Source organism: Microcaecilia unicolor, chromosome 3, assembly GCF_901765095.1.
Source record: "Microcaecilia unicolor chromosome 3, aMicUni1.1, whole genome shotgun sequence".
Lineage (NCBI taxonomy): Eukaryota > Metazoa > Chordata > Amphibia > Gymnophiona > Siphonopidae > Microcaecilia > Microcaecilia unicolor.
Window position 1 is genome coordinate 421636765 of NC_044033.1, and position 144179 is coordinate 421780943.

At 44.7% G+C, this 144179-nt stretch overlaps 2 protein-coding genes across 2 annotated transcripts; both read left to right on the forward strand.

Moving 5' to 3' along the window:
* The first annotated feature begins 11555 nt into the window (after positions 1-11555).
* LOC115467122 (cytosolic 5'-nucleotidase 1A-like) lies at positions 11556-73155 on the forward strand. The gene is made up of 7 exons (XM_030198832.1): positions 11556-11685; positions 12899-13051; positions 13146-13313; positions 42165-42294; positions 58724-58846; positions 63302-63486; positions 71396-73155. The coding sequence occupies exons 2-7, from the start codon at positions 12914-12916 to the stop codon at positions 71756-71758; spliced, it is 1107 nt and encodes a 368-aa protein (XP_030054692.1). The 5' UTR covers positions 11556-11685; positions 12899-12913; the 3' UTR covers positions 71759-73155.
* A 23248-nt stretch (positions 73156-96403) lies between these two features.
* Positions 96404-115707, forward strand: RDH14 (retinol dehydrogenase 14). Its single transcript, XM_030198833.1, has 2 exons — positions 96404-96817; positions 114272-115707. The coding sequence occupies exons 1-2, from the start codon at positions 96437-96439 to the stop codon at positions 114887-114889; spliced, it is 999 nt and encodes a 332-aa protein (XP_030054693.1). The 5' UTR covers positions 96404-96436; the 3' UTR covers positions 114890-115707.
* Positions 115708-144179: the final 28472 nt, after the last annotated feature.

Sequence of the window (144179 nt, forward strand, 5' to 3'; positions counted from 1 at the left end):
CACAACTTAATTGATTAACAAGCCAATCAATGCCAATAATTGGCCACTAACAAGCAATTATCGGCATTAATTAGAATTTATGAGCACAAATTTCTAAGCGTATTCTGTAAAGTGATGCATGTAAATTCTAATGTTTGACTATTTCCACTCCTACCATTGGTGGACTGTGTAGATATCCAAACATATTTTCCCCCCTCCCTCCCCTTACGTACTGGATTTCTGATTGTCTTTCTGAGATGTCCCAATTCCTTGAATATAGATCTGAAAATGCCCCATAGAACATTCAAACACATTAACATTTTCTGATAGTCTTCTCTCAATCTGATCATCCCTTCACGCTTGGTATATTTAAACATTTTGTTCAGATTCACTATATACAACAGAAACAGCTGAATTGTTTATCTAGGAGTATTCAGAAAAACGTGGAGGGGCATAATCGAAAGGGGCGCCTAAGTTTTCCTGAGGACGTCCTCGCAGGACGTCCCGGTGAAGAGGTGGGGAAACCCATATTATCAAAATAAGATGGGCATCCATCTTTCATTTCAATAATACGGTCGGGGACGCTGAAATCGAGAAATTTAGGTTGACCTTAGAGATGGTCGTTCCCGATTTTCGGCGATAATGGAAACCAAGGACGTGCATCTCAGAAATGACCAAATCCAAGCCCTTTGGTCATGGGAGGAGCCAGGATTTGTAGTGCACAGGTCCCCCTGACATGCCAAGACACCAACCGGGCACCCTAGGGGGCACTGCAGTGAACTTCAGAAATTTCTCCCAGGTGCATAGCTCCCTTACCTTGTGTGCTGAGCCCCCCCACCCCCACCCCAAAACCCACTCTCCTTACAACTGTACACCACTACCATAGCCCTTATGGGTGAAGGGGGCATCTACATGTGGGTACAGTGGGTTTGTGGTGGGTTTTGGAGGGCTCATATTTACCACCACAAGTGTAACAGATGGGGGGATGGGCCTGGGTCCACCTGCCTGAAGTGCACTGCACCCACTAAAACTGCTCCAGGGACCTGCATACTGCTGTCATGGAGCTGGGTATGATATTTGAGGCTGGCATAGAGGCTGAAAAAAATATTTTTTAATTTTTTTGAGGGTGGGAGGGCGTTAGTGACCAATGGGGGAGTAAGGGGAGGTCATTCCCGATTCCCTCCAGTGGTCATCTGGTCATTTAGGGCACATTTTTGTGACCTGGTCATAAGAAAAAAAGGACCAGGTAGAGTCGTCCAAGTGTTCATCAGGTACGCCCTTCTTTTTTCCATTATGGGTCAAGGACGCCCTTGTGTTAGGCACACCCCAGTCCCGCCTTTGCTACGCCTCTAACACGCCCCTGTGAACTTTGATCATCCCTGTGACGAAAAGCAGTTGAGGACGCCCAAAATCGGCTTTCCATTATGCCAATTTGGGCGACCCTGTGAGAAGGATGTCCATCTTGCGATTTGTGTCGAAAGATGGGCACCCTTCTCTTTTAAAAATAAACCTGATAGCTATTGTGATTGGAAAAAGGTAGGCTCTATGGGCCTTGCCAAGGTATTATTTGGAAACAGCTATGACAAAATGCATGAAGACTTACGCAGTCAAAGCTTTTTGGTTTTTTATTCTTAATAACTTTTTGAATATTTCTATCATTATTCTTTCATATTGAGCGCATAGACTACACTGTTTAGGTCAATAAAACAAACTCCTTCTTTAATGGATTATGAACTGTATTTTTAGACCACATACGGTGAAAGAAAAGGGTCTGAACAATTTTACAAACCACTGTAGATCCATTAGAATTCTCATCATATTCTAGTCTGCCAGATGGAAGTGCAGTAATATGAAGTTGTAACAAATTGGAAGTACACCCACAATGTTTGAGGTATAAATAATACATTGTTACAAACCAAATGAAACAAAGGACAACCAAAAACAAAGGTAGAGGAGGGATTGTAAGTAAGAAAACACCAGCTAGCATTTTTAGAATGAGAAAAAAAAAAACACTTTCAAAAAGGCAAGTGTCACTCCTCTATCATGGAAAAGCAGAACTTACCTTGTAAGCACATCAATTGTATGACAATTTTATAAAATGTGTTAAACATTATGGGAACTGTATTTGTTTTCGTTTTTTCCAATTTGTAGTTGCGATTACAAGAAAAAAAAATCACAGACATGAATAGGACTATGTGAGAGTGACAGCTAGCTGAACTACATATACACCTGCATGAGACTTCCCAGAAGTGCATAAACAACTTGGCTGACCCAGATCCATGGGTGGAGGTGGGAGTATAAATGCACCATCCTCCTCCTGTACAGGCTGAATTTCTTGTCTTGATGAATGGATACATATTTTTAATGCTACAAAATAAAGAATAATGTATTTGGGCTGCAAAACACTGAGGAAATGGTAGAGTTTAGGGGGTGAAGAACTTTTGTGCACAAAAGAGAAGCAGGACTTGGATATGACCATATATGATGATCGTAAGGTGGCCAAACAGGCAGAAAGGTCAATGGTGATGGCTAGAAGGATGCTTGGGTGCACAGGGAAAGGAATGGTCAGCAGGAAAAAGGAGATTATGATGCCCCTGTATAAGATTCTTGTAAGACTTCATTTTGCGGCAGTGGCAGCCCAAAGAAGAGGAGGGAGGCAGGCTGCGTCCCTCCTCCAACTAAAGGTAGGGGGACCGGGAGGGGGCTAGGAGGCCGGGAGGGGGTTGTCCTAACACTAGACCACCTGGGACTGCTCGGACAACGCTGGGGGGGGAGTTGGGGTGGGCTGGAGGTCCGCCGGACCTCCAGCCCCCCCATCGCTCACTGGGTGGCTGGGTGGGAGGGGCTTTTGCCGCGACCACCATGGACCAGTTTCGGGGGGTTTGGGGGGGGGGGCTGGAGACCCACCGGATCTCCAGCCCTCCCTGAACCTGGGGGGAGAGATTGTTGGGGGGACCGGAGGTCCACCGGAGCTCCAGCCCCCTGTTGGCAGGTTTGCTTTGGTGGAGGAACGGGGGCCTTCCAGCATGCAACTGAATGCTGGACAGGGTTCACCATTCCTCCCCAATGATCGGCAAACCCTAACGCCAGCTCGGAGCTGGTGTAGGGTTTGCCACGGCCAACGACCCAATCTTTGGTGCGCTGGTCACTGATCATTGGGGATGAATGCGCTTTGCCCTGTTTAGCATACATGTGCATGCTACTTGTGCAAAAAACCCTCAAGCGCGTTGTTTCACGCGCTCGAGGGCTCTAATCATGGGGCGGTAGCAAACGCCGGTGCTAGTATGGCGCTAATAGCCTCTAGCGCCGGCGTTTGCTTTTGATCATGAGGGCAGTGGCGTAGCCAAGGGTGGGCCCAGGCCCACCCACTTTGGGCTCAGGCCCACCCAGTAGCAGCACACCTATGAAGTGTCTGTCAGGGATCCCCAAGCCCCAAGAGTCGAAAATACCCAACAACTGGCCTTCCTGCATACCAGCCTTCCCTCTGCTGCATTCCCGCCTATGCAGAAACAGGAAGTTGCATCAGAGGGAAGGCTGTGGGGCCAACATGAGCACTGTGTATTAGTCACTGCTCGCTGCCAGTGAAAATCTGCTATTTAAAAGGTATGGGGGGAGGGGGATGTTTGAGAGACCATATGGCATGCAGGCGAGAGAGGGAGAGACCACATCACTTGTGGGACACGACGGAGGTCTTTTGCCCACCCATCTTGGGCCCAGGCCCACCCAAAATTTGGTGTCTGGCTACGCCCCTGCATGAGGGTATTAGCCAGCAAACACCTAGACTGAATATCAGCACCAAGGCTGCTGCAAGAGTATCAGGCACCCTAGGCAAATCTTTAGCTTTATGCCACACCCAAATAAATTTAGGCTCCCTTGTGCTCCACCAAAACAATTATATGTAAATAGGAAATTTGCAGGGCCAACCTAACCATCAGACAAGACTAGGAAGCTGCCAAGGGCAGCAGCTTCTGGGGAGTGCCAAAACAACTGCAGTCAAAGCAAAACAGGTCCTGATTCCTGACAGCCAGCACACTAAAAACAAACACACACACACACACAAATAAACAAGATATACTTTTACTAGTAGGGAGAGTGGACATTTTCAAATAAATCATTTACCCTGGTTGCTCTGGAAGGAGTGGTGCTGGGGTGATCACTAGTGCCTTGAAGGGGGACATCTGACATCCTTGCATTGGTCCTGGCTATTTGAAAACTACTCCCCCTCCCTTTGCTGGTTAAATTACATCCTGTTGTTTCTTTCAGTTTCTTTGGCTCTCAAGACCTATTGTTTTACTGTTACTGCAGATGTTCTTTGGCATTCCTCTCACCCCACCCTGAAGATGCTGCCCTAGGTGATTGCCTATTCCTGCCTAATAGCTGGTCTGGCCCTGGTCAGGATTTGTGGGGTAGGAGAGCTGCAGTGGCAATAAGCTCATGTGAAAATATATGAAAACCACTGTACAGAATGATATCCAAACACCCTTCATCATAAGAAATATGTTGCAGAGTGGTTCAGTGTGGTCTATAGCCACATTGCGTATTAGCTAAGGAGCAACAGAGGAATTCATATATGCAAAAAGAACAGATAGACACAGATTTAGGTACAACCAGCAAATAAGGCACAGGCACTAAAACGGCAGAAGATGGTATGACAGGTTAGAGAAGTGGACATGTCCTGTGCTGAGTGATTTGTTTGGTTTCTGTGTAACTGGGTGTTGGTGATACCTGTGGGTGAATGGAGAGGCAGCAAGTGCACTGTGGGTGCAGCCTAGCACCGCCCTGTGCAAAAATAGTGAAGTTACCTACCTGTAATGGGGGTTCTCCATGGACAGCAGGATAAGTCAGCCACACACTGGTGACATCATCCGACGAGCTGGAAACGGATTCTGTTCTCCCAGAGCTCAAAGGAACCTTTTGAGCAGGTCCCTCTGAGTACGTGCAATGTGTACTATATATATATCCCTGCTTGAGCGTCTTGCCTCAGGTGTATCCAGCTATGTTGCATGGCATCATCCGTAGGGGAGGAGGGGGGGGGGGGGTATGTGTGGCTGACTTATCCTGCTGTCCACGGAGAACCCCCCTTACAGGTAAGTAACTTCACTTTCTCCATGGACAAGCAGGATGAGTCAGCCACACACTGGTGACTCCCCAGCTGTGGGCCGATAAGAGTCAGGTGTGTCCCCTTAAGAGGTTTTGTTCGAGTGCCCGCTGTGCTGCTGAGGTGGATGAGGCTGCATGAAAAAGCATAATAAGAGACCACCAGGTTAGGTTTGAGGTTTTTTTTTTTTTTTTTTTTTTTTGCAATTCAATTTAACTGTTTAACATAAAGGAGGCAGTCTTAACAACAGTTTAACTGTGAACCTTAAACAAAAAAGGTTTTCTTTTTCTTTTTTTTTTAACAGTTTAACATTCAATTCTGCATGAGAATGAGTAGCAGGTGAATCTGGTAAACAGATAGGTCTAACAGTGAGAGTCTGATATAGGTCTAACAGTGAGAGTCTGTCCCAGAGGTGTAAGAGTCTGTCTTACAGGTGTGAATCCTCTTGCCTTCAGGCTGTATTGCGGCTGCTGCAGTTTGGAGGACAGTGAGGTCGAACTTGGTGGTTTGTAGAGGCCTGTCGAGGCAGTAATGCCGTGTGAAGGTATGAACAGAAGACCAGGTCGCAACACGACAGACGTCCTTCACCGAGGTAGAGTGAAGGTTGGCCAGTAAGGTGGCCATGGCCCGCAATTGGTGCACCGAGGCCTTGTCATGGAGGATTAGGCCCTCTTTCTCGTAGCAGAAGGCTATGCAGTTTGATATCCAGGCTGAGAGGGTGTGTTTACCCACAGGGGCACATGTCCTGTTGTTGTCAAAGGAGATAAAGAGCTGGGAGGCTTTTCGCTGTGGTTCTGTGCGTTGGAGGTAGAGGCGCAAGGTTCGGGTGCAGTCCAAGGTGTGGAGGAGGCGTTCCTCTTGGCTGTTGTGTGGTTCTGGATAGAATGAGGGGAGCACAATTGCATGGTTGATGTGGAAAGGTGAGACCACTTTGAGCAAGAATTTTGGATGAGTTTGGAGAATTGCGTGGTCATGAAGGAGTTATGTGTATGGTGGGTAAGTCATGAGGGCTTGGAGTTCGCTGATGCATCGGGCAGACATTATAGCAATGAGGAATAGTGTCTTCCAAGTGAGGAATTTGTTCTCTGCCTTTTCAAGTGGTTTGAAGGGAGGTAGCATGAGGCGGCGTAGGACAATATTCAAGTCCCATGCTGGAGGCGGCCGTCTTACGGGAGGATAAAGGTTTCGTAGTCCCTTCATGAACCTAGTCACCAGGTGCTGAGAGGACAGCGGTTCACTGTCCAGTCTGTCACTGAAGGCTGAGATGGAGCGGACATGGACTCTGATGGAAGTTGTGCGGAGGCCCGTCTGCGAAAGGCTAAGCAAGTATTGCAGGACATCTGGGAGATGGCATGAGAAGGGATCTAGGTGAGCCTTGTTGCACCATGCTCAGAATCTCTTCCACTTGAGGGTGTAGGATTTCCTGGTGGAGGGTCGTCTGGTCGCTAGTAGGACGTCCATGACTTCTGGGGAAATATGGAGAGGAGCTAATGTTAGCCTTTCAATATCCATGCTACTAGTGCCAGCATATTGAGGATGGGGTGTAGCATGGCCCCTTGTTTTGTGTGATGAGATCCAGTCAGCGTGGGAGGCGCATTGGCTGTGTTGCTGCCAGGCATTGTAAGAAAGGGAACCACACTTGTCTTGGCCAGTACGGCATGATGAGAATGATGGTGGCCTTGTCTTGGATGATTTTCAGGAATGTCTTTTGGAAGAGTGGGGTTGGAGGATAACCATATAGAAGGTGCTGTCCCCAGTGGATCGAGAAGGCGTTGTAGCTCAGTCTGAGCGGTGAAGGTCGTTTTGAACAAAAAAGTCTGGACTTTGCATTGTCTTCACTGGCGAAGAGGTCTATTAGTGGTGATCCCCACTTGAGGAAAGGTTGTTGTGTGACCTGCGGATGGAGAGTCCATTCATCAGGGTCCAGCTTCCGGCTGAGGCTGTCAGCCAGCATGTTGTGGAGTCCCGGTAGGTATGAAGCTTGTAGGAGGCAGTGTCTGGAGAGGGCGAATGTCCAAATCCGGTATGCCTCCTTGCACATGGGAAGGGAGCATGTGCCCCCTTGCTTGTTTATATAGAACATGGTCACCCGGTTCTCGGTCTGGACCAGGAGGTTCTTGTTGGAGATCCATGAGGCGAATGCTCGGAGTGCGTTTCCAATGGCCCTGAGCTCAAGGAAGTTGATGTGGTAGCGTGATTCGGAGGGAGACCATGGGCCCTGTGTTTGTAGGTGGAGGAGATGGGCTCCCCACCCCAGCTTGGAGGCATCCGTGATGAGTGTGAGCTGGTATTGCCTTTGCTGGAGAGGTCTCCCTCTGTAAAGGTTTTGGTGGTCCTGCCACCATATGAGAGACCTATAGGCGGCCTGGGTGATGGTGATTTTTTGGGAGAGAGGTCGGGTGTGCTGGTTCCATCTCTTCCGGAGGTACCACTGGAGCGGCCGCATTTGTAACTTGGCAAAAAACACAACGTGGATGGATGCGGCAAAATGTCCTAGGAGTTGTAGGAGGGTCTGTGCTGGAACTCTTCTCGTTCATATGATGTGTCGTATCAGGCGTAATATAGCTTGTCCCCTGGGAAGGGGCAAGAAGGCCATGCAGCATTTGGTGCGGATTTGGGCCCCAATGAAATCCAGTGTTTGAGTGGACTGCAGGTGTGACTTTGTCTCGTTGATCAGGAAGCCCAGTGACTGGAGTAGGGTTACTGTGGATGTGATTGCCTTGTTGGTCTCTAGGGGTAATGGCCTGATGAGTAGCCAGTCGTCAAGGTAGGGGAAGACACACACCCTTTCTTTGCGCAGGTATGCTGCCGCCACTGCAACACATTTTGTGAAAACTCTTGGTGCTAAGGAGAGTCCGAATGGTAGGGCTCAGTACTGGAAGTGGTGGCCCAGTACTTCGAAGCATAGGAATTTCCTGTGTGCTTTGTGGATTGGGATGTGGTTGTACGCATCGTGGAGGTCTAGAGCGGCTAACCAATCACTTTTATGGATCAGTGGGAGGATGGTGCCTAACGAGGGCATCCTCAACTTCTCTTTTATGATGTACCTGTTGAGATGTCGGAGGTCTAGGATGGGTCTGAATCCTCCAGACTTCTTAGGAATGAGAAAGTAGTGGGAGTAGAACCCTTGGTTGAGTTTTTTTGTTACATTTGTACCCCACGCTTTTCCCACTCATGGCAGGCTCAATGCGGCTTACATGGGGCAATGGAGGGTTAAGTGACTTGCCCAGAGTCACAAGGAGCTGCCTGTGCCTGAGGTGGGAATCAAACTCAGTTCCTCAGTTCCCCAGGACCAAAGTCCACCACCCTAACCACTAGGCCACTCCTCTGGGGGACAGGCTCTATAGCTCCCGATTGGAGGAGGGTCTGGAGTTCCTCGTGAATGAGGAGGGTAAGGTGCTCTAGAGTTGTATCTCTGGGTGGGGATCGGTTTGGAGGCATAGTAACATAGTAGATGACGGCAGAAAAAGACCTGCACAGTCCATCCAGTCTGCCCAACAAGATAACTCATATTTGCTGCTTTTTGTGTATACCCTACTTTGATTTGTACCTATGCTCTTCAGGGCACAGACCGTATAAGTCTGCCCCGCACTATCCCCGCCTACCAACCACCAGCCCCACCTCCCAACCACCGGCTCTGGCACAGGCACAGACCGTATAAGTCTGCCCAGCACTATCCTCACCTCCCCAGCCCTGCCTCCCAACCCCGGCTCTGGCACAGACCGTACAAGTCTGTCCAGCACTATCCCCGCCTCCCAACCACCAGTCCCGCTTCCCACCACCGGCTCTGGCACAGACCGTATAAGTCTGCCCAGCCCTATCCCCGCCTCCCGATCTTGACTAAGCTCCTGAGGATCCATTCCTTTGGCACAGGATTCCTTTATGCTTATCCCACGCATGTTTGAATTCCGTTACCGTTTTCATTTCCACCACCTCCCGCGGGAGGGCATTCCAAGCATCCACTACTCTCTCCGTGAAAAAATACTTCCTGACATTTTTCTTGAGTCTGCCCCCCTTCAATCTCATTTCATGTCCTCTCGTTCTACCACCTTCCCATCTCCGGAAAAGATTCGTTTGCGGATTAATACCTTTCAAATATTTGAACGTCTGTATCATATCACCCCTGTTTCTCCTTTCCTCCAGAGTATACATGTTTAGTTCAGCAAGTCTCTCCTCATACGTCTTGTAACGCAAATCTCATACCATTCTCGTAGCTTTTCTTTGCACCGCTTCAATTCTTTTTACATCCTTAACAAGATACAGCCTCCAAAACTGAACACAATACTCCAGGTGGGGCCTCACCAACGACTTATACAGGGGCATCAACACCCCCTTTCTTCTGCTGGTCACACCTCTCTTTATACAGCCTAACAACCTTCTAGCTACTGCCACCGCCTTGTCACAATGTTTCGTCGCCTTCAAATCCTCAGATACTATCACCCCAAGATCCCTCTTTCCGCCCGTATCTATCAGACTCTCCCCGCCTAACACATACGTCTCCCGTGGATTTCTACTTCCTAAGTGCATCACTTTGCATTTCTTCGCATTGAATTTTAATTGCCAAACCTTAGACCATTCTTCTAGCTTCCATATGTCCTTTTTCATGTTTTCCACTCCCTCCGGGGTGTCCACTCTGTTACAGATCTTAGTATCATCCGCAAATAGGCAAACTTTACCTTCTAACCCTTTGGCAATGTCACTCACAAATATATTGAACAGAATCGGCCCCAGCACTGATCCTTGAGGCACTCCACTACTTACCTTTCGCTCCTCAGAGCGAATTCCATTCACCACCACCCTCTGGCGTCTGTCCGTCACATGGACATGAATCCTGTATCTGTTCTGTATAATGCTGAGGACCCATTTGTCGGTTGTGATTTTTTCCCAGGTTTCGAAGAAGAAAGAGAGGCAGGGGTTTTGGTTTTGATGTTTACGTTCTCTTGGACGTTGCTTCTGTTGATATGAGGGGCCATATGGCTGAGGTTTTTGTCGTTGCTATTTTGAGGGCCCATCGTAGCGTTTAGCACTGTGTTGGTGCCTGCGGTAGAGGTAATGGCTGGTCTGTTGCCTTCGCATTGCTGAAGGGCGTAGCAGGCCATCCGTGGAGAGAGTTTGTAGGGTGGTGCAGTGGTCTTTTAGGGTGTTGACTGTTTCTTTTACCTTGTCCCCGAATAGGTTCTCCCCGGAGCAGGGGGAATCAGCAAGGCGTTCGTGTGTATCCTTGCAGAGTCCAGAGGCCCTGAGCCATGCCATTCGTCTCGCAGCGATGGCCACACCGGCTGTGCGTGCTGAGGTCTCGAAGGCATCAAAGGTGGCTCTGATCATGTGTTTTGCACATTCTTCCATATCGCGGAGGGCCGGGGAGATGAGAGTTTTGAAGTCTGAAGGTAGGGAGGACAGGAGATCCTCGGTTCTCTTCCGGAGGGAGTCGTTGTAGAGGACTAGTTGGAAAAGGTGGGCATCGATCTTGGCATTTAGCATGGTGCCATGGTACACCTTTTTCTGATTGTGTCCAGTGTTTTTAGTTCTTTTCCTAGAGGGTTATTGGCGTGGGTCCTGGAACTCCTTGGCTTTTTGAGAGCAGATTCCACAATGATGGACTGATGGGGAAGCTGAGGTTTGTCAAAACCTGGGCAGGGTAGAACTTGGTATTTGAGGTCTAGTCTTTTGGAGACAGCTGATCCTGAGACAGAAGTTTGCCATATTTTGTCTCTGCAGTCCAAAAGAAGTTTGTGAACAGGTATTGCTGGCGTGGCTTTTGGTGTATTTAGATACCTGAGGATGCCTAGGTCATCGCTTTGTTGGGTCGTAGCCTCAGGTGGAGAGAGGTGGATACTTTTTGGAGGAACCTCGGGTAGATGATGTCTTCCGGAATTTGTTGAGGTAGTGGTTCAGTGGGGATACCTGCCGAACCCCAGGGGGCGGAGGAGTGGAGGTCCTCGTCATCAGTGGCTGAGAGGTCCGGGGTAAAGGCGTCACTCTCCTGCTCTGAGGGGTATTCATCCAGGATGGATGGTTGTAGTGGTGCAGCTGTGGAGGGCCATGGGGTCCCTGTAGCAGCTGCCTCCATCCCTCCCCACTGGTGGTGGAATGTCGTGGCAGAGACGGAGAGCTGTGTGAGCAGCTGGCTGAAGAGACCCAGCAGCTGTTAGTGAGGTGCTGTGGCCGTGGGCTCGAGGGTCAGCGGGGAAGGTAGTCCCGTGGTTGGCCTCGTTGGTGCCGGGGTCGGGTGTCGTGGCTTCCTGTGCTTCTCTGAACCCGATGGGGACCTCTGTCTGCAGGGTGAGTAAGAGGCATTGGATGAAGAGGAGGAAGAAGATCTCCGGCGTTTCCTGCGCTCCGTGTGCCTGAGTGGGCTTTGGGTAGTAGAGGGAACACTGCTTGCCTGTGCCCCTGATGTGCTGTGCCTGATGCAATGGTTATTGGTGGTGTCTCTGGTTTTGGTGTGCTGGCCCTTTAAGGGGGCGGCGTCTTGAGTCACAGCCTGTGCAGGAAGAGAAGCCTGAGGCTGGAAGTCTGAAGCTGTGTGATCTGTGCTTTGCAGTGTGAGCAGGAAGTTGTTTTGAGCTGTGCCCTAAATCAGGAGAGAACTGTCAGCCCAGACAGAGGTAAGGATCTCTGGTGCTGTGCAGGAAGCAGCTGGGGCTGGTTCCGACATGGGAGGCAGGCTCAGGTGCTGGGAGGACAGCGATCTTGCTGTATGCTGCAGGGAGGAAGGAGGAAGGTGTTGTTTGTTTTCTCTCAGCTGCCGATGTGCTAGGCTCCATCCCCTCCCTGTGGGAGTTGGGGAGGGCGTCATGCCAGTCCCTCTAGGAGTGGGGACGAGAAGCATGGCGGGTTCTAGCGAGGTGGAAGGGTGCTCTTGGTCTGTGGAGAGAACCAGAGGCCTTTAACTTTTCTTCTTTTGTTTCTGTTGAAGCTGCTTGGTTTGCTCAGTGAGGAAGTCCTTTAAGCAGTGTTGCCAGATGGAAAAAAAATTGTCACGCCCAAAGCCAGCGCCAAACCAGCCCAAAACTGCACAAAGTCAATTTGCATGTGAATGACATCATTAATAAATATTAATAAGGCCATTTGAATACAAATGAGTCATTAAGCCTGCCTCCGTGGGGCTTCTACTGGCTGCGGCCACGGGAAAACTAGCCAACCCGCGGCGGGCGAAAAAACCGCCAGCGGGGCAACAAGAATCTGCCCAAAATCCCGCAACCTGCACGCGGTGTGAAAAAGCCGCAGCGGGTTACGGAAAGGAGCCCAATTGAACGGGAAAACCGCCCATCTGGCAACACTGCTGGCGAGCCGTTGGGGACATCTGGAGACATGGGGCAGGCAGCCATGAGGTGGGCTATGTCCAAACAACGGACATATACCTCGTGTGTGGCTGCTGTGCTCATTTTCTTCTTGCAGTCTGGGCATTTTTTAAAAGCTGGTTTCAAGGTGCTGGATATCTTTTGTGCAGGATCTGCCATGTTGTAGAGAAAGCAAGGAAATCCGACCATTTGCAGTGCGGATAAGGTAAACTGAGGCAAGACGCTCAAGCAGGGACATATATAGTGCACACTGCACATGCTCAGAGGGACCTGCTCAAAAGGTTCCTTTGAGCGCTGGGAGAGCAGAATCCATTTCTGGCTCGTCGGATGACATCACCAGTGTGTGTGGCTGACTCATCCTGCTTGTCCATGGAGATCTGTTGCTGCTTCAGCAAAGCCAGAGTCTGAGTTACAAAACTTAGTGCACATCCCAAGCGAGGGCGTGTGCGCGCTGCAGGACTAGAAATCCGCAGCCAGGCCACTGACAACTCTTTCTCTCTCTCTCCCCCTGGGTCAGGAGGACACCGCCGCAATGACAACGAGCCAGAACAAGAGCAAGCCACCGAGCTCGAACCCCGCCACCCTGAACCAAGCCGAAGAGGCTGAAGTCGCCTGGCAAGAAGCCAAAGCCTTCTACGACAGTCTAGCATCCACCAAGAAACCCAGACCCGTGAGTATCAAATGGGAGTAAAGAAGGCTGAACGGGGGTGAATCTGCGTACAGCACTGTGTAATGCACTCGCCGCTTTCTCTCTGTGTTGGCAGCCCAAGCCGCAGAACGCTGTGACCATCGCTGTGTCGTCACGTGCGCTGTTTAACATGCTGGAGGAGCGGCGGCTATACGAGGAAAAGGGTGTCGAGGACTATGTGAAGTACCAGGAGCAGCACGAGAACGAGCCATTGAAGCCCGGCCCAGCCTTCCCCTTCGTTAAGGTAAAGTTGGGAGAGACTGGCGGACGTTTGGGTGGGGGGTGTTGTGGGAGGGGGGGGGGATAACGGCGCCTCTCTTTTGCAAAGGTAAATGCTGTTTGGAGAACAGTGGTCCACCTATAATGCTTTTCTTCCTACCCTGAAGAGGGAGGAAGAGGGGATGAAGAAGAAGAGCAGCATTCTTTCGAGACGATTCGACTTTGCAATGTTAGTCTCCCTCCTCCTCCTCGGCCTCACTATATCTTCATTTAGGAAGCCCCAGCGACGTGCGCGCACCTCCTCAACTTGCCCAAAAGCCAAGTTTAGCGAAGGGGCGGTGCCTCTGAGACACCAGGTGTCTGTGGGGAGCTGTTCCTTTAGGGAGTGGTCCATGGGAGCTTCGTGTCTGTGGAGTTTCCTCACTTGTATCCTAATAAGTCCTGAGATGTTGAAGCCTAAAGCCACTATTTTAATGAACCGCATTGCGTTTGCAGCCATGGTGGGGTTCAGCTTGGTGATGCACAGTGCCACACCCTACTTCTGTTTGGCAGTCTGAACTTTCCATAAGAGGGTGACAAACAGGGCTGGTTTTAGAAATGCTGTGGCCCAGGGCAAAACTTAAGGAGGGGGCCCCCAATCCCCTTGATATCCCCTGCTCCCTCCCTTATTATCCCCACCCATCATTACTACCACACATAAAAACCTTAATGACTTCTTCACACACAAAACACAGATAGATTTTAACCAAATATAGAACAAGGGATCACAAATTAGAAATATGAACACCAAAACGGAACTAGGAATCCCAAGAAGTTTAACTTGGCAAGTACTGCAACACTGGAGAAATAGAAATGCATTTCATTTTGTACTGAACACAATCAGTGGCGTAACCACAAAGGAAGTGGGGGGAATTAGACCCACCCCCCCCCAAAAAAAAACAATTTACAGATCTCCCTTGCTGTGGCTGGTGGGGCTCCCAAAGCCTCACTAGCTGATGACCTCCTCCTTTCCCTCCTCAGATCCAGCGACCAGAACTCTCCAAGCTCTGTAGCTAGCAGCAGTATTTCAGAGCTGCTTCTGCCCACACCTGCTCGTCTTTCACACATGAAATCTGAACATGCATGGTGGTGGTGAGACAGACAGTGGCAATTTGGAGATACTTCCACCAGCTGCAGAGCTTGGAGATTTCTGGCTGCCAGACAGGAGAAGGAGGTCTTCAGTTGGCAGGACTTGGGGATCCCCATCAGCTCAAATATTTATATTTTGCATTCGGGTGGGGAGAAAATTTGGTGCCCACCCATTTTGGGCTCAAGCCTCCTCCCTATCCCAAATCAGCCATCTGGCTATGCCACAGAATACAATACAAAAATCATCTGTGATGCAAGCTAACATATTCCAGTTAATAAATTCAAAACACTTTTTTTTTCTTTTTTATTAAAATTTCCAAAATTAAGCAAAATACATGTACAGAAAGTATGACTTGACAACAACAATGTAAAATTATAAAAAGGAAAAAAAGAACATAAAAGAAAAAATTATTTGTCAGTCACTACTCAAGTGCAAGTTATAGATCCAAGATAGTAACAATGGAAAATTCTAATTTAAGCAAACTTTAGAGGAATTTCCTTCATCTGACAAACCACTAGATCCCTGCTACACTAAATTATGAAGAGAGTTGACAAAAAAGCTGTAAGTTGAGAAGGCTCATAGAAGACATATCTTACTGATTGGTATCTAATGACACATTTGCAAGGATATCGCAAAAAAAAAGAAAGGTAGCTCCTGGTTTCATTAACAAAAATTGTTGACGTCTCTTTTATTTATTATTACATTTGTATCCCGCGCTTTCCCACTCAAAGCAGGTTCAATGCGGTTTACATAGTAACAGGGGTTACAGACTATTGATAAAGAAGAAAATATAGTCTAAGTATAGTAGAATAATAAAGGAGATCAGTAGGTAGAGATAGGTAAGGGTGAAGGGAGTAGAAGAGTTATAAGTAAAGGGAAGATGAGCACGAAAGGAGGGGTTTTGAGTGTCCTTAGAAACATCTGGGAAAATTTGAATTTTTAATCCCAAAAAAGTCTTGTCTTTTTTTTTTTTTAAAGAACGTTTTCAGCAACCAGTTTTTATCAGGTGACAATGCTACTGTGGCAATCAAGGTTGACGCCACAACCAATTCAGTATCTGAAGACTCCAATAAAGCAGAGACATCCAACTCTTGGTTATCTTAATCTTGCTGAGTAGCTACTGATTTAATAGGTAAATAATGTACTTGTGAAAATGGCGGAATATTTTCTTCACCCACTCCTAAAATTTCTTTAATATACCTTTTCAACATATCTTGAGGAGAGTCTGCAAATTGTTGAGGAAAATTAAGAATTCGGAGATTATTACTCCTAGATAAGTTTTCAAGAGCTTCAGTTTTTCTCCTCAAATATGTCAAATCTTTTATAATAGTACCTTGAAGAGATTGTGTATGCTGCAATTCTTTTTCTTGTACTTTATTTTGTTGAATTAAAGTGTCTAATCCTGAGTCAATAACATAGTAACATAGTAGCATAGTAGATGACGGCAGAAAAAGACCTGCACGGTCCATCCAGTCTGCCCAAGAAGATAAATTCATATGTGCTACTTTTTTATTTGTACTGTCCTCTTCAGGGCACAGACCGTATAAGTCTGGACAGCCCTATCCCCGCCTCCCAACCATCAACCCCGCCTCCCACCACCAGCTCTGGCACAGACCGTATAAGTCTGCCCAGCACTATCCCTGCCTCCCACCACCGGCTCTGGCACAGACTGTATAAGTCTGCCCAGCACTATCCCCGCCGCCCAACCACCAGCCCCTGCACAGACCGTATAAGTCTGCCCAGCACTAGCCCCGCCTCCCAACTACCAGTCCCGCCTCCCACCACCAGCTCTGGCACAGACCGTATAAGTCTGCCCAGCACTATCCCTGCCTCCCACCACCGGCTCTAGCACAGACTGTATAAGTCTGCCCAGCACTATCCCCGCCGCCCAACCACCAGCCCCTGCACAGACCGTATAAGTCTGCCCAGCACTAGCCCCGCCTCCCAACCACTAGCTCTGCCACCCATTCTAGGCTAAGCTCCTGAGGATCCCTTCCTTCTGCACAGGATTCCTTTATGTTTATCCCACGCATGTTTGAATTCCGTTACTGTTTTCATCTCCACCACCTCCCGCGGGAGGGCATTCCAAGCATCCACCACCCTCTCCGTGAAAAAATACTTCCTGACATTCTTCTTGAGTCTGCTCCCCTTCAATCTCATTTCATGCCCTCTCGTTCTACCGCCTTCCCATCTCCGGAAAAGGTTTGTTTGTGGATTAATACCTTTCAAATATTTGAACGTCTGTATCATATCACCCCTGTTTCTCCTTTCCTCCAGGGTATACATGTTCAGGTCAGCAAGTCTCTCCTCATACGTCTTGTAATGCAAATCCCATACCATCCTCGTAGCTTTTCTTTGCACCGCTTCAATTCTTTTTACATCCTTAGCAAGATACGGCCTCCAAAACTGAACACAGTACTCCAGGTGGGGCCTCACCAACAACTTGTACAGGGGCATCAGCTTCTTTAATTTTCCTTTCCAAAGTAGTCAAATCCTGTGCCAGTTTTTGAACTTGAGGACACAGTGCTTTACCCAGATCCACAATCAGACTCCATAAGGTATCAAGAGTCACTTCAGGAGGTTTAGATGTATTTAAAGGAAATAGAATCATCGATACCTCAGAACCCTTATTGATAGAGGAATCTTCCTTCATACTTGCAGCTGCAGCTTCCCCCAGTGTATTACATGAAACAGCTACACTCTCGCCCGGCGAGGCTAGTAGCTCATTACTACAACGAACTCACTCGGGCTGGCAAATCACCGCTCGTCTCTCTACTCTTGCCCCATCCTTGGCAACAGAGTTTGAGACACCGAGATAGCGGTGCCTGGTGGCTGTGGGGGAGGAGCTCTCAGGTCATGGCTGAGCGAAAGCTCCAGCCCAAGGAGCATCCCAGGGTCTCCATTCACCCCTGCACGCTCCAGCAGGCTACCCACCAGCTTTGCAGGACTCCCAGTTCTCTGAATATATGACTCAATCACTCCTGTACCAGAAGGTAAGCTTTGTCGCTGAGAGGCAGTGGAAGCGGAGAGGCCCTTTCTTTTTGGCATCGCGGTTTTAGTTCCAAGGTCACAGAGAACAGACGTGGGCATCAGATGTAGAGAGCGGCCATCTTGGATCCTCCCAAAAGGATTTCTCTTGTAACCCAAAACACTTTTTTCTACCTTTGTTGTCTGGTCATTTTGTTTTTCTATCACCTTGGTCCCAGTTTCTCTTTTTCTGCTTTCTTCTGTCTTCTGCAAATTCTCTTTCCAGTGTCTGCTGTCCATTTTTATTTTCTCCTCTCTTCTCTCTTGTTCTATTCCCTCATTACACCTGTTTCTAACATATTGATTTTTCCCTTTCAGCCATTTCCTCTCTTTTTTTTCCTTTTCTGCCTCTGTCCACTCAAATTTCACTCTCATACCCTTCTTCTTTTTAATTTTCAGCTACCAATCAATTTTCCATCTTGTCTCAGTCCCTAGGTCTCCCATTTCTCATCATACTCTTTTTTTCAGCCTTCTATTTCCTTCTATCAACTCCCCATTACCACATTTCTACCTCTGTACTCACTATTCATCTCTCACTCATCTTCTTGTCACCCCACTTTGACTTCTCCCACATGGTTCCACCATTTCCAGAATCTCCTCTCCTCTCTCCACTCTTGTCAGGCAATGAGACTGGGGCGGGCCACATCTCTCTGTCCCTTTCCCTCCACCCCCTAGCATCTTTCTCTCTTCCCTCCTGCCCCCCCCCCCCCCATAGGTCCATTTCTCCTCATTTCTCTCCTCACCCCATGGTCTATCATTACTCCCTCTCTTTTCTGTTCTTCCCTCCCCCTTGATGTAGCATCTCTTTCCTCCCTCCATTTCATTGTTCAGCATGTTTCCTTCTCCCCCCCCCCCAACTCAACATTTCTCCCTCTCTCTTCCCTCCCTCCTATCCCCAGTTCCAGCTTCCGACTTCCCATCAAGTACGGTAACTGTTGGGGGCATGCCCAACATGTACCCTGCTATTACCACATACAAAATCTTTGAGCTTCTCTGACACCAAGTTGACTTTTGGTCTGGACAGGTGTGCTAAGGTGACTTTCCATAGAGGAAAGCTGAGCAAAACTGAAAACACCACACTGACTGATACTGTGAGATACAGGAACTTGAACAGGATGGTGTGTATAAATATTTAGGAGTGGAGGAAGGAGCAATAATCATGCAGAAATCACTGAGAGAAAGAATCAGTAAAGAATTTATAAGATGCAAACCATTAATCAGCTGGCATTTCCTGCACTCTCATACTGCTTTGATATTGTAGATTGGCTTTTTAAAAACCTTGAAAAACTGGATGTGCAAATGAGAAAACTCCTCCATGCCCACAAGGTCATTTATAAGAATCACTAGCCGTTGAGCCCGTGTAAACGGGCTAGTTTTGGAATGGGGGGGGGGGTTCCGAGGCCCCCCCCCCCAAGGTCGCCGCTGCTTCTCCCCCCCCCGGCCCGAGCACTGTCTGTTATTGAACTTACATCGCACCACGCAGGCGCAGCAGGCACATCAGCAAAGCTGCCATCGGGACGGGCTTCCTTCTCTGCCTGTGTCCCGCCCTCGTGTGACGTAACGCGGCGAGGGCGGGACACAGGCAGAGAAGGAAGCCCGTCCCAACGGCAGCTTTGCTGATGTGCCTGCTGCATCTGTATGGTGCGATGTAAGTTCAATAAGAAAGACAGTGCTCGGGCCAGGTGGAGGGGCGGCAGTGGTGGCGACTCCGGGTGGGGGAAGCGGTAGCAGTGACCTCGGGGGGGGGGGGGGGAGGAAGGGGAGGGCAGAGCGGTTGCGAGTACGTCTGCGGCATGCGCAGTAGAGACTTCCCGCTCTGTCCTGCTCCCCTCATCACGTATTGATGCAGGGGCGGGGCAGAGAGGGAAGTCTCTACTGCGCATTTGCGAGTGAGTACGACACTCGCCTTTTATATGTTTGATTGTGTGCCACAACTCTATATCCCCCGAGCTGAAAGAGGAATGGGTCTCATAGAAATAGATTATACCTATTGAGCTACTATCATAGGACTTAGAGCTTATTTAACAGCATCATTAGATCCAAATGCACAAAATGTGTTGAGATATGAAAGAAAACTTCCAGAATCCATTTCCATCATTAAACTTGGCCAAACATTCTGAAGAGTAGAAGGAATAGGTGAATAATCCACTGATACTGAAAGGGAAGGAAGCATCAGAATTTGCAAACAAAGAGAAAAAGCTATTCAAGGAATTAGACCAGCAGAGAAGGCACAGTAAGTGGCAAATGCATAAGTACAGTGGGATATACAAACTGTTACTCCAGAAACCAGATGTCGATAAAAATTGGACACACAAATGGTTAAGGAGAGGATGAATGATTGATAGTTACAGCCCAGGATAACGGATTACTAACATGATGGTTTACTGCATGCGTAGAAAAAACTGGTACAACAGACAAATGTGGTACTGGAAATCATTACTCATCTTGTAGCTGGCTGTGAAGTTATGATGGCAGAAAATCTCTATATAGAAAAGCACAGCAAGGTGGCACATCTAATCTATTGGAAACTTTGTAAACTATAACATTGCTGTACCTGAAAAGCACTGGGATCATGACCCGAAGAGAATCGCTGAGAATGAAAAGGTGTGATCACTTGGGATATCCCCATTCCAACAGATAAAAAATGAGGGTCAGGAACCTGAACATAGTAGTAAAAGTGAAAAACATCGCCCCAAGCGATTACTCGGTGAATCGTATAGAGAGAAGTATCAAGAAATGCAATCTGAAACCACAAAAATGTGGCAGAAGGGTACAGAAACGTTTCCCACAGGCCTCATTAAAAAGAATTTCCAAGCACACCTAGTTAAATTGTCTATATATGTAATATCATATGAACTCCAGAAGGAATCTCTCTTTGGCACAATGTAAAATACTTTGGCGAGCATTAGCAGTAAATTTTAGAGACTGAGATCATACTCCAAATATCCTGGCTTAGGAATGAGGTTCATTCTTGTCATGGTATGTGCAAAACTAACCCATTTGAAGAAATTACCCCTGAGAAAATCTTTTTATCACACATGAAGACACAATTAGCATGGGTACGCAATCAGGTGAATTTTCGAAAGAGAAGGACGCCCATCTTCCGACACAAATCGGGAGATGGGCGTCCTTCTCTCAGGGTCGCCCAAATCGGCATAATGGAAAGCCGATTTTGAGCATCCTCAACTGCTTTCCGTTGCGGGGACAACCAAAATTCACAGGGGCGTGTCGGCACCGTACCGAATGCGGGACAGGGGCGTGATTAACAGATGGCCGTCCTCGGCCGATAATGGAAAAAAAGAAGGGCGTCCCTGATGAGCATTTGGACGACTTTACGTGGTCCATTTTTTTTCACGGCCAAGCCTCGAAAAGGTGCCCGAACTGACCAGATGACCACAGGAGGGAATCGGGGATGACCTCCCCTTACTCCCCCAGTGGTCACCAACCCCCTCCCACCCCCCCAAAATTTTTTTTTAACATTTTTTGCCAGCTTCTATGCCAGCCTCAAATGTCATACCCAGCTCCATCACAGCACCTGAAGCAGTTTTTAGTAGGTGCAGTGCACTTCAGGCAGGCGGACCCAGGCCCATCCCCCCTACCTGTTACACTTGTGGTGGTAAATGTTGAGCCCTTCAAACCCCCCCCCCCCAAAAAAAAAAACATAACTTCCTCCTTTCCGATTCCATAATGTGTCTGTGACACGTGATCTCCTCGACCATGATATCACTATGTATTTGTCATACCGGAACTGGCGATCGCCAGCACGGTGTTATGTAAGCCACATTGAGCCTGCAAATAGGTGGGGAAATGTGGGATACAAATGCAACAAATAAATAAGTAAAATAAAATCCACTGTACCCATATGTAGGTGCCCCCCTTCACCCCTTAGGGCTAAGGTAGTGGTGTATGGTAGTGGTGTACAGTTGTGGGGAGTGGGGTTTGGGGGGCTCAGCACCGAAGGTAAGGGAGCTATGCACCTGGGAGCAATTTGTGAAGTCCACTGCAGTGCCCCCTAGGGTGCCCAGTTGGTGTCCTGGCATGTCAGGGGGACCAGTGCACCATGAATGCTGGCTCCTCCCATGACCAAATAGCTTGGATTTGGTTGTTTTTGAGATGGGCGTCCTCGGTTTCCATTATCGCCGAAAAACGGGAACGACCATCTCAAAAACGACCTAAGGCCAACCATCTCTAAGGTCAGCCTAAATTTCATGATTTGGGCGTCCCCGACCGTATTATCGAAACGAAAGATGGACGCCCATCTTGTTTCGATAATACGGGTTTCCCCGTCCTGCGAGGGCGCCCTCATGACAACTTGGGTGCCCCGTTTGATTATGCCCCTCCAAGCCTCCTCGTGAGGATGTGGTAAGTGCACCTGCATTAACTGTACAAGTGACAGCATGTAATGAGTAAGCAGTGGAGAAGTACTCTAATGGTTAATGTAGTGGCCTGAGAACCAGGGAAACCAAGTTCAGTTCCCATTGTAGCTCCTTGTGATGCTGGGAAGTCACTTAGGGACCCTTTTACTAAGCCACGTAAGGCTCTACGTGCACCCAACGCATGCCAAAATGGAGTTACCACCCGGTTACCGCGTGGCTCTTGCAGTAATTTCATTTTTGGAGTGTGTCCGATACGCACAGCCGAAAAATAATTTTTATTTTCAGCCGTGCGTAATGGACGCTCTCCAAGTGGCATTTGGAACGAGTAGGTCACGACCGCCCAGTTACTGTGTGAGACTTTACCGCTAGGTCAATGGCTGGCGGTAAGGTTGCAGGCCCAAAATGGACGATCGACAATTTTGATTTTGCCACATGTGCATTTTCGGCAAAAATGTAAAAAGGCGTTTTTTTACAGTTGCACTGAAAAATGATTCTGCGTGCACCCAAAACCTGTGCCTAAAGAACTGCAAGCCATTTTTCAGCGCACCTTAGTAAAAGGACCCCTTAGATCCTTCTTTGCTGCAGGTACAAAATAAGTACCTGTATATAATTTATTTATTTATGGCATTTATATCCCACACTTTCCCGTCCATGGGCAGGCTTAATGTGGCTTACATTAGTTCAAAAAGGCTAATAGCAGTATAGAAAGACACATCAACCTAATAATAAATAAACAGACACATTAAGGGCAATGGGTAGTCCACATCCATTCTCCACCAATAACCCACCCCATTCCTGTCCCCCCTAATACGGCATGCGGATAACGCACTCATGTGGTAGCAAAACACTGATTGCTTAATGCACTTTAGCAAAGGAGGCCCTTTAATACTGAATATTTTGTCAATAATTATTTTAGTTACTTGTATATATTTTTTTTATTTTTGGAAGAGAGACAAGAGAGTGAACTGTCAGTTTCCTCCTGTTCCCTTTTGACATTACTGCTCAGTCAAAACCAGCCTCTACTGAGGTTGTGGTATCCTAAGTTTTCCTTTGCAAGTACCTGAGGTTTATCTCTTCCTCCTATAGTCTAACCCAACCATTGCCTTTGTCTGGTGGTGACAGATAATAACATGATGAATTTGTCTCCTCACTGGGGCTGTGTACCCTGTTTCTGCAGCATCCTAGTCCATGGCTAAGAAAGGTGTGAACAGTTCAAAACTGAGCTTAAACCAGGCACATTACAGAATTTTCAGATTTTACGAAGACCTGCTAGGAATCTCTTATCAGATTTTTGCTGGTTGGCGTGTGAAATTTTTCTGAAAATAATTCCTGATTTGTTTTGAATTTGTTGAAAAATCTAATGTGGACCTGCCAATTTGATGAACTTCACTTGGAAATGGATTAAAAAAATGTACTTCAAAAAGATTTGTTGAGCCAATTTTTAACTTTCTCCAGGTTTATCAAATTGTTTCCATGAACCCATTAGAAAGCATTCACACAGCTGTACTGGCTAGCCAAAGCTGAAGAAGCTGGGGTCAGGAGTTGAACCCAGATCATCCATATTGACCTTTTACTTGAAAATTTTTATTGAAAAAACATGACTCATAACAATACAAATATAGCGAGAGTTATTCAGTATGTAACAATATAGTCCCACTTCCCTCCCCAGCTCCCCCCGTTCCTCCCACTTGAGGTCCATGAATTAAAGGAAGCACATGGAATTTTCAATCCCTTCATACACAAATCTGTTAATACATGAAAAACTAGAAAAACCTAACTTATAGGAGGCTAAAAGCTGTTATGGCCTCCCTCCTACCCCCATCAGACATCCAAACTAGAGTGAACCTCCCTCCCTTATACATAAAAAAGATTGCCTCGCAGGGTCCGGACCCTAATGGATTATATAAATCCCTCCCATCCCACGGATAGACCCACAGGTACAGTCAAAATCTTTGAATCCTGATTCAGTTATTGTTTAGGAGCAAACTGCGACCTCGGGGGTGCATGATTTGTAGGTATGGATCCCATATCTCTAAGAATCTCTTCTTATCTTTGGGCGAGTTTTTAGATTCTTTAGCCATATTAACCTTTTATACAAGCCTCCTTTATAAAACTGCCTGCATAGGCAAAAATATAAGATAAATTTTGAAAGAGTGGTGTCAAATGATTGATTAAGTTGAAAAGAGCTTTGATTTGAAATAGCTGGGGCTATAAGATCCAATAGCTCATTCACACACATATTTCTGATGCCACCTGGCTTTTTGTGCCCCTTTTTTTTTTTTAGAAATTATGTTTAAGAAAGTTGTGTTTTGTTCTTCCATACTTTTTGCTTCCTCTTTACAGTATTCCATTGTTTTTGTGGGAAGTAAAAAAGTGTTGTTGTTCCTTTTTTTCTTTTTCATAATTTGCCTGAGGGGTTTTGTTGTTACTTATATATTACTAGGATAAAAGGCCCGTTTCTGAAACCAATGAAACAGGCGCTAGCAAGGTATTGCCTTTCTGCAATTAATGTTTTGAAAGGGATTATTAGGCTAAATGTGTTCTCACCCTCCCTCCCTCCGAGTTGCAGGGCCGTTCCCTCCATCCGTCCCTTCGAGTTGCAGGGCCGTGTCCCCTTCCCTGCCTCCCTCCGTCCCAGTTCCAGGGTCGTCTCCTCTCTCCCAGTTCCAGGGTCTCCCTTCCGTCCAAGTTCCAGGGTCCCCCTTCCCTCCAAGTTCCAGAGTCCCCCCTCCCTCCCTCCAAGTTGCAGTGTCCCCCTTCCTCCCTCCCTCCCAGTTCGAGGGTTCCCCCCTCCCAGTTCGAGGGTCCCCCTCTCCCTCCGAGTTCCAGCAGCTGCTGATACTCCTTACTTTTTTCATGGCCGTCGTTGGCCCTATTCCCTCTCAATACAGCATTGATATTTTGTGTCCCTATACTCCCTCCATGCTCAACATCTCCTCTGTCTCCCTGTCCCTCCTCTTTCTCTTCCCTTCCTCCCACACCCCCTACCCTGGGACCAATCTCTCCCTCCTTTCCAGCCCACTACCTCACCCTCTTCGTTGTGTGTTTCCTCCTCTCTCCCTCCTGGGTCCAGTGTCATTCCTGTCTTCTCTTCTCCTCCGTGTCCATTTCTTCTACTCTGCCTCCCCCCTCCCCCCACAGCGATGGAAAAAAAAGTGAAAGGGACTGGAGGGAGGGACAGACAGACGCTGGAACCATCAGGGGAGGAAGGAAAGGGAAGAGAGGGTGAAACCAGGATGGAAGGGGAAAGAGAAGTGCTGGACCCAGGGAGAGAGATGCAGGCACTTACAGAAAGCGGCCCTGATCCAGACACCCCGGTGAGTCGGGGCTTGCGGACCTCCCCAAGCGTCTTGTACCGGGCACCTATGCTCAAAGCTGCGTGTAGGTCTCTTGTACCGGGCACCTATTCTCAAAGGTGTGTGTGGGTGGGGCTAGAAGTGTAGCACATCTCTTGTCATCCATGTCCACGTACTATTTCGTACCCTGTGTGTGCACCCGAAATTCCCTTACCGCCTGCCTTTTCCATGGCGTTAGAAACATCTGCAGTTACATCCACGTTGCCAAGTTGTATGTGTTGGTTTCGCCGCATGCTGACAGTCATTGTTAGGCAAGCGATGTGATTTGGTGAGTGTCAGTTCTCCGCCCTCGACGTCATCACGTTGTGACGCGAGGGCGGGGCAGACACTCATGGGGAAAAAGCGATCTACACAACTACATCTTCCGTTTTCAGGCTGCCTTCCGGCTTCATTAGAACGTTGGAGGTGCGTTTTATATAGAGAGATGTGCTTGTGGGATATCTGGAATGTTAACCCCCCCCCCCCCCCCCTTGGAACTATTTGAGAAACCCAAATAGTGGCAACATTCCATGCTACAAATTCCAGGGCAAGCAGTAGCTTTGAATTTAGAGTGGCATAGTAGTGTCACAGATCACCCTCCACCCACCAAAAAAGCAATGTTAATGGTTTTTTATTTAAGTTGTGTGGTTACCATGTTAGTCCACTTGAATGTACAGATATGAAGGTGAATAAATAAATACATAAACAGACCTTTTTACTAATGTTCAGCAAGTCTGAATTAATGCACAGTAGCTGTTAACACATGGCCTCTGTAAGCGTTACCATGCTAGCATAGTGACACTCGCTAATTCACACTCTAACCACACACCCTGTAATGGGGTGGGAAATGGGCATGGACCACATCTTGCATTTAGCACATGGTAATTTACTGCACAATATTACTAAAGCAGGCAGTGAGAATGCAGTTACCACTGCCTAACTAGGAAGTGGTAACTGCATACATGCAGTGGTAAGTGTATGAGAACAGGCTGAAAACATGCTGAACAGTTGCTGCACAAGCTTTTCATTTACCACAGTGGCGTTCCTTGGTCGGCTGCCACCCGGGGCGGATTGCCGCTGCGTACTCCCCCCCCCCCCAGGGTGTAGCTCTGCTGGTTCTCTGCTCCCTCTGCCCCAGAACATGAAGTAACAGCAGAGAGTGCAGGGAACCAGCGGAGCCGACAGCCATGTGGCTGCTCCCTGCACCTCTCCTACAGTGTGCACCCGGGGCGGACCGCCCCACCACACCACCCTCTGTATGCCACTGATTTACCACCTGGTAATTTGGGCACATCACCCAGTAAGGGCAGAAACACAACTGCCCTTTAGTAAAAAGTTTCCAAAAAGTATAAGGTGATATTGTTTTATTTGACTAACTTAATACATTTTTGTTTAGCTTTTGAGAGCTAAAACCTTGTTGTTCAGATCAGGCCAGTTTCCTATTGGAGAGTTTCAATTTCATTAAAATTGTTTTTTTTTTCATTTGGTATTTAGAAGTTTGGCACCAATAGAGAATTTTTTTTTAATGTGTCTTACAGTAATGGATTATTCATTAATCAGGATTTGGGCACTAAAAGCAACAATACGATTTAGCTTAAATCCCTTGGAAATACAGCTTTATCAAACTCTGTACATCTTCAAAAATAAAGAGCCAAAACCAAGAATGAACATACTGAAAGGTTGTTTTTTTTTTTTCTACATCTCTCCTTTGAAATAGAATGCTGGATGAAGTAAAGCATATTGGCTCAAATTCTCTTTCTTGTTCTATTTTTTTATTCTTCTTTCTCCTTCATTATAATCATAATATGATCAGATTTGATATCAGCTCTGGAGTAAGTACACACAGGAAATCCAATAAATTAGCATTTAACTTTCAGATGAAAAGAACGTAAAAAAAAAAAACACACAAAACTTAGAGGAGCAGCTGCAAAGGTCAAAAATTTACATCAGGCGTGGCTGTTGTTCAAAAGTACCATCCTGGAAGCCCAGAGCAGATATATTCATGTATTAAAAGAGGAGGAAGGAAGGGCAAATGATAGTTGGCATGGTTAAAACGTGAGGTGAAGGAAGAAGCTATTAGAGCTAAAAGAAAATCCTTCAGAAAATGGAAGAAGGATCCCAATGAAAGTAATAGGAAACAGCATACGGAATGGCAGGTCAAATATAAAGCACGGATAAGGAAGACAAAGAGAGACTTTGAAAAGAAAATTGTGTTGGAAGCAAAAACATAGAATAATAACTTTTTAAGGTACATTAGACGCAAGAAGCTAGCAAATGAATCCATTGGACTGCTAGATGACCGAGGGATAAAAAGGGCAATCAGGGAAGATACGGCCATAGCGGAGAGATTAAATGAATTATTTGCTTCGGTCTTCACTGAGGAAGATGTGGGAGAGAATGCCAGAAATGGTATTCAATGCTGATGAGTCAGAGAAACCGAAACAAATCACTGTAAACATGGAAGATGTAATGGAGCAATTTGACAAATTAAAGAGTAGCAAATCACCTGGACCGGATGGTATTCATCCCAGAGTACTGATAGAACTGAAAAATGAGCTTGCGGAGCTATTGTTAGAAATATGTAATTTATCCTTAAAATCGAGTGTGGTACCGGCAGATTGGAGGGTGGCCAATGTAACACCGATTTTTAAAAAGGGTTCCAGAGGCGATCCGGGAAATTATAGACCGGTGAGTCTGACATCGGTGCTGAGCAAAATGGAAAAGACTATTATAAAGAACAAAATTACAGAGCATATTCAAAAGTATGGATTAATAAGGCAAAGCCAACATGGATTTAGTGAAGGAAACTTTTGCCTCACCAATCTACTACATTTCTTTGAAGGGGTGAATAAGCATGCGGATAAAGGTGAGCTGGTCGATATTGTGAATCTGGGTTTCCAAAAGGCATTTGACAAAGTACCTCATGAAAGACTCCTGAGGAAATTAGAAAGTCATGGGATAGGAGATAATGTCCTGTTGTGGATTAAAAACTGGTTAGAAGATAGCGAATGGGGCTAAATGGTCGGTATTCTCAATGGAGAGGGGTACATAGTGGGGTTCCCCAGGGGTTTGTGCTGGGACCACTGCTTTTTAACATATTTATAAATGATCTAGAGATGGGAGTAACTAGTGAGGTAAATAAATTTGCTGATGACACAAGTTATTCAAAGTTGTTAAATTGCAAGAAAATTGTGAAAAATTGCATGAAGATCTTACGAGACTGGGCGTCCAAATGCATATTCACATAGTAGATGACGGCAACTAAAGACCTGTGTGGTCCATCCAAGCTGCCCAACAAGATAAACTTATTGTATGTGATACTTTATATGTATACCTGTCCTTTATTTGTTCATATGATGGCAGATGACTTTTAATGTGAGGAAGGTCAAAATGATGCATGTGTGAAAGAGGAATCCAAACCATAGTTACATGATGCAAGGTTCCACATTAGGAGTCGCCACCCAGGGAAAGTATCTAGGTGTCATTGTTGATGATACATTGAAAACCTGTGCTCAATGTGCAGTGGCGGCTAGAAAAGCAAATAGAATGTTAGGATTTATTAGGAAAGGAATGGAAAACAAAACTGAGAATGTTATAATGCCTTATCACTCCATGGTGTGATCACATCTTAAATACTGTGTGCAGTTCTGGTCACCACACCTCAAAAACAATATAGTGGAATTTAGAAAAGGTACAGAAAAGGGGATGGGATGACTACCCTATGAGGAAATCCTAAAGCAGCTAGGGCTCTTCAGCTTGAAGAAGAGACGGCTGAGGGGAGATATGATAGAGGTATATAAAATACTGAGTGGAGTTGAACAGGTAGATGTGGATCGCTTATTTACTCTTTACCAATATACTAGGACTAGGGGGCACACAATGAAACTACTAAGTAGTAAATTTAAAACAAATCGGAGAAAATATTTTTTCACTCAACGAGTAATTAAACTCAGGAATTTGTTGCCAGAGAATGTGGTAAAAGCAGTTAGCTTTACAGGTTTTAAAAATTTTGTTGGCTAATTTCCTAAAAGAAAAGTCCATATGCCATGATTAAGATAGACTTGGGAAAATCCACTGCATATTCTATGATAAGCAGCATAAAATCTGTTTTGCTGTTCTGGGATCTTGCCAGGTACTTGTGACCTGGATTGGATGCAGTTGGAAACAGGATAGTGGACTTGATGGACTTTCGGTCTGTGCCAGTATGGCAATGCTTATGTGCTTATTATTATTTGGGAGCAGCAAGAGAATGGTTTTGCTTCTACCAGGCTGATTTTGCACTTTGGATAAGATCTCTGGTTTTGTGCAGCAGCTCATGGAATGTATCCTGCAGCAAGGGTTAAAAAAGTTGTAAAGGTTCATATATATTTTTATATATTTATTAGGATTTATTTACTACCTCTTTGAAGGAATTCACTCAAGGCACTGTACAGTAAGAATAAATCAAACATAAGCAATAGACAATTACAGCAGTAAAAATATTCGAATAATAATAACAGTAAAAATGAATTTCAATAATGGATGAGATGTCTCATACATTTTATTTTTGTCCCAAGCCCTCTAACTGGTGCAAGTGTGTAAAACAGTGGTTCTCAATCTCTTTTTTTCTGTTGTGACACACCTGATAGGCAATATTCACATGTGTGACATTGTAAACACTACAGTTTTCAACTGAACAAAGAAAAAAACACTATATGTATTTTAATTGTTGCTATTAATGATGTAAGTGAAATACGGATGCAATGGTGGTGACTGTCAAGGTGGAAGAGAAAGGTGAGCTGCAACATTGAAGCTATTGATAGAAGTAGGGACTAATTTTGGAGATTTCAAGTAACCGACTTGCTGGTTCTCAACTCTCCCCAACCTGAAGCACACATGGTTGTTAAGAAAAGCACAAGCATGCTGTCTGTCAAACATTTGGTGACACACCTCCCAACTGTTGGTGACCCGCTGGTTGAGAATGACTGGTGTAAAAAGATGTTACTTTTTGCAGCTGGGCAAAAAATTGTGCTAGAGGGGTGACTAACTTATCCTTGAACCCATTTTACTTGTTTTCAGAGACTATGGTGCTCATTTTCATTGCACATAGACTTACAAAGTTACATAGGCTATTCTCCTGCTTATTTTCGAAGGAGAAGGGCGGCCATCTTCCGACACAAATCAGGAGATGGCCGGCCTTCTCCTAAAGCCGGCCAAATCAGTATAATCGAAAGCCGATTTTGGCTGACTTCAACTGCTTTCCGTCGCAGGGATGGCCAAAGTTCAAGGGGGTGTGTCGGCAGAGTAGCGAAGGAAGGACGGGGGCGTGGTTAAGAGATGGCCCGCCTTGGCCAATAATGGAAAAAAGAAGGCCGGCCCTGATGAGCATTTGGCCGGCTTTATTTGGTCTCTTTTTGTTCACGACCAAGCCTTGAAAAGGTGCCCAAACGACCAGATGACCACCGGAGGGAATCGGGGATCATCTTCCCTTACTCCCCCAGTGGTCACCAACCCCCTCCCACCCCCCCAAAATAATTAAAAACATTTTTTTGCCAGCCTCTATGCCAGCCTCAAATGTCATACCCAGCTCCATCACAGCAGTATGCAGGTCCCTGGAGCAGTTTTTAGTGAGTGCAGTGCACTTCAGGCAGGCGGACCCGGGCCCATCCCCTCTACCTGTTACACTTGTGGTGGTAAATGTGAGCCCTCCAAAACCCACCCGAAACCCACATGTAGGTGCCCCCCTTCATCCCTAAGGGCTATGGTAGTGGTGTACAGTTGTGGGGAGTGGGGTTTTTTTTGGGGGGGGTTGGGGGGGCTCAGCACCCAAGGTAAGGGAGCTATGCACCTGGGAGCAATTTCTGAAGTCCACTGCAGTGCCCCCTAGGGTGCTCAGTTGGTGTCATGGCATGTGAAAGGGACCAGTGCACTACAAATGCTGGCTCCTCGCACGACCAAATGGCTTGGATTTGGCTGGGTTTGAGATGGCTGCCATTAGTTTCCATTATCGGCGAAAACCAATGGCGGCCATCTCTAACGCCGGCGATCTCTAAGGCCGGCCCAAATGTTGAGATTTGGCCGGCCCCAACCGTATTATTGAAACGAAAGATGGCCGGCCATCTTGTTTCGATAATACAGTCGGGTACGCCGCATAATGGGGCTGTCATTAGAGATGGCCGCCCTTACAGATGGCCGGCCCCGTTCGATTATGCCCCTCCACGGGGGGCTTAAAAAGTGGCATAAATCTGCATTTGGACATTTTTCTCACAAAAACTTCCAAATTGGTATTTTCAAAAACAATTTAAAGACGTTTTTCTATGAAGTCCATCAGAATTGCGTTCAAATGAGAAGGGGGCATATTAAGGGCAGGATCTGTGTGTCCCTAACACTTGGACATTTTTCTGCCATAATGGAACAGAACAAAAATATGCAGGGTTATAAGTTGGAACAATTTGGTCTAGACCTAATTTATTAATGATTAAGCCACAAAAAAAGTGCCCTAAATGACCAAATGACCACTGGAGGGAATCAGGGATGACGTCCCCTTACTACCCCAGTAGTCACTAACCCCCCTCCCAACCACCAAAATGTGATTAAAAACATTGCTTGCCAGCCTCAGATGTTATACTCTGGTCCATTAGAGCAGCATGCAGGTCCCAGGAATAGTCTAGTGGTGGGTGCAGTGCACCTCAGACAGGTGGACCCAAAGCTCACCAGAAACCCACTGTACCCACATATGAGTGCCCTCTTCACCCATAAGGGCTATTGTAGTGAAGTATAGTGGGAGTAGTGAATTTTGGGGGTGCTCAGCAGACAAGATAAGGGAGCAATGGTGAGATGTGTATCTGGGAGCATTTATTTGAAATCCACTGCAGTGCCACCTAGGGTGCCCCATTGCTCTCCTGTGTGGCCAGTCTACTAAAAACGCTGGCTCCTTCTACATCCCAATGGCTTGATTTTGTGTGTTTTTCACGTGGGGTTTTTTTTTCTGAAAATGGACCAAAAGGTTAAATGCACAGAGCATAAAAACATCTAGCAAATAGCCATTAAAAAAAAAAGATGTTTTTTTGTTTTGAAAATGGCTGTATTCCCCCACTTGAATCTGGACTTGGATGTCATATCAAAAATGCCCCTCCACATAACTTTGTAAGGTTAAGTGCTTTGAAAATATCCCTCTGTACCTTGTGTAAGAATGTCATAGGTATCTGTGGCCTAAAGTGTGGTTACATTTTGCAGTTACCATGTGTCAGTTGCAAAAATGAACACATGGTAAGTGCAAAGAATGTGAGGTAATCTTTGGGGAAGTGGCCTGTGTCTGCCCTGCAGGTATTACACAGACATTTACCACACATTAACCCCCGGATTATATAAAGGGTGCTTTCAGTTCCGCATGCAAATTTGGGCGAGTGTCCAACTTGCGTGTGCAATTTAATTGAATAACAAACCAATTAGCTCCAATAATTGGGCCCCTAACAATCAACTATCAGTGCTAATTGGCATTAATTAGGTTCTGCACTTGTAAATTTATGCGCCCGGAATTTTATGTGCAGATCAAAAAAGAGGGCACAGCCATGGGAGGATCTTGGGCGGATCAGAGGCATTTCCTCAATTTATGTGTGTTTATAGAATAAGGGGGCAATTCTGTAACTGGACACCCTCAATTATGTACCTCTTGCAAGCGTAAATGTACAGAATAGTAGCACTTACACGCCTAAAGCAGCGGTTCCCAAACTGTGCGCCGTGGCACCCTGGTGCACCGCAGCAAAATCTCAGGAGTGCAGCTGTGCATCACTCCCTACTTTCCCCTCCCACAGGTCCAGCATCTGTCGCTTCCTGCTTCTTCCCCCTCTATCGCTGCAGTGCTTGCAGCTTACATTTTCAGGCCGTCTGCGATTCACGCAGGCACTGCAGGGACTTCCCTCTGCCATGTCCGTCCCTTGCAACAGAAAGTTGCATCAGAAAGGGCCGGATGTGGCAGAGTGGGAAGGCCCCAGAGTGACTGTGTGAATCGTGGATGACCTGAAAATGTAAGCAGCAAGCACTGCTGAGGCGGCAGGGGAAGGAGAAGGAAGCGGCAGTGATCCTGGACATGCAGGAAGGAAGGTAGCGAGTGAGACTGGATTTAGGGAAGGCAGAGGTGTGCTGCTGTGAGAGGAGGGGTTGCAGGGAGGCAGAGGTGTGCTGGTGTGAGAGGAGGGGGTTGCAGGAAGGCAAAGGTGATGTGAGGGGAGGGGCTGCAGGGAGGCAGAGGTGTGCTGGTGTGAGAGGAGGGGGCTGCAGGAAGACAGAGGTGTGCTGATGTGAGAGGAGGGTGCTGCAGGGAGGCAGAGGTGTGCTGGTGTGAGAGGAGGGAGATGCAGGGCAAGGGAGACCCACGTGGGGGGGGGGGGTTCAGAGACCCATGTGATGGGGGGGTGCTGCAGAGACCCGTGTGGCTGGGGGGGGGGGGTGGGGGGTTGCCGCGAACTGAAAAAGTTTGGAAACCTCTGGCGTAAAGTGCACTTATTGACAAAAGTCCAAGCAGGGCGTTTCAGTACTGTTCTGTAATGGTGCTTTTAAGTGGCATGGTGTGTAAATAATAGGGAGGGATACACATGGGCAGAGCATGAGCAGACAATGGGTGGGATTCCACTTATGAACCTGGGAGGAAATTCCATAAACGGTGCCAAAATAATACAACGCTAAATACTATTTTAAAAGGTTGCACGCCTTATGTAGAATAGTGTTTGGTGTGGATCTCATGTCTAGGTTTTGGGCACTGCACCTATAAAACCTGGTATAAATTCTCTGCATCTATTTCAAAAAAGCTCCAGTATTAATTCAAAAAAACTTTTAATTGTTTTAATTATATTAAAAAATACCACTCTAATCGTTATCTCTAACTTCTTACCCTGCGCTGCACTAAACAGTATTTACAACAACAATGAAAACGGCATTCACATGAAATTATATGCACATTGCATTCACACAACAATCTTAGTTGATAACATGATACTTAGTCTCTATAAAACAGTGATTAACGCCACGCTTTCCGCGTGACCACTGTATTGCAGTCAGTTGTGTTTGTCCCAAATGTGCCACTTTCAGTTCAAGCAAGAACCCTCCATTAGCCGTTCATGCTCACAAATCCCACTTGTGCAGCATTATACAGGTATTAAGAAGCCAGTGAAAAGCTCCTTATTCAACTTCTGATGTTGAAGATCTGCATTTCACTAGATCTTCCTCAGGAGGAACCACCGTTATATATCTACTCAGCTACATGCCGGTATAAATTCTCTGCACCCAAGTTAGGCATGAGTAATTCCACATTCATCTTTCTGGAACACCCCCGAAATGCCCGTGACCATGCATGTTTTGAGGTATGCACCATGGGAGTTAGGCGCCATGCCTTATAACACGCATCCAGGTGCACAATTTTTAATGAGTACCAATTGACATCGGTAATACTGTAAGTTACATGCATCCCTGTTGTGTTTAGGCATCCCCAGTTACACCAGTTCTATGACTGACACTTAAACATAGGGCATGCCAATACCAAGATATTTTAGTATTCTATAATGGAAGCTGGATGCCCGGATGCAGTTATAAAATAGGCTTTCACTGCATGGCACCTAAACAGAGGCATCCACTTGAAGAATTGATCCCCAAGTGCATTGCTGATATCTTGGTTGCATTATTGGTAATGCATTCGAACCCCCCCCCCCCCCCCTCCACAATCATTTTTTGCCAACATCGCTCCTTCTTATGACACTCCTCTGGCATCTTACCATGTTCCACACACACACCTCCTCCCAGGTAAGGATGTTCTCGGGGTCTGGGGGTAGATGGGGATTGCTCCATCAGTTATGGTAACTGCATCTGCAGTACTGAGGATATCCTTATCAGCCCCTCAGCAGGAAGGGCTATGTAAACCCACATTATTTTCACCTGTCACTGTGTGCTAATTCAAGACTATCCATTCTCACTTTCCACAGCAAGCAGTTTAGCATGCAAATTAGTACATGGAAAATGCCGCAGCCATGCACTAATTCATTTGGCAACTGCTTACTGTATTTGACAGGCCCCTTAGTGCTCAAACACCATTGGACATTTGAGAAAGGTAAAGAAAGCGCAGGAGGGTTCTTGTATGCTTATCTTCCCAAGATGGTAGCATACTAGAGGGAAGATAAAAATGACTGCCCTGCATAAGGATAGAGATCTTTCAGATTGTTAGAGTGTGCGGCAGGAAGCTGAGGCACATTCTTGGCAGCCTGGCCAGAATAACAAGGCAGACCAGACAGGTTGATAGATCTTTCTGCTGTCATCTAGTGTGTTATGTTGCAGTGATTGTTCACAAGAAATAAAGTGAAGAGGAAAGCAGGCAGTTTCAAGATTCACTGCTGGCTGTTAGAGAGCCACTTCCTCTACCATCTTAAATTTCATAACTGAACAATAATTTAAAACACACATACTGTTCTAGGGTTCAAATTACACAACATGCTCATTTCAGGAATAGGTCAAACACGTTATATAATATATGTACACTGCTTTGGTTGTACCCACAGAAAGATGGTATATCAAATCCATGACCCTCTACCCTCTAGCATATCAAGGGTGGGGTGGTGGGGGCAGCCCACCCCAGGTGCAGGCAGCAAGGGGGTGTACAGAGCAGTCACAAGGCTGTCAGCTCCAACAGTTCCTTGCCCCGGAACAGGAAGTAGCATCGGAGGGGCAGGGAACCGGCGGAGCCAACAGCTGTGTGAGTGCTCCGTGCACCCCCATATGGTGAGGATGGTGCGCTTCAGGGGGAGGGGGTACGCAATGTGCAGGGGGAGGCGTTTCCGTGACCCCCGAGGTGGCAGCCAACCTAGGTATGCCACTGCCTCTACCATTACCTTCAAAATTGTTTTTATCTTTAATCCCTCTTAAACTCAGTTGTACCATGTGTCAGGAATACTGCTCCAGTTCAAGAGAGATTATGAGTACAAAAATTTGCAGTGCGAAGAACTGAGGCTTCTCTACAGTACCTGTTTTTCTAGTTTTGGAAATACATAATTCAGAACTGGAATGTTCAGTACTCAATAGATAAAGGGTGGGAATTGGAAGTACACATGAATCAGCCTGTCCCGCCGGCACAATGGCTGAGCAATAAGACTGCCTGAAAAAGGTAATGTTTCTAAAGCTAGCTACGATTTATGGGATTTGGAACTATGACAGTGGAAAAAAAAACCTGCTGTTAGGATATGGCTGGGTGCGGTATACTGGTTACTTCTCCTTTAAAAATATTACCTGATAGGATTGCCCTTCAAAATTTTATTTTTTAAAACTACATAAAATAGTTTGAGAAACAAATGGTACAATGTTGCATTTATTTTTGTTACATTATACAGGGGTTTCCAGACTGATCAGTTCATATTCCCTATATAAAAAGAGGCACAATAAAAGAATAGTGGGATAATCATAAATTGCTGTCTTTCGGCATCACACAGGCTTGCCCCAAATAATCCTTGACCCCCCCCCCCCCCAACATTTTGCAATTCTCTTCTCTCCCCTGCCCCCCTTCAGCCATCCATACCCAGCGATTCTCTTCTCTCCCCTGCCCCCCTCCAGCCATCCATACCCAGCGATTCTCCTCTCTCCCCTGCCCTCCCCTCCCGCTCCCATCCATATCCAGCGATTCTCCTTCGCCCCCATCCTCCCCTCCCATTCCATTCCACCTACCCGCCCTCTTCTCCCCCCCAACATCCCCCTTTTTCTTCCTGCCACAGCGCCCTGCATGGTTTAAATCTTTTTTTATTACCTCCGTCAAAGCAGTCGCATCATTGAAAGCCCTGCCCGTCTCTAGCCTTCCCTTCCTGAGTTCGTTCCCTCAGAGTCCCGCCCTCGCGGAAAGAGGAAGTGATGTCAGAAGGCGGGACTCTGAGGGAACGAACTCAGGAAGGGAAGGCTCGATGGGCAGGGCTTTCAATGACGCGGCCGCTTCAACGGAGGTAAAAAAAGATTTAAACCCCAGGCGAGGGGATGTTGGGTGGGAGGGCCTGGAGGGAAAGTGGCTGGGCCCGTCCAGGCCCGCCCGTGGCTGCGCCCCTGCCTGTGCCTAACTTCAGGCCTGTCCTTTTATGCCAAGTAAAACTTGGTGTAAATACCAGTGCCTAGGTTAGGCACGGAGCAGGTGTATTCTATAACCCTGTGCTTAGATTTTCGGAATGCTCACAGCCCACCCATTCCACACCCATGGCCATGTCCCTTTTTTTGGCAGCATACATTAGAATTTACGCACACCACTTTACAGAATACACCTAGTATGTGTGTGTAAGTTCTAATCTTAATGCCAGTTAGTATCAAAAATTGCTTGTTAATTAAATTGCATGCGCAAATCCAGAATACCACTGGATTTGCTTGCACAGTTTTGGTTGCGCTATTATAGAGTCTGGGAGAAAATGCATAAATCTCACTCAGCATAAAGACAATGTGGGCCTGATAAGGAACCAGTATGGTGACTATATTAATTGAAAGGCTTGCACGAGCTTTTTAAATTATTGTTTATAAATCCTAACAAATAAATATTCAGCACCACTGTACAGACAGCAGTTAGATATTGGTTGCCTTCACTTCGCCCTTTTCATACCTGAATAGTATCGGGCTATTTAGATGGATTTTAGGCCTGACACTATCCATGAAGGTATACGTTCACCAGCCCCAAAATGCATCCCTATCATTTTGACTGAATAGTCTTTTTTGGGAATTTGTTTTAAATCTCTTATTCTTCATAGGCCATGAGAAATCTCTTTTAAAGAAATAATCATCCTTCTATGCTGTTCTGGCTTCTGAAACAATATGTACCATATATATCAAAAGAACAGACCGACATACCCCTCATTTTATAACCGATGCGCAAAAATTTGTTTGTGTTTGATAGAGTCACACAAATTACTTAATTATATAATTGGCCCCGTCAGTAATTGGTGTTATCATACCGGTTCATTATCACGCCTATTCTATAAAGTCGACACAAATTCTATAGTATGCAATGGCAAGGGGGATGTACATGGGGTGGGGTATGGGTAGGTCCTGGGCATGTTGACTATTATAGAGCACACTGTACAGAATACTGGCAGTTATTTGTACAACTGCTGTATTTAGGCGCGAGCAGTTATGCCTACCATAGAGCAGGCATATGTGGTCGTACCTACATTTAGGCATGTCTTTGCTGACTTATAGAATACTTTTTGGGTACCAGAATTGCAGTGCCCTTTATAGAATTGCCCTCTTTATTTTGTGTGTGTTTACTTTTTTTTATATAGAATAACGTTTTATTGCCCATAACACTGAGAAATTGTATATTGCAATGTAGTGCATTCTGTAGTTCAATGTAAAAAACTTTGTGTAGGCAAGCTTTGTCACCTATCATATGTATCTATTTTTTTTAGCATCAGTGAATATAGGGCTAAATTCTATATATAGCACCTAAAAAAAATTGTTGCTGAAAAAAACCTGCTTGGACCTGACATTTAACTTACAATCTTCCTTACAATTATTGATAACTAAAAATACTAGTGAAATCAAGGTTTTGTCTGAAGCAGTCCTTATTCAGGCACAGGCAACTGCTCAACAATCTGCTGAAGTGAAACTCCTAGATGAAAAAATACAAATACTGGCATCTGTGGGTCAAGTCTCAATTAGGGAGAGAAACTTTACCTTTCGTCATTTGGAATCAATCTATAAGACTTAACTTGAGACTGACCAACTTTCCCAGGTCACCTTTAATAACACCAATAGAAATCGTTAAAAAAATATTTGGTTGAAATTTTAGGAATGTCTGGTGACGCACTGCCTCCTATAACTCAGGCACAGTATCTATAGAGTAATACAAAATCTATGGGTGGAATTTCTCAACCCCAAGTAGGAGACAGTATGAACCTTACATCTTTCTTAGAATCCTCACTAGAGGTTATTACTCAGAGAACTACTGTGGTGGTTTCCTTTGCCTTGGAGATGCATCGAGATGCTGTTTTGAAACTTTCATTTAGACATTTAGAGGGGCATAATCGAAAGGGACGCCCAAGTTTTCCAGAGGATGTCCATCTTTTGTTTCGATAATACGGTCAGGGATGCCCAAATCTGGAAATTTAGTTCAACCTTAGAGATGGTCGTCCTTGGAAACTGAGGACGCCCATCTCAGAAACGATCAAATCCAAATCCTTTGGTCGTGGGAGGAGCCAGCATTTGTAGTGCACTGATTGGTGTCATGCCAGAACACCTGACATGCCAGGACACCAACTGGGCACCCTACGGGGCACTGCAGTGGACTTCATAAATTGCTCCCAGGTACATAGCTCCCTTACCTTGTGTGCTGAGTCCCCCAACCCCCCCCCCCCCCCAAAAAAAAACACTCCCCACAACTGTACACCACTACCATAGCCCTTAAGGGTGAAGGGGGGCACCTAGATGTGGGTACAGTGGGTTTCTGGTGGGTTTTGAAGGGCTCACATTTACCACCACAAGTGTAACAGGTAGGGGAGGGATGGGCCTTGGTCCACCTGCCTGAAGTGCACTGCACCCACTAAAACTGCTCCAGGGACCTGCATACTGCTGCGATGGACCTGAGTATGACATTTGAGGCTGGCAAAAAATATTTTTAAAGAATTGTTTTGAGGGTGGGAGGGGGTTAATGACCACTGGGGGAGTAAGTGGAGGTTATCCCCAATTCCCTCTGGTGGTCATCTGGTCAGTTTGGGCACCTGTTCGTGGCTTGGCCGTAACAAAAAAAGGACCAATTTGTCCAAGTGCTCGTCAGGGATGCCCTTTTTTTTTCGATTATGGGTTGAGGATGACCATGTGTTAGGCATGCCCAAGTCCCGCTTTCGTTACGCCTCGGACACACCCCCGGGAACTTTGGTCGTCTCCGCAATGGAAAGCAGTTGGGGACGCCCAAAATCGGCTTTCGATTATGCCGATTTAGGTGACCCTGGGAGAAGGACGCCCATCTTCCAATTTGTGTCGAAAGATGGGCGTCCTTCTCTTTCAAAAATAAGCCTGTTAGACTCTCTATTTTTGGGATCTAAAATAAGAATTTATCCCGATTTGTCTAGAGAAATACAGAAAAGGCGTAAAGCCTTTTTAGCTTTGGCTTTAGGTGCAAATTTTGTACTTAAATTTCCTTGTATATGTCGAATATTATTTCAGTCTAAGCAACTTCAATTCTTTGATCCCAAGCAGAAGAATTTCTGTTGTCTAAAGAAGAGGTTAATGTTATAGTCTAGTCACAGATAGTGCACTGTATGACAGCTTGGAGAAAACTACCTGGGTAGCATTAATTTAGTAAAATAATTTCCGAAGCATAAATATTATGTGGTAATTTTTACTCTCTTGGATCCAAATTACCAAATTATATGGACGTAAGTGCTGAATTGATTTCTGTTCATTGGTAACATTGAATATTTCCAATTTCCTGTGTTATCTCTCTTAGAGTTGTATAATATAATTGAATAAAAATGAATACTTAAAAAAAACCTGCTTAAGAGGTATTCTATAAGCCACGCCTAAAGTCTGGCACGGTTTTTAGAATTAACGTTTTAAGTGGAGCCGTCGCACATAAGTTTAGGCACTGCCATTTGCACCAACGAAAACATGGTGCAAATGCCCACACCTAAATTTACATGCAGAGCACCATTATTCTACAATTACACACGTAACTCTAAACCACACCCCCGATCTGCCCCGAAACACCCATGACCCTCCCATTTCCACGCTCTCTTTTTTTGGGCCGTGCATAAATTTTAGGTGCGTAGGTCCAAATTAAATCTAATTAGTGACAATAATTGCTTCTTAAAAAGCCAACTATTGGCTTTTTAAGAAGCAATTATTGTAGACTATTGCCACTAATTGGCTCATTCTATTGTGTGTGCAAATCGGGAAGATTTCTAAATGCTAATTTTATAGAATCATGGGGATAATTTGTATCTGAATGTTTTATTACAGGTAACAGAGTGGGTGAGTTCTGACACAGATGGCCTAGAAATAAACTGGGACCTGCTCTCTCTTTAGTATAAAACCACTATCAAAAAGGTTGAAATTGCATTATCGCCCATTTTCTCTTATCACATTTTTCTCTCCCTGTTTCTTTCCTGTTTGCCATTATTCAATATCCGAACCCACTAAAGATGCTTAACTGTAACACTTTGACCTTGAGTGCTTAATGGGATCCGAGGCAGTGTATGTTCCTGGCTCAGCCAAGACTTGCAAAGAGCCTAGGGAGAAACAGTGGAGCCCTTTTACAAAAGTGTACTAAGCCCTAACATGTACTTAGTGCCCTGAAAAAGGCTTATTGCAGGATGTACTAAAAAGCATCTTGCAGTAATTTCCTTGGTTGCGTGCACTAATCATGTACTTTTTTTGTTTGAGAGGGGGTGGGGAATGGGCATGGAAGCGTTAACCAGCTAGCACATTCACATTAGCATGTCCTAACTGGTTAACGCAAGGCTAACATGGGATCTCCCGCACGCCAATGGAAATATTAGCATGGAACCAGCAAAAAAGATAAAAAGAAAAACACCTATTTTATAGCTGTGGTAAAAATGGTCTTGTTCACAGGAAAGTCCTGTGTTAGGATACGCTAAGCCCATTTTATAGCACAGCTTAGTAAAAGTACCCCAGAGTTTTTTGGCCTGTCCAGAGAAAGATTCTTTTAATTCAGCACCATGCAGTCATGTGACCCTCTTCTCTGAAGAAAGCACTTCACTAGTCACAGAACACTCCTTACACATTTGTCTTGTGTTTGTGGTCTGCAGGGCTAGCGTTGGGGGAGGGGGGTAGTTGCCCTGGACCCTTATGCTACAGGGGGCCCCAAGCCTTCCTAAATCTGAAGGAGGCAAAGCCTGCTGATAAGGTTTGAGGGCCCCCATCCTAATTTCTACCTGGGTCCCAGCATGTTTAACACTGGCCCTGGTGGCCTGGACCATGTAAGGTATTTGATCAGAAATGTAACTGTCTTTTCTTGTTCTTTATTGGAGCGCAGCTTGTTGATGTATGTTTGTACCTATAACCTACAGGCTTTGGAAGAGGTTAATTCCAAGCTACGCAGTCTGTACCCAGACAGTGAGGAGCTATTTGACATTGTGCTGATGACCAATAACCATGCCCAGGTCGGTGTACGTCTAATAAACAGTATCAATCACTATGGTAAGTGAAATAAATACCACCGTGTGTGCAGATTTGCTGCCATGCTAAATGGAAGCCTCTTCCAGCCCCTTTGTTCTCTCTCTCGACTCTCTTAATGCAGCTTTTTTTTTAATGCGTACAACTGTTCTCATGTGAAAAATGTTTATTTGCTAATGTCAAAGCAAGGGTGACAGCGCCTTTTTTTTTTTTCAACTTTTCACAAACTTCTGAAACAGAATTGGTCCCAGAGCTATAGCTTTAACTTGTCAAGTGTAACTTTCACATTTTAGGAAAGGACCTTGAAAATGTCTCTTCCCCTCTCCCCCCTTCAACCTCTCCACACGGGCCTGTCTAATGGAAGGATTATATGCAGTGTTCTCAGTACGTGAAAAATGATCAAACACCTCTCTTGCCAATTAAACATGTTAAAGTTATTTGGGGAAAAAAAAGTTCTCTAAACATTATGAATAAAAAATTTGCTTGAAAGTTTGAGGTCAGCTGCCGGGAAGTAGGGAGGGGTAGCTTTTGGAATTCCTGTCTATCCTAGGGTGGTCTTTTATAAGGCTTTCATCACAGTTGCCTCAATCTTGGGCCTTTTGAAATAGATTTACAAGGTTTTTTTTTGTCTTTCATAGTTATCAAAATTAATTCTGTGCCTTGAGTCGGTAACGTACATTTTATAGCCATGTTGTATGCCTTTTGCTTCTTTTTAACCGCCAAGGATGATTTATTACACTTAAATGCAAAATTTAGCACTGTAAGTACTCAACCATTTTCAGTGGTGAAATGCCGGACAGAAATCAAAGAAGCACTGGGACAAAACTTTGACAAATCTATCCTTAGTCTTTTGCATCAACTCTTCTTTTTAGTATATGGACAAATTCTAAAAATATCAGAACCATCTGTAGGTGCCAGAAACCAGAGACTGGTGGTACCTATGTAAATGGATTAACAGTAGGCAAAATATTGGAACTGTGAGTGGCTCTCTGTATTGGCAGACCATTAGGCTACTTGGTGAGACTGTATAAAGAATGTACATGCTGAAATGGTAGTGCAACAAATTTTGGAGATAATGTTAAAGCTTTTTCCACATGTAAAATACATGGAAAATGCTCTTATAATATTGCACCAGGGTATTCATACATGAAAGTGCATGTGCTGGCAGGAGCCCATCCGGATGCAGGCGTTCCAGGGAGTGTAATTTGGTCAGAGCTAGGGTGGAGTTATGCTGTACACTCATTTTTTAAATAAAATATTCCTGTATATGTGTAACATACACATGTGCTTTAACACCTTCGGAACAGGTGTAAATTTGTGTGAAAGAATCTGCACTAATAGGGATAGTTATGAGAGTCTGTCTTATGAAAGCACATTTACCACATGCCATATGTCCAGCGCTGATACATTTTGTTCCACTAATCCATACACATCACAATAACTCTGACCTCAGTGGTGACTCATTTCATATGAGTCATCTACTCGTGACTCGCCAACCTCTTCGTCGGTCAGTTTATTGCTTACTTTTTAATAGCTTTTTGAAATATTTTTAACTTTTTTATAAGTTAAACTTGACTTATCTTAATTTGGTAGTTCACAACCACAGCAGGACCTCCGGCCGGCATGAGCCACGTTTCGCTTATTGCTGTGTCATAGGCTGGTCCTTCACACTATGTGAGTGTTCTCTCATGACTCCTCAGCATCTCAGAGAGATGTCACATTTTTAATTTCCTTTGGAGAGGATGTGATTAAGGGTATTGCTTGGGAGGAATTTAGTGACCTTTGAGGTGTGTAGAGGAAGATCTAGCATTCTGGTCCATTTCTTTTAATGCCCTTGAAGATCAGATATATAGTTTTAAAATTATGCCTGTATTGTACTGGCAGCCAGTGAAGATTTTACAGAAATGTTGTGATGATTTCACTTGCAACCCACTCTCAGTCATGCTGTGGCATTCAAAATCAATTGCAGCTGGTGTAAACCCTTTGCAAAAACACCAGTGTAGGGTGCATTACAGTAATCAGCCTTGATGTTATTAACATGTGAAACACTATGACAAGACTTGCCTTCTTGATGTATGGAGGGAGACAGCTTAGTTGTCACAGATGATAGAACCAGCTCCTGAAGGTTGCTTGGATCTGGGGTGGGATCAGCAAAAGTGTTCAGTTGTAGGTACTTCTATATCAGATAATCACTAAATAGCAATTATTCTGGACTCATTTGCTAAGGATATGAGAACACCTAATTGACCCTTAGGCTCTTGTTAGGTTGTGGACCAATGAAAGGAATAATACCAAAGTGGAAATATATTATTTATTATATAGAAAAATAATTAGCAATATAGCCAAGCAAAGTGCAACAAAAATAGTACTGTGTACACCACCAAAAATATAAAGATTATTACACCAATAGATATATGAAAAAAAAAATATATATATATATAAATAATTTACATACATACACAACTATACAACTGTAATATACTGAGAAAAGATTACCAACAGCAGCAGTGCCTATAGAGAGTTTGATTGTGACCCCTGAGGCCTAAAGTTAGGCAGGTTGTGCCGCTGAAACACAGACCATTTGGGTCCTTTACTGGTACTATGAATAAAGCGATATTAAGCTATGTCTACTGCATTGGTTCATCTTTTTGGCCAGCCTCTACGTTCTTCTGTTTGTAATTCATAGCTGCAGCACAGCACACTTCACATCCCTCCCACATGTAACAGGTTAAATTTTGGACAGACATGCACAGGGCAATTCTGTAACTGGAAGCGTGCAGTTACGTGCCTCTTGCACACATCAGTGGTGTTTAATTGACACATGCACAAGTGCACTGTGTGCTGTTTTATAAGGTAGCATGTAAGGGGTTCTTTTACTAAGGTGAGCTGAAAAATGGCCTGCGATAATGTAGGCGAGTGTTTTGGACGAAATGCAGATCCATTTTTCAGCGAACCTGTAAAAACGCCTTTTTTTAAAATTTTGACCAAAAATGGATGTGCAGCAAAATGAAAATTGACACGTGTCCATTTTGGATTTGAGACCTTACTGCTACCTATCGACTTAGTGGTAAGGTCTCATGCGTTAACCGGGCGTAATGGTCTATGCGTGTCATATGCGTAGGAGATGTGCGTAAAAAATGAAATTACTGCTCGGACCATGCGGTAGCCGGGCGGTAACTCGGAATTGGCGCACATTGGGCACGCTTAGGCACTTACACGGCATAGTAAAAGAGCCCCCAAAGTGCTGTAATGCTAAACTGCAAGGGAGTGGAGCATGGGTAGGCCATATACAGTGATACCTCGGTTTTCGTCGATAATCCGTCCGAAAACAATTGGCGAAATCCGAAACCGATGAAAACTGAGGCAATTATTTCCATATGAATCAGTGTAAATCCAATTAATTCATTCTAGACACTCCAAAATACATACCAAAAACACATTTTATAGAGAATAAATATAGTGTTTAATACTAAAAACAATAAGAATTACTTACATGTATTTGTAATAGTAGCACTCGCAATCAATAAAAAAAGCACAAAAACACTGGAAAGCAATGGAATTGTTTGGCTAGACGCGCGGGGTGATGCTCACACAACCAGAAACAACGCCACACTGAGCAGGAGAACGCGTGGGTCACCCTTTGTTTTAGAAAAATTAGCAGCGAGGTCACGTGGGCACACCGACGAAATCCGAGACAATTTTTTTGCGGAAAAAATTGACGATAACCGAAGTCAATGAAAACCGAGGTATTACTGTACTATTGTAGAGTGAACTTAAGCACTCCAACTTACACCAGCCGTTGACCTTATATAAGTGTTCGTGCCTAAGGTTTGACACGACAGTGTCAAATTTATGCTAGGATCCTATAACAGGTTAGACACGCCCAGATGTCAATTTAGAGTTGGCGCTCAGCATGCACCTAAATCAAGCTGCCAAGTTAGAGAATTGCCCCCAACTGGTTACAATTTAACAGGTCTGTGAATCCAACTTTTCACATATAACGATTTGTCAGAACACATCTTGAAGAACCTGAATGCTCACCCTTGTGTCGCTATGTATGTGGCTATTTTCTGTGTAATCTGAAATACTACACAAGATACAAAGGGTCCAGCTTTGATGTAAAATGCAGCTTCCTGACTTGAACTGAACTTCCTCCTCTGTGGCCAAAACATGTTACAGAGACTAGCTTCCTTCTTAGTGACATTTCTGAACGTGAAAATCGAAAGGGAATCTACTGCTTTCAGAGTTACTGAGCAATTTCTCTCGTATTATGTCTCTGGCAAAGTTAACAAAATATTCTTGCAATTTCTCCTCAATTGAAACATTTTTAAAGACATTTGCTTGTCAATTAGACCCTGCTACATTATGAACCACTGTTGTCTTTCATCCTGCTCAACCATGGTCAAGAAGAAAATAGAGAATCCTATGCTATAGTAAACCCTATACAGGGTGACAAAATTTTTATTTATTTATTCAAAGTATTTTCTTTCAATGGAAGTAAAACACGGACTGGCTCAATCCTTTTTCTGGAATCATATGCTAATCCTACTCATTCCACTCAGCACTTCAAAGTAGATAGTAACAACAAATAAAGCTGTAAAAGTTCTCATTGAAATTCCAAGTGGTTGCTGAGAAAACAGCAAAAAACTCTAGGGGTTACTTTTTTTTTTGCTTCACCCTGTAGAATTTGAAACAAATGAGGAGAGCAAGCAGAACATGTTATGTGTCTTTGATATGAAGGAGAGGGAAGGCTTGAATCTTGTGCTGTGAGGAGTATTTTCAAAAAAATGTCTAAGTCCGAAACAAACCGTCCTGTTCATAGCATCCAAAAACCCCCCAAAAAACAGCCATCTCACAGCCATAATCAAACAGGAAAAAAGGTCTAGATTTCCTGTTCAATTTATAGCTGTGAGATAGATGTTTTTGTACTGAAACTGTCCAAAATGAATAGCCATTTTTCAAAGTGAAACTTCCAACTTTCAAACAACAAAAAAACAGGAATCTGAATTGTAACGGGGGTAGGAATTAAAAGGGAAAAAAAAATACTTACCTGGGGTCCGTTTTGGGGGCTCCGGGGCTATTTTTATGGCTGGAGGGCGTCCGGGTGCCTGGAGAGGAGAGCAGAAGTGCTGCAGGGAGCAGCAGCGTTTTTTTGGCCCGTTCTGGGAGGGAGTGCCAGATTTTTCGGACTCCCGGGAGCGAATGGGCGCGTTCCCGGGAGTGGGGTGATGTCTTGGGTGGCTGGCATTTCGGGCCTGGGGATGTGGAGCGAGGGAAAAGAGGATTCGGGCTAGATTTCGGGCCCGTTTTCTGTTTGGGACGCTGGGAGGAGCGAGCGCCGTCAGAAGACGTCGAGGGATCATCTGGCTGCCTCATGCACACATCGCGAACGCGCGTTTTTCTGTTTAGGCCGAAGCCTGGGCCTAAATTTTGGGCCCGGCTTCGGAGCTTTTTTATTTTTGCCTCCGTTTTTGTGGGAAGACGTCGAGGACCGGAACCGAAGGCAGGGGTCATGTGAGGGGAAAATCCCGGTCAAGGTAAGGGGTCTTTTGTCCCGAAATGTTAATTTATTTATTTTTAAAATGTGTAAATTCGGTTTTTTATTTTTTAAAAATCAGGGTTTTGTTTAATTTAAATTCTGTTTTTGGATTTGGGGTTAGGTAATTTTTTAGGATTTTTGTAGTACTTTAGTTTTCTAATTTTTGTATTTTAAATAGGAGTTTTTGACAGGAGTGGGTTTTATAGGGTTAGGAAAGGGTTAATTTTTTTAATTTGACAGGGTAGGTCCGGGAGGGGAGTTTGAAATTTTTGGGATAGTTTTTAATTGGATTTGGAAATTTTAGAGGGGTCTGGGATAGTTTGTTTGAAGGCGGACGTCAGAATTTGGGATTTTTAAAATTGGAAAACAGGGATGGATAGGGAATGGGGAGTTTAATTTTTGGGTGAAGTTTGAAGTGATTTGAGAAAATTTTAAGGTGATTTTAGTTAATTAGTATGATTTTCCATTAAAGTCTATGGGGTTTTATTTTTTAAAATGGAGCTGTAGCAGCGCTGGCCAACATTCTGCAGGTCAGCTCAGCCAGCTTGGAATGTTTAAAAGGGATAGTGATTGGCTGAGCTGGTCTCGGAATGGCAAGCCAGCGCTGGTCTCCCTGGAAACGGTGGTTGAGGCAGTTGGTCAGAAGGTGTTGGTCAGTCAAGGAGAGAGGTGTGTGGTGTGTGAGGGGAGAGAGTGGAAGGTGTTTGAAGGGTAAAAGTGGAGGAATTTGAGAAATTTTGAAGGTAAAAATAATTAGAGAATAGTGTATTATTGAGGGGGTTATAGTGGTTTATTGGGGAAGTTTGGTTAAAATTTATTAAGTTTAGGAAATAGGATTAATAGTAACTGGGTTTGTTAGGGGTGCGGGGTGTGAGTTATATAAGGCGGTGTTTGGGAATATAGTAGTGGTGTAATAGTTAAGGAATTTTTGGAATTTAAAATAGTTTTTTTTAGGAGTTAAGTGTTAAATTACTGACGTGATTAGAACACAATATAGAAGTATGAATGGAATGTAAAGTGATATAAAGTATTGTGAAAGAATAGTGAAAGTGCCTAAGACCGGCCAACACTATTACACTAGGGTTAGTTAGGGAAAGAAAAAATAGTTAGAAAAGGAGAAGACTTGAGAGATAGGGACAAACTATACTTATTTTAATTTTAATAATCAGAGGAACCACAGTGTAAAATCTTCCTAGCAGGCAGAATTTCTGCCATTACCCAGAGCAGACAGGGTTTTCTCTCCATTTACTTTGTTTTTGAGGGGAGGTTTAGGAGGAAGACCAGCTGTGCATTTAAGAAAATCTACAAGGGCCCCGGCGCAAGAAAGATTTCACCGGCACGCTTGGAACCAAAGGAATTGAGACCTCGACAGCTAAGTGACTTAGATACTGGGACTGAGTATCAAGGGGAAAGTGGGTGCTACTTACTTTAAAGGGGAAAAAGGGGAAAAGAGAGAAGAGAAAAAAATCCAAATCAAATACTTACCTGTTCCTGAAGGGGGGGGAAGGAAAGGAGACGTTTCCTGCAAAACATAAAGGGGAACACAAAGTATCAAATTCCGGAGAAACATCTTTTGGGAGAGTACAAAGAATTGTTGACAGGGGAAAGATTTAGTGAAAACAAAAACATTATACTTATCTGATGTCTGTTCTGATTCTGCTGTAAGAATACCTGGAAAGAGAAAAGAAGCGAGTTTATATTTCTTTTTAAAAGAAAAGGGTTATTCATGTACATAAATTGTGGGATCCTTGTATAATTTTGTAAGTTGTCTTTAATTTACTTTGAAGTTGAATTTAAAATAAATACCTAGTTATTGCATTGAAAAGAACTCTGTGGCTGATTGAGTTGTGTGGGAGCCCAAAAGGGAGAATCCTAAATTTAGTTTCATTTTCCTCTTCCATTCTTAGAGAGTGGAAGACGAGGATAGTGATTCTAACACATTTCCGGTAACTGATAGTGTGCTCGCATCCAGGCCCGATTACAAACACCTGATTTTGGGGTGAGCACACAGTTACAGCTGAGGTGCCGGAAGTGCCGGTTAGAGAATGTCTCACCGGCATCATTTTCAAAAATGTCCAGCAGAAGACAGGAGTAGCCTAGTGGTTAGTGCAGTGGACTGTAAAACAAGGGAAACAGGTTCAAACCCCACTATAACTTTTTTTTTTTTGTAAGTGTGATCCCTTTAGGACCTGAAAAATATCTACTATACCTGAAAGTACACCACTTCAATGGGTGCCTTATATATTTACAGAGCTGCCAAGGGGGCCGACCCACTCATTGGGAGTTTTAGGGCCTAGCCTCACCTGTTGCTCTGCCCCCGGCATAGCCAATATGCGGCCAGCGGCAAAAAGTGGCCTTCCCATCCAGCGGTACCAGGAACACCTTCATAAAACATTATCTCCTGCTGCTGTGGGATCAGCGACAGCAGGAAAGGCATTTTATGAAGGTGTTTCCTGCTGCCGCTGGATGGGGAGGCCACTCATTGGGAAATCCCAGCTTCCCTGTGGTCTGTATTTAAGTACATTAGATACTTTTCTGCTTTTGGAAGGCTAAGAATTATTAAAAAAAAAAAAAAGAGTGGAAGTGGGACTCATACCTGGTTTTCTTGGTTCATAGTCCACTACACTAACTACTAGGCTACTCTTCTAATCTACTTGCTGACTTGTTCAGAATGGTCATAATGTCTGCAGCTGACAGAGCCTGTTTTTCCTTTTCAGGTTCACTTTCACAGGAGAGGGAAGAGGACAGCAACCACTGGGGATTAAGGAGGGGTCATGCTTTAATCCCTCCAGTGGTCAGCTGCTCAGTTAGAGCAATATTTTGTAACTTGGACGTGACTGAAACAGGTCTAGATAAAAACATCCTTCTTTTTAGATGTGGACATTTCTTCCCATTCGAAAATCCCTCTTGGGTGTCCTACTTTTGGGTCCTTCCTAGTGTCACCCAAAACACACCCCCTTGCTATTTTGATGAACTGCAGTGTGAAACATCCAAATTCAGACTTTCCAAAATCAGGATTTGGATGTTTTTAGCAGATGTTCATTTTTTAGGCATTTTAAGACGTCCATCTGCTTTGAAAATGAGCACCTTTGCGTGCAACTTAACTGTGGTGCACAGTTCTGTGTGCCAGCATGGATACCCTGTATTCAAACAAGTTTTTCACGTGAGCTAACTGTGCACAAAGATTTGTGCAGATATCAGTACACAGCTTATTTAATTGCTATGCTAATGAAGACACTAGCTGTTAAAGGCAGAGGCAGAAAAATGCACAGCAGAGTCAAAGACTGAGTACAGGGCTTTTTTTTTTAATTTCTCAATTTTAAATTTATTACCGGCCATAACACATAAAGAAAATGGTATAGGAAAAATGAAAGGCCTGGTTTACTAAGCTGCGCTAGAAGCGAGCTAACTTTTCTAGCGCGTGCTAACCGTGTAAATTTTTATTTGGATTTATTTATTTGGATTTGTTTACCGCCTTCACTCAAGGCGGTGTACAGTAGGAATAGATCAAACATGAGCAATAGGAAATAACAGCAGTAAAAAAATATTCAAATAACAATATAAAGTATGGGCATAGTATACTACTTCCAATGTCAACACAATACGTAATAGAACGTTATAATTGATAGTGAAGGGTAAAGCAAAGATGTAACTTATGGATAGGTAAGACAGTAAGAAGAGTTAGAAAGTAAGGTGACTGATTTAAATAAAGTTGCACATGCGGTCAGAGAGATGGTTACATTTATTTAGATTTTGTTCACACCTTTTTCAGTAGTAGGGTAGGAGTGGATAAACATGTCCTGCTGCAGTATATGCAGCCTGAGTCACTCCTTGTGTGGGTGAGTCAGACTAACAAGTTACTTCTTCCATTAAAGGCCTGTTTGAAGAGCCAAGCTTTCACCTGCTTCCTGAAATAGAGATAGTCTTGTGTTAAGTGGAGCCTTTCAGGCAGTGCATTCCGGAGTGTAGGGGCTGCACAATATTCTTATGGGCGTCTACATGGTTAGCATGCATCAAAAACACCAGCACACTTTAGTAAACAGGGCCCTAAGTAACACAAAATCGTAATTTAGTAGCATCAAGTCCTCATAAGGGAGGAAGAATTTCCTACTGAAGCCCAAAAAGAAATCTTAACAATTAAAGTAATAGGAATTTGAAACAATCATATTATTTTAGAACCCATTTTTTTATTCCCACCCACTACAACTAAGAAGGAAGCAAAAAAACAAAACAAAAAACCTGAAAGCAGAACTAAGTAGCATTATCATGTTGCACAACAGGATTATCTTTTAAGAACGCTGTTCCTCAGAGCATAGGAGCCAGCTCTGTGAGTGCTTGAGCACCCCCAATATTGAACAAACTCCTTAACTGCGTCTGTCATTGGGTTTAGCAACCCCAATCATTTTGAAATGTTGGCTCCTATGCCTCAGAGTGCAGGGTTTTCTAATAGTGGGGCTTTAACGCTAAGTCTGATGAGGATTGAGATATTTATTTTTCTTTTGTGGTCAGCATTAGTGAGGATTTATTGCCTGTTTCTTCTCTGTAGTTCATGTATATAGGACTTGCAACTTTTTTTCTGGCTTTGTTAAATGGGATAAGTGAAAAAAAAAAATAAGACAGGGAAGAGGAGCTGAGAGTGAGGTGGGCTATAGGTTAGCAAAGTGCTGGACTTATCAGAAATATAAAGAACAGTAATAATGTATTTTAGCATTACAATGATTTAAAAGGTCAAAACAGGGTTAACTTGTGTTGTGGCACGTGTGTGTTACTGGAGGGAAAAGCCTCGAGAAAACTCCTCTTATGCAAACAAATGCTTTAATCGGAGTTGGACTTCCTCATCATCGGCTAACCCCCCCCCCCCCCCCCCCCAGATGTTACAAGTTGAACAATAAAGCTTTTCTACTTAGCTTTTTATGTCCTTCAATGGTCTTGATCTTCGCGTCTAGACTACAGACATTGGTTGTGAACGTTGGCTGTGATCTACGGCGGCCAGCGTTTCGAATCCTATCTGCATCAGGATTACACGCCAAGTTTTCTGAAAATCAAACATATGTTTTAGTGAAAGTCATCAATACAATGAAACCCCCTCACACAGTGCCTACCTCCGCTCAGTATAGCTGGCGGTTGCGAAAAAAGACGCCCATCTTGGAAAAATAGCCGGTTTAAATGAAATTTGTACAGTGGTTGAACCCTGAGTTTACTTTTGAATCCTGATCGATTTTAGCATTACAACACATACCCACAATATACACTTATGCAACTATCCACGCACTGAAAAATAGTAAGGTACTGTAATAACTGTACGTACAGAATAGCCTTCCAGCACATGCACAGATTGATGTTCATATAACTCTGAATGCTGATACAATTTTTGTGTGTGCAGTGCAGATCCATGTGCAAATACATTTGAGGTACTTTCCCATATTAATGCACATTTCTTTTTGCATAAAACTTATTTGCATACTATTTGATTACTTCGTTGGGGTGCAACATTCTTTCTTTGTGCCTGCATTAGGAAACTGTGCTGAGCTGTAGTGCACAGCTCTAATGCAAAATTACTGCATTGGTTCGGTTCGGAAGGAACAATAAAATTAAATAAAGTGTGATCATATATGAAGCCATCAGATATCGCTGACAACAGATTTCAAAGGTGGATTTTACAGTGTAGCCTCAGTGTGCCACTCTGATGGCCAGGGCCACATTAACACTATATTGGGCCCTAGGCAAACATACATTTCTGGGCCCTTACCATCAATTACCATTTACTTCTTTTTTTTTTTTTCATTTTTTCTTTCCCCCTCCCCCCCACACACTTCTGAGACTCATGTACTCTTTCCATGTACCCCTCCTCTCATTGGGATCTCTGCTCATTACTTTTCTGCACACTTCATCTTTCTAGAAGTAGCATAAGGAAAACTGCAGGGCCTAAGTTCTTGATGTGGCACCAGCAGCAGGTTTGAGTGAGCATGGGGACTGTACAAGCACATACTACTACTTAACATTTCTAAAGCGCTACTAGGGTTACGCAGCGCTGTACAATTTAACATAAAGGACAGTCCCTGCTCAAAGAGCTTACAATCTAAAGGACAAGTGAACAGTCAGTCCGATAGGGGCAGTCAAATTGGGGCATGCTTTGAATGGAGTGACTAGTGGTTAGAGCAGTGGGCTGAGAATTAGGGACGCTAGGCAAGCCATTTTCATCCTCATTTGCTTCTGATACAAACCAGAAATGCCAAAGTGGGCCTCCCCAAGGAGTGAAATTAAAACCTAAAGAATGAGATTTACAGGCAATGAATCTGAGAAAGATTTAAGGATCAGAAATGGAAATGGGACTTGATATACTGCCTTTCTGTGGTTTTTGCAACTACATTCAAAGTGGTTTACATAGTATATTCAGGTACTTATTTGTACCAGGCAGGGGCATAGCCAGACTTCAGCGGGAGGAGGGTCCAGAGCCCTTTTAGCCCCCCCCCCCCCCCCCGGTGCCACCGCCCCCCCCCCCCCCGCCATTGCCGACACCCACCCTCCGCCATTGCCAACCCCGCCGCCACCACCAACTTTGCCCCCCTCCCCGCCGCCAACCTGCCGTCGCCTGCCTTTGCTGGCGGAAGGACCCCAACCCCCGCCAGCCGAGGTCCTCTTCTTCCCGTGTAAGGCTTCCTTCTATTTCTGATGTCACAACGTGCAGGACGTCAGAAACAGAAGGAAGCCTTTTGTGGGAAGAAGAGGACCTTGGCTGGCGGGGATGGGGTCCTCCGCCAGCAAAGGCAGGCGACGGCAGGTTGGCGGCGGGAGGGGGGGTCGAGAGGGTCGTTGGCAGGGGGTCCAGTGCCAAATCTAAGGGGGCCCAGGCCCCCCTGGCCCCATGTAGCTATGCCACTGGTACCAGGGGCAATGGAGGGTTAAGTGACTTGCCCAGAGTCACAAGGAGCTGCAGTGGGAATTAAACTCAGTTCCCCAGGATCATAGTCCACTGCACTAACCACTAGGCTACTCCTCCGCTCGCAGAAAGACTTCACAAATGGAAAAATGAACAGATAATTATATTTAGCTTCTTTTGGTGCCTCTGAAAAGTCAGAATGGTCGTTTTAATAAGCTGCAGTAAAAAGTGGCCTGTGCTATCACTAGCGTTGGGCTTTTCCACATGCTGAGGCCACTTTTAGTGCAGTTGTAAAATGGCCGCATTTTCCATTTCTACAGTTAATGGTCAGGTGCTAATTTCTCCATTAACGCATGGGAGCACTTACCAACACATATTTTCTTGGTGGTAAGTGCTCCTGCACTAATCACACACTAATCGGTTGGTGTGTGGCAATGTAGCTGCACTGACCGATTAGCACAGGACATGCCTACTGTCTACCCCCAAACACGCCCCCAGTGCTAAAAAAATAAAAAGTATTTTTTAGCATGTGAGAAGTGTACGCTGATATAAAAAATACCACAGGACACCTGAGCATGCCCTGTGGTAGTGGATTTTAACCTGCAATAAGCACGTGATAGTGCTTATCGCAGCTTGGTAAAAGGGCCCCAGAGCGTGGAAGCAGGTAGGTTAGATATCAAAAGGATTTGCTCAGGTAATTAGTTATTTGAGTGAATTCCACATATTGAAAGTGTTCGTCTACATTGTCCCCCTAATTCTATAAAAGCTGATAAAAATTGTGGACCTGGGGCTCTGATTATGAGCCAGATATTTTCTCTGAAGAGGGTTCAACTGGCCTATGATCAGACCCATCCTCCATATATGAGAGAAGAAAATCACCACCAGAGAAGATGTCATTCATTGATTTTATGAGGAAAATGGCTGAATCCGTTCCATTTATGTTAGAGACAGAAAGAAACCCAGGGCATCCTCCAATTCCTCGACAAGCCTTTCCCCCCTCCACCCCCCACACCAGAGAGGATGCAACAGTATCCATTTACAGAATCCTGAAAAATATGTTTTGAAAAGAATGACATCACTATGGGATTTTGTAAATGTAAGTTTTGTAACCTACACATATAAGTAGGATTTTGCAAAACTTTGTGTCCAAAGGAAGAGAATTGAGAAGACAAGCTCCTAAACTCAGGGCCCCTTTTACTAAGAGGCGGTAAGCCCAACACGAGCTTACCACTTGCTAAACAGGAAGTACCACCGGGCTACCACAGCAGCCTGGCGGTATTTCCCACCCCTAACTTGCTGTCATATCCGGCGCTACAAAAATATATTTATTTTCATAGCGCCGGAGTGTACCCTGTGGTAATCGGGCAGTGCCGCATGCTGCCCGGTTAGCGCAGGAGCCCTTACCGCCACCTCAATTGGTGGCGGTAAAGGCTCCCCCCCTTGAAATGGCCGCATGGCCTTTACTTGCCACATGGCCATTTTCTGCAGGAAAGAGAGTCTTCCCTTTTAATTGCTGTGGTAAAAATGCTTGGGTAAATGCTATTATACTTCTTAAGCACTATTATAAATATCCACTTAACTTATGGCGTGGTTATTTGCAAGGCGGGAGGTGTATAAAGGGTGGGACATAGGCAAGGATCCCTCTTATGCACATAGGAATGTTAGGTATATCAATACTGGATTATGCTAATGTTCTTTAATGGAACCTAGGCACCTAAGTTCCGTAATAAAATAGGTACCTACCACGCAGTCTTGGGGGTGCCTAAATAGAGGTGCCTACTTATAGAATTGCTCCTTTATTTCTGTTGCAAAATAGAAAATACATCTATATTTTCAGGTCTTCCTAAACTATATCCAGATCACTTCCCTTCCAATCTATACACCAGATACACACAAATATAATTTATACCTCATTCAAAATTGCTATTTATATATATACAAAAATTTACACACAAAATAGCATTTTTACATATTCAAAGTTTCTATAATTGTCTTCATATTTACTAAATTGTGCAAAACTGATGCAACGTAATCATAAGAGAAATTATTTTGGATTTTCTGAATACTGAAGGATAGTAGAACCCAGAGTAAATTTTCCTGCATTCCTGTAGCCAGAAACTGTGTGCATTCCTGGCCACAAGAGCACATGTTGGTACCCCCTATTATGGAGGTACAAAAATCTCTGGTGGGCCAGTGAGCCTAGTTAGTGAAGGACCTTCTGGTAACCCTTTACCAACAACCTAGACATGTTTCTTAGAAAGGTCCTTAACACTGGAAATCTCTAGGAGGCAGCTGTGAAACCTAAAGATGAGCTATTGATAGTTGCAGAACAACATAATGGATTATAGACAAGGTAGTTCACAGCAAACATAGAAAAAAGAAAAAAAACAAGTAAAACTGACATCTGTAGCTTCTGTAAAAAAAAAAAAAACAGCTGGAAACGATTAGTCATCTTGTAATTGGCTACAAAGTTTGGAAGTCAGATGGCATATCTTATCCACTGGAAACTTTGTAAACATTACAGCAGTGCTGTACCAGGAAAGCATTGGGACTATGACCTTCTCAGTATCAGTCAAGCCCACTCGTGCACACCCTTCTGCTACATGGACGACATCCAAATCTTGTGTAGGGTCACTGATTCTTTCTCTGTCCTTTGCCTAAACAGCTGTCTTGCGCAAATCTGCTCCTGGATCAAAATCGCAATGACACCAAAAGTGAGCCTACCCTTTTTCCTTGGCCCCACCCCCCCACCCTTTTGCTTACTTACCCTGTACCTTCCCCTACTCCTTTTCAAAGATTCCATTAAAGTTCTTGATGTTGTCTTTGACTCACTCCTAACGTTCATACCTAAAATTGATTCAGTTCTTTGCTCGTCCTTTTTTTCACTTCATCGTATCCACTCCGTGTGTCCTGTCTTACCTTTCACTCTTCTCTGTCCTCTGATCATATTGCACCTCGACTACTGCAACTCTTTTATGCAGGCCTCCCTCTCTATTCTGTCAAACATATATAACTAGTTCAGTCCACTGCAGTAAAATGGTAACACACACACACACATACCCCCCTTCACAAGCAGCCCAGACTGCCTCTCACTGCCCGCATTCAGTTTAAAATTCTGCTTCTTATCTACAGTTCCCAGTGCTCCCTCCTATCTTAACAATCTTCTCAACCCATATACCCCCCATCCCCCACCGTTATCTCCAGTCCACCAACAACAACTTATTTCTTCTCTTGTTCCTTGGCTTCTATTTTGAGACTTTCATAAGACATGTATCTTGTTGATCTAAGTATATACATGTGAATTACTTGAGACTGCTGTATTTTATTTTATTTTGCTTATGTATGTTGTTATTCTCAAGTTCCTAATAAAGACGATTTGGAAAAATAAACCAAAACAAGAATAGGGTTTCTAGAATAACCATCATAGAGGCTAAAGTCCAGAAGCGTAAAATGTGTTTTACGCTTCTGGACTTTAGCCTCTATGATGGTTATTCTAGAAACCCTATTCTTGTTGTTTCCCCCCCCCCCCCCCCAATCATATTTATTAGGAAATTGGGAATAACAACATACACAATTGTATATTTATTGAGTGTCATTTAGGACTTTTTTACAAAGCCGCGCTAGTAATTCCTGCTCTGTAAATGAGAAGAAGCCCATTCAATTTCTATGGGCTTTCTCTTTTACCGCACAGGAATCGCTTGCGCAACTTTGTAAAAGAAGCCCTTAGGTTGGTAAAAGTGACACATGATTACAAACCTCCTACCAGCCTTTAGACTCATTGCAGTAAACATGAAATTCCCCAGCCTTTTAGTTTGATTGAAATGTAACCCTACAAGAGCAGACACTTTGGTAGGTAGTATTATATTTTAGAACTGTACTTTACATTTTATTAATGGCATTCTTTTCTATTGACTTAATATTATATTGCATGTCTTAAATATATTGTAAACTGCTGTGATCTTCTGGAGCCTAGTGGTATAGAAAATTTTAATAGACTTTAAACTATTATAATAGAGTTTTCTTTTCTAATTCAGGCTTAAATATTGAACGCTTCTGTATGACTGGAGGCAAAAGCCCTATTGGCTACCTTAAAGCCTATCTAACCAATTTGTACCTTTCTGCGGATTCAGAAAAAGTACAGGAAGCAATAGAAGCAGGTAAAGATTGCTTCATCTTTGATTGTTGTCTTTTTTTTTTTTTTTTTTGTTACATTTGTACCCTGTGCTTTCCCACTCATGGCAGGCTCAATGTGGCAATGGAGGGTTAAATGACTTGCCCAGAGTCACAAGGAGCTGCTGTGTCTGAAGTGGGAATTGAAATCAGTTCCTCAGGACCAAAGTCCACCACCCTGACCACTAGGCCACTCCTCCACTTCTAAATAAATTGAAGAAATTTAGAGCTAATGCATTTTTGTTGTAACAAAACATTTGATCAGCTACTTATCTGGAAATGATAGTGTTGACTTTTTAATTATATAGTCAAAGGTTGCACCTTTAGATTCCTCCTGCAACTGGCATATTTTAAGAACATTTGCAAGTTTTATCTGTGTGTGGGTGAGGTGAGGGGTTGTTTTTTGTGCACTTGCAATGTTCTAACATTATTTTTTAGTTTTACATATTTATTTACTCTACCCAGAGTTCCTCTTCGATTTTCATTGACTAGGACGTTGGAGGTCGTACCTACACCTAAAACCTTTGATGGTGATGATTTGAAGCACATCTATATAAGTCTAGAAGATATAATAGATCATATTGACAAACTCAAAAGCAACAAATAACTAGGACTGGATGTCACTTACCCCAGAGTCCTGAAAGAAATCAAGCATGAAATTCCTAGCTTGTTATTAGTAATCTGTAACTTATTCCAAATAGCCTCTATACCTGAGAATTAAAGGATGGCTAATATAATGCCACGTTTTAAAATAGACTCCTGGGAAACTATAAACTGGTGAGCCTGATGTTAGTACCAGGCAGAATGGTTGAAGCTATACTAAAAAAAAAAAAAAATAAGGACAGTATTGTCAGACCTCTGAGTTCTTTTACCAAGTAGAGCCCTGCTGAGCCGTGTACTCGGACCCCATTCTGCTTGGCGGCCGAACAACCCTGGGTTTCACCTGCGTTGACCGCCGTTCCCCAGAGGTTGAGCTGCTAGGTTTGGGCAGTGTGCAGGGCTTACGAGATGGAGCAGGAAGCGGGGTGATGAACGTGACGGCCAGACAGGGGCAGGCAACAGAGTGATCCAGGTACAGGCAGAGTCAGTAGGCAGGCAGCAGACACGAGAGTAATCCAGGTACAGGCAGAGTCAGTAGGCAGGCAGCAGACATGAGAGTAATCCAGGTACAGGCAAGGTCAGTAGGCAGGCAGCAGACATGAGAGTAATCCAGGTACAGGCAAGGTCAGTAGGCAGGCAGCAGACACAAGAGTAATCCAGGTACAGGCACAGTCAGTAGGCAGACAGCATACACAAGAGTAATCCAGATACAGGCTAAGTCAGCAACGAAGAACAAAGTAGAGGAGAAGCACACTACTGAGCAAGTAACACCTACCAAAGTAGAAGCCGAAGCAAGGAGTCTAGGGAGAGCTCAGTTGATAAAGTGCTGGTGTCTGACATCAGCAGGGAGAAGGGGCACAGCCATAGGACAAGAGCAGGGGAAGGAGGAACCGGAAGACCAATAGGAGAGAAGCAAGGGAAGCCAGGCAGAGGAAGAGCAGACCCAGGTGGGTGGAAGCAAACAAATCAAGGAGCCTGCAGCCAGAGAACTACACACACATGGCTCAGGGCTGTGCCAGTGAAGTGTGCATGTCGACGGGACCCTGCGCAGCCCGAAGACGCCGCTTACGTTGAAGTAGGGGACATGACAAGTATAGATGAGATAGCTTGAGTTCAGCAAAGGGAAGTTTTGTCTTACTAATTCATTAGGGGGTTCTTTTACTAAGCCGCGGTGAAAAGTGGCTTTCGGTAGTGTGGGCACGTGTTTTGGGCATGCGCAGGCCCATTTTGTACCATGGCTGGAAAAAAGGGCTTTTTTAATGGGCCAGTGCATGCCAACTGCTGGTTACCGCCGGGTACGCTGCAGGCAGTAGAAAATAGAAAATTATCTTCTACCACAGGATTCGGCGTGTGCCAAACTCAGAATTACGTGTGCCCAGCGGTAGTGCTGAATTGGCCCTCCCGCATCTTAGTAAAAGGGCCCCTAGATTATTTTTTTTGAAAGTGTAAAAAACAAAAAACGAGTAATAGTAATCCAGTTGATGCAGTGCATTTGGATTTCCAGAAGGGGTTTTGACAATCCCTCATGAGGGAATTCTTAGGAAATTAAAGTTTCATGAGTAGGAGGTCATGCCCTATTCTGGATAGCAAACTGGCTAAAAAACAGAAAACAGAGTTGGACTGAACAGTCAATTATCCACATGGAAAAGGCTCGCTAGTAGAATGCCCCAAGAGTCTGTACTGAATCCTGTTCTATTTAAGACATCCATAAATGATCTGGTGATGGGAGTGGCAAGTGAGATGATCAAATCTGTGGATGACACAAAATTATTCATTAAGAGGGATAGCTATTAAAGTAAAGTAAAAGGTCAGGCTTTTACTGCACCATAATTTTCCACAGGAGTGACTGCTCTGTGGTATCTCAGTACCGCAGGTTTGTCTATCCCACGATACATAAATTACACTTGCAATCATCCTCACAGGCAACGTTATTCATGGTGTCCAGGATCATTGGGCTGATAACCTCATCATAACCCGCCCCCCTGTGATGCTTCCTCCTTCCCACAGCCACCCTTCCTAATGCCCCTCATTACATACCTCTGCCCATCCTTAGCATATACCCCACTGGCAGAGAAAATGCATTGGGACTACCTAACAGAGGAGGGAGGTATTAGATGGGAGGGGTTTTAGAGGGAGATAAAGAGAAGATGATTAATCTGGGGTTGAGGTGGGGAGAGCAGGGTGGTTGTATAGGGAGATGGAAGGAAGATAAATGTTGGACATTATGAGGTTGTAGGGATATGGAGGGGAAGTCAAAGGTACATGGAAGATAGCTGTATCAGGAGGAGTTGTATAGGGAGATGTTAGACTTGGTGAGGACATATGGAGTTAAACGGAAGATGTAGGACACAAGTGGGGAGTCGCAGGACATGGGGAGACAGTGCATATTCTGAATATGGGGAGAGATTGGGGAGAAAGTGCAAATGGTGAACACATGCAAAGTGGGAATTGGGAGATAGTGAAGATATTCTGGACGTGGGAGGACATAGGGACATAAGGAACATATGAAGATGGAGAGGAGATACTGAACATAAGGAGGCATAGGGAGATGTGGAATAAAGGGGAGGGGAAGGAGAAAGGGATGCATTGGGAGATGGAAGAAGATAGAGACAAGGGAGCATATGGAGATGAGGTTATAGGGAGATGAAGGGCAGGTGCTGGATATGGAGGGGAACAGAGATGGAGGGGAAATGTTGGGAAAGGGGGCATAAGAAAATGGAGGGGACATGCTGCACACGGGGAGTGATAGGGAAAGAAAGTGCAGATGGTGGTCATAGGAGGTGGGAATTCAGCGATAGAGGAGATGCTGGACACAGGAGGAAAGAGAAAGGGGGGGGGGGAAATACTGGATTCGGGGTATAGGGAGATGGAGGGCAACTACTGGACACATAGAGGGATCAGAGAGAGATGGAGATGCTGGCCATAGAAGGAATAGGGAGAGAAAAAGAAGGATATGCTGGACAAAAAGGGGGGAGAGAGAGATGCTAGGCATGGAGGAACAGGGATGCTGGGCAAAGAGAGATGAGGAAACACTGGACAAAATGAGAGAGAGAACTAGAAGGTGGTTGATAGAGGAGAATGAGAAGGGGAATTCTGGACAGAGAAGGAGAGGGGGGAGAGATGTTGAATATGGGGAGGAACAAGCTACTAATAGACTTGAAAAAGAGATAATAATGGGGAATGGGACTGGGGTGAGATATAGAGAAAAGCCTGTAGGTAGCCGGCTAAGTTTGGTGGCCAAATTAGGCCACTGAAACAGCAGGTCTATCTTTAGCCAGTTTAAACTTAACTGGCCAGCACTGAATATCGGCTTGGCTGGTTAAGTTTAAACCGGCTAAAAATAAACTGGATATTCAGTGCTAGTGACTGGAAGTGGCTCGGCATTAAATATTTGGGCCCAGCATCGACTGCAGGAGGCAGCCTGGCTAACTTCCATGATCTGAATATTGACCCCACATGAATACACATCTGATTTACAATTTTATAAACACCTATTTCCATGCACAGAAATTGCTTTTGGAATTGTCCTTATAGTTACCAAAAAGACAACTAAACATATCTCGAAGTTGTAGGCTACAAGTGTGACATATTTAAGTGCAAACAAAAAATTGATAAAGGTACTGCATCTAATTTTATTTTTATTAATTCATTTTAATCTGCCTATTACCTACATGGGGTAAAGTAAAGAAACACACATACATTTAAGGTTGAGCAAGGTAAGCATGTAAGTTTATACCATCTTCATTAACCTCAACATAGATCTCACGCTAGGAATAAAATAAATGGTGAGCTTAGCTGGCGACTATTAGAAACTGCTAATTGAGTTGATATATTGTCTACAGGAATTGCAGCTGCCACTATGTTTATATCAAAAGATGAAATCCATTTCTCTGAGGAGCAGCTGAGGGTGGCATTTGATGGAGATGCTGTGCTGTTTTCGGATGAGTCGGAGAAGATTGTGAAAGAGCATGGATTAGATAAATTTTTTGAGCATGAGCAACAGTTTGAGAACAAGCCTCTTGCACAGGTATTATATCTCGCAATATAATAACATTCTAAAGGGATGTATATGCAATTTCATTGTTAGCAGATGCTCAAACAATAGACTTCAGGATTAAATTGTGATTTTTGCATGAAAAACACCACTTTTTCACAGAAACACCTACTACACCTCTAGAGATATAGATATTTTTTGTTTGTTTTAGAGCTCCTGAAAAAAGAGGCACTTTGTTTCTCCAGCTCCAACACAAAGCTAAATTATCAAAAAGCCCCTCCCCCCCCCAAGCCCTGGCTTTAGGTTCTACTGCTTACACTAAGAATTGTAAAACCTGACTAGCCCCTCCCTCCCAACAGATTTGGGAGAGATATGGAGCAGGAGTGATCTCTACTCACTGGCATCTTGGCAGCTCCATTAAGCAGTTTGCAGCATATCTGTTTCAGTGGTACTAAGAGACTACTGCTAGGGGTCAGAGGGAGTTATTTTGATAAAGGGAGCGCTTGCTCCCATATGTCCCCTGACCCCCTGGAGTCCCACAAGCAATCACACAGCCTGACCTTTGATTTTTTTTGGGGGGAGAGCACCTCAGATCAAAGTAGGGGGGCACAAAATTCTCCACCCCTGTCCTGCTCTCTGTGCCCCTAGCCTTGCAACCTCCAAATACCTAAGCTAGCAGGGATCTCCAAGCCCCACCAGTGGAACAGGTCCTCCTCAGCTCTTTCCATGAGTCGCTGCAGCACTGGGACCCCCCTCCCCCGTGCATGTGCGAAAATTGCATTGGAGGGGGCAGCGCAGCAGCGACCCATAGAAATAGCCACTGAATGCCAGCCTACCAGTGGAGAACCTATTCTGCTTGGGGATCCCCACCAGACCTAGCAGCAGATGGTACCACAATTTTTTAGGGGGGTGCTTCATACCAAAGTGGAGGGCCCTCCTCCCCCCCCAATGGCTATGCCACTGCCTGAAGGAGTGGGGTCTAGAAGGCAGGGCTTTGGGTTTCTTTTTGAATTTTAGTCCATTGTTGGAGCTGGGGATGGAGGTTTTGTGGTTCAGTGGCCAGTTAGGTCTTTGAGGCTTCCTGGGAGAAGAGATGCTGAAAGGTTCCTAAATCAAGCCTTGAGAGCCTTTTAAATAACTGCCACTCTGAGTAAAGTACCTGTTTTTTAAATTTTTTGCATATTGCCTCCCTTGGGAATGAAAAATACCCACCCATGGCAACGTGCAATAGAATACAACTAGCCATACACTCATTTGCATCCCTTATCTAAATGTTATAAAAATTGAGTACTGACATGCTACATTTTGTGGTTTAGTACATGGGGCCCTTAATGATGAATACATTTAATCTGAGAACTTCGTGGAGTGCGAGATGTGTTCCACTGCACTTGCGCAAGTGCCTTCCCACCTGCCACGAGAACACAGTCTCCTTTCTTTTTTTTTTGCATTGACCCTTTTTCAGGCATCATCGCGTTGTTTAATTTAGCCAACTAAGTTTTTCCTTCCATGTCCACAAAAGTTCCCAGTGGCTTCAAGCGCTGTACCCGGTACAATCAGACAATCTCTGGAAAAGACACCCATTGTTGGTGTCTGCAATGTCTTGGGCCCAAACATAGCCCCACTAACTGTGTTCTTTGTCTTCGCTTGAAGAAGAGAACCTAGGTTTTCAGAGAGGCTCAACGAGAGAGGATTTTTGGAGCCAAGTCTGGTTCCTCGATGTCGGCATCGACGTTGAGCATCACACCAGCATCAGGAGCAATGAAGCATCGAGTGGGTCTCCACTTGCCTTGAAGCTTCCTGCTATACAGGGCCCCCGGGACGTCCATCATCTGACCCAACCCCAAGGCGGTGTGGATTCGACTTCATCCTTGTTGGCACCGAGGAGCCTTGGTGACAGGCTTCAGGTGAAGGCCAAGAAACACAGTCATCATTCCCCATTGACTCTTGGTGCCGGGAACTCTGGGCTGTCGAAGGATTCAGCACCCAAGAAGCGTCAATGCCAGGAGGACTTTCTAAGGCAAATACTGAAAAAGTCTGAGTAAGCAAAATGGAATTTATTCTGGTACCAATTAACACCAATATTGGTTGTTAGCAGCCAATTATTGGCACTGATTGGCTCAATCAATTGAGTTGCCTGGTCAAATTGGCTAGGTGTGCTGATTTGTGCCCACAACTTTAGTCACCATATATAGAATCCAGGGAAAGATGTCTAAAAAGAAGAGCCATTTTCCAAACAGACATCTAACATATAAATGCCAGAAAACAAGGCACAAGAAAGTCTGACATCATTATTAGAGCAATGGTCACACAGTTGTCTCTGCAGATCAGAGGGGCAGCCTAGCACTGCCCATAAAAGGGGGGGGGGTGCAGAAATGGGAGGGTCATGGACATTTTGAGGTGGAGCCTCAACGTAGTTTTGAGTTACATGCGCAATTGGGGCAATACGCTTAAATTTAGTCACGGGCATTTGCACCACATTTTCATTGGTGCAAATGGCAATTCCTAAGTTTACATACGACCCCTTTACTTAAGCAGTATTCTGAGACCTTGTCTAAATTTAAGCACAGCTTATAGAATAGCGCTTTCTGTGCATCAATTTTTTAAGCGCCATATATAAAATTCCCCCTTAACCCTCCATTGCCCCAAGTACAAAAACTTAAGATTGTGAGCTCACTAGGGACAGAGAAAGTGCCTACATAGAATGTGCAGTGCTCCGTAATCTAGTAGTGCTATAGAAATGATTAGTAGTAGTAGCATTACAGTCTCCTATGTGTAACTTGGTGGTTTTGGAGGGATCACTAGGTAGAGTGAGATTTTAACCTGGATCCCCTTGATCACAATCCACTGCATTGACCGCTATGTTACTCCTGGGACCTTCTTGCTGCTCTGTTAGGAATGCCCATAATACCTGCAGCCTGGTATCCCCCTTTCAGTTTCATTTCTTGTGGGAGGAGGACAGCATCCACTGGGGGATTAAGGCGGAGTCAAGCTTTAATCCCTTCAGTGGTCAGCTGGTCAGTCAGAGCACCTTTTTGTAACTTAGATGTGATTGGAACAAGTCTAGATAAACACATCCTTTTTTGCCTTGGATGTTTCTTCCTGTTCCAACATCGCTGACTCCAACATGCCCCTTTACTATTTGAACGAACTCCCCCCTTACTATTTGGCAAACTACATTGAAATTTTATGTTTTGAAAATCGTGATTTAGACATTTTCAGCAGATGGACATTTTTTGACCCTCCGTGAAAAACTACACTGGCTCCCAATCCAAAGAACACATCGCCTTCAAAATCTGCACCCTGGTTCACAAAATCATCTACAGAGAAGCCCCGAGTTACATGACAGACTTGATCGACTTACCAATTAGAAATACATCCAAATCAACACGATCTTATCTAAATCTGCACTACCCGAGCTGCAAAGGACTTAAATACAAAACAACTTGAAATGAATTGTATATCTATTTTCTTCTAAATTACCTTATATTTTCTATACTTTAATTGTAATAATATTCTGTACTTCTCATTCCGGAAATGGTGATCGCCACTACGGTATAATGTAGGCCACATTGAGCCTGCAAAGAGGTGGGAAAATGTGGGATATAAATGCAGAAAATAAATAAATAAACTTACTCATCTAGTTTTTCCTACATAAGCACACAACTGTGGAACGCATTACCAAAAGCCTTGAAAATGACGTACGACTACCGAAACTTCCGGAAATCACTAAAAACTAACCTGTTTAAAAAGGCATACCCTACCGATCCAACTTAAATGCCTAATCTCTGGAACACAACCAAACTAAAGCACGTAATGGACATAACACAACTCTTCCGTTCTCTGATTCCCTAATGTGGCTGTGCCACTTGAACTTGATCTTACCACAACATCACCCGTATTTGTTCACACCTGCAAAGACCTCTCCGGTACTATGTAAGCCACATTGAGCCTACAAATAGGTGGGAAAATGTAACAAATAAATTAATTAATTAATTTTGAGACATCCATGTGCTTCGAAAATGAGCACCATAGTATGCTATGTCAGATATTTTCAGTTGGAGAAGTGCATACACAGGGATGAACATGGTGATAAGGATTCCAAAGAGGAATCCATGTCACTTCTTTGCTATGGTTGACCTATTTCACTCCCCGAATTATAGTGATTGACCCTATTGCAGGAGTTGCTAGAAAGGGTTCCTCTTTTAAGACGTGCAGTATTCATATATTCCACAAAACATAAATTGACTATTTCATGCCTGCAACAATGTTATGTCTTTAATAGGTTTCTGCTGTGTTGAGTATTGCTTGTCAAATACCCTTTAAAAACTTGTTTGACATTTTTTCACCGGCTGGGAGAGGCAGGCAGGGGCCAAGAGGATCTATGTAACATTGGTTGCCGAAGTGCAGTTGTCAAATGGTTGAAAACCACAAAATGTTATATCCCTCGGAGAACAAAAGCTTTCTATTCTTGTCAAACAAGATGGGTTGACAGGTTAGGTAAATACTTTGAATAACCAAGTTTCAGTGTTAAGTGAAGGTCATTCTGATTCAGTGCAGCATGAAATAAGATCTGCAATCAATGATTACCATTCATGAACATTTAAAAAAGGAGCTTTTGAGAACAGGACCCAAGACAATAATGGTCAAATTAGATGCAGTATGATAGCAGTCTGTTTCTTTTATTTCCTAGAAAATGATGAAGGATGTGGATTTTTTAGCACACATTTATTAGTTCGTTAATCAAAGTTACATCTGTATTTGAAAGACATAGGATGTTTGTTAACAATTCACAGTTCTTTTCATATCACTTTCTCCTCTTGTTTGCAAAATATTTCAGCAGGCTTCCTATTGATTTTAATATATTAAGAGGCTCATTTTCAAAGCACATAGACTTGCAAAGTTGCATAGGTTACTATGAGGCGTATATTCAAAGCACTTAGATTGAAGTAGCATAGTAACCAATGGAACTTTGTAAGTCTTTGTGCTTTGAATACGAGCACCCAAGTGTAACAGAGTATCTAGGATGTTTTGCTTCTAAGAAAAATACAAACTGCAAAATACTGCTGTTTGATCGATTTCTGCAGTTCCAAGATTTGGTAGTTTGACCCCTTTTTATTGTAAATTTCATTGATTATTGGTTATGGCTTGAATTCAATTCAAACTAGTCTTAACGATCCATAAGGTTTTATACATAGTAACATATATAGTAACATAATAGATGACGGCAGAAAAAGACCTGCACGGTCCATCCAGTCTGCCCAACAAGATAAACTCATATGTGCTACTTTTTGTGTATACCCTACCTTGATTTGTACCTGTCCTCTTCATGGCACAGACCGTATAAGTCTGCCCAGCACTATCCCCGCCTCCCAACCACCAGCCCCACCTCCCACCACCGGCTCTGGCACAGACCGTATAAGTCTGCCCAGCACTATCCCCGCCTCCCAACCACCAGTCCCGCCTCCCACCACCGGCTCTGGCACAGACCGTATAAGCCTGCCCAGTGATTCAGCATGAATGTCCTGTCAGACAGGGTCACCTGGGCTCAGGTATGGGAGGAAGTGACATGCTCAGGTCCAGGTTGGGAGAGATCACTGCTACAACTGCAGTGACTCCTGCTGAATGAAGAATGGTACTGTGAGGGTAAATCACAGAGGAAATTTCCCTCAGCCCTCATAGTCAACAAGGAACTTTGTGACACCTGGCTGGGAAAGGAAGATAATATATAAACTGGGAAAATAAGAATGAGAAAAACAGAAGCCTCCCCATTCCTCAGGACTCAACAATAGCTAGTGAAATTTAAGTCACAAAAACTTGTGTTTGTATTCTTCTAAAACACTGCTTTCCTTCAACTTTCCAAAATGAAAAATAAAATAAATAAATATAGGAGCGTTAACCTGCAATGTGTAAGAGGAAACAGATTTGATGATAATTAAAGATGAAACACACAGAAAAGGAGGTTTTCCACACCTCTGTGTGGTCTATACGGCAATGCACTGTTTTGCTTGTTGATACATATATAACTATCTCATGGCTCGAGGGTTTATTCCCTCCAGAAGTTAGTTTTGCTTCAATTTCCGATTGTTAAAAATGTGAAGCTTTTCAAACAACTAACATAATCCTTATATTATCGAGCTCCTTCAATTTGGAATGTCTTACCTCAAGACATTAGGATGATTAATGATTACATGATGTTCAGGAAAGCATTGAAGATATGTTTATTTAAAATTTGTACTAGACAATTTTTAATTAATGTTATTTGAATTTTACTAGGGATGGCTTAAGGGCCCTTTTACTAAGCCACATAGAGGGGCATAATCGAACTGATGGGCGCCCATCTCTAAGGACGTCCCGGCGAAGGGGCGGGGCATCCCGTATTATCGAAAGAAGATGGGCGTCCATCTTTCGTTTCGATAATACGGTCGCGGATGCCCAAATCTCGACATTTAGGTTGACCTAAATGTTGAGATTGCCGACCTTAGAGATGGCCGACCTCGGTTTTTGCCGATAATGGAAACCGAGGATGGCCATCTCAAAAACTACCAATTCCAAGCCCTTTGGTCATGGGAGGAGCCAGCATTCATAGTGCACTGGTCCCCCTCACATGCCAGGACACCAACCGGGCACCCTAGGGGACACTGCAGTGGACTTCAAAAATTACTCCCAGGTACATAGCTCACCTTGTGTGCTGAGCCCCCCAACCCCCCCCCCCCCCCAAAACCCACTCTCCACAACTGTACACCACTACCATAGCCCTTAGGGATGAAGGGGGGCATGTAGATGTGGGTACAGTGGGTTTGTGGTGGGTTTTTGAGGGCTCACGTTTACCACCACAAGTGTAACAGGTGGGGGGGGGGGGGATGGACCTGGGTCCACCTACCTGAAGTACACTGCACCCACTACAACTGCTCCAGGTACCTGTATACTGCTGCGATGGACCTGAGTATGGCATTTGAGGCTGGCATAGAGGGTGGGAGGGGTTAGTGACCACTGGGGGAGTCAGGGGAGGTGATCCCCGATTCCCTCCGGTGGTCTTCTGGTCAGTTCAGGCACCTTTTTGAGGCTTGGTCGTGAAAACAAATGGACCAAGTAAAGTTGGCCAAGTGTTCGTCAGGGACGCCCTTCTTTTTTCCATTATCGGCCAAGGACGCCCATCTCTTAACCACGCCCCTGTCCCACCTTCGGTACACTGCCAACACGCCCCCCTTGAACTTTGGTCATCCCTGCGACGGAAAGCAGTTGAGGACGCCCAAGATCGGCTTTCGATTCTGCCGATCTCCCGATTTGTGTCGGAAGATGGGTGCCCTTCGAAAATAAGCAGGATAGGCACCTACGTGTGCCCAACGCGCATCAATTTGGAACTACCGCCCAGGTATGGTGTGGCCCGGGTGGTAATTTCATTTTTTACATGCATCCAGTACGTGCACCGGAAAATATTTTTATTTTCCGGCACGTGGGCGGTAATCAGCATTTGAACGCGCGTTGACTGTTGCCACCAAGTGAATGGGTGGCGGTAAGGTCTCAGACCCAAAATGGACGCATGCCAATTTTCATTTTGCCGCACATCCATTTTCAGCCCCCCCCCCCCCCCAAAAAAAGGCATTTTTTACAGGTGTGCTGAAAAATGGATCTGCGCGCGTCCAAAACACGTGTCTACACTAGCGCAGGCCACTTTTCAGCGCACCTTAGTAAAAGGGCCCCCAGTGTTTAGCTGTGATCCACAGTAAACTGTGTATGTGACTGCAGAATACAGGTCATTTAATGTAATGTGACTGATTTGGCAACTATGTGCAACTCATGTTGTGCCACTAATGGAACATGCTAATTTGATAAATTAACTTCAAGCTAGTATAATTTTTGCTGTTTTTAGGGCGTCCTGTTAAGAAACCTGACAATTAAAATGGCAAGATTTTAAGCATTTTCTCTTACACTTCATCCACAGGGTCCTTTGAAATGTTTTCTGGAAGCACTCGGAAGACTTCAGAGAAAGTTCTATGCTAAAAATGAACGTCTAAATTGTCCCGTAAGGACCTATCTTGTCACAGCCAGAAGCGCAGCAAGTTCTGGAGCCCGAGCACTGAAGACACTGCGCAGCTGGGGTTTAGAGATTGATGAAGCACTTTTTCTTGCAGGAGCACCTAAAGGGCCAATCCTGCAGAAAATCCGCCCTCATATTTTCTTTGATGATCAGATGTTTCACATAGAAGGTGCACAGGAGTTGGGCACCATAGCAGCTCATGTGCCTTATGGGATAGCACAGAAGTGCAGCAAATCCAATCTTAAAGCAAATGCACAACCACAATAAATTGCTTTTCCATTTCCAGTGGCCATCCAGTCACTGTATTAGCTGTTGCAGATGTCATGGGTTAAACTAAACTAAAACGGGTCTGGTCACTTGGTGCTGATTTTCCAGCTGTAATCCAAAATGTAGTATAGTCAGATGTGGTTAATCCATAATTGGTATAGCCAGTGGTTTCAGTATGTATACCATCATACAGGCAGCCAAGCATGCAATAATTTTATTTAAATGGTATCAACTAGATATAAATTCTGCTATGTTGAGTACATTCAGTAAATAGGGGCATATGCTCACATCAGAGGAAGCAACCTCTGGTGCTCAAATGCCACAAACAGGTCTGGCTTTCAGAATAACCACTGGTGGCAGTTGGTGTTTTTTTTAAACACTGATGGTTGCTGGCTAAATTAGCCCTGGATATTCAGTGCCAGACCGTGTGAGGTCAGCAGCATTGAAATCCACTGCTAATTTTGGTTGCCCTTGCCGCTGGAGCTTATGCAGATCCAGGTCAATATTCATCCGGGACCTGCATAAGACAGTTTATGTTGGGTCCTGGTTGAATATTTGCTGGGACCCGCATAACATAAAAATCCCTCCCAGACCCTTTGTACCACCCCCCCCCCCCCCCCCCCTCAACAGAGGGAGCTTCCAGTCCTCTTCCCCCCCTTAAAATGACCCCCCACAACAGCAATCCCTCCCAGACCGATATCACCATAGGCCGTCCCTGAGCCTACCTGATATCCCTGGTGGTAAGAGTGAAGCTCTCTTCCTCCTGCCCCTAGCAGAGGATTCCAAAAGTTGGCTGCTGTGACCTCTTGTAATACTGCAGTAGTACCACGAGGCTGCTGCAAGAGGTTGTGCCAGCCATTTTGTGGAAGGTATCACTAGGGGCAGGAGCGAGTGGGCTTCACTCCTGCCCTCAACACCCCCATTGGGCCTGCAGTTTCGGGGGGGGGGGGGGACATCAGAGGGCCTGTGTTAGTGCCAGCTGATACTCAGTGTTGGCACCCACATAGCTAAGCAGCCAAGGACAGCATTTGAGCTGTCCTAATTTTGGCCACTTAGCTGGGGGGGGGGGGGGGGTCCCAGCACTGAATGTTGCCGGCTCCTCCCCAATGCCGCCCCCTGTACCCATCCTTACCTGCCCACTTTTTGGGAGCTGGTTAGAGCCGATATTCAGCAGCAATACCAAGTTAAGTGCTGCTGAATATCGGCGGTTGGGTAGCCCCAAGCGATTGAAGAGGGCAGGAGCCTCTCCTCCCTATTTAAATCACTTTAAATTTTGGCCAGATAATTTTCTTATAAGCTATAATTGCATGGAATCCATTGAGGACCTCAGCTGGTCATCCTTAAACTAAGTGTAAGCAGCAGGTAACCCCAAGCAAAGTGGATTTATATATAGGTTTCTAAAAAGGCCATTCCAACTGTCCATGTGACCTTTTCTGATGATGTATGAATCCTTTCCAAGCATAAGATACCTGGCTGTTAAGTTTTGAATCAGGTCAATAAAGATTAACTATGTCGGACTACACATCTGTGCTCCAGAAATCAGGGCTTTCTAGTACTGGAGCAGCTTAAACCCTCCAACAGACCCATCATTGTTCTGTGCCTCAAGGAAATATTGAATAAGTGTACTCTGTTACTTAGGAGCAGTCATTCTTAAAAGGAACATATTTAAGAATTGACCACAGTTGCATAAGCAATTTATTTGTAAAACAAATACTTTTTTTTTTAATGGGCTTCAATGTTTATTTTTTCTTATATTTTCTATGCTGTATTTTTGCAAATATGACTATAAATAAATGTTTTTGAAAGGATTATAAAATGGTTATAATAAGAGTTGTGCTATATTTTAAAAAAGGGGGAGTGGGTATCAGCCATTTTTGGAATACCAACACTATGCTATAGTTTCTGGGATTGGTTTCTATTTAAGTGGTTGCTTAATAGTCTTGATGACTAATTATGGCATGAAGCTACTCTAGGGAAATTTCTTTTTCTAGTTTTATATGACTGTGTGTATATCTTCAACAGAAATTCTTGAATATTTTTCTAAACCGTATTACCACCTAAATAAAACAATTTAAAAATCATTTTCATTTCTCTGATTCTATCTAGAGAAGCTAGAAAACCAGATTAGTATAAATAAATAATGGGGCTCATTTTCAAAGCATTTGGACACACAAAGTACCATAAGTTACTATGGTACTTTGAAGGGCATTTTCAAAAGAAACGTCCAAGTTGGGATTTGGACGTCTTTGTAAAACGTCCAAATCCAAGGGCGGGGAAAACCGTATTTTCGGAAAAAGATGGATGTCCATCTTTCGTTTCGAAAATACCAAGGACGGCCTTGGATTTGGACATCCTTAGACATTGACGTGTTTGACTTTCGGCGATTTTCGAAACCAAAGACATCCATGCCGAAAACATCCAAATGAAAGCCATTTGGATGTGGGAGGAGCCAGCATTTGTAGTGCACTGGTCCCCCTGACATGCCAGGACACCAACCAGGCACCCTAGGGGGCACTGCAGTAGACTTTATAAATTGTTCACAGGTACATAGCTCCCTTACCATGTGTGCTGAACCCCCAAAACCCACTACCCCCAACTGTACACCACTATCCTAGCCCTTACGGGTGAAGGGGGGCACCTAGATGTGGGTACAGTGGGTTTGTGGTGGGTTTTGGAGGGCTCGCTGTTTCCTCCACAAACATAACAGGTAGGGGGGTATGGGCCTGGGTCCGCCTGTCAGAAGTGCACTGCAGTACCCACTAAAACTGCTCCAGGGACCTGCATGCACTGTCAAGGACCCTAGTATGACATCTGAGGCTGGCACAAAATATTTTTAAAGATGTTTTTTGAGGGTGGGAGGGGGTTAGTGACCACTGGGGAAGTAACGGGAGGTCATCCCCGATTCTCTGCAGTGGTCTGGTCATTTTGGCCAACTTTTTGTGCTTTATTCGTAAAAAAAACACGTCCGGGTGAAAACATCCAAGTGTTCATCATGTACATCCCTGCATGCTTTTTTCGATTATGGGTCAAAGACGTCCAAGTCTTAGACACACCAAAGTCCCACCTTCACCACGCCTATGACAGCCCCCCTTGAAATTTGGACATCCTTGCGACACACTGCAGTTGGAGATATCCAAAATCGGTTTTCGATTATACCGATTTGGACGTCCCTGGGAGATGGACGTCCGTGCTCCGATTTATGACGAAAGATGGACGCCCATCTCTTTCGAAAATATAGTAACACTAGTAAAACATGCCCGTTTCTTGCGTTAATGAAACGGGCGCTAGCACGGTTTCCTTCCGAACCCCCCCCCCTCCCTACTCACACCTTTCAGCGTTCTGATGGCACTGCCCGTCATTGTTGCAGACCTCGGCATGCCACCTTCAATCTGCTGCGTCATTGGTTGTGAAGCCACTGATGCCATTGCTCCGCCCTCAACGTCATCACGTTTGACGCGAGGGTGGGGCCCCAACACAGTGTTTTTGGTGGCTTCACCACCACAAAGGCTTCGAACCGGAAGGAAGTGCCCGGAGGACCTCACAGTGACGTCAGTGTCCTCAGAACGTTGAGGGTGAGTTTTATTATACAGGATAGTAACATAGTAGATGACGGCAGAAAAAGACCTGCACGGTCCATCCAGTCTGCCCAAGAAATGTGCCACTTTTTTGTGTATACCTTACCTTGATTTGTACTTGTCATTTTCAGGGCACCTGTTTGTGTGTCTAATTGCTTTGAAAATGAGCCCCATAGAGGGGCATTTTCGATAGAACGTCTAAATCAGAATTTGGACGTTTTACAAAAATGTCCAATTTCTGAACAGAAAAGAAGGTCATTTTCGAAAAAGATAAACGTCTATCTTTTGTGTTCGAAAATGTCTTGTGATTTGGACATCCTTTTTTTTTTTTTTGGTCCATTTTCAAACAAAAGCTGTCCAAAACAGAGGATGAGTGGCTTAATAGCTAGTGCAGCAGGCTTTGATCCTGGCAACATGGGTTAAATTCCCACTGCTGCTCCTTGTGACTTTGGGCAAGTCAAATGAACAAGGGGCATTTTTGGGTATGACATCTAAGTCTGAATTTGGACTTTTTTTTTTTTTTAAACATCCAAAATCAGAACAGGAAAGGTCATTTTCTCCAAAAAATATCTATCTTTTCCTTTTGAAAATGCTGTTTGGAAAAATGTTTTGGGATTTGGGGGAGTAAGGGGAGGTGATCCCCAATTTCCACCAGTGGTCTGGTCATTTGGGGCACCTCTTGTGTGGAGTACAGGAATAGCCTAGTGGCTAGCACAACAGACCTTGATCCTAGAGAAGTGAGCTCAATTCCCACTGCAGCTGTTTTTTATAAAAACAAGTCTAGCTCAAAACGTCTACGTTTAGTCTTGGACATTTTTCTTTTGTTCCATTATGACTGAAAGACATCTAAGTCTTAGGAATGCCCAAGTCCCACCTTGAACACACCCCTGGCATGCCCCCTTGAGATTTAGACGTCCTTCTGACAGACTTCAGAGAAAGACGTCTAAAAATAGGTTTCAAAAATACTGATTTGGACATCTTTGTGAGATAAACGTCCAAATGCAGACTTATGTCACTTTTTGGACGTTTTTCTCTTGAAAATGAGCCTGATAGTAACCTATTGAACTCTGTAAGTCAAAGTGCTTTGAAAATGAGCCACATAGGCTCTTATTTTAGAAGCATCTCCATGTGTAAATAGCAATATTCTTAAATGAACATCACATTTTGAAAGGGTATTACACATTTAGAAAAAAAAATTCCCACCTCAGCTTTTACACCTGCCCTGAGGCACACACAAATACCAACTTGATGTGACAGATTCAAAAGGCTGATTCCACCACCCCTGCGACAACCGGATCATTCCTTACCATGACCCCATCAATCCCCCACCACCACCACACAAGCCAACTTCTAGACTCACTCCAATGTTGACCCCCCCAGGTGGTGCCCCTCAAGAGACCACCCCCCCAGCTCTGGTGCTTACTGGGGACCCCAGTAATCAAGTGGAAGCAAAACTAAATCCCAGGCACTCCTGTTCGTTGAGGTGCCATGTTCAAAATGGCTCTTTGGCCCTTAGCAGTAGAAGGGTGCAATTACCACTAGGAGTAAAGGGCACCATTTTAAACCCAGTGCCACAATGAGCAGGAGCAGGGCTTTTTTTGAGGGGGTACTGAGTACCGGCACCTTTTCCATTGTCTGCTAAAATTGACCCATGGTCCCCAAGTTATAATTAAAGAACTCAGGCTCTACACACCAATTCTGCCTTGTATTTTTTGAAAAGGTCTTGCCACCTCTCTTCATGTCTCTATCCATTTTTTCTTCTGTACTTTTGCCAGCCATATTTTTCTCTTCACTTCTTTGAGTTGTATGTGATATTTTTTTCTGTGTTGTCACTTCATAAATGCTGCCTGTTTTTGCCTTTATTCCTTCAGATACTTATTTGGTGAACCATATAGGTTTCCTTCTCCTCTTACTTTTATTTTCCTTACAAAAAGTTCTGTTGCCATTTTTTATTGCTCTTTTCAGCTTGGACCATTGATATTCCACTTTTCTTATATCCTCCCATCCTGCAAGCTCAGGTACTCCCTCATTTTATTAAAGTCAGCATGTTTATAATCCAGGACTTTTGAGTTTTGTGTGTCTACACTCCACTTTAGCTCCTATATCAAGCCATATGGTGTAATAATCACTACTGCCCGGGGGAGGGGGGAGGGGGAACCCACCCTGACAGACACATTTTCCCCATTTGTGGGCATATTAATTCAATTGAAGGGCATAGTTAATAAATAGGCCCCATTGAGAATGGGTTCCTTCCTGTTTAAGGCATTTTAAGTAAGGGGCCTTTAGTGTTGTCTACAAATTCCTGTGGTGTTAGAACTATCATCTTCTCTATAAATTAATCCCAAAAAAGTCGTTAGTGTCAGCAAGCTAGCTCTTTGGATGACTCAGATCAATGTTAGTTTTCTACAAATAAACCCCTATCCTACCCTTTACAACTACTAGCTACAAGAAGATCACTGGTGGTTCCCCTATTACTAGAGGCTAAAGAATGATATTAGCAATTTGCAAAAATCTATACTAGTGTGGGGCACAGTTATATAAATAGCTTCATCTTAGCTGTGTGACTTAAAATCCACATATAGAAGATTTGTAAGGGGCGGGTGCTTTAGGCACTAAAATATGTGCCCACTTTAGTAGTGTTTTAGACATTTATGCACAATGTGGACACATATGAGCATATATTACGTCATAAAATACCAGCTGGTGAAAAAGTACTTACTTTGACATTATGGTGTGTAGTTTGAGTGGAGCTTGAGCAGAGCACACATATATGCACATATATGATAACATACTACAGCTTACATGCCTATTTTAAAAAATACTGGTCAGTGGCGTTCCTAGGGGGCTGACACCCGGGGCGGATCGCCGATGTGCCCCGCCCCCTGGGTGCAGCACGATCCCCCCCCCCCCCCGGCGAAGGAACCCCCCGGGTGCACGCCGCTGGGGGGGGGGGTGCCGCGCGCCTGTCCACTTCGTTCGTTTCCATTCTCCCTCTGCCCCGGAACAGGAAGTAACCTGTTCCGGGGCAGAGGGAGCACAGAACGAACGTAGCAGACAGGCGCATGACACCCCCCCAGTGGCGTGCACCCGGGGCGGACCGCCCCCACCGCTTGGTATGCCACTGATACTGGTATAGACACAGCAGCTCTAGGGCTGGTGTAAATGTCCACGCCTGCAATGTACCACTTGCAACAGTATTTTATACGGACAAACTAGCCGTTCAGCCCGTAAAAACGGGCTAGTATAGGAGGGGGGGGTTGAAAGGCCCCCCACCCCGCCGCCGAGTTCGCCACTGCCGCTCCCCCTCCGAGTTCGTCCCCTCCCCCCCCGGAGCCGTCGCCACTCACCTTCCACCCGGTCGGGCCCTCGCTCCGCTATTGAAACAGCGAGGGCACGCAGCACACAGCTGTACTGCTGAGCTGCCGTCGGCCTTCCTTCTTCTTCTCTGCCTGTGTCCCATCCTCGATGACGTTATGTCACACGAGGGCGGGACACAGGCAGAGAAGAAGGAAGGCCACGGCAGCTCAGCAGTACAGCTGTGTGCTGCGTGCCCTCGCTGTTTCAATAGCGGAGCGAGGGCCCGACCGGGTGGAAGGTGGGTGGTGGCGGCGGCGACTCCGGGTGGGGGGAGCGTTAGCGACGGCGGTGTCCCTCATAAATGTGCAGTAGAGACCCTCTCTGTTCCGCCCTCGTCATCACGTATTGACACAGGGGCGGGGCAGAGAGGGTCCCTACTGCGCATTTGCGAGTGAGTACGACACTCGCCATTTATATATATTGATAGGCAGGTCCGTTAAGTCCTCAAATGAAATTCTGAGAGACATATAAATGCTAGTTCAGTTAAGCTCACATGATCTGCAGAATGCTATTGATAAATCCTATGCAATCTTTGGACAGTGGCTGACTGCTGTGCTTTAAATCACCCTGACTCATGGACATTTATAATCTACTAGTAAAAAAGGCCCGTTTCTGAAACAAATGAAACAGGTGCTAGCAAGGTTGTCCTCTAATGGTAATTATGTTTAAGGCAACTGTTAGGAGAGAGAATGTGCGAGAGAGTGAATGAGTATGTGTCAGAGAGTGAGTATGTGTGAGAGAAAAAGTGTGTCAGAGAGAGTGTGTTATTGAGAGTGTGATTGACAGAATGTGTGTGTGTGTCTGTATGAGTGAGTGTAGTGTGTGTCCCGTGTGCACCAATTATGCTCTATCCCCTGCATTCATCCATATGCAGCAAACGTCCTCTGTGCCCTGCCCCCTCCACCCATTCATGTGCAGCATCTCTCCCCTGCCCTCTCCATCCATCATGGTGCAGCAATTCTCCTCTGTCCCTTGCCCTCCCCCCCCCTACATGTGCATCACACCTCCCCCCTGCACCTCCCTCCGAGTTCCAGGCCCCCCTCCCTCCCATTTCTAGTCCCCCCTCCCTCCCTTCGAGTTCCAGGCCCCCTCCCTCCCTCTCTCTCCTTTCCCTCCCCCCCTCCGAGTTCCAGGGTTACCCCTCCCTCCAAGTTCCAGTCATCCCTTCCCTCCCAGTTCCAGGGTCCCCCCCTCCCTCCCAGTTCCAGGTTGTGGAGGAAGGACTGAAGTAGCTCCCGCATTGTGTGCAGGCTCAGTGGCGAGCTAGAGGTAAAGCGGCTCCCGCGAAGTGTGTGGAGGAAGGGCTGAGAGCTAAACCGGCTCCCGCGTTGCATGTGGAGGAAGGGGTGAAGTAGCTCCCGCATTCTGTGTGCACGAAGGGCTCAGTGGCGAGCGAGAGGTAAAGCGGCTCCCGTGTAGCTTGTGGAGGAAGGGCTGAGAGCTAAACCGGCTCCCTCTTCTTTTCTTCGTGCGCTTCCTGCCTCCCTGCTTTGAATAGTAACATCTCCTGATGTCAGGCAAGCAGGCTTCTACTACGGGAGAGTGACGTCAGGAGATGGTTACGGGCACAGGCAGACACATTGGAACGTTGCAGAAGCAAATTATTATATTAGATTGTAATCCTAAAGGAAATACAAAATCCTCTATTCCTAACTAAAATTGCAACAGTTCTTCTGATGGCTCCCTAGAAAAGCAGTTTGCCTAACACATGGTGTGACATCACCTTGAGTATTGCGTTCAGTTCTGGTTGATGTATCTCAAAAAAGATATGGTGGAATTAGAAAAGGTTCACAGAAGAGCGACCAAAATGATAAAGGGGATGAACTCCTCTCATATGAAGAAAGGCTAAAGAGGTTAGGGCTCTTCAGCTTGGAAAAGAGACAGCTGAGAGGAGATATGATTGAGGTCTACAAACTTCTGAATGGTGTACAATTTTACTCTTTCAAAAAGTACAAATACTAGGGGACACTCAATGAAGTCACAATGGAAATACTTTTAAAACAAATAGGAGGAAATTTTTTTTTCTTTCGACAAATAAGCTCTGGAACTCTTTGCCAGAAGATGTAGTAACAGTGATTAGCGTATCTGAGCTTAAAAAAGGTTTGGACAAGATCATGGTGGAAAAGTCCATAATCTGCTATTGAGACAGACATGGGGGAAGACACTGCTTGCCCTGTGATGGGTAGAATGAGATGTTGCTATTATTTGGGATTCTGTCAGGTACTTGTGACCTGGATTGGCCACTGTTGGAAATAGGATACTGGGCTAGATGGACCATTGGTTTGACTCAGAATGGCTATTCTTATGTTTTCATATTCTCATGTTCTTAATTGTAAACACCTATTACACATATAAAATGCTGCTATACACTTATGAGTGATTATGAAATTACCTTAACATGCTTAACAGGATGTGCTGTGAAATCAGACACACAGTTGTAAGCAAAGTTTGAGTAGGCATGTTCAGTTTATGATAGAAATCCAAAAAGGTAGAACTGTACTGAATAGCATATTTTACTATTCGGCCAAATACAAATAATAAAAATTATTATTTTCCCAAATATGAATGGGCATTGACCTTTAACATAACAAAGGAAAGAAGCAACGTGAAATCAGAGATCAAGTGTTTATTTCAGAGGGATTTAGCACAGCAGAGCCCCAGAATATTTGTATTCAAATTTAAATCACTATTCAGCAGAATATGAATAATGTATTTGGGGCCAAATCAAATTGAATATGAATATTTGGTACAGCCCTACAAAGGAATTCTAAAGTTAAAAACCAATTATAGATATCTTCATAAAATCAGTACCAAGAACCAGCCCCAGAGCAGGCACATGCTGACACACACACTTACAGCTGCTCCTAAGCTGGTGTAAAATGTGTGACTATCCTGTACATGTATGCACATGCATCACAACTCCATTCCTCCCACAGTACAGCCAGGAACATCTACACATGAAACATGTATAAGAAGATGCTGTCTTGTCAGTGGAGGAGTGGCCTAGTAGTTAGGGTGGTGGACTTTGGTCCTGAGGAAGTGAGTTTGATTCCCGGCACAGGCAGCTCCTTGTGACTCTGGGCAAGTCACTTAACCCTCCATTGCCTACCACATTGAGCCTGCCATGAGTGGGAAAGCGCAGGGTACAAATGTAACTACATAAATAAATACTTGCATATACTGCTGTACAATTTTATAAAAGGCTTTTCCCACGTATAAGATAAGCTTTATCTTCTTTAAGGTTAGAAAAGGAAAGCATAACAATGTGCTTTTGGAATGATCTTTCTGAAAGGTTGATCCTAGGGCGCGGTATATGAAATCACAATAAACCTGAGACTTGAAATGGCTGGATGGATTCCAAATACTAAATAATTAATATTCATTTTATACCTCTTGCTTGCACAAAGCAAAAAAGGAATGGCTGTACTTTGCCTACAGAAAAAAAGACAATTAAGAGTTGAGTTTCAAGCAGCTACTGAAAACTATTTACGTCAATGTGCATACATACATTAAGGGTCCTTTTACAAAGGCGCACTGCAAAATGGCCTGCGGTAGTGTAGACGTGAGTTTTGGGAAAGCGCAGAATCATTTTTAGTGCACCTGTATAAAATGTCTTTTTAATATTTTTTCTGAAAATGGATGTGCGGCAAAATCAAAATTGCCACGTGTCCATTTTGGGTCTGCAACCTTACCACCAACTACTGACCTAGTGGTAAAGTCACACGTGGTAACCGGGCGTTAATGACCTACGCAAGCCAAATGTCACTTGGCACATGTCCAATATGCACGCCAGAAAATAAAAATTATTTTTCGGCCGCGCGTATCGGACATGCACCAAAAATGAAATTACCATAAGAGCCACACGGTAACGTCATTTCGCCATATGTTGGGTGTGCGTAGAGTCTTACGCGGCTTAGTAAAAGGGCCCCTAATACACAGCTGCAGTTTATATATTCATTAAGATCATACAGCACCTCTGTTTTTACAAAACAACTCTGTTCCTAAGTTTATATCAGGGGGGAAAAACGGAGCGTTGACATTCAAAGAATACCATGAATACCACTTGCCCTATGTTTTCATACCATAGTATCTAGGAATTCATTTTTTGAATTTGTAAGAAATGATTCACAAATGATAAAGTCAAAAGTGAACATAAACAAAGCCCATGAGTATAAGCTGCCAGAGCACTTGGAAGTTCTAGTTTAATTAGATTGAAATGAGATTGAACTTAATGGAAGAATTTACAGGTTGAATTGACAAGTCTCTTGGGGGCTCTTTTAAAAATTATATAACATGCTGTGAATCTGTAAGGTGTTCACCATGTTATGCCTTCCTAGTTAGAAGTGTTCACATGTTCTGAAAAGTAATGAGATTAGTGTGGAAGCAGAAGAGGTTCTTGATGCTCTCTAAAGGGAAATGTCATGGGAAAAAGTGTTCTAAAAACTTGTGTGATGTCTGTGTAGGGTCTTACTTCCCCTATACTAGGGTGTGCTGGGGCTCAGGGAACAGCACCCAGGAGTGGATCCCTATAGGTTCTGGAAGACTTATGCATTTTGGAAAAGGGATTCTGGAAGACAGAAACTAGTAGGAATTGTTATATAATTATTCTGAGGTGCTGGAGGAGAGATGACATCTGAAGATATGGAGGCATATTTTAGAAAGGGACAGGAAAATACCAACTGTACTTAAGAACACAAGCATGCCATACTGGGACAGATAGAAGGTCCATCAAGCCCAGTATCCTGTTTCCCAGAACAGCAAAACAGATTTTATGCTGCTTATCCTACAATATGGAGCAAATTTTCCCCAAGTCCATTTTAATAATGGCTTATGGACTTTTCTTTTAGGAAATTAACCAAACCTTTTTTAAACCCTGCTAAGCTAACCGCTTTAACCAAATTCTCTGACAACAAATTCCAGAGTTTAATTACTCGTTGAGTGAAGAAATATTGTATCTGATTTATTTTAAATTTACTACTTAGTAGCATCTTTGTGTGTCCCCCAGTCCTAGTATTTTTGGAACGAGTAAACAAGTGATTCGCATCTTACTGTTCCACTCCACTCAGTATTTCATAAACCTCTATCATATCATACTTGAATGTACACCACTTCAATAGCCTTCAGGCTTGCAGGTTTCTTATACATTCAGATACAGTATGTAATTTTTCTGTCCCTGGAACATAGTGACATAGTAAATGATGGCAGATAAAGACCCATACGGTCCATCCAGTCTGCTGAGGAGGAAGGAGGTGTTTTAGAGAGCTCTGCTGACTTCCAGTGGAAAGGGAGTGAGACCTAGCTCCCTCCCCAAAGATGAGGAGGGTCCCTGGGGAGAAGGCCTCAGGAAAGTCCCAGGCTATGGGGCCTCCTGGGGCCCGGGACCAGAAGGCCGAAAGGAGTGGCTCTCTCCCTGGTTTGACTACCGGGAGAAGGGAAAGGAGTCCAGTGGACCGAAGGGAGAAGCAGCCCAGTGGAGGCCACCAGAGCATTTCCCCCTCCATGGCCCAGCTTGCGGAAGGTAAGCGAGAAGACAGTGGAGGGGGGAGGAAGATAGTACAGGCCCCAGAAGGGCGCTTCCAAGGAAGGGAGAAGGAAGAGGCGATGGAAGTTTGCCAGAAGCCTTTGCTGGAGGCAGCTGAGAGTGAGAGTGAGGAGAGTGGATCGTCAGATGAGGAGTTCCTTGAAGTGAGCTATGACCCTGATGATCCAGCAAGTAGTGTGGTAAATATTGTAAGACGAATTAAGCTGGTGGAAAAAGAAGTAGTGGAGCTAGGAAAACGTCTGAAAATGGCAAGAACTATGTGTAAATTTGCCCCAGCGGAGCACAGACAAATGTATGTTAAAGAGGAAGCCCGGATATCAAAGTTGTTGGGGAAAAAAGAACACTTGTTGAACTGTTTAAAAAAGGGCTCTGTGAATCCTTTGAGGGAGCTCTATGTTAACCGAGAAAGGATGGCTTCAATACCACAGTCTGGGGGTTCAGGAACACTACAGTTGCAGCAAGCTTCAGTGTCTTCAGCAGCATTAGACTCAAAAGAGTTGTCTGGGTTCAGAGGTGACCCCACTTTAAAATACATGAGACAGTTGGCAACACAGTCTAGAGCACTTACCCAGCAGCCAGAGGATAAGGAGGCAGCGGCAGGACATGGCTCTGAGGTGGGGGCTGGAGTAGAGATCCTACCTGTGGAGGGGAGGACAGAACTCAGTAACTTTTCAAAACTCCAGATAATGGAGGCAGCAGAGGGAGACGCAGGTAGCAGCCTGTTTTCTACAGAGGTGGTGGTCGAAGTCGCAGAGGGCTTACCTGCAGTTGTGCAAACAGCAGAGACAGTTGCCGTGAAGGAGGCCCTGTTGGAAAAGGGTCAGCAGAGGCAGACTCCGGTATTTTTGGCCGGGTCTGCAATGACTGAAGTGGAAACCGAAGCAGCATGGCATCTGGAGAAGCCCCGCCCACGAAGTCCGGGAGCAGGGGATGTCTTCCCTGAGCATGGAGTAGCTGGCGGTTTACAGGAGAGGGGTCGGAGAGAGAGGAATAGGAGCGGGCAGCAGCTGGGAGCTCATTTGACCAGCTGTCCATTACAAGAGGTGAAATCGGGGGGTGCTAACAGCCAGCCTGTGGCGGAATCAGGAACAGACAAGCCATGCCCCCGGGAAGCGCCAGCCATTGGGAGAACGCAGGAGGGACTGCACCAGAAGCAAGAGGGAAGTAACCCGATTGTTGAGAGACTTTCGTTGACTACAGAAGTGGACATGGCAAGTCTAACAGATGTGCAGCGGGTGGTGGAGCAGACCTGCCAGCAGGACGGCTGGGAGCGAGGAGCCAAGGGGAGCGGCGGAGTTCCGGAGGCTTCGCCCCTGGTGCCGGAGGTTGGAGGGAGTTCGGGGGCAGAGCGAGCAGGGAGTCTGGTATCGCCAGCTGCAGACCTGACTGGGCAGGTGCCAGAGTATCGCCAGGAGACAGAGGAGAGGAGGCGATTAGCCCAGAGGCTGGAGCCTGCAGTGGCAGGGACGAGCAGGGACGTTCCAGGAAGTGGTGATGGGCAGGACAATCAGTTGGAGGCAGCCCAAGCCGCAGAACTGACTATGGACGTTGCTGGATGTTTGTCTGAGAGGGAAGGGGACGGGGGACAACGGGAGGGGGAGGGGGCGGTGGATATTGAGGAAGGGAGAGGGATGAGGGGAGGGGCAGAGGGACAGAAGGGGGGGGAGGCAGAGGGAAGGGCTGGAACAAGTGTGGAGGGGGGGCGGTGGGGGCTGGGGTCCAAGTCCTTTGCGGCAGTAGTCCAGGGAGGGGGAAGGAGGGAGGGGGGGAGATCGGGTGGTTTTGAGGGCCCAGGGAGGGGTTGGGGGGGAGCGGGGACAGGGGGTGGACAGCTGCCTAAGCGGCGAAATGTGGTACAGCTCAAATGGATAGGGGAGGGGGCAATGCCCTCCAGGGATCGGGTCTTGAGGCTGGTGATGGGGATGGGGTTTATACCCGAGGACTTTTACGCGTGTATACACCCCATCAACATCCCAGAATATGACTTGAGCTTCATGACCCAGAGGGGGATGGAAATATTCTGGGAAAGGTACGAGGGGGTGAGGGGAAAGGGGGAGTGGCGGGACCTCAGGGCCATTCCAGTCAGCAAGCCGGACCTGGTGCAGATCACCCTGCTCGTGAGAAATGAGTCTATCTCTGGGGCAGATTTAGCCTACTGGCTACAGAGGTACGCGGAGCTGAGATCCCCACTTACAAAGTTACCGGATCCAAGCAGGGTTTGGGCAGGAGGTTGGGGAGCCCTGGTCAAATTGAGACAGGAGAGCCATGTGGTCCAGCACATTCCTTCGGCTGCCTTTATCGGTCGTGACAGGATACTGTGCTTTACAAGGGGCAGCCGCGGCAGTGCTTCAGATGTGGTTCGTTTAGGCACTTCAGCATGTCATGCCCAGTGGTAAAGTGTGGAAGATGCGGGGATCAGCATGCCACAGAGGACTGCACCGCGATCAGGTGCAACCTCTGCGGCGGGTTAGGCCATGCATATCGGAACTGCCCTAGGGCGGCCCATAACGAGTGGGATATGTGGGGGAAGGGACGGGGAGGGGGGGTAATGGAGGAGGGGATAGGGCAGGGGGTGATAGGCAGGGAGGGGCAAGGGGGGGAGAAGGAGGGGATGCAGGAGGGGGGGCGGCAGGGGGCTGGGTCAGGAGTGGAGCAGGGGGGAGAGGGGGAGTGGGTACAAGTGCCACAGAGGAAAGGGAAGTTTCGGAGGGGGGGGAAAGTAGGGGTGGGCAGGGAGGGTCGCTGCAGGGGAAGAGGGGGAGGAACAGATTTCAGGTGTTGGAGGAGGAGGAGGAGGATAGGGAGGTTGGGAGGGAGGAGGAAGAACAGGGGGAAGGAGAAGAGGTGGAGTTAATGGAGGAAGAGGGGGCGGCAGGGGGGATTGGAGAGGGCAAACGGAAATATGAGGAAGCACTGGAGGAGGGTACTGGTGGTAGGAAGAAGGGCGGGAAGGCTCTGGGGGGAGGGGGAGGGGTGAGGGAGGAGGAAGAGGGAAGGGAGGGAGGGAGGGGAAAGGGGAGTAAGAGGAAAGCTGAGGGGGCCGGGCAGGTGGTGAAGGCCCAAGTGCAGGCTTGGGGGGACAGAGTGGAGCTAGAGGAGGATCTGGAGGACTTGGAGGACTTGGGGGAGGTGGAGGACTCGGAGGAGGAGGTAGGGGGCGGGGGGGAGAGGGGGGAGGGAGGGATCAGGGGGTGGGTCCGGATAGAGCAAAGAAGAAAGGAAGGAAGAAAGGGGGAGGGGGGGGTAAGGTGCAGACAGGACGGCTGCGGGGGGGGGGAGGGGGATCTGGCAGGGGATGATGTAGACCGCATAGCAGAGGACCTGCTTCAGGGTAAGAAGGGGGTATCCCAGGAGATAAGGAAAGAAGTTGGGAGTGAGCAGACCCGTGACTCGCAATGAGGATGGCAGGCTTAGTGTTGACATTTGCCACGCTGAATGTGGCCAGCATCGCCTCTCCGAAGAAGCAGGGTGTAGCGTATGACTGGTTCGCGAGGGTCCAAGCAGATTGCTTCCTGCTCCAGGAGACTCGGCTGCGGTCCATTGAGGTGATCAGGCGGGCAAGGCGGGACTGGAGGGGGGGTCCCTCGGTGTGGGGGTGGGCGGGGGAGAGGTATGGTGGGGTGGGGATCTTATTTAAGTCCCACCGGGTGAATATTCAGCGAGTGGTGGAGCTGGGGGTGGGGAGATGTCTTGTTGTGGATGCGATTTGGGAGGATAGAGCACTGAGGGTGGTGAATGTGTACGGGCCCCAAAGCAAGAAGGAAAGGGTGCTCCTCTTTGGGAAGATCAAGCCCTACCTATACACTTCGCGCCAAGTAGTCTGGGGGGGAGATTTTAACACCATATTGCGGAAAAAAGGATAGTGGGGGACGATCGGTACAGGTGGGCTATGACGGGGTGAGGCTGGCAGGGATCATGCGGGAGGCGGAGCTGGTAGACGCGCATGTGGCCTTCTGTGAGGAACAGGAGGGGTTCACGTTCTTTCGAGGGCAGTGTAAAAGTAGAATCGATAGATTCCTGGTAAAGAAGGGGGTTTGTCTGGGGGGTCCACGAACCGTGGACGTGGACTTTTCAGACCACCACATGGTCCTCCTTCAGGTGGGGGGGGCGGCAGCGCAGAGGCCAGGGAGGGGGTTATGGCGACCTAAATTTAAAGTGGTTAGGTAGCGAGCAGGTGCGGGAGGAGTACCGCCGGTTTTTGGAAGATCAGGTGTCAGTGCAGGGGGCATTTCAGTCATTGGGGGAGTGGTGGGATACAGTGAAAAGACGAACGCGGGGATTCTTTCTCAGACAGGCGAGAAGGGAGGGGAGGGAAAGGACAAAGTTGGGCATGGCAATAAAGAAAAAGAGGGACACATTGATTTCACAAGGGGGGAGGGAGGAAGAAATACATGATCTCCAAGCACTCCTGGAGCAGGTACAGTACAACCGCTACACCTCCTTGGTGTATGAGCGGGACTTCGGGAAAATGTGTAGCCCGGACCCCTTCGCATGCTGCCGGGAGCGGAGGGCGCGCAGGGTGATGGAGGGGGTGCGGGATGCACAGGGGGTCCTGCAGGACACCAAGGAGGGGATTCTGGGGGCAGTGAGGGACCACTTTGCGGCGTTCCTTTCAGCCCAGCAGATTGATATGGAGCAGATGGAGTGTTATGTGGAAGGAACCCCGGGGATAGGTCACAGGGGACCCCAGCTTCAGGCCCTCTTGAACCCGTGGACAGAACAGGAGGTGGAGGAAGCCATCGGGGCGCTCCACAGGAAGACCTCGCCGGGGCCGGATGGGCTAACAACTGAGTTCTACCAGGCCTTTAAGGAGCAGCTGGTGCCGATCCTGGTGAGGGTATGGGGGGCAGCCCAGTTGGAGGGTTCCTTGCCTAGTTCCTTGACAGAGGCGGCTCTTATCCTACTAAGTAAGGGGAAGGACCCGGCGATGCTGGCCAACTGGCGGCCTATAGCACTGCTTAATACGGATCGAAAAATCTTTGCGCGAATGCTATTCCAGAGAATGAGGCAGGTGTCTGGGGATTTGCTAGCAGCCTCGCAAGCATGTGGGGTTAAAGGGAGAGGGGTCTTGGAAGCTGCAGCGTGGGTGCGGGAGGGGGTAGAACGCAGTAGAGTGGGAGGGCATGGTAGGCTGTTGGTAACACTCGACCAGGAAAAAGCGTTTGATAGAGTGCAGTGGGGTGTCCTATGGAGCATTCTGGAGCGCTATGGGTTTCCGAAGGGTTGGATAGAGCAATTACAGCTACTCTATCGGCATGCGGGGTGTTTTCCCCTGGTTAACGGGTGGAGAGGGCAGGGGTTTGAGGTAGGGGCAGGGGTCCGACAGGGGTGCCCACTCAGCCCGCTGTTGTATGCATACGCCATCGACCCTTTTATAAGACGGCTGGAGAAGGGGGGGGCGGAGGGGCTGGAAGGGGTGGAGGTGGGGGACAATAACCAGTTAAGGGTCGTGGCGTATGCAGATGACGTTACAGTGTGGGTAGCGGACCAGAGGGAGGGAGGTAGATTGCAGAACCTGATCCAGGAATACTCGCAGGCAACAGCGTCGCAGGTCAATTTTCAAAAGTCCAATAGCCTGTGGGTTGGGGATCAGGGGCTGCAATTTGAGTTGGGAGGTAGGTTTCCTACAGCTGTGGAACGTATACGGGTCTTGGGAATATACTTCGAGAAGGGGGATTATAGGCTCTACAACTGGGATAGGTGTCTCCAAGAAGTGAAGGGGAGGGTGGATAGATGGAAGGGGTGGAAAATGACCATGGGGGAGCGGGTACAGCTCATCAAGGCACACTTAGTTCCTTTGTTTCTGTTCGTCAGTTACATCTGCCTGCTGCCGGAGAGCCGGTACACGGCCTTGTATGGGGTGTTCTTCCGGCTGCTCTGGGGCAACAGGACGAATCCGGTAAAACGGAATGTTACCTATCTGCCTAGGAGGGAGGGGGGGGTGGGCATGATAAACCCAGTCCTGTTTTTCAGCGCTTTGTTCCTGCAGTTCAATCTGGGGAGGGCGGTAGGGCGGGAGCCACCGGGGTGGGCTAGGAGTGTCCTGCAGTGGTGGCCGAGATATTGGGACCTATGGCGGGAGGGGGGGAGGGTAGTGGCACTGCGAAGGGGGGCTCCGGGGGGGGTGAGTTATTGCAAGACCCTAGTGAAATTGGTGAGGGTGTGGGGGCTGACGGTGGGGGAGGTGAAGGCAGGACAACGGGGGGTCTGGATGGACAGAGTACGGGCGCAGGTGTTCTCAGCTCCTCTGGCGCTGAGGGACGCGCCGGCCCCACGGATGCAGCAGGGGTTACGGTTGATTGCTTCGAACCGCATCCCGGTGAAGTATAAAGACCTGGCGTGGCTGTCCTTTCACGGTAGACTGTACGTCCGAGGAAATTTGAAATATCGCAATGTGCGGGATAGAGGGTGCCCACGGGAGGAATGTGCTGGAACTGAAGAGACGATGGAGCATTTCCTGGTGAGGTGCCCATTTACAGTCCAGGTCTCTGACCGGGTTTCCTCGTTGCTGCAGATCCCCAGTTTCCGCAACTACAGCTATGCGGACTGGGTGTATGGCCCAGAGGGTGGAGAGGGACGCGGGGATCCGGTAACACGCTTTCTGATTTCGGTGATATTGCGGTACTGCCTCTGGATGGCGCGCTGCAGGGTGTCCCTGTACCAGGAGGTCCGGCCGGCGGAGGTAGTCAGCTGGATGTGGTAAGGGCGGTGCAGGAAGCGGCGAAGTGGGAAAGGGTGGAAAAAGGGGTGGGGGTGGCTTCGAGGTGGTGGAGACACGTGAGGCTTAAGCCGCCATGAGGGGACATGCTTCCCAGGGGATTGTGTGCCAGTTGTCTGAAGGGGTTGAGGGGGGTCGGGGGGGGGGGTTGATCCATTGTATTATTGAGGAGGGGGTGTACATAGATAGGCAGACCATGTCTAGCTAGGAGCCTGGGGTTTGATTTGCATGTCCGGTTTTTTTCTTTGGTCTTTCTAATAAACAGTTTCCACTGTACTATTGAGGAGGGGGAGGGGGTGTACATAGATAGGAGGACCGTGTATAGCTAGGGGCTTGGTTTTGATTTGTATGTTATTTGTTTTTAGTTTTTTCCAATAAAAAGAGTTTTCCAGTCTGCCCAACAAGATAAGCTCATTTTACATGGTATGTGAAGGCTCTCAACTTAAAAAAAAAAATCACAAACACCTGAAGTAGAACTTCAACCTGGATCCCTTGAGTCTCAATCCAAAACACTAACCATTAGACTATTCCTCAGATTTGTATGGATCTATTAAGGATCCAGTTGATATTCAGAGTGATTTAAGTGGGCAGGAGAGGCTCCGGCCCACAACGGCTTCACAGTAGCGAGCTTCAAAACGTCAGGATAAACCCCCAGGGACAAAAAAGAATTCACTAAAAAACCTAAAGGAGCCACAGCTTCATCAATTTGTCTAAATACCATGGAAGAACATGGATCTAACACTGACCTAGTAGGCTTTATTATACCCTGTACAGCAGACACAACTGATGCATTCTCCACGCTGTCAAAGGACACCCAATGGCAGACACAAACAGGGTCAGGAGCAGTAGCTTCCTTTATTTGCTGCTCACCAAAACTTCCTTCTACCGATCCAACTTTCTCAAATAATGAGCAAATTCATTGGGGTTCAAAAACCCCGTTTCTCCCGCTCACCAGTCGCAAATAACTCCTAGGCACCCTAAGTAGCTCCTTAGTCACGCTCCTTTCTCCAGTGTGTTGCGCCTCCAATGCTCCTGTGCCCTTCTTCACTCAGCTGCGATGAGATGTCAGGGGGCAAAGCCAACACTGTCCTGGGGCTACAGGGAAGCAATACACCAGAGGGTGTCTGAGCATCCAAAGCAGGTGGAAATAGCAAGGGGATGAAAGCCAAGCAGCAGCAGAATAAGGCAGCTTACACACCATTCTTTCATTCCTCCGGTGCTCCTGTGCCCTTCTTCACTTGACCCCGATGAATGATGTTATCCGGGTGGGGGGGGGGGGGACCCAACACTGTCCTCGGGTTACAGGGAAACAATACACCAGAAGGTGACATAAAGTTATTCAAAATTGTTAAATCACGGGAGGATTCTGCAAAATTACAAGAGGACCTTACGAGACTGGGAGTCTAAATGGCAGATGACGTTTAATGTGAGCAAGTGCAAAGTGATGCATGTGGGAAAGAGGAACCCAAATTATAGCTACATCATGCAAGGTTCCATGTTAGGAGTCACCAACCAAGAAAGGGATCTAGGTGTCGTCATTGATGATACGTTGGAACCTTCTGCTCAGTGTGCTGCTGCGGCTAAGAAAGCAAATAGAATGTTAGGTATTATTAGGAAAGGAATGGAAAACAAAAATGAGGCTGTTATAATGCCTTTCTATCGCTCCATGGTGTGACCGCACCTCGAATACTGTGTTCAATTCTGGTCGCCACATCTCAAAAAAGATATAGTGTAATTAGAAAAGGTGCAGAGAAGGGCGACGAAAATGATAAAGGGGATGGGATTGGCTCCCTATCCGTTTCCGCATTCAATTCAAACTTCTCTTACTGACCTATAAGTGCATTCACTCTACCGCTCCCCAGTACCTCTCCACTCTTGTCTCTCCCTACACCCCCCTTCGGGTACTCCGTTCTGCGGATAAATCTCTCGTCTGTCCCCTTCTCCTCTACTGCTAATTCCAGACTCCGTTACTTTTATCTCGCTGCACCTTACACCTGGAATAGACTTCCCGAGCCTGTACGTCTAGCCGTCTTTGGCCATTTTCAAATCCAGGCTAGAAGCCCACCTCTAACGGTGCTTTTCACTCTAACCACTACTCACTTGCCCTGTACCCTTTTATCCCCACCTCTTTAATTCCTTTACCTCTTAGTTGTTCTGTTTGCCTGTCCTATTTACATTTTGAGCTCTTTGAGCAGGGACTGTCTTTTCATGTATGGTGTACAGCGCTGCGTATGCCTTGTAGCGCTATAGAAGTGATAAGTAGTAGTAGTTGGCATTGACTGTGCAGGATCGACGATCTGTACTATTCTGTCTGGTTTCGTTTTACAATAGGTGAATTGATGTTCTAGTGCTTTCCTTTTCCTTGTGTGACTCGTAGAATGACTGCTTATGGTATGGTAGAATTGCTCTATAGGTCCTGAGCGTTTTGTATTCTCGACATGCCTAGTACTGGATTTTGGATGGGGGTGTTAAAAAATTACCAGCCCCGGGGTGTCAACTACCCTAGGTACGCCACTGCCTAGTGGTATCTATTTTGTGTGTTTGCTTGCTGTTTCACTACTCGGTATTATTGTATTATTATATAATATATATTTTTCCACATTGGTACATTGCTTCATTGGGTGTTACCAGTTGAAAAACAAATCCTGTTTGATGTCTGTAGTGAATCACCCCTCTAGACCAGAGTCCAGATAATTTCTGTATTAGATGAACACTGTCTTTTGGCAAATGCTTACTGAATGCCGTGATTAATTCTTACTACAGTGCACAATTAGAGGATCTGGTATATCTCTATTTGATTTTACTGTATCCCTTGCCAATTTCCCATTCAGGGAGGAAAAGGGATAGCACTCATTAAAGGACTAGGGAGTTGACGTGCCTTCACCCCTCCTGTGGACAGCTGCTCAATCAGACCACTTTTCCACAACCTGGACATGTGAAGCAACAGGCCTAAATACAGATGTCCATCTTTTTGGACATGGACATCCCTTCCTGTTCTGCAATTGCAGTTATGATAAGGCAGCATGTCCTATGGACGTACTGCAGTTTTAGACCTCCACATCCTGGCTTTATAAAATCTGAATTTAGATGTCCATGCAATATAGACATCTCAATGCTAGTTTTCAGATGTCCACAACAAAGCTTCTTAACCACCTTAGTTTACTAAGGCAGTACTTCTTAACCCAGTCCACAGGGTACACCCAGTCAGTCAGGTTTTCAGAATATCCACAATGAATATGCCTGATAGATTTGCAACCATTGCATCCTTAATATGCAAATCTCTCCATACATATTCATTATAGATATCCTGAAAACCTGACTGGATGGGGGTGCACTGAGGACTGAGGTGAAAAGCACTGTGCTAAGAAGTGGCTGGCTTGACCCAAAAGAAGAAAAACTGATCTACTAGAGCATTAGGTACTTTTTTGAGCACGGTACAGAGGATTTTTGTTTCTTCCCCTCCAAGGAAGATCTGTGAGCCCATCTATTCTGTCAAATACATTTCTTTCTTTTCACCTGTGAGGCCCATGCTTTACATTATATCAAGAAAAATCCTGAATGTCCTTGTTTGTTTGTTTTTTTTCCCCAATGTATTGTTATAAAATCTTAAATTCAAACCAATTCCCTTTTGAGCAACCAAACTCTATTGTGTGGATTTTGTTGAAATTGTTGCTGGTCAGAACTGCTGGACTTGCTTCCACAAACCTAGTTCTCCCCAGTGCAATGTTTCTAACGAAAATGGTGCCGGTACTCAAATGCCAGGCCACCTTTCAGGTTTGGGGTGATCACTGAGGGACCCACTCCACAGTAGCCAGGTGCCCTGCAAACAGTCACAGAATCTATGACAAGGCAGAATTGGTATGTAGACCCTGACCTCTTCCATTAAAACTTGGGGACCATAGGTCAATTTAGCAGACAATGGAAAAGGTGCCGGTACTCAGTACCCCCTCAAAAAAAAGCCCTGGTTCTACCCAGAAATAACCCAAGAAGGATAGGGTGCATGGCAGCCCTCTAAATTCCTTTCTTTCTCCAGTACTAGCAAGAGTGGCACATAAGCTACAAATGCAACTGGCTAAATCCTGATTTCCAGTTAGATATGCGTGCAGTTGCTGAAGTTATGTCTACTATTTTCTAAGAGACCCGCCACATATGCAGTGCTGACTGCTTGGGCTTCAGTGTGCAGCTTAGAGAATGACACGGGGAACCGCAGTAACCACAGGGATGGGGACGGGGACACAGCTCGTGGGGACAGATCCCACGGGGACGGGGTGGGGACGGGGACAGATCCCACAGGGATGGGCGGGGATGGGGACAGAGCCCACAGGGACGAGGACAAACTTTGTCCCCATGTCATTTTCTACTTTGAAGACTGTTAATGAACTGGACTGTTATTTATGTTTAAGTGATGCCTACAAAGATATTTAGATTTTTTGGAAAAACAAGCAAACATACTGGCCACAACTAGCAACATTTGCATGGGAGATCCTGTACATCCTGCTACCAGCACATCTTCAAAGAAGACAACTTCTATTCCAGGAAGGACTGTGGAAGACAGGAGAGCTAGATTGAATCCTGAGATTGTTGATGATTTCTTATTTATCCACAGATTTAAAAAAAAACATAAGTGCCTTATAGGGCATATTTTTCCCCTCTAGGGCATATAGAACGGGTTGTATTTTATACCCCTGGACATTTTAACAGTGTGAATTAGGATTCCTTGGTGTAGTAGAAATCACCTATTGTTGGGGTTGGAAGGGTAGAATGTGGTGGTGGGATGGAGGGTTATTATAGCTGCTCATTGTTATTATTGTTCTCTATTTGTAATTTATACACAACATTTGCACAGCATATTGTTCCTTTTTATATTTTAATAAAAAGATTTAACTATAAAATCATAAGTCGAGGCTTCCGCAGATGAGGACAGAGCCCATGCGGATGGGGACAGGGCGGAGATGGCGACAGAACTGCATAGGAGCCAACTTTTCAAAATTATTGGGGGGGGGGGGGGGTGCTAAGCCTAATGGAAATAACCCCTGCCTGGACACATACAGGGAATTTTCTGCTCCTATGGGCGGATGTGGTGGGGATGGAGACAGAACCCTCGGGAACGGAGACAAACTTTGTCCCCATGTCATTCTCTAACTTAAACACAATCTGAGAAGGTACGTCAAGTTCCATCTCTAGCTGCCTTCAAATCTAAGCTAAAAGCCCACCTTTTTGATGCTGCTTTTAACTCCTAACCCTTATTCACTTGTTCAGAACCCTTATTTTATCATCCTCACTTTAATATTCCCTTGTTTGTCCTTGCTAAAAACAGTGAAGTCACTGAAAGGGGCTGTCTGTCAACGCTGCAGAGAAGTGCATCAAACTCTACACGTCCTAAATAAGGCCAACTAGTATCAAACCCTGCTGTCCTGGGTGAGGTTCTGGGGCTGGTGAGTGAGACAGTGGCGCAATAGGTGTCGGTCGGCCCGACTGCCCTGCAAATGCTTCGTTCTCTGCCTGAGCTGCGAATGGCGGTAGCCGGGTCGCTCCTGGCCGTGGCGCTGGGTGGCGGAGTTCTGCTTCTGCTTCGCCGCTTCCTCTCCGCCGGCATCCGGCGCTCCCCGCTGGGTCTCATGCGGGGAAAGACTGTGATCATCACCGGCGCTAACAGCGGCATCGGGCGTGCAGCGGCGGCGGAGCTGGTGCGGCTGCAGGCGCGGGTGATCCTGGCGTGCCGGAGCGCACAGCGGGGCGAGGAGGCGGCGGCTGACATTCGCCGGGAGCTGGGGGAGCAGGAGCCGCACACCGGGGAGCTGCTGGTTAAGGAATTGGACCTGGCCTCGCTGAGCTCCGTGCGCCGCTTCTGTCACGAGGTGCTGCAGGTAATGGGGGGGGGGGGGGATAAATGATGAAGGCACCACTGCAAATACTGTCTATACTTAGGACCGGCCCTGCCACTGGGCAGTACAATTTGGGGGGGGGGGGGGGGGCGTATATAACCAGCATCGCCGCCTTCTCCACCCCCATCAAAGTGTGCAGGAATAGTTCTGTTGGGATGTTTTCGTGTTCTGTTGAAAGTGCACGTCCTTCATCCTCCACAGTGTCATTGAACACTCAACTTGAGCGACACTGCCAGGCCAGCATCCCAAAGAACTCACCCCCCCCCCACCCCCCACTGAGGCAAAGGGGTGGAGTTGCAGTGATTATTTTTTAGGTGTAATCCATTCAGCTTGTAATATTTCTCCTTACAAGACTTTGTTATTCTAGTTACAACCTAAGCCCCATTGAACCTGCTATGTGTGGGAAAGCACGGGGTAACATAGTAGATGACGGCAGAAAAAGACCTGCACGGTCCATCCAGTCTGCCCAAGAAATGTGCCACTTTTTTGTGTATACCTTACCTTGATTTGTACTTGTCTGTTTCAAGGCACAGACCATACAAGTCTGCCCAGCACTATCCCCGCCTCCCACCATTGGCTCTGGCATAGACCGTATAAGTCTGCCCGGCACTATCCCCGTCTCCCAACCACCAGCTCCGCGGCTCTGTTATCCAATCTCGGCTAAGCACCTGAGGATCCATTTCTTCTGAACAGAATTCCTTTATGTTTATCCCACGCATGTTTGAATTCCATTACCGTTTTCATCTCCACCACCTCCCGCGGGAGGGCATTCTAAGCATCCACCACTCTCTCCGTGAAAAAATACTTCCTGACATTTTTCTTGAGTCTGCCCTCCCTTCAATCTCATTTCATGCCCTCTCGTTCTACCGCCTTCCCATCTCCGGAAAAGGTTCGTTTGCGGATTAATACCTTTCAAATATTTGAACATCTGTATCATATCACCCCTTATTACAAATGTAATAAATGATAATAATTCCATACTAAGAGGTAGAAGTCCAGAGTCGCTAGGGGGAGGATTACAGGTGTAAGAGGAGTGGGGACCCAGTCCAAGGGGGTGGGTTCTGAAATATGCAGAAAGACAGTGCTGCTGAGTGATGATCCACCTCACCAACCCATCCAGTTAGGAAAGTCCACCTTCTATACTTACCCGCCTAATCACTTCCTTCTTCCTCCCCTTACTTAGTCTCTTCACATTATTAATTGTATCTGATATCCTGGAATGACAATGTCATAACTAAACTATGTAAGCCACATTGAGCCTGCAAATAGGTGGGAAAATGTGGGATACAAATGCAATAAATAAATAAATAGTTGGGGAACAGCTAGAGTTGATAAAAGGGATTGCAGAGGGGCCAAACGCAAGGTGTCTTTGGTTGCTTGTACCCTCCCAGGGACCCTTGGAGGAGACAGGGGTCCTGGAGTGGTAGAATAAACTAAGGCTGAAACAAGGAGCGTTGCTTCCTCCAATAGTAGCAATTGAGAGAGAGTCTGAGGAACTCCTGGTGAGCAATGGTAACCCAGCCGGGGAGCAAGGAACCAGAGCAGGGGGAGCCTGTTCAAGGCTAGAGTACAGCACTGAGAAGTGCATCACTGGAAGTAGGTCAGCTAAAAGGGTCTGTGCCTGAGGGAGAACTGGATTGTGATCAGGAGCAGCTTTGGATTATTAGTAGCCCAAAGGGACCGGTAAATGGACAGGTGGAGCTGTATATATGTAAATACTTTGACAGTTGCTGAAGGTGACCAGTGGAAAGTGATTGAAGTTGTAAAATACAGTCTTGAGTGAACTGGAGACCTGCTGATATCAATAGTTGACTATACCGAAGAAATTATAAAGTAGTTTACCTGCCAGTTGCAGAAAGTTCAGTAAAGTTGAATTTGCATAAATACTTAATCCTTGGAGTGCTGTGTGGCTCTTTGCAGTGGGAGCGAGGACAGTTGCTCCCCAGATTGGCAGAGAACCCCTTAGAAGCCCGACTTCATGCCCCACTTCTACCATATCTCTGTTCCAGACCTTGATCCACACCCAGCTCGACTGGAGAGACTGTGCAGTGTGGGGAGTGAGAAAGTACAGCAGTGTGAAAGAAAGACAGAGAAGGAAAAGAGTGAGAGAGAGAAATATAAATTCTCTTTATTGTGGCTCGGGTCGACCGTGGGAACTGAGCTGGTGGTGGTGCTGATGAGACCCAGGTTACATAAGGTATGGATGAGACTAACCATTCTTGTGAGATAGTACTACTACTTATCATTTCTATAGCGCTACTAGACGTATGCAGTGCTGTAGATGTGGAGCGTCCGTTAATGCTTTCCAAAATACTAGGACAAGGGGGCATGCGATGAAGCTGCAGTGTAGTAAATTTAAAATGAATCGGAGAAAATGTTTCTTCACTCAACGCGTAGTTAGACTCTGGAATTCATTGCCGGAAAAAGCGGTTAAGGCTGTTGACTTAGCGAACTTTAAAAAAGGGTTGGACGGCTTCCTGGAGGAAAAGGCCATAGAATGTTATTGAATGGACATGGGAATAATCCACTATTTCTGGGATGGACGGGACAAATTGTTTGTTCTTTTGGCCGCTGTCGGAGACAGGGTGCTGGGCTCGATGGACCCTTGGTCTGTCCCGGCATGGCGATGCTTATGTACGTATGTACACTTGAACATGAAGAGACAGTCCCTGCTCGACAGAGCTTACAATCTAATTAGGACAGACAAACAGGACAAACAAGAGATAAGGGGATATTAAAGTGAGAATGATAAAATAAGGGTTCTGAACAAGTGAATAAGGGTTAGGAGTTAAAAGCAGCATCAAAAAGGTGGGCTTTTAGCTTAGATTTGAAGACAGCTAGAGATTGAACTTGACGTACCAGCTCAGGAAGTCTATTCCAGGCATATGGTGCAGCAAGATGAAATTTAACGGAGTCTGGAGTTAGCGGTGGAGGAGAAGGGTGCAAATAAGAGAGATTTACCCAGTGAACGGAGTTCCCAGGGAGGAATGTAGGGAGAGATGAGAATGGAGAGGTACTGAGGAGCTGCAGAGTGAATGCACTTATAGGTCAATAAGAGGAGTTTGAACTGTATGCGGAAACGGATAGGAAGCCAGTGAAGTGACTTGAGGAGAGGGCTAATATGAGCATAATGACACTGGCGGAATATTAGTCATGCAGCAGAATTTTGAACAGATTGAAGAGGAGAGAGATGGCTAAGTGGGAGACCTTTGAGAAGCAAGTTGCAATAGTCTAAGCGAGAGGTGATAAGAGTGTGGATGAGGGTTCTGGTAGTGAGCTCAGAACTAGTACCTCCGAAACAGAAAAGGTGGTGGCCCATGGCAATTGCTTAGTGGAAAATCCAGGCCTGGAGCTTGACATCAAGTCATATAGTAAAGAATGGCAGTCGTGGAAAGGAAGAAGTTGAAGTGAGGGCAAAGAAAAGACTCTGTGCCAGTGCTCTTTGCTATCTTGAGAAGGGTGTGAGTTAGATTCCCAGACCTGGTCTCCATTCCTATGCTGGCAAGGATTGGTCTGGTGGCACTAAGAGTCCCTGGGCTGAAATCTCAGCCATCGATCACGGTGATATGTAGGAGATAATCTTGGTACCCAGAGGTGTAGGGTTTCAAATGTTTTTAAGTGGTAAATTACCAGCCTATCTAGATACCCGAATTCATTATTGAAATAGCTACATTTGCTCTAGTTATAATTATTGGTCTAGTCTAGTCTATTCCAACTTCCTTTTTTTATATATATTTTGTATACATATTTAAGAAACAGCAAGTAACCAAACTGGGTCTCTACTTTGGTAGGGGGGGGATGTGTTTCTCAGAGATGCTTCATCACGGTGGACCATGGGGGCTTACCGCACACTAAAATGGCACTACCACTGGATGCACTGAGGTATCCTGTAGTAGTTTCCCGCTTAGCGAGCGCTAGTCCTGCACTGAAAAATATTTGTATTTTCTAGCACGGGAGCTGAGCCCTTGGGCTGAGAGTTGACATGCCTGCACTAATCGGGGAGTGCAGGCACATTATTGCGCGCTAGCCGATTAACGTAGGAATAGCCCTTGAGATGATGGTAAGGGCTCCTGCGGTAATGACCATGCACTAATGAGGAAATTTAGTATGTGGCCATTACAAAAAAATATGGCAAGGCAGCACAGAAAACCCACACACTGACATCAGCATCGGTCACTTTTTAGCATGGCTTGGTAAAAGGACCCCCCCCCCCCCCCCCCCCATGAGCAAATGAGTACTTTTATTTTTTCCCCTGAAGCAGAGATTCTCAAAACTAAGTTGGGATAAGTGTTTGCTCTCCTTTAAATGCATCAAATAAAGGAAATTGGACTTGATTGGCCCAATGATTATGAATTGGTTGTTTCAAAAATAGATATGATGGTCCTTAACCACTGTTTAGGTAGGACCTCTTAATGTTATGGTGCTATGCAGGATTGATTTTTTTTTAGGCTGGCTCTGTCCTGTAATTGGGTGTTAGATTATTTAACTAGTCAGATATTTTCAGGTGAATGGTGGTACTAAGGTTGATCAGCCCTCCTTTGTTGTGAGTGAAGGCTCATAACACCAGAGCCAGGCCAGTTGAACTGGAAACCCACAGGAACAGGAGTAACAAGAAAGAAAAAAGTGGACTATAAGGAAAACAAGAATCAAACAAATATTTGTTTTAGGAGCAAATGAAATGTGGATTGATTCTCAGTATTTTCACACCACATATTTGGAGTGGAGGAGTAGCCTAGTGGGTGGTGCAGTGGACTTTGATCCTGGCGAACTGAGTTCGATTCCCACTGCTTCTCCTTGTGACTCTGGGCAAGTCACTTAACCCTCCATTGCCCCTGGTACAAAATAAGTACCTGAATATATGTAAACCGCTTTGAATGTAGTTGCAAAAACCTCAGAAAGGCAGTATATCAAGTCCCATTTCCCTTTCTCCTTGGATGATATGCTATTTACCATTGTTTGTGTTATATGGTTGACAGGCTGTTTTAATGGTTATTTACACTGACACAAATTTTGGTTCTATGCTCTTATATAGCCTCAGCCACGAGGGTTGTCTCTTCAGTGACTGTCGATGTCTGCAGAGGTGTATGCTCATCCTTGAATGCTTCTGCCTCAATACATCACCATGTTTTTCTGAGCAGTAGGTCAGTCTTGACAAGGAGACCAGTTTAGGGCTTCTTTTACAAAGCCATGCTACCGATTCTTGGTGCGGCAAATGAGAGAAAGCCCATTCAGTTCCTTTGGGCTTCCTCTCGTTTGCTGCGCGGGAATCGCTAGCGCGGCTTTGTATTAGAAGCCTTTAGTGTTTAAATACTGAGTTGCTGCATATTTCTTTTTTTTTTTTTTTTTTTTTTTTGCGTTTTATTTATGCTTTGAAAATTTTAATTCAAAATATACAAAATAAATAAAGAAGTACTGAAAATTTCTCCAACAACAAAGAAAAATTCCAAACCACAATAGAAAAAAAACATAGATCACAATATTTAAAGGAGAAGTCTCCACATTAATACAAGGAAATCAAGAAATAATCAGGCTAGAATACAGCGGGACTAGACATGTCAGCCAACCTAACAGTGATCAGTTCTCTGATACCGGTTCTCCAGGAAGCAAACACTCTCTTAATTTTACAAACTATATTTCTATCAATTCTTGTCATTTCTTTAACAAAAATACCAAACACTTCTGTAAATAGTGCTATTCCTCAAGCCATTTATCTCTCGCCTGCCTGCCTGCGAGCCTCTCATCCATTGACTTACCTGCCTGCCTGCTGCTAGCTTGTCAACTATTAACTTACCAGTCCATCAATTCCAAACCTCCAACGCAGCTCTCCATTCTATCTGTCTGCTTAACACCTTAGTCACCACACAGTCATCTGCTACACCTCAGTCACTACGTATGGCTCCTATCCACATTCTCTTCCTTGCCCTGTCCCTTCCTAATTTCTTCTCCTCCCCACCCCCACTGTCCACCATTGGAACTCGTTGCCCTCCCGCCTGGCCCGCCACGGCAATACCCTTTTCACCCCCATCCCTCACCACCTCACCATCCCTCTTATCCCCCTCCTCCATCCTAGCTCTCAACCTTCAACACTTCCTTCCTGCTATTAACCCATCCCCATTCCTCCTAAGTGCACCCCGTCTTCGTCGCCTTCTTCGCCCGTCCTCCCCCTCCCTCCTCCGCTCTCTCTTGCTCCTCCTCCTACTATCCGCGGGAGACATTAACCCTAATCCAGGTCCCCCTCATCTGTCCCCGTCCTATCCACGCGGACGATCCCGGGACGTCTCCAGTCTCGTCTCTATTCCCCTCCTCCCCCCTTCTTCCCTCCCCTTCTCTCGCGCCTTGTGGAATGCCCACTCAGTCTGCAACAAACTGCCCATCACCCACGATCTCTTCATCTCCCACTCCCTTCAACTGCTCGCCCTAACCGAAACCTGGATCACCCCGGACGACTCTGCCTCTGTCGCAGCCCTTTGCCATGGTGGTTACCTCTTCTCACACACTCCCCGCCCAGTTGGCCGCGGTGGAGGCGTTGGGTTACTACTCTTGCCCTCCTGTAGTTTCCAACCCCTCCTCCTACCGCAGTCTCACTGTTTCTCATCCTTTGAAGGCCACTCCATCCGGCTATTCAACCCGCTACCACTCAGAGTGGCAGTCATCTACCGCCCCCCTGATAAATCCTTCTCTTCCTTCCTTACCGACTTCGATGCCTGGCTCTCTGTCTTTCTTGAACCCTCATCTCCATCTCTCATTCTCGGAGACTTTAATATACATGTTGATGACCCATCCTACCCTCACGCTTCTAAGTTCCTCACCCTAACTTCCTCCTTCAACCTCCAGCTGTGCTCTACCACCCCTACTCACCGTGATGGCCATTGTCTTGACCTCGTCCTGTCCTCATCCGGCTCACCCTCCAATTTCCAAATTTCAGCTCTTCCTCTCTCCGATCACCACCTGATCACATTCACACTTCTTCACCCTCCCCCCCCGCCCCGCCCAACCTTAACCACCACCTCCAGGAATCTCCAGGCCATTGACCCCCTCACCTTATCTGCTAGTATCTCTAATCTCCTCCCATCCATCATGTCCTCCGAGACTGTCGACAAAGCGGTCTCCGCTTACAGTGGCGCTCTCTCCTCTGCTCTGGACACCCTCGCACCATCCACCTCCCGTCCCACTAAGCGTACTAATCCCCAGCCCTGGCTGACCCCTTGCATCCGTTACCTTCGCTCCTGCGCACGATCTGCCGAACGCCTCTGGAGGAAATCTCGTACTCATTCAGACTTCCTTCACTATAAATTCATGCTATCCTCCTTCCACTCCTCCCTATTCCTTGCAAAACAGGACTATTACACCCAATTGACCAATTCTCTCAGCTCCAACCCTCGTCGTCTCTTCGCCACCCTTAACTCTCTCCTCAAGGTGCCCCCCGCTCCCACTCCCCCCTCACTCTCTCCTCAATCACTGGCTGATTACTTCCACGACAAAGTGCAAAAGATCAACCCTGAATTCACTACCAAGCCATCACCCCCACCCCCCCTCTTCATCCATTAACCCTCTCCCTCAACCAACCAACCCTGGCCTCCTTCTCCTCCTTTCCTGAGATCACAGAGGATGAAACCTCCCGCCTTCTTTCCTCCTCGAAATGCACCACCTGTTCCTCTGATCCCATCCTCACCAACCTACTTAACACCATCGCCCATACTGTCAACCCCTCCATCTGTCGCATCCTTAACCTCTCTCTCTCCACTGCAACTGTCCCTGACACCTTCAAGCACGCCGTAGTCACACCCCTCCTCAAAAAACCATCACTCGATCCTACCTGCCCCTCCAACTATCGCCCCATCTCTCTCTCCTACCCTTCCTCTCCAAAATACTTGAGCGCGCCGTTCACAGCCGCTGTCTTGATTTTCTCTCCTCTCAAGCCATCCTCGACCCACTCCAGGCCGGTTTCCGCCCTCTCCACTCGACAGAAACAGCACTCTCTAAAGTCTGCAATGACCTGCTCCTGGCCAAATCCAGAGGCCACTACTCCATCCTCATCCTCCTCGATCTTTCTGCTGCTTTTGACACTGTCAGTCATGATTTACTTCTCGCCACACTGGCCTCATTTGGGTTCCAGGGCTCTGTCCTCTCCTGGTTCTCCTATCTCTCCCACCGCACATTCAGGGTGCACTCTCATGGATCTTCCTCCACTCCCATCCCGCTATCTGTTGGAGTTCCCCAGGGATCTGTTCTTGGACCCCTTCTCTTCTCTATCTACACCTCTTCCCTAGGCTCACTGATCTCATCTCATGGCTTCCAGTATCATGTTTACGCTGATGACACCCAGCTCTATCTCTCCACACCAGACATCACCGCAGACACCCAGGCCAAGGTATCGGCCTGCCTATCCGACATTGCTGCCTGGATGTCCAACCGCCACCTGAAGCTGAACATGTCCAAGACCGAGCTCCTCGTCTTTCCATCTAAGCCCACTTCTCCTCTTCCCCCACTATCTCAGTTGATGGCACCCTCATCCTCCCCGTCTCATCTGCCCGCAACCTCGGGGTCATCTTCGACTCCTACCTCTCCTTCTCTGTGCATATCCAGCAGACTGCCAAAACATGTCGCTTCTTCCTTTTCAACATCAACAAAATTTGCCCTTTCCTCTCTGAGCACACCACCCGAACTCTTGTCCACGCTCTCATTACCTCTCGTCTCGACTACTGCAACTTGCTCCTCACTGGCCTCCCACTCAGCCATCTATCCCCCCTTCAATCCATTCAGAACTCTGCCGCACGTCTCATATTCTGCCAGAACCGATATACTCATATCACCCCTCTCCTCAAGTCGCTTCACTGGCTTCCGATCCGATACCGCATCCAATTCAAGCTTCTCCTCCTTACTTACAAATGCACTCACTCTGCTGCTCCTCACTACCTCTCTACCCTCATCTCCCCCTACGTTCCTGCCCGTAACCTCCGCTCACATGACAAATCCCTCCTCTCAGTACCCTTCTCCACCATTGCCAACTCCAGGCTCCGCTCATTTTGCCTTGCCTCACCCTATGCCTGGAACAGTCTTCCTGAATCCCTACGCCAAGCCCCCTCCCTACCCATCTTCAAATCCTTGCTTAAAGCTCACCTCTTCAATGCTGCATTCGGAACCTAACCTTTCGAACATATAGATTGCCCCAATCTGTCTGACCTATCAGATTAACTGTACATTTGTCCTTTAGATTGTAAGCTCTTCGAGCAGGGACTGTCCTTCCATGTTAAATTGTACAGCGCTGTGTAACCCTAGTAGCGCTTTAGAAATGTTAAGTAGTAGTAGTAGTAGTAAGTATTAGAAGATTGAAAGTTGTGGCTCTAAGGTAAATGGGATTCATGGCTTTGTCACCTGAGGTAAGAGCAAAGACCTCATGACAGAAAGGTTGGCACAAGGCATTGAGGAGCATTGGAGCCGACTCTGTGGGTGCTGTGGGTGCTTGAGCACCCCCAATATTGAGAAAAATTCCTTGTATCTGTTCAGGGAGAGGTCATTTCCATTGGGCTTAGCACCCCCAATAATTTTGAAAAGTTGGCTCCTATGTTGAGGAGTACTTTTACTAAGCTGCTGGAAAAAGAGCCCTGTGGTAGTGGTGGTGCCATTTTTCACACGTGCCAGGGCCCATTTTACAGCAGTGGGTAAAAAGCCCCTAAAAAAAACGTACACGCGGTAAGATAACTCTTAACCTGTGGCCATGGGGCGGGGAGCACTTACCAGCCATTGAGGTGGCAGTAAGGGCTCCCGTGGTAATCTAGCAGTAACTGGGCAGCGCACGGTGATGTCCTATTAGCACCGTGTTACAAAAAAATATTTTTGCTGGCACGCCGGAAATGGCGCACTTTTGAGCCAAAACTACCACCGGTGGCAGTTCTGGGATAGCATGCGGTAAGCCCGCGTTGGGCTTACCGCCGCTTTGTAAAAGGGCCCTTGAAATTCTGTGAGAGGAAATGCCTTGATCAAAAGCTGGAAGTGGGCATTTTAAGGCTCATACACACAGGTGCTTTTAAAAGAAAGAGCAGACAAACTTGATTGTAAATCATCACTGTCAGCTGCTGAGCAGATTATTAATGGAAACAAAAAACATTGTTTGAAGTGTCTGCACAGAAATACTAGAAGCCTGCAAAATAAGTCGGTACGGTTAGACTATGTTGCACTAAATGAAAAGATAGGTATGTTAGGCATCTCTGAGACCTGGATGGAAAGAAATTACCTAATGGAACACTGTTATACTAGGGTAAAAATTACATTGCAGTGATAGGGTGGATCAAATTTTTAGAGGGGTAGCACTATATGTTAGAGGGCCTTGAATCAAATAAGTTCTGCAGGGCACAAAATACATTTTGGAATTCTTATGGGTAGAATTTTGATGTGTAAAGGGGAAAAGGATAGTGTTAGGAGTGTACTTCCATCTGCCTGGCCAGAAAGAACAGACAGATGTAGAAATGTTAGCAGAAATTATGGAAGCTAAGAAACTGGGTAACAATAATAATGGGTAACTTCAATTACCAATCAGAACAGCAGCAAGAAACACTCAGAAGTTCATAAACCAAATTGTTTCTTCTATTAATGTTTTTCATACCTCACACTAACACTATCTGCTTTTGTCTCAGCTAGAATGTAAACCACACTGAACTCTGGAAAGGGGATATTAGCGGTATACAGGAATTGAATTGAATTAATGTTCATATGCTGGACCACCAGAAAATAACACTATATTACAAAAATTACAATGTGGAGAAAAAAAGATCTCAGGTCACAATTACCCCAAATAGACTAGGATAAAAACATTTCATTACCGGTCAAAACAAACCCCACTTGTAAATCAATATAAACTGATGATTTAATTGTTCATAATAAATTATTATCAAGAAAAAAATTGGTGTGAAATCAAGCATATGAAACCGGAACAGTTCAAAAATTTTAACAGTACGATCTTTCATTACATATATAGAAGTTCGCTTATCCATTGATAATGCATCACTCTCAGGGCTTATACTCGGGAACTTCTTTCATTCAAGCATCTTTTGCCAGATCTCAATAAGGAATCTCTGTTTTACAGAAAAGCTGCTGCATCAGGGGAAAACTCCTTTGTTCTATAAGCACTGCATCTTTCAAAATGATAGCAGGGGAACCAGAACGCCAGTATTTAAAGACTTTGTACTTCTGTAGACTCCTCCTACTCAACCTCATCCAACCAATCACATATCAGAAAATAGCAGGAGGAATTAAACATGCATGGGACTAGATTCTATCTATCACGCCTAAAAATTTAGCTCTGAAATGAAATTTGCATAAGCACATTTTATAAAGTATGCCTTAATTTAGGCGTACTTTATAGAATGAGCCTAAATTTCCGTGTTGTTTATAGAATATGCTGAGTGCCAGTCTGCATGACTACATTTAGTCACAGGCAGTTATGCCAAGTAAAACCTGGTGTACATGCCAAAGCCTAAATTGGGCGCGGACTGGGTGTATTCTATAACAATGCACATAGATTTTTAAAACACCCACGACCCACCCATGGTCATGCCCACTTTTCAACTATGCAACTTAGAATTTACACGTAGCCTGTTATAAAAAATGTGTAGGCAGCTTGCATAAATTCTTATTAATGCCAATTAGTGTCAATTGCTTGTTAATTGGTGATTATCAGCGCTGATTGGCTTGTTAACCAATTATGTTATTCACATTGTTATGGAATACGCTTCGATTTCGGCAAGGAAATCTAGGTGCGATATTTAGAATCCGGGGATGATGTGTGTACTGAAAATCTTCATTCCAAAAAATGCTGCCCATTCTATCTTGTTGTTCAAGCCCAAAGGCTCTACTGAATCAAAATAATAAATCCATTTCTGTTCACGCTGCCTCAAACTTCACCACAAATCTCTAGTGGTTAGTGCGGCGGACTTTAATCCTGGGGAACTGGGCTCGATTTCCACTGCAGCTCCTTGTGACTCTGGGCAAGTCACTTAACCCTCCATTGCCCACTTATAAAATAAGTACCTGTATATAATATGTAAACTGCTTTGATTGTAACCACAGAAGGCAATATATCAAGCCCCATTCCCTTTCCTTTAATTCTACACATTGCAGAGATTCAAATGGGTGTTGGTTTTGAACACAGTGAGAAAAGAGTGTCTCCTCAAACATCTTCATTTTGATACAGTGCTGGTGCTCCATCAGTCTTGTTTTCAATAATCAAGAAATTTAACCAGTATATAATAACCCAAATAACATTCTTAGATTGACAAGAAATAGATCTTCTCAAAACACATGTCTTTGCCAGTACAAACATGTTGAAACACTGTCATTTCCATCATTATTGAGCATAAGGAGCAATGACCATATTTTTGATGACCTACAGCCTTGCCAGATACACTTCTACGTGTCTCTTGATTTCATTGAAACTTATAATCACCCAAGTTCCAATGCCTTTCAATGCAAAAAATAATTTTAGTGTCCTTGAAGCAAGGATGTAATTTCAATAATGGTAGATAGAGTTGGATAGCGCTATTTAGTTTGTCAGATACAGTAGTATATTTTTGCACAAAAATTAAGAGATATCTCTTGTGGTTCCCCCTCTATATCTCAACAATTTTCCCTTGATCAGCAGTGGTAAATCTGTCAGCTGGTAGGTTAACATCAGAGGAGGAACCCCTGTTATCTAAAGGCCTTTCCAGTTCCAGTTTTGTTTGGAGTTGGAGAAGTTTATTCAGATACTCCAATTGAGATTTTCTTTTGATAAAACTTATAGCTTTAAGCTGGACCATTCTGTGGTGAAGAATTGTTCCACATGGATTCCCCCTGGTCCTTTGCACCATGTCTTACAAACATTGAAAAAAAGAGAAGACGGAGAGTGGGTGAAGAATCAGGCTCTTCAAACACAGACCAGAAGCTAAATAAGAATCACAAATTTAATAAAAGATGACTTAAAACGGGTTTTGGTTGTCTGGCAATCTGTGTCCTCAAAATGGAATATTTGTAAAGTAGAATATCATGGTCTTTATAAGACCGTTGTGAGGTGTTGCAAGGGATATCGCTTCTAGGCTTCTTTCCCTTCTAAGAAAAATTGTAACTGGGAGTGTTAAAAAACCAAAACATATCTTACATTGTTAAGAGAAATCAAATATTTACAAGGGCATAGAAGCTTAAAAGTTGCCCCTAACACCAAAACACATTGGTGATAGGCCAGAAAAATCTTCCTTTTTGTTTGAGTCCACTAAGGTCTTTTTTCTCCACAATTATTTTATGGGCTTTAAGCAAATCCAACAATACAAATATGACACTGATTCTTTGTGAGTTTGGTAATTGAAATCACCCATTATTATACTGTTGTCCAATTTGCCAGCGTTCCTAATTTCTGTAAACATCTGTCTGTTTGTTCTGTCCCAGAGGACAGTAGTAAAGCCCTACAAGAGTACTTCTTCCCTTCACATATGGAATTTGTATCCATAATGATTCCATGCTACTGTTTCATGTGGAATGTTATTTTATTTGATTCAATTCCCTCTTTAACATATAGTCAACCCCCCCCCCCCTCCAATTTGATCCTCTGTATCATTGCAATACTTTTTGTACCCTGTTAACCCTGTCCCATTGATTTTCCTCTTCTCCCACCATGCACAGCCATCTGGGACTCATTCAGCCAGGTCACAGAAGAAGCTCTTGAAAAAATCCTGAAAGGTCTAAGACCTACTACCTGTCCGACCCCTGCCCAGCAAAGATAGTACAATGAGCGAGCGTAGGCCTCATTGAAGAGGCCACCAAAATTGTTAACTCTTCTCTTGTGGAAGGGCAGCTGCCAACAACACTAAAAAGAGCTGCAGTGTGCCCCCTACTAAAAAAGAGCTTCCTTGATCAGGACAAGCTTGAAAACTACTGACCAGTCGCTAACATTCCTTTCCTGGCAAAACTAATTGAAAGTAATTGGCTAGACTCATGTCAATCTTGCTTCAGACCTGGGTATGGAACAGAGACAGTTCTTGTGTCCCTTCTTGATGATCTGCACAGAAACCGTCACATGGTATCTGCCTCGATATTGGTGTTGCTGGATTTCTCAGCAGCCTTCGATACTGGATCATAATATCATGCTTACAAGGCTAGCAGAAACAGGTATCGGTGGCATAATATTTACATTGTCAGATAGCAATTGGTTCTGTTCAGCAGCAGCACATCATGGGCACTGAACTGTGGGGTGCCACAAGGATCCACACTATCTGCCATTTTATTTATTATCTGTCTCATGTGTCTGTCTGAATTGCTTCAGTTGTACACAAAATTTTATATCTATGCTGATGATGTGCAACTACTCATACCCACTGAACCAGATCTACCCACATCTTTAAGTAAACTGACGGCCTGTCTAACAGCAACTCGGAAATGGGCAAACAACTACAAACTCTTCCTGAACCCAAGCAAAACAGAGATTCTTTGGGTACCTAACACAAGTGGACAAATACCTGACCTCAGAATACCTTTTTGGACGTATGAGCTCCCCCTAAAAGCACAGGCCAGGAATCTTGGGAGACTGGTAGACTCAGCACTCACTCTGATCTCGCAAATTCAAACAACCTTTCAAATTGTCTCTTACCTGTGGAAGCTACAAAATCTCTCTCTGGTGGTTGGGAGGCGGGGATAGTGCTGGGCAGACTTATACGGTCTGTGCCAGAGCCGGTGGTGGGAAGCGGGACTGGTGGTTGGGAGGCGGGGATAGTGCTGGACAGACTTGTACGGTCTGTGCCAAAGCCGGTGGTTGGGAGGCAGGGCTGGTGGTTGGGAGGCGGGGATAGTGCTGGGCAGACTTATACGGTCTGTGCCCTGAAGAGCACAGGTAGAAATCAAAGTAGGGTATACACAAAAAGTAGCAAATATGAGTTATCTTGTTGGGCAGACTGGATGGACCGTGCAGGTCTTTTTCTGCCGTCATCTACTATATTGATAAGATGAGTCTGACCACAGTGGCCCATGCCATGATAACATCATGACTAGGCTACTGTCATGCCCTGTACACTGGTCCAAGGAAACAACAGGGCAAGCGATCCACAAAATCCAAAACGGTGATGCAAAGGAGCAGATCACAAAAGGAGAATTCCTTTCAAAAGCACCCGAGACTGGCTATGTTTCGCCCACACAAGGACTGCGTGAGGGACTGAAAATAGTCAAGCAATGTGCAACAGCCAGTTCACCACCTTGGTTATAAAGATTTCATTCCAAGAGCTGGCAGCCTCACACAGCAACTCAGCAGCAAAACTAGCAGCTAATTATTTTCAGCTCCTGACACAGCCCTTGTGTGGGTGAAACACAGCCAGCGTCTGGCTCTTTTGCAATACCCAGTACACTGGTCAAACCAAAAAGATTACATTAGCTCCATCTTATTCATAGTACTGCAGCACGACTGATAGCTGCAAGTAGCATGACCACATCACACCCTTCCTGCAAAAACTACACTGGCTACCAGTACCTTACAGGGCTAAATTGAAAAGTCTGATTTTCAAGGTTTAGACAAAATGGGCCCGGAGTACTTAAATAATGTTAGCCCTTTACACACCTTTGAGACCTTTAAGGTCCTCTCAAGGAGCATCACTATTTGTACCCTCATCAAAAGAAATTGTACGATGATAACCTGCCAGGAAACCTTCTCAGGAGTAAACCCCACTCTCTGGAATTTAATCTGAGGGGCTATGTGTAATTCAAGACTATACTTCAGGAAGCAGGTGAAAGCCTGGCTTTGCTCCTAAGCCTGAAATACATAGTGCTACTGACTTTACTCTGCACCTGGACTAGCTTGCTACACCATGGTAAGTTAGATTAGTTTCTTATATCTGGCTTAACTGTACAAGAACTTACCTTGAGTTTAGCCACTCTTCTTTTATCTCAAACTGACTCTGTACCTGCACTTGGTCCCTCTGCTAAATGGTAAACTGTATTGTGGAAAAGCATTAGTATCGTATCTATGTTAGTTGAATGTTGTAATGCAGGCTTATTAGGTCTTTCATTAGTATTATGCTGATATCTTATTATATCTCTGTTATTTGAATTTCAGTGATGTTAAATGTGTGTATTTTTATACTGTTTCATGGTAGGCCTATTATTAGGTTTCAATTTGCTGTTTTCAACTTTACCTCATTTATTGTATTTATGTTTATATTTATTCATTAATTGTAATGCTGTTAACAAAATTGTAAGTTTTATGTTAAAGTATACATGCTGTACACCACTTTGGATTAATCTCTTCATAAAGGCGGTTATTAAATTATAAATGGGCCAGTCCCTGATACATATCTCAACTGAGGAAGATATAACATTAAAAAGAAAAACAAAACAACAAAAAAGGAAAGTTACTACTTTCGTTTAGATAATGTTCCTTCACAACCCTTTGTACACAAAGCAAATGACAAAGGCATTTCTTTTTTTTTTTCTAGGAATAAAAGTACAAATGTAGATTTTAAAAGCCATCTGATGCTTGTGTTCATCTAGAAGTTTTCAATACTAAAGATTGTTTTTTGTAAAAGATTATAAATGCTTTTGAATACACATAAGCCATGACCCTGCATTCCATCTTCATTCTTTCCCCCTATGAAATAGCATCAGGCAAACTGAAAATCCACTACTTAATACATTTCTTGATTAGCTTTCGAAGGTTGCCCTTCTTCGTCAGATCGGAAATAAGCTGGCTGAAACTTTAATTTGGATTTTCTGTTTGAATGCTGTTATTAAAACACTGCAAAACTTCAAGGACTGCAAATACAGCTTTTGTATTCTGTATAAAAACATAAGAATAGCCATACTGGGTCAGACCAATAGTCCATCTAGCCCAGTGTCCTGTTCCCAACAGTGGCCAATCCAGGTCAAAAGTACCTGGCAGAAACCCAATTAGTAGCAACATACCATGCTACCAATCGCAAGGCAAACAGTGGCTTCCCCATGTCTATCTCAATAACAGACTATGGACTTTTCCTCCAGGAACTTCTTTCTTTTTGGGGGAGGGGGTGATCAAAGCGAGAAATAAAATAATGGAAATTTGAACAGGCCCTTCCTGCATACATCAGTTTAATATCTGTTCTTTTCTTTTGAATTTATTTATTTTATTTATTTGTTACATTTGTATCCCACATTTTCCCACCTATTTGCAGGCTCAATGTGGCTTACATTGTACCGTAAAGGCAATCGCCTATTCCGGTATGAACAAATACAAAGTTATGTTGTGGTAGAACAAGGTTCAGGTGTGACAGACATGTTGGGGAATCATAGCGAGGAAGAGATAGTTTATGATCGTACTTTCCTATATGTTTAATATGTTTATATGTCTTCCTATTTTAAAACTTTTGATAATGCATGAGTAATATCTGAGTACTTCTTTGGTGTATTAAATTTATATTCTTTTTTTTAATGTGTTTTTTATCATTTTTAAAGGAAGAGCCCAGGTTAGATGTCCTAATCAATAATGCAGGGATCTTCCAGTGTCCAGACATGAAGACCGAAGAGGGTTTTGAGATGCAGTTCGGCGTCAACCACCTGGGCCACTTCTTACTGACTCACCTTCTCCTTGGCCTCCTGAAAAGTTCTGCTCCTAGCAGGATTGTAGTTGTTTCCTCCAAATTGTACAAATACGGAGAGATCAACTTTGAAGATTTGAACAGTGAGCAAAGTTACAATAAAAGTTTTGCATACAGTCGGAGCAAGCTGGCTAACATACTGTTCACCAGGGAACTGGCCAGACGTTTGCAAGGTACACAAGTCACTGTGAACGTCTTGCATCCTGGAATTGTGAGAACTAATTTAGGAAGGCACATTAACATGCCCCTAATAGCAAAACCCCTTTTCAATTTGGTGTCCTGGGCCTTCTTCAAAACACCAGCTGAAGGAGCTCAAACCTCTGTGTATTTGGCCTCATCACCAGACGTAGAGGGGGTGTCTAGGAAGTACTTTGGGGACTGCAAAGAGGAAGAACTGCTACCTAAAGCTACAGATGATTTAGTTGCAAGGAAACTATGGGATATCAGTGAAGTAATGGTTGGATTAGTAACATAAGTGTTAGAAACAAACCTGCAGATTAATGCACATAGAAAAGATATTAGGCCATCTTAATATTGTGTTCAATAAAATGCAAATTGCATGAACTAAGAATAACATATATTTTCCAAGAAATTTTGCGGCCGGTATATATAGAAATTCTAAAATTACGGCTGGTTTTTACATTAGAATCTGGTTGTATCAATCTTTGTTGCAGCAAATGTTGTTATAAATTGAATATTTTCTAAAAGCACCAGTGTGTTCCTTGAAGAAAAACACCTGCTTTGCTGATTCGGCTTAAATTGTTGGATTGTATAATGGGTCACATCAATTTAAAGAACTCTTGAGAGAGAGTTAAAGAAAGAGAAGACAGGAAAGGAACTCAGGTGATAACTCTAGTTTGGTTCCCTGCATCCAGGCTGGATTCAGTATGAGGGCAGTTCTATAACAAGGAGCTATATTTAGCTGCCTGTTCTGTAATGGAAGGTAGGTGCCTACTTCCTTTATAGAATAGTGTAATGGGTAAAATAAATGCCTATAATTTAAGTGCAAGAGCATGCCAACAACAGAGTTAATGTAAGTTCTTGTGTATAAATTATGGTATTCTATACTTCACAACTGCAACTGTGTGTTTTGCCTTTGCTCCGCCCATCTCCCAACTATGTACCATCACATTTTGGCTTCTTTTTATAAAGTTACTGCATTGCCAGAGTTTTCGCATTTATGCATGTGTATGCCAGTATTTTGGTCATTTACATGAGTTCTTGGCACCTAAATGTCGGTGCCTATGTTATAGAATTACCCCCTATATATCTACTATTCTAGAGCAGAGGTTCTCAACCCAGTCTTCAGGTCACACCCAGCCAGTCAGATTTTTCAGGATATACACAATGAGTATATCCAGATAAGAGCCAGTCTGCCCATCCACAGCAACCCCTAGCTCCTCCTTTCCCTATATGCATGAGATAAATTTGTGCGTACTGCCTCCACTGTATGCAAATTTCTCTCATGGGTATTCATTGTGGATATCCTGAAAACCTGTCTTGGTTTGTCCCGAGGACTGGGTTGAGAATCCCTGTTCTAGAGAGGTGATTGTCTGGCCTGTTCTTGAACGCTTTGGAGATGGAAGTTCAGCCACCACCCTAAGGGGCCCTTTTACTAAGCCGCGTAGGCACCTATGCGCGCTGAACGCGCGTCAATTCAGAGTTACCGCCTGGCTACGGCAATAATTTCACGTGGCGGAAACCGGGTGGTAATCGTCAGTCAATGACTAGCGGTAAGGTCTCAGACCCAAAAGGGACGTGCACCAATTTTTAATTAGCCGCACGTCCATTTTCGGCAAACATTTTTGAAAAAGGCCTTTTTTACAGGCACGCTGGAAAATGGATCTGCGCGCGCCCAAAACACATGCCTACACTAGTGCAGCCCATTTTTTCAGTGCACCTTAGTAAAAGGACCCCTACATAGCTTGTTGAACTACACTTTTAAGCCTTTTTCAATCTGTGCCAAATTTTTGAAAAATTATCCTAATCATATCATGCGAGTGGCGTGCGTTCAGGGCAGTAGATGTCTCTCATGGTGCTTGGTACTTTCACTATGATTCTCTTCCACTAGGCTGATGTTTGTTCAAATTAAAATGTCTTGTAAAGAATTTGTAGTACATAAAGTACATCTCTTTGCTTCTTTTTTCATTTACTGTAAAGGACCACTGGGTCAGTTGCACTAATAATCATTAGTGTTCAATGTCTATCGATTTGTGTGTGTTTTTCAAATTTTGTTTTTATTGTTTAGCATGCATGACAAAAGAAGTATGTCTGTGGAATAAAATTTCTTTGGGACTTTGAAGTCACAAGAAAAATAAAAGTAAATTACATTCCTCTTGTTACACAGGTAATAATGCTGAAATTTCCTATCATCGTCCATAAAGAAGATTTAATAATGATATTATCTTGTATTCGTATATCACGTTTCACTCAGCCAGGATTCAAATGCAGTTTAGTAACAGAACTATGCATACTGTTACCTCTGTGCTGCGTGCCCTGATATGTTTTGGCTGGCAGCTAGACTATATGAAAGCATGTAAAGATGACATGAGAAAAACAGGAATGTTTTTCTTCAGCTATATTTAGGGATGCCAAATCGTGGGATAACCTGCCTTGCATGGGAGGAGACAGACTTACATCTCAGGAGTTCTTGTAACTTGTACATGGCTTTAATCACTAGGCCATAATTCTTTCATTGTTTATTATGATAAAAAAGAATTTTGAAGTATGGGTATGCTACTGCCTGCCTGGCCAAAATAAAGAAGTAGATTGTTAGAAGCTAACAAAATTGCCAGTACAACAATAATGAGAGATTTTAGTTTTGAAATACAGTTAATCGATGTGGAAGAGAAAATGACGTCTAAATCCAATTTTGGGCATTTTCTGGAAAACGTCCAGCAATCCAGTAGTGAATGTGACCATTGTCAAACCAGAAAAACATCCAACTTCTTGTTTTGAAAATGACAATTTGCTAAATATTTTTATGCTCAGTGTGTCTACCTTTTAGGACCATTTTCGTACCCCCCCCCCCCCCCCATGAAAAAGCTTCCAAGGGTAAAACACACAAAAAGAAGCCATTGAGATATATGGGGGGGGGCCACACAGACATCCCAGCAGAGCATTGGAGCACCCTAGGAGGCACTGCATTAGACTTCACATAAAAGGTCCCAGGTACACATCTTACCGATACCCCCTTATATTGTATGATGAGCCCTCCAAAACCCACCAAAAACCTAACAGCTCACACGTTCCACCACAAGTGTACCAGTTAGAATGGGATATGGGCCTGGGTCCCCTTCTCTACAGTGCACTGCACCGACCACTTTGCTACTCCAGGGACTTGCTGCTCTAAAAGGACTGGCCTTAACATCAGAGGCTGGTATGTGCTGTTTTCACATTTTTGGGATGTTGAAGGGGGGGGGGGGGGGGGGGGGAAGGTCATGCTTTAATCCCTCCAGTGGTCATCTGGTCATTTAGGGCACCTTTTTGTGACTTAGTCATGATTGAAACATGTTTATACCAAAATGTCTAACTTTTAGCCCTGAACGTTTTGCTTTGTTCCATTATGGCAGAAAAAAAGAGTCCAAGTTTTGGGAATGCCCAAATCATGCCCCCAACATGCCCCCTTCTGATTTGTGTACACTGTAGAGAAACACATCTCAAATCCAAGTTTTGAAAATCATAATTTGATTGCCACTTTATGCCATTTTTGAGATATTTTTCGCTTTTGAAAATCAGCCACTTAGTATTCCCTGAGGCAGCATTTGCAGCAAAACGGGAAACCTTTTGGAATATGAGAGACCTTTGGAAGAATTTATAGATACATGGACTGTTCTAGATAAGTATTGATTGTTTTTTTTTTTAATTTTATGAGCATTTTGTATGACTCCACTAGTTTACACACGTAAAGTAAGTGGCTTTCCTAAGAGTGGATGGACATTTACATATAATAATGGAGCTGAATCTCTTGCTGGAAATATCTCTTGGGAAGCTTTAATTTGGTCAGATCATTATCTTGCCATTTTCTGTATGAGAATCCCTGAAGAATTAAAAGCTATAGGGAAAACTAAAGATTTGGACAAGCAAATTATGACCCGTAAATATCTGGAGAATGATACTTTTTGGAAAGATTGAAAATACTAAAACCAGCTTCTGTAAATGTACAGGACATACTCCAGACTTGGAATCAAACAATTAGGGAAACCTTACATAGGCTAGCTCCGGTACATAGAAAATTGAAAGGAAAGAAATCTGAAAATGTATGGTTTACAGAGGCATTGCAGTCTCTGAAAAGAACTTGCATAAAAGTGGGAGAGGAAATGGATTAAAAGTAGAGCAGATCAAGATCATCAGATTTGGAAAGACTATTCGACAGTATAAGGAAGCCATTAAAGAAGCAAAAATTTCATATGATGATAAAAAGAGACTTGGATAATTCTTCTAAGACTCTTTTTAAAATCTATTCAGAATTGACTGATATTAGTAGTACAAAAAATATATCTGAGTCATTACAGCCTTCTGCAAAACAGCTAGCTAAATGTTTTCAATTGAAGGTCAGTACTGTTCACCAGATGTTTATGTTAAATGGTTACAGTTATCTCCAAGAATATATAGAACGAAAAAATTAAAACCTCTAGAGGGAGTTCCGGTAGATAGAATATGGGACTCATTTTCAACAGTATCTTCCTCTACGATTGAAAAAAACCATTAAGTAGCTAAGAAAGGAAGCTACCTTGATGTTTGTCTTGCATTCTATCTAGTTTCTATTCCTTATTCAGTATTACTCTGGTTAAATGTTTTCATTACTAAGGTACTGATTTAAGGCATTTATCCAACTAACTTCTGTTATTCTTTTATTTATTTATTGCATTTGTATCCCACATTTTCCCACCTCTTTGCTAACTCCTATACTAAAAAATTTAACTGGTGATCTCACTCAAGTTGAGAACTTCAGACCTGTTGCAAGTATACCTTGGTTAGCTAAACGTTTGGAATTTGTTAATTTTCAATTCTTTTTTTTTTTTTTTGAGGAATTTACATACTTGCATTTTTCGCAACATCGGTTTCGTACTATGCATAGCACCAAGACTCTGCTTATAGTATAACAGCGGAGATAAAAACTTATTTATCAAAAGGCGCTGAAGTAATACTCTTATAATTCAATATATCAGCAGCATTTGATGCCATTGACCATGAGTTATTGCTTTTCAGACTGTGAAATGGAAATTGGAGGGGTAGTACTTAAGCGGTTTTCATCTTTTTTGAGTACTAGATGCTCTAGCATTCATAAAAATGGGATGTCTGACAGCTGGGTGACTGGTTTGTAGGGTGGTTCAGGGGTTTCCACTTTCAGCATAACTTTTCTATTCTATCTATCTATCTATCTATCTATCTATCTATCTATCTATCTATCTATCTATCTATCTATCCATCCATCCATCCATCAATCAATTAAGAAGTCTCCTAACTTCACTGAATATTTTTTCTTTGTCTTATGCTGATGATATTTTATGTCTAATGTCCAGTTCAAAAAACATTTGAAGATACAGTCATATTATTACAACACTAGTAAAAAAGGCCCGTTTCTGACACAAATGAAACGGGCGCTAGCAAGGTTTTCCTCGGAGTGTGTATGTTTGGGAGAGTGTATGTGAGAGTGACTGTGTGAGAGTCAGAGTGAAAGTGTGAGTGTGTGTGTGTGAGAGAGAGAGTGAGTCTGGGTGTGAGTGTGTTTGTGAGAGTGTGTGTGTGAGAATGAGAGTGTGTGCAAGTGTGTATGTGAGACACAGTGTGAGAGTGTGTGTGTGTGTGTGTGTGCGAGAGAGAGAGTGTGTGTGAGACACAGATTCTCTGTGAGAGTGAGTGTATGAGACCAAGCGAGTGTGTGAGTGACTGTGTGGCACATAGAGAGTGAATGTGATACATTGTGAGACAGAGTGTGTGAGAGTGAGAGTCAGAAAGACATAGTATATGAGAGAGAGAGTGTGAGCCTTGCCCTCCCAATCCATGCCCATCTGTCCCCTGCCCCCTCCATTCATCCTTTTCCAGCAATTCCCCTCTCTCCCTGAGCCCTGCCATCTCAATCCATGCTTCTCTGTCCCCTGCCCCCTCCATTCATCCTTTTCCAGCAATTCCCCTCTCTCCCTGAGCCCTGCCATCTCAATCCATGCCCATCCATGCTTCTCTGTCCCCTGCCCCCTCCATTCATCCTTTTCCAGCAATTTCCCTCTCTCCCTGAGTTCTGCCATCTCAATCCATGCCCATCCATGCTTCTCTGTCCCCTGCCCCCTCCATTCATCCTTTTTACAGCAATTCCCCTCTCACCCTGAGCCCTGCCATCTCAATCCATGCTTCTCTGTCCCCTGCCCCCTCCATTCATCCTTTTCCATCAATTCCCCTCTCACCCTGAGCCCTGCCATCTGAATCCATGCCCATCCATGCTTCTCTGTCCCCTGCCCCCTCCATTCATCCTTTTCCAGCAATTCCCCTCTCTCCCTTCCATGACCCCCCTCGCATCCATGCTCTTCTGTCTCCCATGTCCCAGCATGTCCCGCCCCCTTCTTCCCCCCCCCCACCTTCGCATCCTTGCTGTCATTTCTCCTCTGCCCTCCCGCTCCCATTGTTCAACTGCCCACCCTCTTCTCTTCCCTCTACATCCCTTTTTTTTTTTTTAAATTTACCTCCGTGGCGGCGGTTCCGGCAGCGCAGCGTCAGGGAAGGAGGCGGCGCTCCCGACGTCTAGCCTTCCCTTCGTTGTGTTCCGCCTTCTTCTGACGTCATCCTTGACGTCAGAAGAAGGCGGAACACAACGAAGGGAAGGCTAGAGACATCGGGAGCGTCGCCTCCTTCCCTGACGCTGCGTTTTGTTTGTTTGTTTTTTTTGCGCCGTCGACGTCATGACGTTTGCCCTGGACGTCATGACGTTTGACGCGAGGGCGGGGCAGAGACGGCTGGCAGCCTGGCTGGCTTCACACCACGAATCCACGAACCCTAAGAAATGTTTGAGTGACTTCAGAACGTTGTCCTCATTAGAACGTTCACAGTGCATTTTATTATATTAGATTGTATAAAACTAATAGAAGACTGGGCATCAGCAAATTTTCTCAAGTTAAACACGCAGAAGATGAAAGTAGTGTAGTTTGAGATTACCAAAAAGTCTCTTCTGAAAAATTAAACCTTCCTTCAGGCATTGCTTTGAAGACAGAGTCTAAATCTAAAATACTTGGAGCAATTTTGGACTCTAGACTCACGAAAATCAAATTGATGCACTTGTGAGAAACTCTTTTCTTTATCTCCATATATTGCGAGTAATTAGATCGTTGAGTTTCTCAGGTTTTAGAATAATTGCACAAACTATTTTAACTCTGTTGCTGGATTACTGCAATTCATTGTATTGTAATATCAACAAACAGCAGCTAAGTTGACTACAACTGTTACAGAATACAGCTCAACTGATTTATGGTTTAGGCAAATCAAGGGCCTTTACTAAGCCGCTCTGTAGGCGTGCAAACATTTTAGCATGCACTAATTCTAAAGACACCCATAGGAGTCTGGGTCTGCTCCGGTTATTTTGTCATTTTATAAAATGTAGAGGAAACAAAAAACAAAATACAGATAGTAAATAATAAAAAAAAATTGAGAGGTCTATCATATGGTTTACTTCTCCCTATATAAATTCTAAAACACACCCAATGTGAACAGTGATTATTCAAATAATTTTCAAGTAGTCAGTAGGAAAACTAACATTATTTTATGGAAAGCATGATTAGTCAGCAGACTTAGGGCTTTTATTTTATTTTTTTTACAAAACTGCACTAGTGATTCCTGCACAATAAATGAGAGGAAGCCCATTCAATTTCTATGGGCTTCCTCTCATTTGCCATGCGGGAATCTCTAGTGTGGCTTTGCGGTCCTGCTATTACAAGCTAAGCCCTTAGCTTGTAATAGCAGGACCGCATAGAAATAAAGCAAATTGCCATAAGGTTCACAGTGACATTGACATGATCATGTTTTGAGCAGTCAGGTCGCTTTGCATCAGGGCTCAATTCTACAAAAGAAAAATAGAAATAATAAAACTGCCCACAAAAAATACAGAAATAACTGCTTTTGCTATCATAGCACTCATAATTCAACTCTGGTCCATACTTCTTCACTCAATTGTTCCAACTTTCAAAACATGGCAACCAGGTAAAATACATTCAAATAACTTATCAACCAATCAGGTACAAGAACAAATGTAAGAAGCCAATGAAAAGGCAATGTTCAAAAGTCAGTGAGAACAATGATAGCCATGCAAATTCTTCATTAAGCCTTGTGGGGTGTATAGTGTTAAGTGTATAGATCCAATATTGCTCATGATAATCCAGCTGCTAACCCTTGTCATCTGCTCAAAGTAGACAGCAGAATAAAGTCAATAATTCTCCATGTATCTAAAACAGAGTGGTTAGCCTCCCACCAGTGGGAAACCAAAACCACATTCAAAATCGGTGAAGAATTTCAGTGGGCCACTGCCATTGTTCTGACTTTTGCACATCGTCTTTTCAATGGGCCCTTACATTTCTTTTTGCATCTTATTGTTTATTCGGCACTTAATTGGCACTAATATGATTTCTTCATGTATCTGCCCTTGTCACTATTCTATAACATCTGCACCTAAATTTCATAGCACACAACTCAAAAGGGGTATGGCCATGGGAGGGGCATTGGCAGGTCAGGGTGTTACCAGAAATTAGACATGAAACATACTCGGAACATCCACGCCAGGTGAGCTTTCAGATCCATCATAATACTGAGACAGTTATTATTTTATTCCTCAGTGATCTTCATTCTATTTTGGACAAAGGTAATATTGTTCTTATTGTTTCCCTGGACCTTTCTGCTGCTTTTGACCTGGTGGACCACTCTCTACTTCTATCTCGTCTTAAGGATGTTGGACTCTTTGGGACAGTAATTAGCTGGTTCTCATCTTTCGTGCACAATTGTTCTTACATTGTTCACAGTGGGTTTGTTTGTTCCCTACTACTACTACTATTTAGCATTTCTATAGCGCTACAAGGCATATGCAGCGCTGCACAAACATAGAAGAAAGACAGTCCCTGCTCAAAGAGCTTACAATCTAATAGACAAAAAAATAAATAAAGTAAGCAAATCAAATCAATGTGAACGGGAAGGAAGAGAGGAGGGTAGGTGGAGGCGAGTGGTTACAAGTGGTTACGAGTCAAAAGCAATGTTAAAGAGGTGGGTTTTCAGTCTAGATTTAAAAGTGGCCAAGGATGGGGAAAGACGTAGGGGCTCAGGAAGTTTATTCCAGGCGTAGGGTGCAGCGAGACTGGAGTTGGCAGTAGTGGAGAAGGGAACAGATAAGAAGGATTTATCCATGGAGCGGAGTGCACGGGAAGGGGTGTAGGGAAGGACGAGTGTGGGGAGATACTGGGGAGCAGCAGAGTGAGTACCCTAGGGTTCGATTCTCCTCTGCTCTTCAATATTTTTGCCAATCTCATTCAATCTTTCAATATTAAAGCATTTTTATACCCAGACGGTATTCTCCTAATGTTTTCCACTTCCCCTCTCAACATTGATCTTTCTCTACTACAGAAATGCTTTTCTTGCCTTACAACATGACTCGCATCCCAGAAGCTGGTCCTAAATCCAGATAAGACAACTAGTTGCTGGATCACTGGCACCCTATCCCAGCCGGATATTGTTCCAGTTCTCTTCGGTATTCCTATCCCTACAGTCACAGAGTTTAAGTATCTAGGGGCTCCTTTTACTAAGCAGAGGTAAGCCCAATGCGTGCTTACCACTCACTATACAGGAAGTACCGCCACGCTACCGGGTTAATGCTGGAGCCCTTACTGCCACCTCAATGGGTGGCGGTAAGGGTTCCCCACGAAATGGCCACGCGGCAAGTGCTTTACTTGTCACATGGCCATTTCCTGCAGGAAGGTGAGACTTCCCTTTTACCAGCTCCAGTAAAAGAGGGCCTCAGCGCACATGAAAACACATGCTGATGCCAGTTCCGGCCCCCTTTTGCTGCAGCTTGGTAAAAGGGGCCCTAGTCTGGTTCAATTCCCAGCTATCATTTAAGAAACAAGCTGCTGGAATTCTAACGATAGGTTTTCATTATTTACGCACATTTTTAGATTTCCCTAATTCTGTGTATGCTGGTCTACCATATTCCCAAATTAACAGCGTATAAACTTTACTAAACACTGCAGCCAGTCTGTTGTGTATTGTCGACCATATCACTCTCCTCCTTGTGCGTCTTCACTAGCTGCCTTTACAATATGGAATTCAGTCTAAAATGGAATAACGCACAAGGGGAACCATCTTATTTGTCCTCTTTATCCCTTATACTTCTACCTGGTCTTTACCAACTTTGGATTCAAATCGATGGGTTCTTCCTAATCCCAAAGTGGAACATTACGAATCTACACACCACTCAGCTTTTTTTTTCTAACATCTAAGTTGTGGAAGGATCTTCCTCCCATTTATAAAGAAGCATCCCTTCCAAGAAGCATCCCTTCCTGGTTTAAAAACTTGCTGAAGATTCATTTTTTTCACCAGAAAATTAAGGACCGTTGGAGTCTTGCTATTGACTACAAGAGGAATTGGGTGTGTGTGGATATACTGCATTGAGTTGAAGAACGATTGTTGATTTGAATGATCTTGCTTTGTCTCTTTTCTATTTATCTATGGTGTTCTTTTATATCTATCTACATTTAATTATATTACATCAAGAAAATCCTGAAACACAACAAGCATGATTTTACAGAAAAGAAAAATTCAACAGATGTCATATATAACAATCTAAGTTAAACATAATCAGCTAACTGGACCTAATACCAGAGGAAGCTGGTCAAAAAATAAAGAATAAAAATAAAGTGGAAACCTGCAGTGTGTCCATGACATTTTAACTATACAATTGGTTCTTAGTAGGTGACCAAAAAAGGCTGAGAAGCTGCTAACAAAATCCCTCTACCCTTCTAGAAAAATTGTAACTGAGAGGGTTCATAAAAAATATAATTACATTGATCCAAAAAAAAAAAAAAAGAAAAGAAAACACAAGGAAACCTCAATTGAAACCAAGCTCCCAATGAAAAGAGCCTCTTTATCCTGTAGGAAAACAAATGTCACCAAAGGTGTAGATCTAGAGACTACTACTTCCATGGAGGTTTCAAGAATTTGGGTAACATTTAAACTTTCAGAAGATACATCCACAACAGAATTAACATCTGGAGAACTCAAACGTTGTCTAGGAACTGGAAGATAATATATCCCAAGAAGAGGTGGACAAGCTGAATCAGAATACTTAAACTTCTCCTTCAAAAATCTGTAAAACAGTTCCATTGGGGATATAATCATAAGTCTAGAAAAATTAAGCAAATGTAAATTTAAATGTCTCATAATTATCAAAATTCTCCAATTTTTGATGAATCAACATTTTGTCCTGAGTCATAGTAGCTTGAATGGCTTGGGACTGCTGAAATTGAGACTCTAAAGCAAAAATCTTCCCTGAAATAGCTTTCAAAGCTTCCTCACATTTGTAAATTCTCTGTAAATGTTGATTAAATGAGGTTGAGGTTCCAGCACATAACGTATAAAGAGATTCCAATGCTGACCATATAGCCTCCAATGTCACCTCAGCAAGCTTCAGAAGAGGAGGAATAGATAGAACAGAGGGGATAACCCCTCCAAGCTCACTCCTTTGTAAAGATTCTCCTACACTAGATCTCTGAGTCAGGTCTACCAAGCCTGACTCTACCCATGGTGAATTCAGCAACAGAGGCTTGCCAACAAGTTCTCCCTGCAGCGCTGCTTCTGTTGGTAGGAGTAGCCCCACTGATGCCACGTCTTGTGGTGATTCCGGAGGAACTGGAGCTGCTGGGCTGAGTGACACCTCACTCCCAAGGCCCAAATTCTCCCTCGCTTTTGGGCCAGCCAGATTGCCCTGTGAAATGGCTGACAAGAAGCTGGCGATCTCTGCCTGCTTCATTCCAGGATTTGAGGACTGCCGAGCAGCTGCAGTGATCTTCCCTTTCCTCTTAGGCATCAAGAACAAAAGGAAACAGTGCCAATGGGGCCCAAAATTAGGCACCGTTAAGATCCACACTATGCACCAATTCTGTAAAGGTTGCTTAACACTAAGCTACCTTGATATAGCACTTAGAACAGATTCCTGTGCCCTACTTTGGGCATGAGTATGTATGGCTGTTGAAATCTGGTGTAAATCCTTGCACCCAACTGATGGCAGTTGGGCGTGCAAATGTTTATGTTAATTAGAACTTTCTGTACCATTTGTACTGACAGATCTAAGTGGTGTACAATCTTAAAAAAAAAAAACCCACATAAAATATAAGAATGCCAATGCAGTGAGATGCCTGTGTTCTACAGCTCCTGCTATAATATTATTACCAAATTATTTTTTCAGGTGACTTTACAAGAACCAACTTCATGAATACATGGGCATTAAACTAGAAACACTTTCAATCAGATAAGCACATATGTTAATCAGTTATGTTGACTAATTAACCCCACTAATTCTAGAACTATCTTTTCCAAAAAAATGGTTGTTTGTGATATTTTTATTTTACAGGTTACTCAACATCCCTATGTGAGAACTACTACTAATCATTTCTATAGTGCTACTAGATATATGCAGTGCTGTACACATTATATGCAGGTACTTTCTCTGTCCCTAGAGAGCTCACAATCTAAGTTTTGGTGCCTGAGGCAATGGAGGGTTAGGTGACTTGCCCAGAGTCACAAGGAGCTGTAGTGGGAATTAAACCCAGTTCCCCTGGATCAAAGTCCGCTGTAGTAACACTAGGCTACTCCTCCACTCATCACCAACAGCTCAGGTAAGTACTACTTAAAATAAGCTTCCCAGACACCCCAAAGTCCCACTTCTTGCACATACAGGTATTCATTTAGCTGCAATCTGTCTTGACTTAGGCTTTGATTTTCTTGAAACTGTGGGGCCCTTTGCTTCCCACCAGCTCTGGCGTTGACTCTCCAGCTTATAATCGAAAGAGAAAAACCCCTATATTGCGACCCAAATCGGGAGATGGGCGTCTTTCTCCCGTGGGCGCCCAAATCGGTATAATCAAAAGCCGATTTTGGGTGTTTCCAACTGCAATCCGTCGCGGAAACAGGTAAAGTTGATGAGGGCGTGTCAGAGGCGTGGTGAAGGCGGAACTGGGGCGTGGTCATCGGCCGAGGAGAGAAGGGCATCAGCTGATAATCGAAAAAAAAGGCGTTTTTACCGCGATTTTGGGTCACTTTTTTTGGACCCTTTTTTCTCACAAACAGGTCCCAAAAAAGTGCCCCAACTGACTAGATGACCTCCCCGGACTCCCCCAGTGGTCACTAACCCCCTCCCACCAAAAAAAACCCCACTTTACAAACTTTTTTTCCAGCCTGTATGCCAGCCTCAAATGCTGTACCCACCTCTATGACAGCAGAATGTGTTCTTTCCTGTGACAGCCTTTCCCTGGTTCTGATGTGGCTCTCGGGTGAGTGTGACACCTTTTCTGTTATGCGCACTGCAGAGTCACATCAGCAATGCATTGTGGAGGGTGTAGGGTATTTTTCGTGATTCCACTAGCTTGTGGCAAATGCTCACGATGTTGGTAGTTGGTAGGCTCTACTCCCATGGTGCTTTTCCCCCTGCTTACTGGGTCAGAGAGTGCCCTGTTTTGTTTCCGGTAGTCCATGAGGTAGTGGCCATTTTTGTAAGCCAGTTTTAGATCCCTTTCACGTGTTAGCCACGTTACAGAACTTAGTTCTTCCCTTGAATGTGGCTGAAAGAGGGCATTGTACAGCATTCTGCCAGCTCTGACCTACTGCTCATCTCAGTACCAGGGAGACTCGTTGCCAGTGGGGCACAACCTCTGATCTGCAGTTAGCTGTGAGTAAGCATGCTTATTCCAATAAAGGATGTTTTCGGAGAGATTAGTCTTCAGGTGTCAACTGCTGTGCCAAGGTTATACAGCAGCAACCAGTCCTAGAGGCCTGCGTGTATGCAGGTCCCTGGAGCACTTTTAGTGGGTACTGCAGTGCACTTCAGCCAGGCGGACCCAGGCCCATCCCCCTCTACCTGTAATACTTGTGCTGGTAAATGGGAGGCCTGCAAAACCCACTGTACCCACATGTATGTGCCTCCTTCACCCCTAAGAGCTATGGTAGTGTTGTACATTTGTGGGTTTTGGGGGAGGGGGGTTGGGGGCTCAGCACCCGTGGTTAGGGAGCTAGGCATTTGGGAGCGTTGTCTGAAGTCCACCACACTGACCTCTAGGGTGCCCAGTTGGTGTCCTGGCATGTCAGGGGCCGATTGTACTACGAATCGTGGCCCCTCCCATGACCAAATGGCTCGGATTAGGACGTTTTTGAGCTGGGCGTTTTTAGTTTCCATTATCGCTAAAAAAACAAACGCCCAGCTGAAAAACGTCCATTTTTTTTCGAAAATACGGTCTGTCCCACCTCTTCACGTACCCGTTTTCGGACATAGACGCCCATGGAAATAGGCGTTCGCGTTCGATTATGCCCCTCTGTGTAACCTTGAGCTTCTACTCTAAGTATACACAACTCAAAAAGAGAGTCTTACTCCCTGTCTTATGCAATTACACATTCTGTATGAATTAGAGAATCACTTGGGCCTCTAGCTATTACAAAAAAAAAACAAAAAAAACTTTAAACAAAGATCCTTAATTTAGGAACATATCTTCCTCTTCCGGGATGCTTGCACACTTTGCATACACATATAATTATGTCACTTTCGTAGGCTAACACCTGTATAACACCTTTCACTCCGGCTCTATGGACCCAATTTCAGTATAATTATAATAAAAGGAATAAGTTAAAAAAAAAAAACTCCTTCTGAGTTTCCCGCTTCATCCACCTTAAAAAAAAAAAAACAGCCACTCAATACTATTTCAACCGGCTTAGGCCTTATGAGCCAAACCTAGGCTTTGTAGGTCCAGCTCAGGAAAAAAAAAACTGTTCTGAAAGAAGATTTTAATTTCTTCTGTGACCTCACTCCCACCTTTCATAAGGCACCTGTCACAGTTCCAAACACTCTCACACTATCTCCCAGCACTGCCCAAATATAACATTTTCTCTTAATAAAATCACTTTTAAAATGAACACCACTGTTTTCTCAAATCCACAGGATCAGGATTACTGACTTTACAAAACAGCTGTCAGCTTTTTAAAGCTTAAACCCTCTCTGTCACACAGAGCTCACAAACATGCATCCAGCTTCTCAGAGATCTTCAGCTCCTTTGACAACAGCCTCAGCTACTGTTACTAGGGAGACAAGGACTCGGCAGTGGCATAGCCTCATGGGGGCCTGGGCCCCCCAATTTTCCTGTTGGCCCCCGGGTTTGCTGGCGGGTGTCCCCAATCCCTGCCAGGTGAAGCATTATCCAGCACCAGTCGCCGCCGCCGCCGCCGCCACATTGCCTGCCCTGCTCTATCTTCCCCTCAAGTCCGGCATGCTCCTTTTAGTGAAACTGAGCATGCTCAGAAATGGGGAAAATATATGCATAATATAATAAGCACACTTCACAAAAATAATGAACAGAAACGAGGAGTAGAGGTAACGTAGCATTCCTTAAAAAAAACTCTGAAAAGGATATGAAATCTTGAGAAAAACTTGTTTATATCTTTATTATATATCAAATAAGTCTCAGCATATAATGTAACAACAATAAAATATATAAAAAAATAATAATATAATATATGGAAAAAAACCCTACCACTTAGCTGCTCAAGCAGAGACAACGCTGACTGGAAGCTTGGACTATTTTTTAAGACAGCAGAATGTGAGACATGTACAAGAGTGTAATGACTTTTACAAGGCACTATAAATATAGGTTAAATTAAAATGTACAGTGGGGGAAATAAGTATTTGATCCCTTGCTGATTTTGTAAGTTTGCCCACGGACAAAGACATGAGCAGCCCATAATTGAAGGGTAGGTTATTGATAACAGTGAGAGATAGCACATCACAAATTAAATCCGGAAAATCACATTGTGGAAAGTATATGAATTTATTTGCATTCTGCAGAGGGAAATAAGTATTTGATCCCCCACCAACCAGTAAGAGATCTGGCCCCTACAGACCAGGTAGATGCTCCAAATCAACTCGTTACCTGCATGACAGACAGCTGTCGGCAATGGTCACCTGTATGAAAGACACCTGTCCACAGACTCAGTGAATCAGTCAGACTCTAACCTCTACAAAATGGCCAAGAGCAAGGAGCTGTCTAAGGATGTCAGGGACAAGATCATACACCTGCACAAGGCTGGAATGGGCTACAAAACCATCAGTAAGACGCTGGGCGAGAAGGAGACAACTGTTGGTGCCATAGTAAGAAAATGGAAGAAGTACAAAATGACTGTCAATCGACAAAGATCTGGGGCTCCACGCAAAATCTCACCTCGTGGGGTATCCTTGATCATGAGGAAGGTTAGAAATCAGCCTACAACTACAAGGGGGGAACTTGTCAATGATCTCAAGGCAGCTGGGACCACTGTCACCACGAAAACCATTGGTAACACATTACGACATAACGGATTGCAATCCTGCAGTGCCCGCAAGGTCCCCCTGCTCCGGAAGGCACATGTGACGGCCCGTCTGAAGTTTGCCAGTGAACACCTGGATGATGCCGAGAGTGATTGGGAGAAGGTGCTGTGGTCAGATGAGACAAAAATTGAGCTCTTTGGCATGAACTCAACTCGCCGTGTTTGGAGGAAGAGAAATGCTGCCTATGACCCAAAGAACACCGTCCCCACTGTCAAGCATGGAGGTGGAAATGTTATGTTTTGGGGGTGTTTCTCTGCTAAGGGCACAGGACTACTTCACCGCATCAATGGGAGAATGGATGGGGCCATGTACCGTACAATTCTGAGTGACAACCTCCTTCCCTCCGCCAGGGCCTTAAAAATGGGTCGTGGCTGGGTCTTCCAGCACGACAATGACCCAAAACATACAGCCAAGGCAACAAAGGAGTGGCTCAGGAAGAAGCACATTAGGGTCATGGAGTGGCCTAGCCAGTCACCAGACCTTAATCCCATTGAAAACTTATGGAGGGAGCTGAAGCTGCGAGTTGCCAAGCGACAGCCCAGAACTCTTAATGATTTAGAGATGATCTGCAAAGAGGAGTGGACCAAAATTCCTCCTGACATGTGTGCAAACCTCATCATCAACTACAGAAGACGTCTGACCGCTGTGCTTGCCAACAAGGGTTTTGCCACCAAGTATTAGGTCTTGTTTGCCAGAGGGATTAAATACTTATTTCCCTCTGCAGAATGCAAATAAATTCATATACTTTACACAATGTGATTTTCCGGATTTAATTTGTGATGTGCTATCTCTCACTGTTACCAATAACCTACCCTTCAATTATGGGCTGCTCATGTCTTTGTCAGTGGGCAAACTTACAAAATCAGCAAGGGATCAAATACTTATTTCCCCCACTGTAAGTCCCATCTGTATTTATCCATGGAAACAGGAGGAACTGTTTCAGTCATCTCTAAAAATATGTGTTCATTTTTATACATCATCTCCTTCCTGTCACTCTTTGCTGCTGCTGACACTCCCTTCTCTTGATACAGTTTCTCTTTGGGTTACTTAATTCTTTACATACCTTCTCCTCCACTGGCTGTTGAAAAGTGATATCTTTTGTGCTTTATGAATGATTTTTTTTTTTCCTCTGCTTACAGTAATTTGCCACTTGCTTAAGTCTCTGGCAGCCTCTGGCAGGTTTAATAACAAGTTTGGTGTTGATTTCAGATTGAGAGCAGAGTGAACCCTTGAGATTCTGCTCAAGGGTGGATTGTAAACTGCCACCGAACTGTCATATACACCTTCAACTGCGTGAGAGTTCTCCGGGAGAAGCCATCTACTTACAAAAAGAGAATGAAGACTAAGATATGAGTAAAATATGTACTAATCATCCTGGAACACCACAACCTCTAATTTAAGAAATGAACTAAGACATATCTTCTCAAGAAACCCAATGACTATTCCATACACACTAATAGTTATCTTGCCAACCACTGTAAAACACAGCATCACACAACCTTGTAAATGTAAATGAATCAATGTAATCGCTAACAAGTGTTAAATGTAAGCCACATTGAATCGAAACTCATTTTTGGATAATTGTGAGATACAAGTATGAATAAATAGAATAAATATTATTTTAAAAAGGGAGGAGGTGGGAGGATTTCAGGTCAGACAAGTCTAGGAAAAGAAAGGACCAAGGACTGAAACGTATTGCAGATTTAAAATAAGGTTTAGCATAGGGACCTGAAATAAGGTATTATGGAATGTTACAGTTGGTTTACATACTTTTAAAAATATGCTACTGGAGAGAGGTTGTTGTGTTCCTCAGATTAATGTTTGGTTTTCTCTTCTCCTTATTGATGTAGATTTTATCAACCTCTTTTTAAGTACTGCTGTAGTAAATTATTTTCTATTTATTAATTAGAATACGTCAGTTTTAACAATGTACGTATGCTAGAGCTGATTTAAGACTTGGCAGGGACCCATGAGAAAAATCTCAATCATTTGACCTTCAATCTCCAATGCTGGGATGGGCCACCCTTGGTGTCTCTGCCCCTGAACAAGCTACTAGACCACCCTTTTAAGGTAATGGCTGCAGAGGCGGCAGTAGCGTGTGGGGGGGCAGTGGTAGCGTCTGAGGGGAGGGGCTCACTATATAATCACAAGTAGAAATCAGCATGTCCTCATTCCACAGTTATATTAACTTTACTCATTGGGAAGAGGAGGAACATTCTTTGACTAATCAACACGGAAGAGTGTGGCTCTTCTGCCCCCTCTCTCTTATTTTTAAAGGGTGGGTGTGCTACCACTGCTGGATGTAATTGGGGCATTTTTCTGTAACTGTATTCACATTGTAAGTTGGAAAAACCCTGTACACTAAGATATCTGTTCTGCTGGCTTGAAGCAGAAAGTACCAGGGGCTCTTTTTACTTTCACATGTTTCAGCACTGGAAGCAGGAGACATGGTGCAGAGAATATAACTAAAATAAACTAATATAAACTTAACTAATATAATTGAAACTAATCAAACTGAACTGCACTGAACTGAACTTAACTAATAAGAACTAAACTGAAATCAAGTAAACTAAACTTAACTAAACTAATATGAGCTTAATTCAACAAATATAAACTAAATTAATCTGAACTGATATGAACTAAACTACACTCACATAAGTTGATATACACTAACATAAACTAAACTTACATGAACTAATATGCACTGAACTAAACTTAACTAATATAGATTTAACTAATATAAACTAAGCTTAACTAATATAAACTAAACTAAACTAATCTAATCTAATCTAATCTAATATAATATAATCTAAACTGAACTTAACTAATCTCTCAAGGCACATCCTATCCAACTGGAACAGCTTTTGACAGCTTTTGAGGCAGTTCCTCATTTCTAATAATATTTTGCTATTGTTTTGGGTGAGTGAAAATGGTGGCAAGCTCTACCTACTGGCTTCAGCCCATATAATGGGCTAGAGTAAATAAGTTTTCTATCATAGCATTGTGCTTATTTGAATTAGTTTTCCTGTACAAGTTTTGCTTGAATTTTAAAACACGTCATCAAGGGCAGGGCTAGGTGGGGGCGGAGCTAGGTGTGTTGTCAGACAATTATGGATGTAAGCTCCACTGCTGGTACCACCCGTAACCCCGCCCTCTTTAGCCTCCCCAAACAGTTGGGCCACCGACCGCCTATGGTGCCAGGTAGAGTAACAATTATTCGAATGGGAAAATTTCTTGACTGAAAACAATTAACTAAAGTAGATATTGAAAAAGTACAGAAAACTCAAGAGCTCTCTGCGTATATCCCTGCCTTCCCACCACCGACTGTGCAGTATTTGTAATGTGGGGGAGGGGTTTTTGCAGACAGGACCATCACTTTCTATAGAAGTGAATTTTTTTGGAGTTGAGGAGTAGCCTAGTGGTTAATGCAGTGGCCTTTGATCCTGGGGAATTCAGTTTGATTCCCACTGCAGCTCCTTGTAACTCGGGGCAAGTCAGTTAACCCTGCATTGCCCCTGGTACAAAATAAGTACCTGAATATACTATGTAAACCGCTTTGAATGTAGTTGCAAAAAAACACAGAAAGATGGTATATCAAATCCCATTTCCCTTTCCCTTTTTTACTGAAGGCAATTTCTGATGGAGCTTTCGCTGCTGAGCTCTCCTCTCAACCATAGTGGGAAAGATGACTGGTAGGAAACTTGTGGACATGGGCAAGCTAAGGATACATCTTGGGATTCAGGGGCCAATGTAGGAAGCCTAGTATTTAGCCCTAAACCTGTGCTCCTTATCAGACAGGCTGCAAGATGCAAGACTAAACCTTCAGGGATGCTTACTACTCGGATAAACTAATTCAGACATTACCTGCTCCTGAAGATCACAGCCAGCACAGACACCCCATCAGCAGATCAACTTGCCAAATACTTCAATGAGAAAATTATAAAACTTCAATCTACATTACCACACAACACCACTGATCACGAAAAATTTATGGGTTGTCTGGACCCTACTCCCGGAGAATGCCCAGCAGACCAAACCTGGAACGACTTCGATCTACTAACCGAAGAAAACATCACTCAAGCACTCAACAAATTCTCCAAAACCCACTCCAAACTGGATATTTGTCCCAGCAGCCTAATAAGGTTCGCCCCCAAACGCTTCATAACAGACCTCACATCACACCTGAACTACATGCTACAACATAGACTTTTCCCCAAGGACAAAGGAAATGTATTACTTACACCCATACCCAAAGACTTAAAGAAAAAAATTAAATGACACAGCCAACTATTGACCAGTAGCATCCATCCCCCTGATAGTAAAACTAATGGAAAGTATGGTAACCAAACAACTTACCAATTACATAAACTCACAATACTACACGAATCACAGTCAGGATTTCGATCCAACCATAGCACTGAAACAGTGCTAACCACTCTCGTAACCAAATTTAAACAACTAATTGCAACTGGAAATAATGTGCTACTCCTACAATTCGACATGTCCAGCACATTTGACATGGTCAGCCACCAAATACGAACATCTTAGACTACTTCGGGATTGGAGGAAACGTACTAAGATGGTTTAAAAGCTTCTTAACAGCAAGAACTTATCAAGTGATTTCTAACTCAAAAACGTCAACACCATGGAAACCTGAATGCGGAGTACCACAAGGATCACCGCTCTCACCAATCCTTTTTAACTTAATGATGACACCTTTAGCCAAATCGCTATCCAACCAAGGACTCAACCCGTACATCTATGCAGACGATGTCACGATATACATCCCGTTCAAACAAGACATAACTAAAATCACAAACAAAATCACACAAAGCCTCCAAACAATGAACTCATGGGCGGACGCATTCCAGCTAAAGCTAAACGCAGAAAAAACACAATGTCTCATCCTGTCTTCACAATATAACACAAACAAACCCAATACCATAAACACCCCAGATTACACCCTTCCGGTCTCAGACAGCCTGAAAATTCTGGGAGTCACAATTGACCGAAATCTCACACTCGAAGATCATGTGAAAAATACAGCAAAGAAAATGATCTACTCAATGTGAAAACTTAAAAGAATCAAACCTTTCTTCCCAAGGGAAGTATTCCGCAGCCTAGTACAATCAATGGTGCTAAGTCATCTAGACTACTGTAGCGCCATTTATGACGGCTGCAAGGAACAAATCATTAAGAAGCTTCAACCGCTCAAAACACAGCAGCCAGACTAATATTTGGGAAAGCAAAATATGAAAGTGCCAAACCCCTAAGAGAAAAACTTCACTGGCTTCCATTAAAAGAACGAATTGTGTTCAAAGTCTGCACCCTGGTCCACAAAATCATTTATGGGGAAGCCCCGACCTATATGTCAGACCTTATAGACTTGCCTACTAGGAACGCAAAAAGATCATCATGCACATTCCTCAATCTCCACTATCCTAACTGTAAAGGGCTAAAATATAAATCCACATACGCGACCAGCTTCTCATATATCTGCACGCAGATATGGAATGCACTACCGAAGACCATAAAAACAACGCAAGACCTAGCCATCTTCCGAAAACTACTGAAAACAGATCTTTTCAAGAAGGCATACAATAAACATCCATCTTAAATACTAAATAACAACACTATACACGATCTATACAAAACCAAAATTTTACCACATGGCTGTATAACCTCTCTACTATTAATGATCAAGCACTACCACCTTAAACCTTATGTCAAATAGGGTCTCTCTATAGTCAATGACTTAATATATGTTACAATCCAAGTTATTACTCAGGAACCTTCATGCAATACCATAATGTAATATGCTTTACCATGTATGTATGCACATGGTATATATATATATATATATATATATATATATATATATACACCATGATGTCTTCCATATATGTTATGTTCCATGTATCTTACCATGTATGTCTGCACCTTAACGCAATACCATTTGTAATCCTGTTACCCGGAAATGGCAACCGCCATTACGGCAAATGTAAGCCACATTGAGCCTGCAAATCGGTGGGAAAATGTGGGATACAAATGCTAAAAATAAATAAATAAACAAAATAAGATGTTAAAAATCTATATGTCCCCTTTACTTGTCAAACATGTGATTTGCTTCTCCTTAGGGGCCCTTTTACTAAGCCGTGTAAGCATCTATGCATGCCCAACATGTGCCAAAATGGAGTTACTGCCTGGCTACAGTGTGGCTGTTGCGGTAATTTCATTTTTTGGTGTGCATCTATGTGCATCCAATATGCGCGCCAAGTGGCATTTGATGCGTGTAGGTCATTACCACCCAGTTACTGCATGAGACTGTACCGCTAGGTCAATGGGTGGCAGTAAGGTCTCAGACCCAAAATGGACACATGCCATGCTAACCGAATTGTAACCGGGCAGCGACTGCCAGCAGGTAACCCACAGCGGAAATATTTTGTAAATATTTCTACTAGTGTAACATAGGGTCAAGGGGAAAGAAAAAAATAATAATGATTTTTGACCTGGGGCTCCGGAGGGCCTGAAGAACCAGGTAGCAGGCAAGGGAGGAGAGTCGGAGCAGAGATGCACTGCAGGAAGCAGCGTTGTGTTTGTTTGTTCGGGCCCTGTTTTCGGACCGGTGGTTGCTGTCACCAGGGGCCCGGGAAGGCCTGAGGCACTGCAGGAAGAGTGCCACGGGAGAGAGAGCTGCAGGACGTGGGATGTTTTCGGGGGTCATTTCGGGGCCGTTCTGGGATGGGTTTGGGGCTACAGGCGGTTGCAGCGAAGAAGAGACGCTGGGGGGGGGGGCAGTGACGCTGTTTTGTGGTGGCCCAGGGACGGTGCGGTTACGTCCTCGGGTCTGGTGGGGTGGTTCGGGCATCCTGAATGCTGGGCCAGATGGGAGAGGAATTCGTGGTCCGAAAGGGAGGTGAAGGCCTGGGGCTGCAGGAAACAGGATCCGGGGAGACGCTGTGGAGGGTAGCGTCAAGGTGGGTTGGAGGATCGACGGGACTGATCAGGTCTGTTTTTGGGGTCAGTTTGGGGCTCCGGATTCGGGGGCGGGAGGAGTTGAGTCTGGCGGTTGGGTTGAGCTGGCCGGTCTCCGTCGACAGGATGGTAGTACTGTTTTCGGGGCGGTGCCGCAGAAGAGGGCCGGAGGAGAACGGAGATGCAGGAAACTGCGCTGCATTGCAGGAGCCGGCAGCGTTGTTTGAGGGAGGCTGAGAGGCTGAAGACGGAGGTGGCCAGGCTTCGGGCCGAAGAGGGACAGGCTTGTGGTCTGCCCTGATCGGAGGTGAGGTGGAGGACGTCGGGGAAGCGTGCGCGTGCACTGCGGGTGCACAGCAATGGGTTTTTTTGGGAGCTCTGGTGAGGCCTAGAAGCCTGGGCCTCGATTTTAAAACCGGAGCTCCAGAAGAGTGGCGATTTCCGGGCCCGTGTTTTGTTTGGCTCCGTTTTTTTAAACCAGACCAGCGGGACCGGATCTGATGGTAGTGGTCAGGAGAGGAGAAATTCCTGATTAAGATAAGGGGTCATTTGGCCCAAAATTTTAATTAGTTTATTTTTAAAATGTGTAAATTGGATCTTTTATTTTTAAAAATTCAGGGGTTGAAGTTTTTTAAATTCTGTTTGCGGATTTGGGATCGGGGAATTTTTGTGGATTTTCCTGAGGAGTTAGTTTTTAAATTTCAATATTTTTAGGCGGTGTTTTTGAGGGGGTAATTTTAAGGGGTTAGTTAAGGGTTAATTTTTTTTATTCGACGGGGTAGGTTGAGAAGGAGTTGATTGAATTTTTGATATGGGTTTTAATTAAATTTGGAATTTTTAGAGGGGTTTTAGATGAGATAAATGTGGGCGGACATTAAAAAATGGTATTTTTAAAATTTAAAAATATAAGTCAGTAGGGAATCAAGGGTTTAATTATTGGGGAAAGTTTGGGGTATTTTGGATTAAATTTAAATGTTTTTTTTTTTTTAATTAGTTCGTTTTCCCATTGGTTTCTATGGGAAAAAAGGGATTTAAAACGGGGTTGGAGCACTGCTGGCCAACATTCCGTTGGTCAACAGAAAAAATTTGGAATTTGAAAAGGGCATCTAATTGGCTGGAGGGTCTCTGGAACTCCAGCCGGAGGTTCCGTAACCTGGGTAACGGAGTCAGTGGCAGTTGGCAGAGTGAGGCTGACATCCGGAGAGAGAGGATGTGCTGTGCTGTGTGAGAGTGACTATGGTGTGATTTGGTGGAAAAATCCGTGTAGTTAGAGGGATTTTAGGTTCAGTAAGGGTATTGAGTTAAGTGTGAGTGAGGAGGTGCCATTGGGAGGTGATTTTTCTAAATTTCTAATGAGATTGAGGTTTGGGGTATAGGTTGAGTGAGGTTTGAGGGAAAACCGGTTGGAAGGATTAAATGAATGACAAATTGGAAGCATTGTGAGAGCAAGGGAAGGGGTCTTAGAGGATAAAACAACAGTTGAGAGGGGAAGAACCTTGGTGTGCTGAGTGTATGTATGGCAAGCAGTAGAATGGAATGTTGGTGTAGGGTCTGAAAATGGAATGCTGAGAGAGGTGTGATGATGCCAAGGGTGTCTGTCACTCTTTATTAGCTCAGGGATACACAAAAACATAGTTTAAGCCCTGAAAGAGAAGGAATTTTAATTAATTTGATTTTGAGGAAGTTATTTGGCCACAGTTACCCTGCTTAATTATTGCACTAGTGGTGATCTTCAAGAAGAGTTAAGGAGATAGGGTTTTGCCTACATTTTATTTGATTAAGTGCTAGGTTTAGGAAGAAGTTGGACACAATGACCAATTAATGGATTCCAGCGTGCATCACGGGCCCCAACGCAAGAAAGACTACACGATACATCGGAAGAAAGAATTCTACAGCAGCTAAGTGACTTTGTGGGACACAGGGACAGTTCTGAGAGTTTAATTGAATAAGGGAAAAAAAAGATACTTACCTGATTCCTCCTGGGAAGTGGGTGACGATATCTGTAAAAGATAGAAAAACAACACAATAAAAAAAGGAAAAGAAATACTTTACATATAGTTGAGAAATTTGAGTATGAATGTTTAAATACTTATCTGATAGTATTCCGTTTGATGAAAAGTGGTCCCTGTAAGAGTACTAAAGTAACACTAATTAAATGATATATAGTTACTAGTTGAGTTTTCTGATTTAACTAAAAATACAATGGTTACTTATACAACAATTGAAGAATGTTCTAAATAAAACTTTTTGATTGTCTCATAGATTCTAATTTGTGAGGTTGTGTTTGTCGTCCGAAAAGAGGGAAAAAATCCTGAAATTAGTTTACATTTCCTCACCTATCCTTTGAGGGTAGTTGACGAGGTTAGTTTCGGTTGCTCCCTCTTCATTCCTGTGTGCTGGGTTTCCGATTGCCACGACTACTGACATCCCGCTAACCGGAACCCTGCTCCTATCTTACATCACACACAGGCGTGAGTGAGAGAAAGCTACACTAGCACTGGAAATGGCGTGCACTAGGGTGGAACTACCATCAGCACCCATGTTGGACTGGCAGTAGTTCCAGGTTACAGTGTGGCAAGCCCATTGCTACGCAGCAGTCTTTCAGTAAAAGGGCCCTCTAGATCATCTAACAAGCACAAACATCAGGGCCTTTTTATTAAAGTGTGTTAAGCTGCTAATGTACAATTTGACATGCATCAACAATGAACACACAAACACATGAACCGCCTATGCAGTATATTTAGAGTTAGGGTGTGGGAAGTTATGCATTAAGGCCGTTCCTTGAAAGGGTGAGGCACACTGGCATAGGTGGAGAATAAATACATAATTATTGCCACACTGGGACAGACCAAAGGTCCATCAAGACCAGCATCCTGTTTCCAACAGTGGCCAATCCAGGTAACAAGTACCTGGCAAGATCCTAAAACAGTATACATTTTATGCTGCTTATCCTAGAAATAAGCAGTGGATTTCCCCCAAGTCTGTTTTAATGATTTATACACTTTTCTTTTAGGAAACCATCCAAACCTTTTTTAAACCCCGCTAATCTAACTGCTTTTACTACAATCTCTGGCAATGAATTCCAGAGTTTAATTGCACGTTGAGTAAAGAAATATTTTCTCAGATTTGTTCAAATTTACTACTTTGTAGCTTCGTTGCGTGCCCCCTAGTCCTATTATTTTTGGAAAGGGTAAACAAGTGATTCACGTCTACCCGTTCCGATCCATTCATTATTTTATAGACCTCTATCATATATTTCCTCAGCTGTCTTTTCTCCAAGCTAAAGAGCCTTAGCCACTTTAGCCTTTCTTCATAGGGAACTCGTCCCATCCCCTTTATAATTTTTATTGCCCTTCTCTGTACTTTTTCTTATTCCACTATATGTTTTTTTGAGATGCGGTGAGCAAAATTGCACACAATATCCGAGGTTCAGTCGCACCATGGAGTGATCCAAAAAGCATTATAAAGTTTTCTTTTTTATTTTCCATTCCTTTCCTAATTACACCTAACATTCTATTTGCTTTCTTAGCCGCTGCCACACACTGAGCAGAAGGTTTCAACATATCATCAACGATGACACCGAGATCCCTTTCCTGATTGGTGACTTCTAATGTGCAACCTTGCATTATGTAGCTATAGCTCTGATTCCTCTTTCCCACATGCATCACTTTGCACTTGCTCACACTAAACATCATCTGCCATTTGAATGCCCAGTTTCCCAGTCTTGTAAGGTCCTCGTGCAATTTTTCACAATCCTATTGAGATTTAACAACTTTGAATAACTTTGTGTCATCAGCAAATTTAATTACCTCACTAGTTACTCCCATCTCTAAATCATTTATAAATATGTTAAAAATCAGTGATCCCAGCACAGACCCCTGGGGAACCCCACTATCTACCCTTCTCCATTGAGAATACTGACCATTTAACCCTACTCTCTGTTTTCTAACCTTTAACCAGTTTTTAATCCACAATACAACATTACCTCCTATCCCATGATTTTCCAGTTTCTTCAGGAGTCTTTCATGAGGTACTTTGTCAAATGCCTTTTGAAAATCCAGATACACTATAGGGGTCATTTTCGAAAGAGAAGGACGCCCATCTTTTGACATAAATCAGAAGATGGACGTCCTTCTCACAGAAATGTCCAAATTGGTATAATCGAAAGTCGATTTTGGACATCCCCAACTGCACTCCATTGCAGGGATGGCCAAAGTTCAAGGGGATGTGTTGGAGATGTAACAAAGGTGGGACTTGGGTGTGCCTAACACTTGGACATCCTTGACCCATAATCGAAAAAAAAAAAAGAAGGGCGTCCCTGACGAGCAGTTGGACGCTTTCACCCGGACCTGTTTTTCTTACAACTAAGGCACAAAAAAGGTGCCCGTAATGACTAGATGACCACCGGAGAGCATTGGGGATGACCTCCCGTTACTCCACCAGTGGTCACTAACCCCCTCCCACCCTCAAAAAACATCTGTAAAAATATTTTGTGCCAGCCTCTATGCCAGCCTCAGATGTCATACTCAGGTCCATGACAGCAGTATGCAGGTCCCTGGAGCAGTTTTAGTGGGTGAGTTCACTTCAGACAGACGGACCCAGCCCCACCCCCCCTACCTGTTACGTTTGTGGAGGAAACAGCGAGCCCTCCAAAACCCACCACAAACCCACTGTACCTACATCTAGGTGCCTCCCTTCACCCATAAGGGCTATGGTAGTGGTGTATAGTTGGGTGTAGTGGGTTTTGGGGGGCTCAGCACACAAGGTAAGGGAGCTATGTTTCTGGGAGCATTTTATGAAGTCCACTGCAGTGCCCCCTAGGGTGTCCGGTTGGTATCCTGGCACGTGAGGGGGACCAGTGCACTACAAATGCTGGCTCCTCCCACGACCAAATTGCTTGCATTTGGTTGTTTCTGAGATGGATGTCTTTGGTTTCGAAAATCAGAAATGTCCATGTCTAGGGACGTCCAAATCTAGGGACGGCAAAATTTAAGGATTTGTATGTCCCTGACGGTATTTTCGAAACGAAAGATGGATGTCCATCTTGTTTCGAAAATACGGGTTTCCCCGTCCCTGGATCAGGACGTTTTGCAAGGACGTTCAAATCGAAACTTGGACGTCCCTTTCGAAAATGCCCCTCCACATCAACCAGCTCAACTTTACATGATTGTTCTCCCCTTCAAAGAAATGTAATAGATTGGTGAGGCAAGATTTCCCTTCACTAAACCCATATTGATTTTGACTCATTAATCCATGCTTTTGAACGTGCTCTGTAATTTTGTTTTTATAACAAGTCTCTACCAACATCAGGCTCACCGATCTATAATTTTCTGGATCACATCTGGAATCTTTTTAAAAAATTGGCATTATAGTGGCCACCCTCCAGTCTTCTAGTACCAAGCTTTATTTTAAAGATAAATTACATATTACTAAGAATAATTCCGCAAGTTCATTTTTGAATTCTATCAGTACTCTGGGATGAATACCATCTGGTCCAGTTGATTTGCTACTCTTCAATTTGCCAAATTGCGGCATTACATCCTCCAGGTTTATAGAAATTTCATTCAGTTTCTCTGACTCGTCAGCTTTGAATACCATTTCTGGCACTGGTAACTCTCCCAAATCTTCCTCGGTGAAGACTGAAGCAAAGAATTGATTTAATCTGTCTACTATGGCTTTGTCTTCCCTGGAGTGCCCCTATTACCCTTGGTCATCTAGCGGTCCAACTGATTCTTTTGCCAGCTTCTTGATTTTAATATACCTAAAAAATTTTTTTACTATCCTGCTTATTTTTGAACGAGAAGGCCAGCCATCTTCCGACACAAATAGGGAGTTGGCCGGCCTTCTCCTAAAGCCGGCCAAATCAGTATAATTGAAAACCGATTTTGGCCGGCTTCAACTGCTTTCCGTCGCAGAGCCGGCGAAAGTGCAAGGGGCGTGTCGGCAGTGTACCGAAGGTGGGACGGGGGCATGGTTAAGAGATGGCCGGCTTTGGCCGATAATGGAAAAAAGAAAGCCAGCCCTAACGAGCATTTGGCTGACTTTACTTGGTCCCTTTTTGTTCATGACCAAGCCTCAAAAAGGTGCCCCAACTGACCAGATGACCACCGGAGGGAATGGGGGATCACCTCCCATTACTCCCCCAGTGCTCACTAACCCCCTCCCACCATAAAAAAAGATAAAAATTATTTTTTGCCAGCCT

Bases quoted from the DNA above. Each gene is read 5' to 3' on its own strand.
- LOC115467122 (XM_030198832.1), top strand. From the start codon at position 12,914: ATGACAACGAGCCAGAACAAGAGCAAGCCACCGAGCTCGAACCCCGCC. The intron at 42,295-58,723 runs GTAAGTGAAATA...TTTCTAATTCAG, and splicing joins AAACAGTATCAATCACTATG to GCTTAAATATTGAACGCTTC. The intron at 58,847-63,301 runs GTAAAGATTGCT...TATTGTCTACAG, and splicing joins ACAGGAAGCAATAGAAGCAG to GAATTGCAGCTGCCACTATG.
- RDH14 (XM_030198833.1), top strand. From the start codon at position 96,437: ATGCTTCGTTCTCTGCCTGAGCTGCGAATGGCGGTAGCCGGGTCGCTC. The intron at 96,818-114,271 runs GTAATGGGGGGG...TCATTTTTAAAG, and splicing joins TCTGTCACGAGGTGCTGCAG to GAAGAGCCCAGGTTAGATGT.